A 144,179-nucleotide genomic window follows, 5' to 3' on the forward strand; every position below is an offset into this window, starting at 1 on the left:
TGTATTGTGCCCCAACCCTGGCTAGAGTATAGCCCTGACTTCAAAGCGAGAAATAAATGCTAAGCACCTGTGACTGAATAAAATCTCACAGTCCATCACCAAACAGAAAAAGAATTTAACGTGCCATTTAGCCTTTTTGTTTTGTTTTGATTAAAGACACTCCTGGCCAGAGTTCTGCTCTTTCTCCTTCCTCTGCACTCAGGCATTACTCCTACTAGTACGTGTGTGATCATATGTGATTATGGAGATCTAAAATGGGTCTAAGTGTGCAAGACAAACAACCTACCTGTTGTACAATTGCCCTAGTCCCTCTATTTAGCTTTTATTGAGAAGTTATTGCCATTTAAGATAATACTTTTCCCAATTGTTAAATATTTGCCAATCTATAAAAAAACAAGTGCATTTAGGATGTAATATGTCCACAAAGGTACACATTTCTTAAATAAGGTCATAAGAAAATTAATTTTTATTGTATTAATGTTTATTCTGACAATTGTATAATCATTTTCAATAGTCTCACAATGATTCAGTGAGGATTAAAGCTGTGTATTTTAATTTGTGCTGGACAGATAGTGAACCCTTCAGAACTGCACCGGATCCTAGCACTGCAGGCCCTGCTTTCTGGCAAGAGGGGCTGCCTCCAGTGAACTTCCCACAGATGGGGCCTTCTAAAATAAGGACTCAGGTGTCAATTATTGATCTCAGTGCTCTTCTAGTGAACAACAGCATTAACCCACACAAAGTTGAATTTTACACATGCTGAGTTGTATTTTAGACATTTTTTTTTGGGGGGGGGCTATGAGCATGTCTTGGGCCGGCAAGATGGCTCCCTGGAGCACTGTAGAAGCAGGCTCGGGAAGCAAGAGTGGAGGAGTGGCTGAGCTGCCGTCTCAGCAGTCTGAGGAAAGGCATGCATTCAGGATCTTATGTAAGGTCAAATCTTTCCATTTCTAGTCCCTGAGTTTCTATCTCAGGAACATCTATCACTGAAATCTTCTGGACACCAGAAGAATAATAATATAGAACAATAATAACATGGGGAAGGGAAACAAAAGTAAAACAAATACAATTTTAAAAATGAGTTAATTTGTAGCATCTGAATTATTGTTAAGCTGTTTAAGATAAAAAAATATTCTAGGAGCAGTAACAGGCTGGGCTTTGCTGTATTTCAGAGAAATATGAGAAGTATAATTATATGAATGCATATATTGTTTATTAGACCATTTTAAAATTTAATTTTCATTTATTATTATCGTTGTGAATGGCTATCATGGTTTCTTGTGGGTAGATGTCAAGGAGTGTAATCACCAGGTCATATTGTCGTTCTATTTTTTTAAAGGAATCTTCATAATGTTTGCCCTAAAGGATAAACTAGACAACTTACTCACTGAAAGTGCATGAGAACTCCTATTTCATCAGATCCTCACCAGCACAAGTTGTTCTTATCCTTTCTGATACTACCTCATTGTTATTGTCATTTGGATTTCCTTTAAAATAAGTGAGAATGAACATTTTTATATGTGTATTGGCTATCACTGTGTCTTCTTCTGAGATGTGACTGTTCTTTTCCCAAAGTTTCAATATAGCTGTTATATTTATTGATGCTTGCATCTGTTAGTGCTTTGTATATATTGGATATTAATCCACTGTTCAAAATATAGTATTAATATATTTTCTTCCAGTGAGTATAGTATCTTAGTGTTTTAACCCATACTTCTTTTGTCATGGAAAAAATTCAATTTGATCTAGTTTCATTTGTTCATTTATATTTCTGTTGCCTTTATAAACAGAGTTGTATCATCGAAAAAAAAATTTAGATTCTAATTCTGGAGAGTTCTGCCCAGATTTTTTTTCTATATACTTTATGAAATCTAGTCTAATTTCAAGACTTGTGCATAAGGTTCAAGATATGTATCCAACATTATTTTACTTTTTTTGCATGGAGCTATCCAGTTTTCTTAACACCATTAATTGAAGAGGCTCTTTATACTCTACTTCATAGACATGGCTCCTTTGTTGCAACAAACTAATTCATTGATCTAACAGTATTCTTATTCATGAATCATGCTGTTTTTATATTTTATAACAGCGGTAGGGTGTTCGCCTTACAAGCAGCCAACATGGCCGACCCGAGTTCAATTCCTCCGCCCCTCTCGAAGAGCCTGGCAAGCTAACGAGAGTATTCGATATGCCAAACACAGTAACAACAAAGTCTCCAATGGAGACGTTACTGGGCCCGCTCGAGCAAATCGACGATCAATGGGAGGGCCTTTACTTTACTTTACTAGTATATTTTAAAGTTAGGAAAGGCCATACCTCCTATTTTTTAATTCTTACAAAAAGTTTGACTATTTGGGCTGATTTTATGGTTTTAGCACAGTGGGTAGGGTGTTTGCATTGCACACAACCAACCAGGCCGATTAGAGTTCGATTCCTCCGCCCCTCTCGGAGAGCCTGGTAAGCTACCAAGAGTATCTCGTCTGCACAGTAAAGCTTGGCAAGCTACCTGTGACATATTCGATATGCCAAACTCAGTAGCAACAAGTCTCACAATAGAGAGGTTACTGGGCCTACTCGAGCAAATTGATGAACAATGATAGGACAGTGCTACAAATTTTAGTAGTGACTGTACTGAGTTTTTGAAGAATTTCATTGGGGGGATTTTGGTAGCGATTGCATTGAATCTACACAATACTTTATGTAGGCTGGTCATATTGATGACAGAGATTCTTCCAAATTATGGGGGATATAAAGTAACAAAGTATGAGATTAATACCCAAGAATAGCTGAGATCAGCACCAGGAGGTTTACTCCATAACTTAGAGGCCAGCCGGGTATCCTAGAGGAAAGGGCAGTTCAGATAGAGAAGGGAGCACCAAATAAAGGATGTTTGGAGGATCCTCCCAGGAGGGGAGATGCATGTCGAAAGTAGACTATGAACTGAACATGTTTGCCACTCAATGCCTCTTTTGCAGACCACAACACCCCAAAGGAGAGAGAGAACACAGGGGATTGCCCTGCCACAGAGACAGGGGGGATGGGGGGATGGGGGTGGGAGGGATATTATCCATGGTGGTGGAAAATGGGCACTGGTGGAAGGATGGGTATCTGATCATTGTATAATTGAAACCAAAGCACAAAAAATTGTAAATTTACAACTGTAAAAAAAAATAAAATAAAATAAAGGGAAAAAAATAAAAATAATAAAAAGCATAAAAAACTTCCTTAGATTGTCTTCTGCTTCTTTTTCAAGTGATTTCTATTTTCCAATGTAAGCTCTTTAAATTCTTTTTTAAAGTTGATTACTAGGTAATTGATGATTTTAGTCATAACTTTGAAATGTGGTAGTCTCTTTGATTTCTTTCTCTTCTAGATCACCATTTGCATATGTAAATATATTTATTGCATTTATTTTGTAGTATATTACTTTTCTGTACTGGTTTATTGTTTAAAAGCTGATTTTTTGCTTTTTTGTTTTTTTGCTGTTTTCCTTTTAGTAAAATTCTCTTAAAAATATGGCCCTAATACTTAGGGTGCTATTGGTCCTCTACATATAATATTCATATAATAAATTATACATATAATAATTTCTGCAATTTGTAATAGTTTAATTTTTCCCATCTAGATCTTGTTGGATTCTGATAATTTTTTTAAGTTTTTGATACCTAACCTGTCAGTGTTCAGAGCTTATTGTTGGTTCTGTGCAGAGTGATCACCTTGGTAGAACTCAGGGAAACATATGGGCTGCTGGGTATTGAACTTGGGTCAGTCACATGCAAGGCATACACTATACCTGCTGTACTATCATTCATCTCAGCCCCTCCACATTTATTTATTAAGTTTGTTTGTTTTACTTTTGAGTTGTATTCCTCTTATATTTTGAAAAGACAATCAAATGTTAGACAGATAAACATTAATGAAAAAGCACACTGAAATACACAGAATAAAACTGGCTCTGCAAACATGAAGAATCCCTGGTTGTTCATTATGGTCCTAATACAGAACCTAGGTAGACTGCTTTCAGAGTAAGTACTTTATAAATATGCTACCTCTCACCTCTCTCCTATTCTTTTTCACATATTTTCCTTTGTTATTTTTATTTTCTTTATTATTGTTGATGGCTTGCATATTGTCTTCAAGTTAGCTGATACTGTTCTTAGTATTCAGAGTTCTGTTGCATTACTTACTATTATATTTTTTAGCTCATTCAATTCGATTTGTGTGGATTCTCTCATACTCTGATGGCTTCTTTGATTTGATTAAAATTTTCTTCCAGTGATTTCTCAATTTCTATTGCCATTGCATAGAATGCTTATTAGAACTCCTCCTCAACCAGGCTTGAGAATTTTGATGAACTCAAGTGCTTGGACTTCTGTCCCAGTCAGCTGCAGAAGCTGAATTTTGTTGTTTTCCCATTCTTAGAGTTTGTGGGAACTGACAATGGAGCTTTAGGTTTCTGATCACCTGGGCACTTGTGTGGTTTGTTCTTTTATGCTCACAAAGTACTATATGTGCCTCTGTTGTTCTATTTTTTTAGGAGCAGGTGGATCACATCCAACAATTCTCACGGGTTAGTCTTCACTTTGCTCTCGGGAATCACTCCTAACTGTGCTCTGAGAATCATATGGGATGAGGAGGATCTAACCTGGCTCAGCTGCTTGCAAGATAAAAGACTTCCTTCTATACGTTTGCTCCGGCTTCTGTTTTTTTCCCATTAGCTATAATGGTATTCAGCAGGACAGATCCAGACTCTTCCTTTTAGTTGTTGGGGTTATCGGGGGTGATGGGGGCAGCCAGCTCTGAAGTTGGATCCTGTGCTTTCCTACTAGTACATGAGGTGAATGGGGTACAGAAGTCTGCTCACGGGGCTGTGCTGTGTGTCCCAATGGGCCTGGTGTCAGAATCCAAAGGGAATGAGGGGAGGTTTCTATTATTTCAGCTAAAGTAACTTGACTTCATAAAGATGAGGAACATCAATGTTGGTTCTATACAATAGAGGAAAACATTTATATAACCTGAGTTGGAATATGCAGGGTACTCCAAAAAGGTTTGAGCAAATTTTTTTTCAGAATATATATATGTATATATATGTGCATACATATATATACATACATACATATACATATATAATACACACACAGAGACTCTAAGTTGGAATGCCAGTTACACCTGAATCCATTAACTTTCTAAAGCATGAACAATAAATTATATATATTTGATAATTGTAAATTATTTCTACTATTTTGTTAACTATTTATACAGATACAGATATATTCATGTATAGATATAAAATTGATAAAATTTACTGTCAAAAATATTTAATATTTACTTGATAATACATTTTATTTAAATGTTCAGAAGAGTTAAAATAATTGTAATAAATTTCAAATTGTAATCAATTTAAATTGTTTTGAAAAAAATTATTTCCTCAAGATATCTAATCATAGAAACAAAGTGGCTACTATTATGATGAAGGTGATTTAACTGAAAATTAAAAAGAAGAAGAAAGTGGAAATAAATACTTTCACAAATTACTGTGGTGGATGTCAAGTGGTGATAATGGGACTAATATGAAATCTATTAAGCCTATAAAGACAAAGTTAATATTTTACCAAGAAGTTCAGTGTACAAATAGGTTGCATATATTTGCCAATAAACAATTTTATAAAAATACTTAAATTGGGGTTGATACATAATTTTGTGTGTGATTTATTGTATTGAGAATTGGGTAAGATATTAAGCCTGCAGAACAGACATTCCCAATGCTGCAGAACCTTATGGAAATGGGAATCTGAAATATCTTCAAACTGAGAAAAATGGCACTAGCTAGTTCTGAACTTCCTTGACCTACACTTTACTATTCTGTGACCTTTTGTCGTGATAAACATTTCAATGTAATCTGATGATCTCAACTATTATAGGGAACAAGAGAACAACATCCTAGTAGAGATGTTATTTTCCCTTATTCTTTCCATCTTCCTATCATTCCCCCTCCTTTGTCCTTTCTTCCTCCAATCAATTCTTTGATTCTCACTTATCCTATGCAAAGTAGTCTCCAAACATTAGACATTGCTCTTTTGTATCCTTACATGTCCAGAGTAACACAGTTTTATCAATTTCATAGATTAGTCTTAATACAAGACAACATTTTGGTTGTTTGTGCTCAGGACTTACTTCCAGATCTGACTTCAGGGATCCCTCCTAGTGAGTGCCAGGGACCTCATGTGGTATCAGGTATTAAACGAAGGTTTGTAAGTGCCCCACCACTATACTATCGCTTCAGCCCCACAAGACAAGTCTTGTTATAAGACAACTCTCTATGTTATATTTTATATTTATATCTGTATCTGTTATATTTTGAAAAATAAAGGTAAATGTTATAAATTTTAACCCAAGGAAGACCTCAAAGAGAGAAGAGCAGAAGTGCTGGTAGATGTGGCAGAAGCCAGGAAAAGTATTCATAACGTCAGCCTGTCCTTCGCCAAATACAAGACCAAGATGATGCCCTCCGACATCCTGATGGATCTATCACATCTTCCAGAACGGCAATGGAGAAGATTATCCATGACTTTAACTCAAATCTCTTCAATAGCCATGTGCACTTGCCGACATACCAAATTCTACAGGATGGATATGTCGTTCCCAAATGTTCTCCCTCCCGAAATCCGATACGCCATTTCGTCAGTAAAGAAATGAAAAGCACCCGGCCCAGAAAAGGTCAAAGTTGAACACCTGAAGAACCTGCCATCAGTACTCATCATACACTGGCTCGGCTCTTCACATACTACCTGTCTGAACGCAAGGTTCCGTCCCAGTGGAAAACTAGCAGTACTGTACTACTGTACAAGAAGGGAGATATCCATGACATTGGCAACTATCACCAAATCTGCCTATTGTCTGTCATCTACAAGTTGTTCACTTGAGTTATCCTAAATAGGATGGCAGAACACTAGATGAAGGACAACCATGCGAGCAAGCAGGGTTCCGCAAAGGATTCAGCACCATCGACCATATCCACACGATAACCAAGATCATTGAGGTTTCTCGGGAGTTCAAGATGCCGCTCTGTTTAACGTTCATTGATTTAAAGAAGGCCTTTGATTCTGTTGAGATGGAAGCAGTCATTGAAGCCCTAACCAATCAGGGCATTCAATCTCAATACATCAAGATCCTCCTTGAGCTGTATTATGGATTCACTACCAGGATCTCACCATTCTACAAAGAAGTGATCATCCATGTCAAGAGAGGGAGTCGGCAGGGTGATACCTTTTCACTGAATCTCTTCAGTGCTACCCTCGAGAACATCATGCGACAACTGGAATGGGAAGGAATGGGAGTAAAGATAGATGGTCGGCAACTACAGCCCCTTCGCTTTGCTGATGACATTGTCTTAATAACACCAAACATTAGCCAAGCGGCACAAATGCTGGCCGACTTCGACCTTGAGTGTGGAAAGGTCGGACTACAGCTGAATCTTACAAAGACAATGTTTATGAGAAACAGCCTTGTTCCTGACCCCCCATTCACTCTCAAAGGAACAACCATCTCTGAATGCAACAGCTATGTATACTTAGGTCAAGAAGTCAACATGACAAATGACCTGGCACCCGAGCTGCGCAGGAGGGAGAGAGCAGCTTGGAATGCCTTCAAGAGCATTGAAGAAATAGCCAAGAGGTCTCTGCCTTCCGGCACATCTCTTTGATTCCACTGTTCTTCCTGTATTAACATATGCCTCAGAGACCTAAACCCTACGTAAACAGGATGAGAACACTATTTGGGTCTCAAAGAGGAATTGAAAGACCTACGCTTGTATTATCACATTTCACTCCAATGAGAGAAAGAATCCAAAGTTCCGACCTCCGTTGACGATCAAGAATCAGGGACTCTGTCTCATTTGCCAAGGTGTCAAAAATCAGATGGGCTGGTCATGTAATGAGATTTAAAGACGACCTCTGGACTAGAGCTGTTACTGACTTGATTCCACGGAATGTCAAAAGACCGTGTGGCCGCTCACCTACCAGATGGTCAGACTTCTTCATCAAGATCATGAACGATCGATTTGAGGCTCTTCGTGTTCCTAGACCAAACAGATGCCATTGGGCTCCCCTGCATGCGACAGGGACAAATGGAGACATTACTGGCGCCCGCTCGAGCAAATTAATGATTAACGGGAAGTCAAGTGATCAAGTGAACCCAAATAGATTTTTTTGACTTGCAAAAAAACTTTATTTTGTTATGATAAAATTATAAATTAATAATGAAATTTGATAAAAGATTTGCAAAGATTTTACAAAAATATTTTACAAGTATTTTTAAATTCTTATTGCATATCAAAAAGCACAATTTAAAAAAAAGTCCTATTCTTAACTGACTCATTCTTTATAATCACTAGTAGCTCTAGGTTTTAGAATACAATTATTTCATTTTTCTTTATTTTAGAGGAATCTAAATTTTATTTAAAAATACACTTCATCATTTTAAGATCACATACATTGACTTTAGAAGGGGAAATGTCACTAATAATAATAAATTTTGCCTGGGCAATACTACTAGTAAGATATATTTATATTCTGCATAGTGGCTATGCATATAAAAAGTTTATATTGTATAACTAGTTTGATAGTCAAGATGAGGAGTCAGTTTCATACTTATTTTCTTCTTTGAGTTTTTTTTAAATTTCCAAATAATATCTCCCATTAAAATACTGATTTACAAAATGTTGTTTAAAAAAAAAGTAGTCAAGGACTAGAAAGATAAGACAGGGGTTAAGGCATCTATTTTACATATAGCAAAAGCTAGTTCAAAGCTCCAGCACAATAAATGCTCCTCTTAATATCACCAGGAGTGATTACTGAGCATAGAGCCAGGGTGAAACAAAACCCTGAGCACAACCAGTTATGGCCCAACTACCTCCCCAAATAAAATATAAACACATTTGAAGGTCAGGATCATTAACTTTTTTTTAATTAAATGAATACCAGATGGGAGATCAAACTATTTCAGCTATGCAACATATTGTATCTGTGAAATTCAAATAACCAAGATATTATATGTTCTGAGTTAGCATTAAAAAATACTGTAGAAAAAAAGGAATAAGCATTTTTCTCTTCTGCTCAGTTAAATTATTATTGGCTTTGAGTTTGGGGTCTCACCCTAAATTTCTCTGTGCTCAGAATCCACTCTGTGATGCTTAGATGACCAGATGTAGTACCAGGCATTGGATCAGGACAGCTGCACGTAAAACAAGAACCTTAATCACTCTCTCTGCACTTTCCTTTATTTTAATTTGATCCACTTTCTGAATTGAGACATAAGTGAAAGAGTGAGCTTGAAGAACTGGACAGATAGTCCAGCAGGTAGGTTGACCTGGGTTTGACATCACATATGGTCCCCTGTACCACATCAGAAGCAATTCCTGGGCAGAGAGAGTCAAGAGTAATTTGGAGTCACCCCTGAACAAATGAGGTGTGACCTAAAAGACAAATAAACATAACAAAAGAGTGAACTTGAGGATAATTACTTCTACATATAAAGGTATATAAGCGTATTTTAAACTAAAGAAAATGGTTATGAAGGAGGATTACTCCATAACTTAGAGGCCAGCCGGGTATCCTAGAGGAAAGGGCTATTCAGATAGAGAAGGGAGCACCAAATAAAGGATGTTTGGAGGATCCTCCCAGGAGGGGAGATGCATGTCGAAAGTAGACTATGGACTGAACATGTTTGCCACTCAATGCCTCTTTTGCAGACCACAACACCCGAAAGGAGAGAGAGAACACAGGGGATTGCCCTGCCACAGAGACGGGGGGATGGGGGGATGGGGGTGGGAGGGATATTACCCATGGTGGTGGAAAATGGGCACTGGTGGAGGGATGGGTATCTGATCATTGTATAATTGAAACCAAAGCACAAAAAATTGTAAATCTACAACTTTAAAAAAAATAAAATAAAATAAAGGGGGAAAAAAAAAAAAAAAAGAAGGGACTAAGAAAAGTAAAGCATCTTACACAGGTAAAACAGACTAAAAGAAACACTACCAAGAAACACTACTTGCCAAGTCAGGTTTTCATACACTACCACACAGGTGAGGCCAGATCCAGGTTTCAGAAAGTCTTATAGCTAAGGATGCATTTCTTCTTGCAGTGTTTTTAATTGGGGAGTAAGGGGAGGGGAGAGTTATAATATCATATTTCGACTGTGGAAAAAAAATAATTTGTTGTGTGTATAAAAGATGGGTTTGGTGAAGAACACATTGAAAAAAAAGAATGTTAATCAAGTGTTACCATCTTGGTAGTGATCTATTTGGAGACAGATATTGGACCTTAGAGATATTGTGTGTATTTAAGATGTGATAGCTGGGTGAAATGTATTGGTTAACAAGAGTGTCGGTGGTCATATAGAGTCTCCTTGATTTCTGTCATTAAAGTACAGGGGATTTGGTGCCATTAAAAAAAAATGGTTATGAACTATAATCCAAAACATAATTTTCATAAAGGCATGTTTTTACTGAATAAATTAAGACACAAAAATATATGCATATGGGTCTAATATGTTAGAGTGCTTAGCTAGCCTGTACACATTTGTAGGGTCTAAATTCCATCACAGCAAGGGTTGGTCCTATATCACCAAAACCACACTCACCCAAGCATTATTTTGTGCCATGTTAAAAGTTAAATGTATATGCGAGAGAGATACTACAGGGGCTAAGGCACTTGACTTGTACAGGGCTAAGCCAGGTTCAATTCCAAGCATGGCATATGGCCCCAAGCACTGCCAGTAGTAAGCCTGACAAATGCTAGATATGACTCCCTCAACAAAAAAAAGATGCACTCAATTATGAAATTTTTAAATGTTAATTGAATCACATTAGATACACAGTTCCAAAGTTGTTGATGATTGAGTTTTAGTCATACAATGTTTCAACAACATCCCTTTACGAGTGTACATTCCTGCCACCAATGTCCTCAGTCACCCCCAAGTCTACCTTTATGGCAGGTGCTTTCTTCTTCCTCTCTCTATTTAACCTTTCTTTCTTTTAGGCGCTGTGGTTTGTATTTCTGTTACTAAACTGGTATCATGCATCTCCCTTTAGATCTTTCAGCACCCAAGTCTAGGGAATCACTTCAAAGTATCATGGTCACAGTGGCCCCTTCTCTGTCAAAATTGCGCTCCCTGCCCTTGATTTGTAGGAAGTTTACAACTATGGAATTATAAAATTCTTAACAGAAACCTATGAAAAGACATATATTTGACTTTCTGGTGATGTTCATAGTTACTCCTAGCTTTATACTAAGAAATTACTCATGGTGGTACTCAGGGAATCATATGGGATGCCCTAGATGGAACCTGGGTCTGCTGCATGCAAGGCAAACACCAAAACCCTGTACTATTCTCTGGCCCTTTTATTATATATTTAACTATTAAATTAATACTGCTTTAGAAGAGTGTATACGCTTACACATTTTAGAGATGCGGTTACTCATAACCTTCCCACCATCATAGTGCCAGCAGGCTTCTCTCACTGCATACAGGAGTCTTCCCTTCGACCTTTCACCCCTTCAGGAATACCAGTTCTCTGATAAGATTCTAAGTTGTTCTTTTTCACTGGACATGTTTTGTTGTTTATATCTTTTGTCTGGCCTGTTCACAGTTGGCTTATATATTTTTATGCTACTTCAGTGGTCCATATATATTCATAGATATTAACTTGTTGAGTATTAGCTCTTCTACTTGCTTTCATCTATACAAATCATTTTATTTCATACCCAATCACTTACTACCTCTTTTACTCTGAAATCTTTTGTTTCTGATAGAGTATTGTGTTCTTCATATTTTTGAAATTAGTAGTATTTGACTTCATCATTATTTTTCAAAAATTTACTTCTTGTTTGTTTGATTTTTGGTTTCTGGGACCCCATGCGGCAGTGCTTAGGGTATATTTCTGGCTCTGCATTCAGGAATTATCCCTCATGCTCAGGGGACCATATGAGTTGCCGGAGATCGAACCCAGATCAGGCACTTGCAAGGCAAATGACTTACCTACTACACAATTGCTTTGCCCCCTTAAATGTTTACTTTATTATTATTATTATTTTTTAATAATTTATTTATTTATTGAATCGCTGTGGGAAAAGTTACAAAGCTTTCAGATTTAGGTCTCGGTCATGCAAATATCAATCACATTTCCCTTTACCAATATTTATTTTTCACCACGAAGAACCCCAATAAACCCCCCACCCCCCCAATTCCTGTGAGGCATGTGAATTCTAGTTAACACCCTATCTACTTTGACTAGCTTCATTGTTTCGATAAAACTTGCACCATTATTATTTAGAGTTTTCTCCCCCCGCCCCAATCAGCCATGCTGAAAAACATTGTGAAATTATTTGCTTTCTACAGCTAGGTTCAAGAATTAAATGATGTCCTGCGGCCGTGATAGCAGCCGCACGGTTTTGGATTTCTGCTATTTTACTTATTAAACCTGGAAGTATTTCTACTGAGACTCAGATAATTGAGAGACTGGTTTCTGTGCTCTGGAGTCATGGCCGTGCCTGAGAGCCGCTCGTGGGGGGCAACTGGTGACCTCAGTAGGGCATGAAGGACGGGCCGGAATGCCCCCCTTCCTAAATGTTTACTTTAAATTTACTTTCTCTTGTGCATGGCTGTTCCTCACATTTTTTTTTTTTTACCATTTGCCTCTGTATTACTTTTCAAGCATCTCCCCTAATCTGTGTTTATCATAGAAGCTGAGCTGCTGTGCTATATTAAGAAGCAGGAGATTAGTTTGGTTTCTTATTCATGAGTGTATGTAAAGACTTCCTGCTACAGATACAACTCCACATACTCTGTTGCATTGGCAAAAGTTAATTTCTATAATGCATTCTCATTTACACTTTTTAAAAATATTCCTGATAATCACAGTTTTCCATGATGTTTGAAAGTCACTAGTTCTTGTGTTTAGAATAGTTGATGTTCATAATTTGCTTGAATATCTGACAGTCTTGCCACAATAGTGTCAAGGGAACATGGGAAGATGCCATCATTGATGACATCCATGAAGAATACAATCGACTGGCTCAGCATCTCCATGATTGTGCGAGGAATGCCAAGAGAGAGAAAGCCACAAAAACACGCCTGTCTTCAAAAACTCTCGAGCTCATTCTCATTCGCCAACATGGCTGGGCATGAACCTCAGACAACCATAAACTAATGTCTGAGCTCGAAAAAGCAGTGCAGAGAAGTGATAAAGTAAGACCTCAAAGAGAGAAAAGCAACAGTGCTGGCCAATGCGGCAGAAGCCGGGGAAAGCATTCACAAAGCCCACCTTTCCTTTGACAACTACAAGACCAAGATAACTGCCCTCCAATGTCCTGATGGATCTACCACATTTTCCAGAAGGGCAATGGAGAAGATTATCCATGACTTCTACTCAGATCTCTTCGATAGCCATGTTTACATACCCACATAACAAATTCCACAGGATGGGTATGTTGTTCCCAATGTTCTCCCTTCCGAAATCTGACATGCCATTTCATTGGTAAAGAAGCAAACAACACCCAGCTCAGACAAGGCCGGACTTAAATATGTGAAGAATATGCCACCAGTACTCGTCAATACATTGACTCGGCTTTTCCACAGTACCTGTCTGAATGTCTAAATGCAAGGTTCCATTCCAGTGAAAAAACAGCAGGAACATTCTACTGTACATGAAGGGAGACATTCACAACATAGGAAACTATTGCCTGATCTCCCTTTTGTCCGTCATCTACGAGCTGTTCACTAGAGTCATTGTGAATAGGATTGGCAGAACACTAATTGAAGGACAACCATGCAAGCAAGTTTGGTTCTGAAAAGGATTCAGCATGATCGACCATATCCACACTGTGACCAAGCTCATTGAGGTTTCTCTGGGATTCAAGATGCCGCTCTTTCTAATGATTCTGTTGAGACTGAAGCAGTCATTGAAGCCCAAGCCAAACAGAGCGTTCAAGCTCAATACATCAGGATACTCTGCAAGCTGTATTACAGATTCACTACCAGGATGTCACCATTCTACAAGGAAGTGACCATCGACATCAAGAGAGGGGTTCGGCAGGGTGATTCCATTTCACCAGAACTCTTCAGTGCCACCCTCTAGAATATCATGCAATGACTGCAATGGGAATGATAGTTGGCAATGACACTACCTCCACTTCGCTGATGACATCATTCTAATAACAACAAACATTAGCCGGGCTGCAAAATTCTGGCCGACTTCAACCGTGACTGTGGAAATCTCATGAAGACAATGTTCCTGAGAAACAGACTTGTTCCTGAAGTTCCATTCTCTCTCAACGAACAAACATTTCTGAGTGCAGCAGTTATGTGTACCTAGATCTAAAACTCATCTAGAAATGATCTGGCCCCTGAGTTGCGCAGGAGCAAGAGAGAGGTGGGAAATGCCTTCAAGAGCATAGAAGAAATAACTAAGGGAATGAAGACTCTCTGGCTCTGGGCACATCTCTTTGAATCCACCATTCTTCCTGCATTAACATACTCCTCAGAGACCATGGGCCTATGAAAATATAATGAGAACGCTATTTGAGTCTTCCAAAGGAGAATCAAAAGAGCTATGCTTGGAGTATCAAGCTTCGTTCAAGTGTGAGAAGGAATATGGAGTTCCAACCTCCATCGACGATGGAGAATCAGGGATGCTATCTTGTTTGCCAAGGCATCGAAAATAAGATGGGCTGGACACATAATGTGATTTGGAGATGACTGCTGAACTGGAGCCATTACCGACTCGATTCCATGGGACATCAAAAGATCACATGACCACCCACCTTCGAGATGGTCAGACTTCTTTGTCAAGACTCTGAATGAATGGTTTGACGCTCTTTGTGTACCTGTATGGAGCAGACGTCATTGGTCTGCACTAGCACTAGCTCGGTAGAGGGACGAATGGAGATGATCAGTAGAGCAAATCAATGAGTAATGGGATGTCAAGTGAGCACTTGCTCAAGTGACCCAAAAGTACCCAGGGGTTACTCCTGTCCCTGTACTCAGGAATCACTCCTTGCGGTGAGATGCTGGGAATCAAACCCAGGTCACCTGCGTGCAAGGCAAACATCCTACCCACTATGATGCAGCATTTTCCAGGTTGGTTAATGCGACTCTAGGATGCCCACACAACAGGGTCTTCTGAGGAAGAATTTTCGTTCCATTATGACACTTGTTACTGTGCTTGGCATATCGAATATGTCATGGGTAGCTTGCCAGGCTTTGCAGTGTGGGCAAGATACTCTCGGTAGCTTACCATGCTCTCTGAGAGGGGCGGAGAAATGGAACCTGGGTCGGCCAGGTTGGCCGTGAGCAAGGCAAACGCCCTACCCTCTGTACTATGGCTCCAGCCCCATTAATTGACTATATTCAATATTTCAACACCAATCCCACTACCATTACCCTTTTCACCACCATCATTTCAAAACTGCCTCAAGCGCCATTTAAGTCGGTGCCAGCCTTGGTTCAAAGACTCAGCAGTGGATCCTGGGAGACAGAAGCTCACCAGAGATCTCGCTGGACCCTTTGCTGAGTCAGTTTCACCAGAACACCTCAGATAGAGTGGGTGTCTCCTCTCTGCCCACTCTAGATGAAGCTTCGGTTGCCACAAACTTCCAGAAGAAAAACCCCGGTACGTGGGACCAGGGACTGCAGACTCCAGGCCACATGGCAGCGGCAGACCAGTACAGCTCTTTTTAATTTTATCTGAATTGGAGTATGTCACTTACAGGGTTGAAAATAGGAAAGGCAAGGAACCAGAAGAGCTTTGGCAAGTTGTGTCCTCAACCAAGTCTCATTATTATTCCACCTTTGTTTCTTCTCTCCCTAAATATCAGTCTTCCTATTTACAATTTGCCTCCCAACTATTGTTTCAAGTTTCATTTTTAGTTTCTTTCAGCTACATCCTAAAATTATCTAGGATGAAGTGTTTTATTCATAATTTTTGAGTATTCAAATTCTTCAAAGATGTATGTACACACGCTAAAAGATAAATGGTGATTCCTCAAATATGCATGTCCCATTTTATCATTATTGAAAGAAAAATTACCTATTTGGAAAATTATTAGAAGCCCTGTCAGAGATTCTTATATGCTTTCATGTTAAAATTAGAAAACAATTCATAAACTATTTTAATGTTATTTGCTGTTACTGAATAAATTTAGTATTTTATTTCAAATAATAATTTTATAGTTTTCACAAACCAAGAACACTATAACGTTTTAGATTCCTTTGAAATATAATGTTCCAAATATATTAGTAACATAAAATTGATAAACCAACAGTAATATTTCAAAAAGATTTGAATATTAGCTTTTAAAAACAGACAAATGAGTATAATTTTGTTTTGAGATAGGAATGACTGAAACAAAATAACCCTATATTATACTTGGAATGAGACATAGTCAATATCTTGTTGAGCTAAAAGAATATTCTATTTCTCTAATTAAATTTGTGTTATAAAGTTGTTGTAAATAATACTGGTAAAGTTATTAATGAGAAAGAGAAAATTGATGCTAGAAATAGGGGAATATATGTATCTTGCAGTACAAAACAGAACAAATAATAATTGTGGTTGTGTTTTATTGAGAAATTTCTATACTATTTTCTATAAAAACATTGAAGTAAATGAGGTCAAATAGATAGTACAGCAGAATAGGTGTTTGCCTTGCATACAGCTGACCCAGATCCAATCCCTAGCACCTCATATTGTCCCCCAAGTCCACCAGGAGTGATTACTAGATGTAGTGTCAGGAGTAACCACTGAGCACTGTCAGGTATGCCTTCCTCTCCAAAAAATAAAGAAAATGAAACTGAAGCAGATTATATTGCCACAGTAGTGAGTGAGATTCACTTTTTCAATACATTTTAGCACCATCACTGGTGATTTTCATTCTCACAGATATGAAATGATATCTTCTTGTTATTTTGATTTGCATCTTCTGATACTGACAATGACACTTCTAAAGTTATCCAGAAGAAATTTTGTAATTTTTTGTAAAACCAGTGTGCTGAAAATATAACTATAAAAAAAAATCTTTTCCTGCTTTGAAGTTTATCTGTTCTATTTTCTGGTGGGACGCTAAATTTTGCAGTTCTACTACCAGCTAAGCCTTATTCCTGGTTATTCCTCAGGGACCAGGTAACACAGCAATTGGATCCAGAATCTCACCTAGGCAAGGCGAGTGCCTATCAGGAGCCACAGTCTTGTCTCCAGAGAATGATTCTTAAATAAAAGTACAAAAATAGCAAATTATTTATAATAAATAATATTAATAATGTGTAGCATTTACTTAAATAAAAATTTAGCTTTCTGGCAATCAGATTTACTCCAAATGATCTGAATTTTGAAAAGATAATTCTGTACAATTCTACTTGCATGTTAAGCAGTGACAATAAATTAAGTATTTGATTTGCTCATAATTTAATATGCCTAATCCTAACCCATCCCCCCATTTAATGCTAACATGAAACAGTTACTTTGTGAGGTCATTAAATTAAAAATCTGGAGCCATCATAAATATGATTAGTACACTTTAAATACAAACTCCAAGAGCCTTTACAATTTGTGATGACACAAAAAGAAAATATTTGTCTCAAAGCCACTAAGCAGACTGTCACAAAAAAAACTGAATCTGACAGAGCTTTGACCTTGGACTTTTCGACCTCCCGAAAGGCAATAAATAAATTTCCATATTTTATGAGCCAATCTATGGTGTTTTGTTTAAAAGGTTCAAATGGGACTAAAATAGTAGCCATAAGCATTAATATGCACTTTACCTAGTGAGACCCAAAAGCAAAGTAATTATGGAAATGAATTTTTCCTCTTCTGTAAAATTTGCGAAGCCTGTATTTGAAAACTGGTTTGTGATTTTTCTCTTTGAAATACTTAGGGCATCTGAACTTCTTGCATTATGCCTTCATATGCACAATTCTGAAAAACATTAATAAATCTTTCATGAAGGTGCCCTCAGAAAATCCTCTATTAACCACAATGTAGACAAATTATCCCTAAACAAAAGAAGGGCCAGAAATATAGTGTCAGTCTAAAATTTGAATTTTATAAATAAAAATAAATATTCAACAAATTAAGTGATTAATGAAAACATATTTGGATATTTTAAACTTTCCCTCTTCTGTATATAATAATTTTAAACTTGAAGGGTAAGCTTCTTCTTTTTTTCTTTAACCCAGCATTACACAGGGGTTACTCCTGGCTCTGCACTCAGTAATTTCTCTTGGCAGTGCTTGGGGGACCATATGGGATGCTGGGAATTGAACCTGGGTTGGCTGCGTGCAAGACAAACATCCTACAAGCTGTGCTATCACTACAGTCCAGTAAGCCTCTTTAAAAGTCAAATATATTCTCCAAAATCTTCATTCAATTGCGAACTTCAAAATATATCATTTATAAATGGTTTATTTTTACCTTCTCTATTTAGAAAACATTTTAGCATATTCTGTAAATAAATATGTTGTGGGCAAAAACATATAAATTACAATACTATTTTTATATTTTATGTTTTTGTTCGTCTTTGGACCACACCAGGCATTGCTTATGAATTACTTGTATTTCTGTGCTAAGGGATCACTCCTGGAAGCACTTCAGGGGACAGATGGGATGCGGGGAATTTCATTTGAGTAGGCTACATGCAAGGCAAGTGATCTACCAGATGTACTCTCTCCTGCCCAACATACTATTTTTTTAATTAAAATTTTAAATATTTTAGAATGCATTTAGGAATTAAAAGCACAAATTTGACCAAATTAGTTTTACCTGTGCCAAATTAACTCTAGTGATTTAAGAATTGAAATGTCTCACAAGAGAAAGTATTTAGAATCATTTTTCCCAGGATTAACTTCCTCTCATGGTCTGAGCTTAAGTTTATTCATGATTTTCAAGACCTTGAGAAGTAGAAAAGCTGTACATATTTTCTGAAAGTTAAAACTTGTGTGATCACAGGTGAATAAGAAAGAGTTGAGTTCTAGTGTGCCTTCATTTCTTCAGTACTTTCTCTAGCCCTTTCCTCTTAGAGGGTCTAGAATAGCTGCAAAACTACTGTAAACTGAGGAAAGAAAGATCTACGCAGTTCCTTGATCCACTCCAACAGAGCAATACCTAATTTTGGCTACTTCTTACAAACTTTTTCTCACCAGAGCTGAGTCACTTAATTTCTGTGATCTTTGTAGGTCTCTGTCACCTCAGATTTTTCCAAAAACAATTTTATGATCTACGTCCAATAAGATGGTTTTATTGCATAATTATCTCTACATTTTTCCACTAATGTTTTATCATCAAGTATTTGTACTGCATATAAAATACAGATATGATGGAAATATGCACTCGCCATGTGAATAAATGTAGACTTCTAGTAGAAAAATTTTAAATCAATGATTATTGATATTTTGAATCTCTAAACAATTTAATAAACACATCCATTTATTATACATGACAACCACATAGTCTTTTATATTTTGTTTGTACTTGCCATGGATTAGAAAATATATTTTAAAAATCTTTCCTATGTTGTTTTCAGCTAAATATCAATTTTACTTATATACACAGGCAGGCCTCTGATCCGGGTAGTGGGTGTATGAATGCGTGTATGTATTTATGTATGTTTGTATATGCATGTGTTTGTGTGCACATGTGTGTGTGTGTGTGTGTGTCCCTCCTGATTTAGTCACTGTAGGCAGGGCTATGGGCTGGAGCAATAGCACAGCGGGTAGGGTGTATGCCTTGCCTGCGGCCAACATGGGTTCGATTCCTCCATCCTTCTTGGAGAGCCCAGCAAGCTACCGAGAGTATCCTGCCTGCACGTCAAAGCCTGGAAAGCTCCACGGGGCATATTCGATATGCCAAAAACAGTAACAAGTCTCACAATAGAGACATTACTGCAGAAATTTTAACACTTAAATCTGGATGGATTTCTGCCAAAACCTGCTGGGTTCCGAGATTTGTTCCTGAGTTTCTGGGATCATGGCCATTAGGCAGCTTGATCAGGATCCAGAAAAGTCGTTCATGGGCAGAGACTCGGGGTCTTGTTGGGACGGGGAGGAAAGGGCCGGCTCCACCACCATCCTGTGAGACCCCGCATATCTCATCACTGAGGGCCCAAACCTGACTTGCCAGTGGCCTCTGGAGGATGGCGGCCACCAAGCCACCTAGGGAGACCAGGCAGAGGAACAACACCCATTCCCCCCTGGGGTGGCTCAGCAACAGTAACCTACTGCAGGGTCCGGATGCATTTTTGCCAAAAGCTGCTGAGTTTCAAGATTTGTTTCTGAGTCTCTGGGATCATGCCCATTAAGTAGCTTGGCCAGGAGCCAAAGAGGCTGTTTTTGGGCGGTGATTCAGGGTCTCATTGGGATGGGGAGGAAAGGGTCGGCTCCACCCCCATCCCATGAGGCCCTGAGTGTCTCATCACTGTGGGCCCAAACCTGAAGTTCCAGTGGCCTCTGAAGAATGGTGGCCACCAGGCAGCCAAGGGGAACAGGTCAAGGCACGAAACCCACCTGATTTGCCCCAGCAATGGTAATCTACTGCAGAGACCGGATGCCTTTCTGCCAAAAGTTGTTGGGCTTCAAGATTTGTTTCTGAGTCTCTGGGATCATGGCCATTAAGCAGTTTGATCAGGAACCAGAGAGGCCATGTCTCCAATTATATAACCGAGTCGGAGGTGGTTTGTGGGTATGTCTCTGACATACCTAATTTTTGGCCATTTACTTTGTTGGTAAACTTTGCCCCAAGTTTTTGGGGTCTGACCAAAGGCACAGCAGCAATTTTGGGGTATCTGGAAGTCTGAAGGCGCCATCAGGCTGCTAATACACTCGCCTCACAGGTATAGATTGACCTATTGGCGTATTCATATCCCGTATTATTTCTTCTTCAACTAAGTATTTAATCAAAGCTCAACTCCACATTCTTTTGATGTCATTCCAGAGTACTGAAGTGGTGTTGGTTTAGATCAGAAGAAAATTGTAGCTTCCAAAGTTTCAGCCTAAAAAAAATCATGTTAAGTATACTGTTATTCATTGACTGGATCAAGTAAGAAGGCTATAAATGATGTCAATGAGATGCAAGTGTGTGTTTTTCTCCCCCGAATGATGAGAAATAATTTTAGTTTTGCACTACACCCAAGTCTATATTTTAACATTAATTTTCTACCAGTACCCTACACACATTCAAGAAATAATAACTTTCTTATCAAAGGTCTTAGGACCGTACTGTAACTTTTTTTTTCAAGTCTCATTATCTGGTCTAGAGTCACATGTTCTTGATAAGAAAATTACAAGTTAAATAAGATTAAATGCTCTAAACTCCATATATTTATTAGAAATGCAAGAATAAAATTATTGCTTTAAATTCCCCTTTGGAAAAAAATAATTGAAAGAATGTAGCCATCTCTCTCTTATCTGTAGTGATTAACCAAAACTACTTAAATGTATTGGAAATCTTCCTGTTCTTGGGGTAAGAGATGTTGCTTGTGCAATGACTGAACACTTTGGAAACAGATACCCCCTCTCCAAGTCTGTGCCTTTTGTGGTCCTATGCCCCCAATCTCAATTTTTAGAAATGACTTTTCTTTTTACAATCATCTTTTTCATATCTAAAAAGCATATTAAGAATACTCACTTCCATATATTCTTAAAATAAACTTTTTTTGTAGGAGTACTGCTATTTATTCAGCCACAGATTTAGCTGATTGAATTGGGCATGAACTCCACCTTAATTTTTTAAATTTTTTTATTTTTATATTTATTTATTGAATCACTGTGGGAAAAGTTACTAAGCTTTCAAGTTTAATTCTCGGTCATACAATGATCAAACACCTTTTCCTTCACCAGTACTCATTTTTCACCACCAAGAACCCCAGTATACCCCTCCTCCCACCCCTCCAAATGCCTGTGAGGCAGATGATTTCTACTTAACTTTTCTCTACATTGGTTACATTCATTATTTCGACAAAAGATGCACCATTATTGTTTAGAATATCCCCCCCAAACAATCAGAATTGATGAAAAGGCATTGTGAAACATTTTGTTTTCTATAGCTGGTTATGAGAATCATATAGTGTTATGCGACCACGATTTTGGATTTCTGCAAAGAGCCAGATAATTATGAGATTGGTTTCTGTGTTTCCGGTGTTATGGCTGTGCCGGAGAGCCACTCATGGGGGGTAACTCAAGACCTCGGTAGGGCGTGAAGGACGTGTCAGTACCGCCCCCCTTCCCATGAGACTGCAGTTGCCCCATCACCGCCAGCTCACACCTGGCTTTCCTATAAGCTCTGAGGCAGCGGCCACCTTGCTGCCAGGAGGGGAAAAGGTGGAAGGGAGCAACACCCTTTCCCTCCTGAGGTGGCATGGAGCCGTAGTTTAACGCATGGTCCATTCACTTTACTTCTGCAAGCTGTTGGGCTCTGGACTAAGTCCTTTTGCCTCTGGAGCCATGGCCATGCCAGAGAGCCGCTTGTGGGGGGCAACTCATGACCTCGGTAGGGCGTGAAGGACAAGCCGGTACCACCCCATTTCCCATGAGACTGCAGTTACCCCGTCACCGCCAGCTCATACCTGGCTTTCCAATAAGCTCTGAGACAGCAGCCACCTTGTATGAAGTCCAGATGCGTTTCTGCCAAAAGCCGCTGGGTTTCAAGATTTGTTTCTGAGTCTCTGGTATTATGCCTATTAATCAGCTTGATCAGGAGCCATAGAGGCTGTTTGTAGGTGGCGACTTGGGGTCTCGTTGGGATGGGGAGAAAGAGTCGGTTCCACCCCCATGTGGTGAGGCCCCGTGTGTCTCATCACTGCAGGCCCAAACCTGACTATCCAGTGGCCTCTGGAGGATGGTTGTCACCAGGCGCCAGGGGGAACAGGCCAAGGCACAAAACCTATTCCCACCTGGAGTGGCCCAGTAACCTATGCAGGAACAGGACGCATTTCTTACAAAAGCCTTTGGGTTCCGAGATTCGTTTTTGAGACTCTGGGATCACGGCCATTAAGAAGTTCGATCAGGAACCAGAGAGGCCATGCCTCCAATTATATAGCTGAGCTGAAGGTGGTTTGTGGGTGTGTCTCCCACATACCTAACTTTTGGCCGTTAACTTTCTTGGTAAACTTTTCCCCAAGTTTTTGGGGTCTGGCCAAAGGCACAGCAGTAATTTTGGAGTAACTGAAAGTCTGATGTTGCCACCAAGCTGCCGATGCACTTGTCTCACAGGTACAGATTGACCTGCTGACGGCACCGTACCCCCGTTAAAATAAACTTTTTAAGAGAAAACAATTATCTTGAAGATCTACACCCATGTGTGTATATATACATGTATGTGTAGAAACATACATATATACCTATCCTCTGTGCTATCACTCTAGCCCATAGCACAGCAGTAGGGCATTTGCCTTGCACGCAGCCAACATGGTTGACCCGAGTTCGATATCGATATATATATATATATATATATATATATAGAGAGAGAGAGAGAGAGAGAGAGAGGAGAGAGAGAGAGAGAGAGAGAGAGTGAATACTTTTTGCTGTAACTATTCTACATGTACTTTAGGTGTATATGAAACCAAATCCTTCAAAGATGTCTGCTATGCTTTCAGAGGTCATTACTCTTTTGAGTCTCAAGGGGTCAGAGGGGTGGGGATAGAACCTTTGTGGGTCACATACAATGTAAGTGCTCTAACTGCTGTACTCACTATCTCTTGTCCCTTTTCATCAAAATAGTCACTTAACCTACTTATGATCAAAATCAGTGTGTAAAATTCACTGCTTTGGTTCACTTAATTTTGACTAATCATCTTCTAAAATATCAATTTATCCTTTTCATTTTTTCTTCCAATAAGAAAATAATAGATGCATTGCATTTTATGTGTAATATGGTACTGTGAACCAATATATTGCCTGGAAAAAAATGTGTGCAGAAATTTTGCTCTAATTTTTATTTTATAAATTATTGTATAGAACTCTGAGGAGTGCCTGGGGGGATGGGGAGGCTGATGGTTCTTCCCCTAGCTGCCTGCATTCTGGGTAGATCCAGGCCATGGGGCAGATGGCAGAGGAGACAAGTGCCAAGCCGGTTGATTGATCAGATGCCGTTTAATCCATTCTCATCCCTGTTCACTCCTGTCTATCTCCTCTCCCAAGCCCCAATCTGGAACCCCTCTTTCCTGGCTCTGGCTCTGGATCTTGATCTCAATCTTCACCCCCAGCCCACTATTACCATCTCCTTAAATCCCCAGACCATGAGGGGATGAGCTTACACATGGATGTGGTCACAATCAACAGGGTTAAATTTCTTCTCTCAGGGGTTGCTGCTTCTAAGACAAATTCTCTTTCAGCAGGACCACCCACCCAAGGGTGGAATTCCATGCGTTTGTTTCTCCTCTCCTTGTCCAACAAACATATAAGCATTCACAATATTAATCATTTTGTATGGACACAGTAAGAGATGCATTACGTTTATGGAATTGCTCTCCTGGGGTCATCCCGATCTCAGACTACAGTGCTCAAGCAAGATTAATATTTCCTATCCCAATCAGGGTCCTAATATTGTCGTTATTTGGATCATGACAGCATTTGTCCATGATCAACCTCTTAACTTATAGTTAAGAATTGTGGGACCTTGGCAAGGCCCATCTCGATGCCAGGGTAGCACATAGCTTACTGCTTGCCCTGGTTCCATCGAGTCCCTCATTGGGACTCTGCTTTGGGGGTCGCTAGGAAGTGAGGGCAACTGAGGCTTAAGTTGAGAAAGCAGATGCCCGGGAATGAATACTATTCGAAGCCAATTAAATCCCATGTTACAAAAGCATAATATTAATTGTCTTCTTGTGTCTAAACAAAAGGACATTGCTTTAAAGTAAACGATTCAAAAGACATAAGGAGAGGAGAAAGGCAATATTAACTTATAATACAAGTTCAGTGTCCTAGAAAGATCTGACCTTACAAATTAACAGATTCTGATTAGGGGAAAAAGCTGATTAACAGGTTGGGGAAGAGAGCATAGAGAAGGGATTACAGATGAACAGAAGAATGGGAGTGACTTGGGAGCACTTTGTTGGTTGTGACCAGATAGACTTAAGCTCCTTGTGGCAAGGGAGGAAAGACAAAGCAATGTTATCCTACAAATTATATTTATTTTTTATATTATATTTTATGTTTTTTCTCTCATGTATTGAAGTTAACACTTTATTTGAAGTATATATCACAAATTTGTTTGTATTTTGAGATAGCTTTATTTCACTATAAAATTGAACATTGCTTTTATCCTTCTCATTTTATTTTCCATAATTTAAAGACAATGCATTTATGTTTCTCCAGATGCATTCCTGAATTTACTTTTTAATCATTTGTGATTTAACAGAATTGCTACAAATCATTGCTACTAATTGCATATGATTAAATTGTTAGGTCTTATTTTTACAAAATAGTTGATGAACTTTTGTAACAGATGTAACCAAGTATCCTTGGCCACCATTTACTTGAAGACACCATTTAACATAGCTTATTTCTATTAGCCATATGTTAATGTTAGACTCCTTCCCATTTTCATACACCTAGGGATTACTTCTGCCTCTGCATTTAGGGATAACTGCTTATGGGCTTCAGGGGACCATATTTGATGCGAGCAATCCACCCCCAACAGTTGCCTGCAAGGAACGTGTCACACCTATTGCACTCTCTCTTTACCCCTGTGTTAAGCTTTTAAATAAACTAACAAAGCTTCATTTAAATTTCCATATTTTCATACACCTTTTCCATAAGGGACTCATCTGACAAAATTTGTGTTTTGTGGCTCTAGCCTCACTAAACACAATTTGCATTTTGTGGGTATGCATTCACCCCCTTCTCTAAAGAACCATTTTTTCAACTCCAAAGTATTTTTGAGAAAATAAGGTAATACTGGATATACTCATGCATCTCTGCTATACAGATAATCAAAACAGTGAACAAAGTATCAAGTGATAACACATCTTGGCCTTGGATTAAAGCACTCAAATTACCAAGTAATAGGTGGAAGAGAGACAGAAAGAGAAACAATAGTTCTGACAGAGACAGCCAAAGGTCCATAGTTTTAAAGACCTTTTTTGTGGTTGGGTACAGTGACTTTGTACAATAAAACAACACCATACTTTCATACGTTGTAAACATGTTGCCTAAACTACACTTTAAAAAATATAAATAGAAAGACAAAAATGAATAGAAGGTAGTATGTTACTCAATAGAGAATTGAGCAAAACCTTTATTCAGTTTTTCCAAGTATAATTATTTGTCAAACTACAAACTTGAAGCATTCCTATATTTTTGTTTTGTTTTGTATTGGGCCACTGGGCACAATAGTGCTCAGTACTTACTCCTGGCTTCGCACTGAAGGATCACTCCTCAGGGGCTCAGGGACCATGCGGTAACCATGGATCAAACCCTGAACGCTTTTGTGCAAGTCAAGCACCTCACTTACTGTACTCCCTCCCAGACCACTTTAGAAGTTTAACCAAATTTTTGCCAATTGTTACCAAGAATTTATTTATAAATATTTTATCCATAAGTATCTATTATTTTACCTTGTCTGCCAATTTAGGTTAAATCTGAAAATTAGTTGCTTCAAGGATGCTACAATGTTTACACTGAATTAAAAAATTGAAGACAATTGTTTCATGAAATTTATTAACTATAACTATTCAAATGTAGGAAATAAAGACTAAACCTCATTTAAAGCTTTATATTACTGTTTGCTAGGTCATAAAATTATAGTTATATAATTATATAGTTATATAGTTATATAGTTAATTTCTGTAAAATTATATTTTACGGATCTGTGTGGGAAGGGGACAGAGCCCACCTCCCAGCAACAAAGTTGAAGGTCTCTGCGAACTCTCTCCCCTTCCATTCAGGTACAGCTCGCCCCCAAGGCCTGGGACTTTCTCTGGGCATGTGCAGCTAGCTCGATCTCATAGGACAATCATTTTTTTCCCCCTGATCTGCGTGGGACCAGGGCAGGAACCCTTTCCAGATCCACGGCCACTAACGCGGCCACGAAATATTCTCCCACTACATATGCCATAGGATCCATAAGCTACCTTCTTAGATGGAATCTTCTCTATTTTAGCTCAGCCACTAGAAACTCAGTAGCCAATAACTCATAAGACTATCTCAACTCACACTGCATATCAAGCAGAATAGTAACAGTGAACGTGAAGGATTAAAGCACACTTGTCACAATGGTAAAGCAACGCAAAAGCCCACCAAACTTTGTTATTGAAGAGGCTAGCCCAGAAGACATCAACAATACTTTAAGTGTTAGACAACCTCTCTGACAAGGAATTCAGAAAGGAGCTACTTAGGATGCTTAGGGAACTAAAAGAAACAATGGAAAGCAATGTCAATAAAAGAAAAGAGGATTTGAAGGTAGAAATGAGGAAAATGCAGTCGGAAATGTCAGACCTGAAAAACCTGGTAGGTGAATTGAAAAACTCAGTGGAAGGCCTCAGAAGCAGAGTAACAGCCGCTGAGAACAGAATCAGTGAGCTCGAAGATGAAGTTCAGAGACTTTCCAGGAAAGAGCAGAAAATGGAAAAGAGACTCACAATTCGGGAACAGATGGCAAGAGAAGATCAGGACGAAGCCAAGAGGGCTAACGTAAGAATTATTGGAGTCCCAGAGACTCCAAGGAAGAAAACCTTGATGAAGAAGAAGCTGTCAAAGACATCATTGCTACAACGTTTCCAGAGCTGAAGAAAACTTGTGACCACATTCAGGAGGCGCGAAGGGTACCAGCTAGAAGAAATCCGAATAAAAATACCCCAAGACACATTCTGATCGAAATGACCAAAACCTTAGACAGAGACAAAATTCTGAAAGCAGCAAGACCGAAGAAAGAAATCTCTTACAAAGGAGCATCCTTAAAATTCACAGCTGATTTTTCTGATGAAACCCTCATGGCCCGAAAACAGTGGGGGGACATATTGAAAAAAAACTCAATGAAATAAATGCCTCTCCAAAAATACCTTACCCAGCGAGACTCTCATTCATAATAGAAGGAACAACACACCATTTCTCAGACAAACAACATCTCAGGAAATTCATAGACTCAAAATCATGGTTACAAAAACAACTAAATGGGATACTTTAAGGCAAGAAAGGCCCCTCAAATACACCAAATTTCAACAGAACAATGGGACAAAATCCCATAACAATAATCTCTCTCAATGTCAATGGGCTAAACGCACCAATTAAAAGACATAGAGTGGCAGGATGGATTAGAAAATTGAACCCAACATTCTGCTGCCTGCAAGAAACACATCTCAATAGTCAAAGAAAACGCAGACTCAGAGTCAAAGGCTGGAAGACAATCCTACAGGCAAACAGCTCCCATAAAAAAGCTGGTGTAGCCATCCTTATATCAGACCATATCGATTTCAGAGTGAAGAAGGTCATAAGAGACAGTGAAGGCCATTTCTTAGTGATCAAAGGATCTGTATAACAGGAAGAACTTACAATAATAAATGTATATGCACCTAATTAGAGACCAGCAAAGTACTTAAAGCAACTACTTATAGATTTGGAAAAAGACATCAATAGCAATACAATACTAGTGGGAGACTTCAACACCACTTTGTCACCTCTTGATAGATCAATCAGACTCAAGCTTAGCAAGGACATACTTCATTTGAGGGAAACAATGGAAGAAAGGGACTTAGTAGATATATACAGGACACTTCATCCACAAAAAGCTGAATACACATTCTTCTCAAGCGTACATGGAACATTCTCCAAGATAGACCACATGCTGAGCCACAAAATATGCCTCCATAAAATTAAGAAGATAGAGATTGTATCAACAATCTTCTCAGATCATAATGCGCTGAAATTAGAAGTAAATCACACACAAAAACAGAAAACTAAATTAAAATCAAACACCTGGAAATTAAACAGTGTGCTATTGAACAACGAATGGCTTAGAAAGGAAATCAAAGAGGAAATCAAAAGATTCCTGTGAACGAATGAAAATGAGAACACGAGTTACCAAAACTTACGGAACACAGCAAAAGCTTTGTTAAGAGGAAAGTTTATAGCTCTACAAGCAAGTTTATAGCTCTCCTCAGGAAGGAGGAGTGAGCACACATAAATAACCTAACCTCACAGCTTAAGAGCTTGGAGAAGGACTAAAAAAAGGAGCACAACCCGAACAGGAGAAAGGAAATAATAAAACTCAGAGCAGAGATTAACAAGATGGAAACCCAAAAAACAGTCCGAAAGATCAATGAAACCAAGAGCTGGTTCTTCGAGAAAATTAACAAGATCGATAAGCCTCTAGCAAAACTCACAAAGGGAGAGAGAAAACCCTAATAAACCGAATCAGAAACGAAAAGGGGGTCATTACAAGAGAAACTACAGAAATTCAAAGGATCCTCAGGGAATACTTTGAGAAGCTTCATGCCACGGAACATCAAAACCTCGGGGAAATGGATAAATTCCTAGACTCCTACAGACTCCGAAGGCTGAACCAAGAAGACCTGGAATACCTGAACAGACCTATCACCATCAAGGAAATTGAAATGGTAATAAAAAGTCTCCCCAAGCACAAAAGTCCTGCCCCGGATGGATTCACTAGTGAATTCTTCTAAATCTTTAAAGAAGACTTACTCCCAATCCTCTTTAACCTTTTCCACGAAATTGAAATATCAAAAACACTTCCAAACAGTTTCTATGAAGCAAATATCACACTGATACCAACAGCAGACAGAGATACCAAAAATAAAGAGAATTACAGACCGATATCCCTGATGAACACAGATGCAAAGAGAAAATGCTCTACATCATTAACCATCAGGGAGATGCAGATCAAAACCGCAATGAGATACCATCTCACACCTCAGAGTCTGGCCCACATCCAAAAGAACAAAAGCAACCAATCTTGGCGCAGATGTGGCAAGAAGGGGACACTCCTTCACTGTTGGTGGGAATGTCGACTGGTTCAGCCCTTCTGGAAAACAGTATGGATGATGCTCAAAAAATTAGAAATTGAGCTCCCATTTTACCCAGCAATACCACTCCTGGGAATATATCCCAGAGAGGCAAAAATGTATAGTCGAAGTGACATCTGCACTTGTTTGTTCATTACAGCACTCTTTACAATAGCCAGAAACTGGAAGAAACCTGAATGCCCAAGAACAGATGACTGGTTAAAGAAACTTTGGTACATCTACACAATGAAGTCATGAAATTTATGTACAAGTGGTACAACACGGAAAGTATCATGCTAAGCAAAATGAGTCAGAAAGAGAGGGATAGACATAGAAAAATTGCATTCATCTGGGGAATATAAAGTAACAAAATATTAGATTAATACCCAAGAATAACTGAGATCAGCACCAGGAGGATTACTCCATAGCTTAGAGGCCAGCCAGGCATTCTAGGGGAAAGGGCAGCTCAGATAGAGAAGGGAGCACCAAATATAGGGTGTTTGGAGGATCCTCCCAGGAGGGAAGATGCATGTTGAAAGTAGACTATGGACTGAACATGTTTGCCACTCAATGCCTCTTTTGCAGACCACAACACCCAAAAGGAGAGAGAGAACACAAGGGATCGCCCTGCCACAGAGGCAGGGTGGGATGGGAGGGATGGGAGTGGGAGGGATATTATCCATGGTGGTGGAAAATGGGCACTGGTGGAGGGATGGGTATTTGATCATTGTATAATCTAAACACAAGCACAAAAAATTGTAAATCTACAACTGTACCTCATGGTGTTTAAAATAGTAATAATAATAATACATTAACTAGGGAATACAAAATAAATAAATAAATAAATAAAAGAAAAAAAAAGAAAATGCATGCATTGCTTAGACTCCAAACTATTTATCTCTTAGACTCTAAACCCCATGCACATCTTTCCAAATATTCTGATTCTGTTTATGTGGGGGTTATGTAACTTTCATTTCCTTTGGACTATTTTGCAGTTCTGTAGTTTATATATAAACGGTAGCTATACAAAATAATATTAAAAACATGAATTCTGTAAGGTGAATCTACAACTGATTTTTTTTCTGTTTCTGAATAAATCACTTTTGCAAAAAAATTATATTTTACTTCTTAATATAGAATTTTTATCAATAATAAAACCATGTTACACTACCATAGAGTTTTCTACAAGTTTTAAAATATCTGCTTATGCTTATTACTGGTAACATTAAGTGACAGAAGAAATAAGGACAGAGCTACTCAGATTAATAACTCCAAGTTCTGAGGCACATGCAGGAATCCAGATTCCTCTTCCCCAGGACCACACAGCTCCTTCCCAACAGGTGTATGTGTATGTCTACAAGCATCAAGCTAGGAATAACCCCGAAGCACCACTGAGTATGGCCAATCCAACCCTTAAAATAAGGGTACAAAATTGGAAATGAAAGTAACTCATTGATAATTGACAGTAGAGTGGTTTTTTTGTATCATCATGTTTCTCTTTGACATTTTGAGAAATATTCAAAACTTTTAGAAATGTCATACATAAATATTTTTATAGCCACCAGCAGTGAACAAAACTTCCTTCGGGTTGGAGGGGGGAGTTCTATTTTTTAGCACATCCTCATTGGAATTGTTTGCTTACAGTTATGGTTTTATGGTTTGTTGTATTTGATATGTCATTTTCAGTTGTTATCTATTATCTATTTGTTCTAAGATTTGCATTTCCTAATAATACTAATTTTAAAACAATGTGTTTGCCATTTGTAATCTCTTTTGGTGAAAAGTCTGCTCAGGTCTTCTCCGTGCTTCTTTTTTAGAAACTTCCTTTAGTGAAATGGTTTTTTTTTCCAATTCAGTAGGATATCTTTTAATATTAATTATAGGTAATTTTCTTTTCAACTTTTCCTTACAGTACTGATTGACTATCGGTCTCGTGCCGGTATTTAGCCTTAGATGGAGTTTACCACCACTTTGGGCTGCATTCCCAAAGCGGGGAATTTCGGTGCGGCAACAAAGAAGATGGTGTCATTGACAACATTGACAAAGAATACGATTGACTGGTTCAGCACCTCCATGATTGTATGAGGAACATGAGAGAGAGATAGCCACAAAAAGATGATTGTCTTCAAAAATTCTTGGGCTCATTCGCCAATGTGGCTCGGTGCAAGCCTCAGGCAACTGCAAGCGAGTTTCTGAGCTCGCAAAGAGGTGCAGAAAAACAATAAAGGAAGACCACAAAGAGAGAAGAGCAACAGTGCTGGACGATGAGACAGAAGCTGGGAAAGGCATTTGCAAGGCCTGCCTGTTCTTTGTCAACTACAAAACCAAGATGAGTGCCCACCGACAACCTGATGAATCTATCACATCTTCCAGAAGGGCAATGGAGAAGATTATCCTTGACTTCTACTAGGATCTCTTGAATAGTCATGTCCACCTGCACATATACCAAATTCCACAGGATGGATGTGTTGTTCCCAATGTTCTCCCGAAATCTGACACACCATTTCTTCATTAAAAAAGCGAATAGCACCTGACCCAGACAAGGTCAGACCCGAACACCTGGTGAATCTGCCTATCAGTACTCATTAATACACTGGATCAGCTCTTCACACACTACCTGTCTGAATGCAAATTTCCATCCCATTGGAAAACCCGCAGGACTGTTCTACTGTACAAAAAGGTAGACATCCAGGACATTCGCAACTATCGCCCGATCTTCCTGTTGTCTTTCGTCTACAAGCTGTTCACTTGAGTCATCCTGAATAGGATTCGCAGAACACTAGATGAAGGACAATCATGCAAGCAAGCTGGGTTCCAAAAAGGATTCAGCACAATCAACCACATCCACACGATGATCAAGCTCATTGAGATTTCTCGAGAGTTCAATATGCCGCTTTGTCTAACGTTCATTGATTTAAAGAAGGCCTTTGATTCTGTTGAGACGGAAGTGTTCATCAAAGTCCTAGCCAAAGAGGGCGTTCAAACTCAGTACATCAGGATCCTCCATGAGCTGTATTTCAGAGTCACTACCAGGATCTCACCATTCTACAAGGAAGTGATCATTGATATCAAGGGAGGGGTTCTGCAGGGCGATACTATTTCACTAAAACTCTTCAGTGACACTCTCGAGAATGTCATGTGATAATTGGAATGGGAAAGAATGGGAGTGAAATTAGACGGTCAGTCGGCAATGACACCACCTCCACTTCACTAATGACTTCGTTCTAATAACACCAAACATTAGTCAAATGGCACAAATGCTGGCCGACTTAGACCATGAGTGTAGTAAAGTCAGACTGTAGCCGAATCTCACTAAGACAGTGTTCATGAGAACCGACTCATTTTTGACTTTCCATTCACTCTCAAAGGAATGAACATCTCCAATTGCAACAGTAATGTGTACTTAGGCTGAGAACCCAACATGACGTATGACCTGGCACCTGAGTTGTGCAGGAGGAAGAGAGTGGCTTGGAATGCCTTCAAGAGCCTCAAAGAAGTAGCTAAGAGGATTAAGAACCTCTGGCTCTGGGCACATCTCTTCGATTCCACAGTTTTTCCTGCAATACACCTCAGAGACCTGGGCTCTACGAACAGAGGACAAAAACGCTATGCGGTTCTTCAAAGAGGAATTGAAAGAGCTATGCTTGGAGTATCACACTTCATTCAAGTGAGAGAAGGAATCCCGAGTTCCAATCTCCTTCAATGATCGAGAATCAGGGACACTGTCTCATTTGCCAAGACATCAAAAATCAGATGGGCTGGACACATAATGTAATTTGGAGATGACTGCCGGATTCCTCAGGATGTCAAACGATCTCGTGTCTGCCCACCTACTAGGTGGTCATACATTTTCTTCAAGATCCTGAACAATCGGTTTGAGTCTCTTCGTGTTCCTGGAGTGAGAAGACTCCATTGGGCTACACTAACATGTGACAGGGATGAAAGCAGACATTACTGGCACCTGCTCGAGCAAATCAACAAGCAATGGTTTGTCAAGTGATGTAGTGATAGGTAATTTTGCACTGCATTTTAAAACTTATATAATATAATTTTCCAATTTCTATTCTATCTCAGTTGTCTTTGGAAAATAAATCCTGTATATCTTGGAAACCAATAGCAAGGAATGTTCCTCTTTTCCCACTTTAAACACCATGGTTTACAAAGATTTGCTATAGGTATTCGATATTCCAACCCAATCCCAACACCACTGTTCCCTTCTTTCTACCACTGTCTCCATTTTCCAAAACACTCCTCAAGCCTGCCCCTGTAGTAATCCCACAATAATTTATTTTACATTGTTATTACCAGTATGGCTAACAAAATGATCAAAAATATTTTCGTGGAAGAAAGGTTGTGAAAATTGTTGTATCTCACCGTGGCAACACTAATTCCTTGTCCAAGGGTTTGCTAAGCTGCTGTTGCATGTTAAGTCTCTGTATCAGTATCTTTGTTAGTTGAGATTGGTTGGCTTCTGTGTGATATCCCTATCCAATCTGGTGTGCTACTTCTGGGATGTAAGTGTTGATTGCACGTTTTGGAGATGTTGCTCCAGAAAGCCCAAAATATAGAATGGGGCAGGCTATTTGGAGGCACAGTAGTGGCTTTGGGGTGTGGGAGCAGCTGCCATGCTTTGGCAGGGTGGGAGCTGGCTTTCCACACTGCAAGGAAAGCTGTCCCTAAATTGTTGAGGTTTGTTGTACAATGCACACAAATCCTCATTAATTTTTTCAGTTGATTTTGTCAATTATAAAAAGTAATGACAGTTTATTTTATATACAGCCATCTAATTTTCCTTATATGTTTGTAAAAACTTTTCTTTCTCCATTTTAAGCACTTGGTGACTTTTTTATAAAATAAATGTCCAAGTGACGTATATACATAGGACACTATTTAATTCTGAACTCTCAGTTCTATCCTATCATGTTTTTATTCAAATGGCATAGTGCTTTGATTATTGTAGTTTTGTAGTATAGCTTCATGTAGACAGTTTGGTACCCTCTTTCTCTTTCACCCCCTCAAATTTCTTTGGCTCTTCAGGATATTTCTGATTCCATCTGCTCCACTCCTATTGAAATTGTTCTATCTCTTTGCAGATGCACATAGTGATTGCTCTGATTCTATAAAGTTCTTTAGGTATAATGTAAGTTGTATAATGCAAATTCTTCTGATCCATGAGCACAAACTATATTTCCACTTACTTGTAGAATAAATTCAGTTGTTATGTTTTACTGTATGCATTAAGAAATCATGGAACAGTAGTATAAATATTGTTGTATGAATATTGCTAGCAATGCTATTGTGCTACACTTAAGATCAGAAGACCAAGACCCATCAAAAAAGAGACCTGTTTTCCCTAGGTCTCTTTTCCAAAGCTTCAATGCAGTCTCAATGTTCACTTCTGTTATTAGGTTATTCTGCATTTCAAAGAATATTCCCATTGACTCTTATTTGTATTTTGGTTTGCTTTGTGTGTGTGTGTGCGTTTGTGTGTGTGTGGTTTAGGTTATATAATTGTAGAAGTCTTAGTTTTTATGAATTTCTGTATAAAATTACCTCACCCTTACCAATAACAATGTGTACAAATCCTCAGCTTTGTTTTTATGCCACCCAAATTCTCTCTCTCGTTTCCCTTTCCACCTACCCACACTATTGGGAAGACTCCATTTTTCAATCAAAGACCAAGGATTCATCCTTATTCATTGAAGCAAATCCTCTTGGTTTATTTTTCTACATATTATAGGCAAATCAGTACATATGATGTTTGATATCTTCCTTCTGACTTTTGATTATCAACTTCTTGTCTTAAATGTATTAAGGTCAATTTACTTTCACATTAAACTTATTTGTGATTTGACATTGGAAATATGTTCCCTTCACTTGCTGATTTTAAGAATAATAAAATGTCTTCATTTGGAAAAATATGGATATTATAGTCACTAAGTACATATTTTATAAACTACATTTATATTGAAAATTGCATTTAATTTAATTTGTTTAACATATTTAATTTTACTTTTTCAGATTTTTGTAATAAAGATTTTTGAAAGTTAACATGTACATACAGAAAATGAAAAATTGAAACAAATGGCACATATTTACAAAATTTCTAGTTTTCTGAAGAATTTCCATATTCTTTTCCTAAAAGGATTTCCCTTAAACAATGAAGAAGGGTCCCTTTATCCTTACATCCATGCCAGTACTCACTGTCTGTTCTTGTTCATTTGGATGTATGCCAGTCTCTGTGGTTATGAGACTATATCTTATTGTTGTTTTGGTTTGCAACTGCCTGATGATTAGTGATGTAGAGCATTTTTTCATATGCCTTTTGGACTTTTGGATTTCTTCTTTGAGGAAGTTATGTTAATTTCTTCTTCCAATTTTTTATGCAGTTGTTTGTTTTTTTTTCCTGTAAAGTTCTACCAATGCCTTGTATATCTTTGTATATCTTAACTTATATCCTTGTATATCTTAACTCCTTATCTCTTATATCCTATCTCTTATCTATCTCTTATCTCTTATCCTATATCCTATCTCTTATCCTTATATCCTATCTCTTATCCTATCTCTTATATCCTTATCTCTTATCTCTTATATCTTAACTCCTTATATCTTATATCCTTGTATATCTTAACTCCTTATCAGGTGGGTATTGGATAAGTAGTTTTTCCTATTACATGGTTTGTCTTTGTATCTTGGTCACTGTTTCTTTTGAATTGCAGAAACTTCTTAGTTTAATTTAGTACCATTTGTTAATCTTCACTTCCACTAGCTTGGTCAGCAGTGTTTCATCTTTGATGACGCCTTGAGCTTCATTGTTGTGGAGTGTTTTGCCTATGTTTTCTTCCATGTACCATATGGATTCTGGTCTGATGTTGAGGTCTTTAATCCATTTTGGTGTAATGTAGAAATCAGAGTTCAATTTTTTGCATGTAACTGTCCAGTTTTTTCCAGCACCACTTGTTAAAGAGGCTTTCCCAGCCCCCCTTATATTTCTTGCTCCCTTATCAAAGATTAGGTGGTTGTATATTTTAGGGTCTGTGCAAGGACATTCAACTCTCTTCCACTGGCCTGCAGGTCTGTATTTATTCCAATACTATGCTGTTTTAATTACTACCACTTTGTAGTAGAATTTGGAGTTGGAAAGGTCATGCCTCCTATATTCTATTCCCCAAGGATTGCTTTAGCTATTTTTGTTTTTTTGTTGTTGTTCATTATTAATTTCAAGAGTATTTGATCAATTTCTTTGAAAAATGTCATAGGTATCCTTATAGGGATCACATTGAACTTTTATAATGCTTTGATGAGTCATTTTTGGGACTTGTTTCTCTCAACAGGACACTCTCCATGTCCATCCAAGTAAGTATAAACTCATTTCATGTCTTCATTTATTCTAACAGCTTCAAGGTATTCCAATGTGTGAAAGATATCGCATAGTTTCTTTATTCATTCATCTCTTTTCAGTCACATGGGTAGTTGTCACATTATGACTATTTTGAATAATGCTGCAATAAATATAGAAGTACAGGTGGATTTTCTACAAGTGATTTTGGTACCTTAGGGTATATTTCCAGAAATGGAACTTCTGGGTCATATGGAAGCCCGATTTTTTTCTTTCTTTCTGTTTTTGACCAATGTCCATATTGTTTTCCAAAAAGGCTGGACAAATTAGCATTTTCACAATCAATGAATGAGAGCCCCTTTCTCCCTGTGTCTGTGTCAGCACAGTTTTTCTTATTTTTTTAATGTGCACCAGTTACTGTGTCATTAGATGATATCTCATTGTTTTGATATTCTTTTCCGTGATAATTATTAATGTAGAACTTGTTTTTTCATCTGCCTTCTGAACACTTGTGTTTATTCTTTTAGGAAGTTTCTGTTTATATCTTTCCTTCATTTTTTTAAACAGGTTGAATGTGTTTCACTTGTAAATTTCTAACAGTGACTTGTATCTTTTATATTAACCCCTCATCAGATGGGTATTGAGTAAATAATTTTTCTCATTCTCTGGAGTTTCTTTGTATTCTGATCATTGTTTGCTGTGAAGCGCAAAAGCTTCTGAGTTTAACATCGTTCCATTTATTTCTCTTTGCTTCGACTTTCTTTGTTATAGTGTTGTGTCCTTGAAGATGTCTTAAGCTTCAATGCCAGGGAAATTCTGTATGTAATTTCCTCTATGTGCGTTATTGCCTTAGGTCTGATTTCAAGGTAATTAATTCATATTTATTTGACTTTTGTGCATGGTAGAAAGGTCTAATTTTAGTAGAAGGTCTAAATTTTTTTCATATTGCTGACCAGTTTTTCCAGCAACACTTATTGAAGAGTATTTTCTTGATCCACTTTATAATTTTTGCTCCTATGTTGAAGATTAGCTGATCACGTACCTGAGAGTGTATCTCACAATATTCAACTCTATTCCATTAATCTGAGGGTCTGTCTTTATTGTAAAAGCATACTATTTTAATTACTATCACTTTAGTGATGCCTTCCCTCTTTTTTTCCTGAAGAATTTATTTAGCTATTTGGGGAGGGGGATATATTTCCATATGCTTTTTTAAATCTATTTTAATCAGGAATCTTTGATCTATTTCTTTGAAAAGTCACATGAGTCTCTTCTTAAGGAATATATTGAATCTGTACAATGACCAATTAGGACTCATCCCAAGAATTCAAGGAAGGGTTATCATAGGCAAGTCAAACTACATAATACACCATATTGATAAAAACAAAAGTAATATTATGGTTTAATCAATAGAAATCATGACAGCATTTGGCAAGATCCAGCACCTATTCATGTTAAAAGCTTTCAACAAAATGGGAATTGAAGAAATTTTCTCAACAGAGTCAAGCCATTAGCACACATGATACAAAACATTATACTCGATGGGAAAAAACTTAAGCCTTTCCTCTAAGATCAGGCACAAGACTAAGTTGCCAACTCTCACCACTTCTATTCAATAAGTGGTTGCCATAGCAATTAGGCAAGACTAAGATATCAAGGACATCCAGATAGGAAAGAAAGAAATTAAGCTCTATTTATGGATGATATAAGTATCTCACCCGCATGGTAAAACCTGGCAAGCTACCCGTGATGTATTTGATATGCCAAACACAGTAACAAGAAGTCTCACAATGGTACTGTGCCCGCTCAAGCAAATCAATGAACAATGGGGGGACAGTGACAATGGCAATAATACTATATTTAGAAAACCCTAAAGACCATTTTTAAAAAGAATCTCAATGCAGATTCCCATGGTGTTCCTATAAACAAATAATGAAAGAGAAGAAAAAGATATTTAAAAAAATCCCATTCACATTTTTTCCCCAGAAATCCAAACACTTTAGAATCAGGTCTTTTACTAAAGTGGTAAAAGACTTATACAAAGAAAACTGCAAAACACAACTTCAATAAATAAAAAAGGCTTGGAGGAATGAAGGCTGAAAACACATTTTGTACTAATGGATTTGGAGAATTATTATTCCCCAAACATTGCACAGATTCAATGCGCTCCCTACTAGGATTCCCTATTAGGATACTCATGTCACATTGGGTCTTTCCATCTATTTTCATCAAGTACATCAGTATATAATTCACAATTTTTGGTTGTGCCTTTGTCTTTTTTTGTCTAGGGATGATATTGTTCCATAGAAAGTATTTGGGAGTGTTTGTTTTTCTGTTTCCTAGAAGAGTCTGAAAAGGTTGCCAGTAAATATTTGTGAATTTTGAAAGAATTAACTAATGAGTCCATTTGGGCCTGGGATTTTGTTTTGGGGAAGGCTTTTGATTACCATTTCAATATCCTTGATAGTGTTAGGTTTTTTTTAGGTATTTAAAATGATCTTTCTCACATACTTGGAAGGTATAGAAATCCAGGTACATATCAGTTTAATTTTAGGTTCCTTGTATTGTGGCATAAAGATTCTCAAAGTAATCTCTGATGACCTTTGAATTTCTATGGTGTCTGTATTGAAGTTACTTCTTCCATTTCTGATCCAATTTATTAGGGATCTATCTCTTTGTGAGTTTTGCTCATGGTTTATCAATATTGTTTACTTTTTTAAAAAAGTAAATATTGTTTACTTGTTTCATTGGTATCTTTAATTTATTTTTAAATTCCAGTTCATTAATAAACACTCTAAGCTTTATTATTTCTTTACTCTTGTTTGCTTTGGGTTCCTTTTGTTGGTCATTATCCATTTGTGCAGTGAAGTTATTCATGTGGCCATGTAGTCCTTCCTAATGAATACTTGCATAGCTATGCACTTTCCTCTTAAATCTGCCTCTGTTGTATCCCACACGTTTTGGTGGAAAGTCAATTTCATGTATTCCCATGAATCTATTTATTTCCTCTGTGATTTCTTCTCTGACCTATTGGTTGTTCAGTAGCAAGCTATTTTATTTCCAGGTGTTAGAGTTGTTTCTCTAGTTATGTTTGTGGTGCACTTCTTTTTTTTTCCTTTTTGGACCACACCCAGCTATCCTCAGGGTTACTTCTGGCTCTGCATTCAGGAATCACTTCTGGCTCTGCACTCAGGAATCACTCTGCACTCAGGAATCACTTTTGCAGTCAAGTCTATGCTCTTGACTTTGTGGGGGTATGTTTTGTGTCCCAATCTTATGCTCTATCTTAGATAATGTCCCATGTGCATTTGAGATGCTGGATATTGAACCTTGGTTGGCTGCATGCAAGGCAAAATACTCTACCCTCTGTACTATTGCTCTGTCCTCTTGTGATGCACTTCTACTTTCAGTGCGTTATGCTTTGAGAAAATAGTTGATATGATTTCTATGCTCTTGACTTTGTGGGGGTATGTTTTGTGTCCCAATCTTATGCTCTATCTTAGATAATGTCCCATGTGCATTTGACATTTTGAGAAAGAAAAGTCATATAGATATATGTACTAACCCCTTGTCTTCCATTTCTCTCTTTAAAGCAAATTATTTCCTTACTGAGCTTCAGTCTGTTTTAAATATCAAGTAGTGGTAGAATGGTATTAAATACTCCAAATATTATTTTGTTGCCATAAATGTCTTTCTTCAAGTCTTTTACTTTGAGTGTATTTGTTCTGATTTTTCAAATGTGTTTTTGGCAGGTAGCAAAATGTTGCATTCAAATTTTCTGATCCATACTGTCACTGTGTCTTTTAGTTGATATCTTTAACAGACTGACAATTAGAGGGATTATTGTCATGGAGCTTTGTGCCATCTTTCTGCAGGAATTTTGCATGATTTTTGGGACATATCTTGTCTTAAGGTAGTCCCTTTATTTTTTCTTGTAAAATTATTTTGAGTCTGTGAATTTACTGAATTGTTGTTTCTTTGTATTTTTTTTCTTAAAGTCTGAGTGAGAGTTTAGCTAGGTAAAGTATTCCTGGTGAAATATTCATTTCATGAGACGATTTTACCATATCCCATCACTGTCTTTGCACCCAGAGAGTTTCATTTGATAAATCTGTAGTAAATCTGTTGTTTGCTTGTTTCTTTGTTATATTTGTTTCGGGTTACACCCAGCAATGTTCAGGAGTTACTTTTGGTTTTGCACTCAGGATTTATTTCTGGAAGTGTTCAGGGGACCATTTGAGATGCTGAGGATAGAACCTGGGTAGGCTGTATGCTAGCCATTAAACTATCTCTCTGACCCTGCAGTAAATATTAAGGATGCTCTTTTGTACATAATTTTCTTCCTTGATATTGTTGCTTTCAGTTCTCTGTCTCTATATCTGTTTTCATCGTTCTGATTAGCATATGTATTGGAGTAGTTTTGTTTGGATTTCTCTTAGCTGGTACTCTGGCCTCCTGAATCTGAATAAAAGTGATCTTCAGTGCTGGGAGCTTTCCAGCAATGTTGTCTGGACTGTTACATCTTCACCAGGGTTGCTCTCCTGGCTCTCAGGCTCTGATGACACTTATGTTGTTCTTCTTGAAATAATCTCAAAATTTACTTGTCAACTGTTTATTTATTTTGAGGCTTTTGTCCACTTCCTTTTGTTGTTGGAGGTCTTTTGCAGCTCACCTTGGAGCTTACTGATTCTGTCCAGTGAGGTTTACTTTTCACCCAAAAAATTCTGTCATTTCCATTTGTAGTTTTCTCATTTCTTCTCTCAATTTCTCTTGTGCCTTATTGACAGTCTATTCCATTGTTTCTTTGAGCTCCTTATCCTTCCTCAACAGATTCTTTCTAAATTCTTTATCAGAGAAGCTATATAGCTTCTTATTACTGGTTGAGTCTTCTGAGCTACCATCTTTCCCATTGTTACATTTGCAGTTTGTATTTTGTGTGGCTAGGTGACTACAGTTAGGATGTGTTTGTCTGCTCACGGCGAATTATGGAACAGTGGCTAGTCGCCTTCACCTTCCGTTTTTCATTCAGGGGAAGGGATAATCCTAACCTAAACAGGGCAGAAAGATGGAAATTCTGAGTACCAAGCTGGGTCCTGATACAAGCGACTGTGTGTTCAATTCTGTGTCCTAATCCAATATTTATTGGATGTAAGACATTTCTTAGCAAAAAAAATTTTTTCTGAGAAGACAAGAATGAGGATAGGCCTATATATAAAGATATTGACATGGTAATTATGAAATGTTGCATTCTCTTACTGTTCAATTAAAAATAAAACAAAGTAAAACAGACAGAAAGTATAGTGTTTCTAAGAGAATTTATTTTAAAAAATCTATGGCATATAATTTTAAGATAGAGAAAAATTGTTGATATGAAGTCCAAATACTGTTTTTCAGCAGTATAGCTCTGATGCATGCATACATCAATGGGCATCATCAAATGGGATCAGGAATAGCCCCTTCCTCTGTTTGTCTTTCTCCTGCTCCAGAGCCAACTGAAGGAACAAGTCCGGCTGATTCAACACCCTGATATAGCTTAACAAGTCTATGTCTACAGTACTCCTGAGAACAAGATGGCTAGGATCTGTCACTTCATTGACTTGACTGATCTGCTTGACTAGGTGGGTGGTCCTTTTCTTCCTCACCAACCCATGTGTGTTTCACCTCCATCCTGAAGTTGCATGCTAGGTAGAAAAAGATCATCTTCCCGTAATAGAGACAAACTGATCTGGGTTGAGGGTATACGAATGGTAGCGTTCCCTCACAGGAACCTCCAACCTTTCTCAATTTCCATTCTAATTTAATTTAATTTTTTATTTTTAATAAAATAAAAATTTTATTTTTAATGTGGAGTTATAACTTGATTTTTGAAGAATGTTATGAAGGTTACTTTTGGCCACAAAAATGCTTATTTTTCCTGAGTGTTCCACATACATATACTGTTTTTTGTACATGTTTTTATATTTCTTCAAAGTTCTTTTCCAGTATACATATTTTTTGAAATGAGAAAATAAGAATCACCAATATTTCAATAAATCAGAGACATTAGATGCACAAAATAATAATAAAATAACTACATTTTATTTTAAAAATGGTTATTTTATAATTACTAATATATCAAAAAGTATTTTATTTATATATTCATTTATTTATTATGTAGGAGTACTGCTATTTATTCAGCCACTGATTAGCTGATTGAATTGTGCATGAACTCCATCTTACTTTTTTTTCATTTTTTATAATTGTATTTATTGAATCACCGTGAAAGCAGTTACAAAGCTTTTGGGTCTAAGTCTCGGTCATACAATGAAACACTTGTACCTTCACCAGTGCCCATTCTCCACCCCCAACAACCTCAGTATAACCCCATTCCACACCCTCCCCCTACCTGTGGGGCAGATGATTTCCACATTACTCTCTCTCTACTTTGATCACATTCAATATTTTGACACCAGACCCATCATTATTATTTGAGATTTTATCCGAACACTCAGATCTGCTGAAAAGGCAACAGTAGACAATTTGTGTTCTATTGCTGGTTATGAATAACATATGATGTCGCATGGCTGCAGTAGGACCATGTGATTTGGAAATTCCGAAATTTTTACACTTAAATCTGGAGGGATTTCTGCCAAAAGCCACTGGGTTTCGAGATTTGCTCCTGAGTCTCTGGGATCATGGCCATTGAACAGCTTGATCAGGAGCCAGAGAGGCCGTTTATGGGCGATGACTTGGGGGTCTCGTTGGGACAGGGAGACCAGGACCAGCTCCACCCCCATCTTGTGAGGCCCAACAAGTTTCGTCACTGTGGGCTCAGACCTGACTGTCCAATGGCCTCTGGAGGATAACAGCCACCGAGCCACCAAGGGGGAGCAGGCGGAGGGACAACAACCTTTCCCCCCTGGGGTGTCCCTGTGACAGTAACCTACTGTGGGGTCCGGACGCATTTCTGCCAAAAGTCACGGGGTTTTGAGATTTGTTTCTGAGTCTCTGGGATCAAGGCTGTTAAGCAGCTTGATTAAGAGCCAGACAGGCCGTTCATGAGCAATGACTTGGGTTCTCGTTCGGATGGTGAGGACAGGCCCGGCTCCACTCCCCTCCCGTGAGGTCCAACAAGTTTTGTCACTGCAGGCCCAAGTCTGACTGTCCAATGGCCTCTGAAGGATGACGGCCACCGAGCCGCCAAGGGGGAGCAGGTGGAATGACAACACCCTTTCCTCCCTGGGGTCGTCTAGTGACAGTAACGTACTGTGGGGTCCAGACGCATTTCTGCCACAAGCCACTGGGTTTCGAGATTTGTATCTGAGTCTCTGGGATCAAGGCCGTTAAGCAGCTTGACCAGGAGCCAGAGAAGCCATTCGTGGGCGATGACTTGGGGTCTCGTTGGGGTGGGGAGCACAGGACCGGCTCGACCACCCCACCCCATGAGGCCCTGCATGTCTCGTCACTGTGGGCCCAAACCTGACTATCCAGTGGCCTCTGAAGGATGGCGGCCACTGAGTCACCGAGGGGAACAGGCCAAAGCATGAAACCTATTCCCACCTGGGTTGGTCCAGCACCGGTAACCTACTGCAGGGACCAGATGCATTTCTGCCAAAAGCTGCTGGGTTTCAAGATTTGTTTCTGAGTCTCTGGGATCATGGCCATTAAGCAGTTCAATCAGGAACCAGAGAGGCCATGCCTCCAATTATATAGCTGAGCCAGAGATGGTTTGTGGGTTTGTTTCCTACATACCTAACTTTTGGCCGTTTACTTTCTTGATAAATTTTGCCCCAAGTTTTTGGGGTCTGGCCAAAGGCAAGCAGAAATTTTGGGGTATCTGGAAGTCTGAAAGTGCCATCAGACTGCTGATGCACTCGCCTCACAGGTACCTGCTGGCGACACCATGCCCCCTAAATAAGTTTTTAATTTAAATGAAGATATTTTAATTCTAATAGTTTGCCTTTGGAATTAAAGCTACCTAAAGGTAAAGGTAAAGGCCCTCCCGTTGATCATCGATTTGCTCGAGTGGGCCCAGTAACGTCTCCATTGGAGACTTTGTTGTTACTGTGTTTGGCATATCGGATACTCTTGGTAGCTTGCCGGGCTCTCCGAAAGGGGCGGAGGAATTGAACTCGGGTCGGCCATGTTGGCCACTTGTAAGGCGAACGCCCTACTGCTGTGCTATCTCTCCAGCCCTAAATTAAAATAATAAATAAATAAAGCTACCTAAATATTTGCTCGAGCGGGCCCAGTAACGTCTCCATTGGAGATTTTGTTGGTACTGTGTTTGGCATATCGAATACATCACGGGTGGCTTGCCAGGCTCTGCCCTGTGGGCGAGATACTCTCTGTAGCTTGCCGGGCTCTCCGAGAGGGGCGGAGGAATCGAACTCGGGTTGGCCATGTTGGCTGCGTGCAAGGCAAACGCCCTACCACTGTGCTATCACTCTAGCCCTAAATATCTTTAGTTTCTTTTTTCATTAAAATTGACCATTTTCTCAAATACTACAACCTAGCTAAGTTTTAATTCTGCCAAATCCTCTTAAATACGTATTATTGTACAATGATGCCATGATATTTAGTTTCCTCAGCATGCACTTTTTTTTAGTTAATTAAAGTCTGTGCTGTGGGATTAATGTGCAATAATATATGTTTACACATCATCAACACAACTCTTTTATCAGCATTAGCTCTTTGTTTCCATTCCGAATATTCCCTCCATAATATGCCTCCAGAGAAACGGAAAATACTATCTAACAAACTACTGTGTGGATACATTTAAAAAAGGATGTTGATGACAATTGTACTTATGCATATGTGCATATAGCTATCTAAGCATGTGTATTTTTCATGCAAAAATTACTCAGTTTAGTTCAATGTTTTTGTTTTGTTCTGTTTTGTTCTGGAACCTGACCCAATAGGGCTTTGTGGTTCTTCCTCATGTGGTACTTAGGGACCATGTAATACCAAGAATCCAACACGAGTCTTCTGAATGCAAAGCACGTGCTCCAGTTCCTTAGATTACTTTTCCCACCTCCATAATTCAACTTTTATGTAAGTGTGTTAGTTTCTCTGTTCTAGTTACTATGGTAGAAACTTACAAAATCACTGTTACTTTCCTCCACCTTTAGATTCAACAATACAGGAACATTCATTTCAAATTTTTTTTGATGCTCTCAGTTGTCTCAGAGATCATGCAGGATTCATAGTAACGACGATTATAATGGACAGGGTGGTGTCTCACAGCTATTTTCAGAGAAATTAGTATCCTTTCCATGTGGAACTACCCCATTCAGAACTGTTAGTTTCCAGTGAGCAAACCCTCCCTGAAAGAAAGCCGAATGCTCAATCTCAGTGAGCACAGGCTGATGCTATACTTACCTCTGCTGTCATTGCTATTCTTATTTTCACTTACACAAGCACATCAATTTCCATATTTCTTTTGACTAAATGGCATTGATTTCTATTTTTTGTCACAAAGAAAGTCTGTTTCAGAGTTAAGTGCTAGTAAGAGATACAGATGACAGAAAAGGAAATTGGCTCTGTTGAAAGGAATCTCAGTCAATGAGGATGTCGCTATTCTAGGCTGAGTGATTGCAAATGTATGTTATTCAGTGGCAAAAGATACACAAATTGTCACCTAATTTTTTCAATGCTGCAACTGGAATTTGAGTACTGAATGCTACTGGTACTGCCTTTTTGGACAGGCTCTATTGAGAACTACAATTTAACCCACCTAAACTATATAATTCACTAAAGAGCAAGTCTTCTTTATAACAATCACATTATACCATTTTAAATACACAGATTTACTATTGTATCAATAACTTAGTTTCAGGATTATTTTCAATTATTTCTTAAAATCTTCAGATAGTCAAGTTTTATTTTTCCTTGCCCATTTTGCAGACTACACAGGGGCAAAAAGAAATTAAATTATTTCTATATAGTTTTGCCTCTTATGGTCATTTTAGATAAACGAAATTATGTTTCAAATAATCTATGTTGAAGAATACTTTATTCATTTGTGTTATTAAATACTTTTCCACTAAACAATTCATGCGAACTTTTAGTCTACATATCAAGTGATGGAAATTTCAGTTGTTTAAATATGGGGTTGTTATAAGTAACTGCAATAAATATTCATGCTGACATTTTTAAAAGGACTATTCTTTATTTCTCTTAGATTTGTAGCTAGGAATAAACTGCTATGTATTATTGCTACTCTATGATTAACTTTTTGGGGAGTTAGTAACTGTCATTTAACGAAGCTGTAACATTTTACATTTTCACCAGGACCGAATAGATTTCTTTTTCTTCTCAACTTCTCCAACATGTTCTATTATTTGCTTTACAAAATAAATACAGCAAAAAAGAAAGAAAACAATAAACAAATGATGCATATTATTATAGTCAATTCCTATAAATTTTCTGGTAGATCACAGAAGAGAGAAAGCATATTAGTGATATCCACAGAATACCACATATCTATTAATATGAGTGACAACTGATGAATAGTGTCTATGAACTTACATTAAATGACTGATGGTTATAAAATATATGATTTTCAAACCGTGGTTAAAATATGAAATAAAAATCAAACAAAATTAGATTGTATAGCACTGTAGCACTGTAGCACTATCCTCCCGTTGTTCATCGATTCACTTGAGCAGAAACCAGTAACGCCTCGATTGTGAGACTTTTTGTTACTTTTTTTGGCATATCAAATACCCCACGGGGAGCTGCCAGGCTCTGCCATGTGGGCGGGATACTCTCGGTAGCTTGCTGGGCTCTCAAAGATAGTTGGAGGAATTGAACCTGGGTCGACCATGTTGTGCTATCACTCTAGCCCCACTTAATTACAGATGGCATTAATACAAAAAAAAGTGTTATTTCTGTATTAGCAAAACTCTTAAGACTGCATCCTTTTTTAAACTATTCTTGGCATAATGAAGACATCCTATACAGAGTTTTTCAAAAAAAGAGGCTAATCAAAATCAATTATTCAATTAATAAACTACTAAACAAAAGACAACAATTATGTTTTCTTCCAAAATACCCACTGTCACTGTCACTGTCCTCCCATTGTTCATCGATTTGCTCGAGTGGGCCCAGTAACATTGTGAGACTTGTTACTGTGGCATATCAAATACGTCATGGTTGCTTGCCAGGCTTTGCCGTGTGGGCGAGATACTCTGGTAGATGGCCGGGCTCTCCGAAAGGGTCGGAGGAATCGAACTCAGGTCGGCCATGTTGGCTGCGTGCAAGGCAAACACCCTACCTGCTGTGCTATCGCTCCAACCCCCAAAAGACCGAAAGAAAAGTAAAAATTTCTTTAGAAGTCATTAATATAGACACATTGACACAGCACTCATCTTTAAGGATAACCATTCTTAAACTTTTCAATAACCTAGTATCTAATTGGGCAAAATATAATTCAAACTAGTTTTCTGGCTAGCTGAACAAAGCATTCAGTATTATCAACTACTGAAACTATTTACTCACTTGATGAATACATAATAACATACAGAAAAATAAAACAACAAAGGAGCATAGAACAAAACTTCATATTTCTAATTCAATTGAACATCAATTGAAAACATATGTAAGATTACTGTTCTAGATTAGTCTAAGAAGATCTAAAAATCTACTTAATCACTTAATCACTTAACTTCCCGTTAGTCGTCGATTTGCTCGAGCAGGCGCCAGTAATGTCTCCATTTGTCCCTGTCGCGTGCTAGTGTAGCCCAATGGCATCTGTTCGCTCCGGGAACATGAAGGGCCTCAAACCGATCGTTCATGATCTTGACAAAGAAGTCTGACCATCTGGTAGGTGGGCGGCCACGCGGTCTCTTGACATCCCGTGGAATCCAATCAGTAACAGCTCTAGTCCAACGGTCGTCTTTAAATCTCATTACATGACCAGCCCATCTGATTTTCGACACCTTGGCAAATGAGACACCGTCCCTGATCCTTGATCGTTGACGGATATCAGAACTCCGGATTCGTTCTCTCATTTGAGTGAAACGTGATATTCCAAGCATAGCTCTTTCTATTCTTCTTTGGGAGACCTGAATGGCGTTCTCATCTTGTTTGCGTAGGGCCCAGGTCTCTGAGGCATATGTTAATGCAGGAAGAATAGTGGAATCAAAGAGATGTGCCCGGAGCCGGAGGTTCTTCGTCCTCTTAGTTATTTCTTCGACGTTCTTGAAGGCGTTCCAAGCCGCTCTCTTCCTCCTGCGCAGCTCGGGTGCCAGGTCATTTGTCATGTTGACCTCTCGACCTAGGTAGACATAGCTGTTGCATTCGGAGATGGTCGTTCCATTGAGAGCGAATGGGGCGTCAGGAACAAGGCTGTTTCTCATAAACATTGTCTTCGTAAGATTCAGCTGTAGTCCTACCTTTCCACACTCACGGTCAAAGTCGGCCAGAATTTGTGCCGCTTGGCTGATGTTTGGTGTTATTAAAACAATATCATCAGCAAAGCGGAGGTGGTGTAATTGCCGACCATCTATCTTCACTCCCATTCCTTCCCATTCCAGTCGTCGCATGATGTTCTCGAGGGTGGCACTGAAGAGTTTCGGTGAAATGGTATCACCCTGCCGCACCCCTCTCTTGACATCAACGATCACTTCTTTGTAGAATGGTGAGATCCTGGTAGTGAATCTGCAATACAGCTCACGGAGGATCCTGATGTATTGGGCTTGAATGCCCTGATTGGCTAGGGCTTCAATGACCGCTTCCGTCTCAACAGAATCAAAGGCCTTCTTTAAATCAATGAACGTTAAGCAGAGCGGCATCTTGAACTCCTGAGAAACCTCAATGAGCTTGGTTATTGTGTGGATATGGTCGATGGTGCTGAATCCTTTGCAGAACCCTGCTTGCTCGCATGGTTGTCCTTCATCTAATGTTCTGCCAATCATATTCAGGATGACTCGAGTGAACAACTTGTAGATGACAGACAATAGGCAGATCGGGCGATAGTTGCCAATGTCATGGATGTCTCCCTTCTTGGACAGTAGTACGGTCCTGCTGGTTTTCCATTGGGACGGAACCTTGCATTCAGACAGGTAGCGAGTGAAGAGCCGAGCCAGTGTATTGATGAGTACTGACGGCAGGTTCTTCAGGTGTTCAGGTCTGACCTTGTCTGGGCCGGGTGCTGTTTGTTTCTTTACCTACGAAATGGCGTGTCGGATTTCGGAGGGGAGAACGTTGGGAACAACATACCCATCCTGTGGAATTTGGTATGTTGGCAAGTGGACATGGCTATCGAAGAGATTTGAGTAGAAGTCATGGATAATCTTCTCCATTGCCGTTCTGGAGGATGTGATGGATCCATCAGGACATCGGAGGGCAGTCATCTTGGTCTTATAGTTGGCGAAGGACAGGCGGGCCTTACGAATACTTTTCCCGGCTTCTGCCGCATCTACCAGTACTTCTGCTCTTCTCTCTTTGAGGTCTTCCTTGATCGCATCTCTGCACTGCTTTGCAAGCTCGGACGTTAGCTTGCGGTTGCCTGAGGCATGCGCCAAACCACGCTGGCGAATTAGCTCAAGAGTTTTCGAAGATAGGTGACTTTTTGTGGCTATCTCTCTCTTGGCGTTCCTCGCACATTCATGGAGGTGCTGAACCAGTCGATCGTATTCCTCGTCAATGTTGTCAACAATGGCATCTTCCCATGTTGCCGCAATAGTACCAAAGAGTTCCCAGTTGGTGGTCATTCTGGGAGTTCTCTTTTTGAACTTTGCAGCCCTTTCTCCCCGCTCTGTGAAGTAGAATTTTGCACGAAGGAGACGGTGGTCCGATCCCGTTCGAAATTTTGGGACAACAGCGACATCAGTCAGGCAAAACCGTCGATTGAATATGATGTGGTCTATTTCGTTGTGGAATCGTCCACCGGGAGACTCCCATGTCCATCGTTTAGATTCTGCCTTCTGGAACTGTGAGTTGCCATGGATGGTCTTGGTCGACATGATGAACTCTGACAGTCTCTCACCCTGTTCGTTCCATTCTAGGCCATGGGTCCCGATGTGAAGTTCTTCAGCTGATCTTCTTGGTCCTATCTTGGCATTAAAATCACCCACAATGATCTTGTAGAAGGTGTGGTCTTCTTTATAGAACTTCTCTAGCTCCATGTAGAACTTCTCGATTTCTCTTTCATCATAATGAGATGTTGGTGCGTAGACAAGGAAGATAGAAACTGCAGGCAGTGAGCCACATCTATTCAAATGTAAACGTCCGATTCTGGTTGTTAGGCATTCGAATGAATCAATGCTCTTGGCCAAGTTTGTGTTGACAAGGACACCGACGCCTCCAACACCTCTTTTATCGCATGTTCCGAGGAACAATTCTTCTCCAGTGTCGAAAACTGCATGGTGAGATTCGTGCCTTCTTGTCTCGGTCAGACCAGTGATGTCATACTTGATCATTCGCGCTTGTACCATCAGGTCCTCGATGGATGCATCTGATGCTAGCGTACGTGCATGAAAGTACAGACGATCATTTTTGTCTTCCTTCATTGTGGCAGCCTAGGTCGGCCTTGAGATTTTGTCGGCCTCTCCTTTCTCATCCTTCTCAGTGCTGCCATGTCGGTGAAGCCTTCAGGGTCAGGTGAATGAGACCAGTTGTAGTTACTGGTTTTGAAAATTTAAAGTGCCTTTTCAAAAATTAGAAAGAGATGATGCTATATTTGTATCATGAAAACACATTTTTCAAGATATAGATATGAAACCAATAAGTAGGTTTCATACTACGTTGTGGGGGATATTTTTCTTTAAGTCAAGAATAAAAAAATAGGGTTCCAGTGTTTTCCCTTACAAAAATAGAAAACTATCACTCTTTTACTCCCCCTGCCCCTAGCAATAAGCATTAGCCTATACTGGTGATATGCAGTTAAAATATCTTAGACGTAACTACCTCTCACACAGGTGCAAATCCAGCAAAAACACAGTGCTGGCATACTATGTGTTGAGCTTAGGCATTAAACAGGAGTTTTTCTTTTAAGAGTAAAAAATTTTTATAATTTGGGAAAATATAATTTTTGAAATTTGGGAAATATTTAACCTAGTAAGAAGAAAATAAATGAGAAGCTTGATCTTAAAAACAAGACAGTGAGAGTTAAAGAGAGAAATATGTATCTTCAAATACTTCTGAACCTGGCACCTCATTTAGTTTCCTGAGTATTGCCAGGAGTGAGTTATCCTTGAGTGTAGAACCTGGAGTAAGCCCTGAGCACAGTCAGGTGTGACCCCAAAACAAACAAAGTTTAGGTATTCTCTAATTCTGTTGCTAATGATTAAAATTTGTGACCTGATTTTGTTCTGTTCTGTTTTGTTTTGTTTTCAAATATTTGTAAATTTCAGTAACATGTTTTTTATTCCATAGTATTCCAGAATGAAGGATTTTTTTTAAAAAAACCCAATATGAATACCTTTATAGAAGGTTTCTTTACTTTTTAAGCTACCTTTACTAACTATATGGGCTGTAGCGATAGCACAGCAGTAGGGCGTTTGCCTTACAAGCGGCCAACATGGCCGACCCGAGTTTGATTCCTCCACCCCTCTCAGAGAGCCCAGCAAGCTACCGAGAGTATCTCACCCACAAGGCAGAGCCTGGCAAGCTACCTGTGATGTATTCGATATGCCAAACACAGTAACAACAAGTCTCATGATGGAGACGTTACTGGGCCCGCTCGAGCAAAGCAATGAACAACGGGAAGATCATGACCATGACTGTTACTAACCACATGTAACGAATTGATGTAATTGCTCACTGATAACTGAGCAGTGATGCCTAATAAACACTTTTACATGATAAATTAGGGTATCTCACTATATTTTTGTATTTATTTGTCTTTGTGTTCAGTTATAAGTTAAAAGACTACAGCATTAGCATGATCATTTTCTTTAAATAAAGCACGTAGTACATTGATAAAAATGTTTGAAATTCTCTGTTCATTGTGATCAAATAATTGTCTTTTCTGTTCTCCCATTTACTTACAGGAGAAACTATAGGCCTTATTTGAGGTTAAAAATTGTATAATGAAAATAAAAATATATGTTAAAATTTATAATGAGTAGTAGTAAAAATATCTGAGATAATATATACTAAAAATGAAATAGAAGATCAGTGGAGAGGACAAAATTAGGCCAGACATAGTAAGGTGCTTGTATCACACACCTTCAGGCAGCTCTTGTGCCCTGACAGGGATGATCCCTGAGCACAGAATAAGGAAAACGCCCTGAGGACTATGGGGTGTGATCCACCCCTCAAAATTAATAACAATAAAATAAAATAATAAAGTAAGATAGGCTTATTTCTTATTATATTAGAAAATTGGTATTTTTGGTATATTTTTAAAAGAATGTTATCATAATTGAAGATAAAAAATATTAAGATATTAATATTAATAATATTCATAATTCTAGAAGTCCTCTTAAAATATCTATAATAAACAATAGTTTTATGCATAATTAAAAATTACATGAATTAAAGTAGTCAAAATTGGGAAATGAGTGAAATAATTTATATTCAATTAAATTTATGTATATTAATTAACTAACTGTAAATTATAAATGTTGTGAGTATGTCTAAGACTGATTCCTGAGCACAAAGACAGGAGTCTCTGAACCCCAGGCATTCTATCTAAAATATATAAGACTTTTGTGTCCCTATATTCATTGCAACACTTTTCACAATAGGCAAAACCTGAAAAAAAATAAAACTGACTACCCAAATAGCAGATAACTGGATAAAGAAACTGGTACATATGCCCAGTAGAAAGCTCCTTGATTATGAAAAATATATATATGTAATAATTTTCTGCTATGTGAATGAACTTGAAAAGTAACATACTGAGTAAAGTGAGTCAATAAGAGAGAGACAGACACAGAATGATCACTCTGATGTGTGTGATATAAAGAAACTTAGTACAGAATTTAAAAAACACTCATAGCAACAGAAATATATATATATATATATATATATATATATATAATGTTATGGGTTCATTCGGAAAGTTAGCATTCCACACCCATCACGGAAGTTTCACTATTATTTTATGGCTGTTCATTGAACCTCTCCCAGTTCTCCTCCCCACAATTTGAGAAGCGCAATTCAAAGTTTGGTCCAAGTCTAAGTGCCTAAGTGTGTGATTTTATTCCAATGGGACGTTGTCTATTTTCTTCCTTCTTGCTTTGGGACTACGGGTATGCCCCTGTTCTTGGCAAGCCTCTCTCTGCAGAGTTGTCAGTGTTACAGTCTTGTAAAATCTGCTGAAGCCAGCAATCTCCCTGCCTGTGTCCATACTTGCCTCAGGAGGACATTTTCTGCTTAGGCCTGCGCTTTCCCTGCAGGGCATGTCCTTCTTGGTTCGATGCTTCCCTTAAGCTTGATTAAACTAGGATACTGCCCATACCGTTAGAATCTGCATTAATGGGGTGATTTCCCTTAGTATCCACCAACAATGTACCAATAACATTCCACGAAAAGTAGAGATGAGCAAATTTTTGACAAAAGATCAAAGTTTTAAAGGATAAATTTGAATATTCATATCCTAGAACTAATAAAAAAGAAGAAAGTGATAGCAGAAGAAAATATTTCAAAGCTAAAAAATTTGGATAAAAGAAAGTGTACCTCAAAGAATCACACAGCCACACACTCTCACATAGATACAAACACCCAACACCCACCCACACACATACACACTCACACACCCACCATAGCTTGTCAGAGAAAATCCTATCAGATACACAAGTATAAACTAGATCACTTAGAAGGAGTTAGAAATCAGATCAGCACCAGAGGGTATGACAGTGACACTGACTGCAGAAGCAGTGAATATATCCTTTTCAATCTTAATAGAAATGATTGTGAACTACTAGTCCAGCTGGGGGTGATGATTTCAGACATGTCACACTTCAAATTATGTCCATGTACCCTTGTTCATTAACCCCTTCGAAGAAATTGGTAGATCAATAAAGATATTAAAAAAAGGTAGAAAAAAGATATTTATTACAAAAGAGAGGGAGCTGGGTGGATGACACTGCAAAGGAGCTATAGCAGAATACAAAGAATAAAATGTTTTACTAGAGAAACTGAAGAGAGATCTTGAAAGACACCCTCATAAAAGCACAAAAACTGAGTATATTCATAGTTATTTTAAAAAGAGGTTCTTGGACTTCAAATTTATGTATAACTTAAATTTCAAGGACACTATTACATACATAAAATATTATAGATGGGGGGCACAGATAAGAAATCAGAAAGAGTACGAATAATAAATAAAAATAAGAATGTTGTGTCACAAAGATGAGAGAAATTAAAAACAAGTAAATAATTTTCTTGTCTCTCATCTTGAGAGATAAGAAAATGTTCTCAAGTCCCATAAGTGATCATGAACGTAATGAACTAATGAATAGCTCTATGAGGTAGGGAAACATTAATGGAAGACACAGAGTGCATAGGAAACTTAACAGTGGGTGTAATGATCTTATGTTTGAAGCAAGAGGCAAATTGAAAAACTTGATAAAGAATGAGTGCTCATAAAAACCAGGCCAGTGATGGAGGATCCGAGGCAATTTGGTGGTATAAAAGGTGCAGTAATTTTGTACATCAAAATTATAAACATTAATATTACTTAGTTATTTTACCAAACCTTCCATTCTAAAATAATCAAGCAACAGCTGGAATGATATTACAGTAGGTAGGGCACTGGCCTTTCACACAGTCGACCCAGGTTTGATCCCCAGCACTCCATATGATTCCTTGAGCCCTGCTAGGAATGATCCATAAAAACAGAGCCAGGAATCACCCCTGAGCACCTCAAACAAACAAATACGCCCCGCATAAACATACAAAATAATCTGGTTGATTCTAAGTCACCAATAACAAGGGGACAATGTAATTATAGAGAAGTATAATTATCTCTAAAATAAAATAATATACTTATATAGGCTTGCTTATATATTTTTAGTTAATCACATATAAAAAAATAATTCTTAAAACACTAAAGACTGATGCTTTCTAACATAAAGAGAAGTTGTATCCAGATGTACAGAACAGTTTCTTATATGATGTTACAATAAAAATCAGTACTAACTTCTACCGTAGCAGAATACTTTGACGAGGAATAAAAATTTTGTGTACCTTTAAGAAACTTCTTAAGTAATTTCCAATTATTTTTAATAACGAAAATGGAAGTTGAATAGAGAGAGAACCCCTTCTTCAACTTTGATTTTGTCTTTTGTGATAAAATTTGAGCCTCATTATAGAGTATAATTCTTTCAGCTTACTGCAGGTAAAAATAAAATTCTTTACAAATGTAACTTGAACACTTCACTTGATCACTTGACATCTCATTACACATTGATTTGCTTGAGTGGGTGCCAGTAACGTCTCCATTTGCCCTGTCACACGCTAGTGTAGCCCAATGTAATCTGCTCGCTTCAGGAACACAAAGAACCTCAAACTGACCATTCAGGGTATAGACAAAAAAGTCTGACCATCTTGTAGGTGGGTGGCCAGGCGATCTGATGTCCCATGGAATCCAGTCGGTAATGGCTCTGGTTGAGCGGTCATCTGCAAATCAGATTACGTGCCCAGCCCTACTGATTTTTGAAGCCTTGGCAAAGAGACAGTGTCTGTGATTCTTGATCATTGACAGAGGTAGGAACTCCAGATTCTTTCCCTTGAGTGCCTCACTAATACTGCAAGCATAGCTCTTTCAGTTCCACTTTGGGAGACCCAAATAGAAGTCTTATCCTGTGTTGTAGTGCCCAGGTCTCTGAGGCATATGTTAATGCAAGAAGAACAGTGGGATCAAAGAGATGAGCCCAGATCCAGAGGTTCTTCATCCTCTTAGCTATTTTATCGATGCTCTTGAAAGCATTCCAAGCTGGTCTCTTCCTCCTGTACAACTCAGGTAGGTTGGGCAATAGTTTCCAATGTCATGAATGTCTCCCTTCTTGTACAGTAGAAGAGTCCTGCTGGTTTTCCATTGGGATGGAATCTTACATTCATATAGGTAGCATGTGAAGAGCCAAGCCTGTGTATTGATGAGTACTGGCAGCAGGTTCGTCAGTTTTTCAGGTCTGACCTTGTCTGGGCCAGGAGCTGTTTGCTTCTTTACCGACAAAATGGCATGTCGAATTTCAGAAGGGAGAATGTTGGGAACGACATATTCATCCTGCAGAATTTGGTATGTGGGCAGGAGGACATGGTTGTAGAAGAGATCCTCATAGAAGTCATGGATAAACTTCTCTATTGCCCTTCTGTAAGATGTTATAGATCCGTCAGGAGCAGTCATCTTGTTCTTTTAGTTGGGGAAGGACAGGCGGGCATTGAAAATGCTTTTCCTGGCTTCTGCTGAATCTGCCAGAACTGCTGCTCTTCTCTTTCAGGTCTTCCTTTATGGCTTCTCGGAACTGCTTTGCGAGCTTGGAAGTTCCTTGTGGTTTCCTGAGGCTCACAACTAGCCACGTTGGAGAATGAGCCGGAGAGTTTTCAAAGACAGGCATCTTTTTGTGGATATCTCTCTCTCAGTGTTCCTTGCACAATCATTGAGGGGCTGAATCAGTCTATTGTATTCTTCATCAATGTTGTCAAGAATGGCATCTTTCCATGTTTCTGCAATAGATTCAAAGAGCTCCCAGCTGGTGGTCATTATGGAAATTCTCTTCTTAAACTTTGTAGCCCATTCTGCCTGCTCCATGAACTAGAATTTTGCACGAAGGAGACATTTTGGAATTTTGGGACAACAGTGACATCGGTCAGGCAAAACCATCGATTGAACATGATGTGGTCAATTTCGTTGTGGAACTGACACCAGAAGACTTCCATGTCCAATGTTAAGATTTTCTACACAAATGTAATGGAGAAAACAATACCACATTCACTTTAGAATTGGTTAGACGTATTATAATACATTTATACATTTATCCTGCAATGTCCTGATGAATCTATCACATCTTCCAGAAGGGCAATGAAGAAGATTATCCATGACTTCTACTTGGATCTCTTCAATAGCCAAATTCACCTGCCCATATACCAAGTTCCACAGGATAGATATGTCGTCCCCAATGTTCTCCTGAAATGTGACATGTCATTTCGTCAGTAAAGAAGCGAACAGCACCTGGCCCAGACAAGGTCAGACCCGAACACCTGAAGAATCTGCCATCGGTACTCATCAGTACACTGGCTCGGCTCTTCACACACTACCTGTCTGCATGCAAGGTTCCATCCCAGTGGAAAATCAGGAGGACTGTACTACTTTACAAGAAGGGAGACATCCATGACATTAGCAACTATCACCCAATCTGCCTGTTGTCTGTCATCTACAAGCTGTACACTCGAGGTAACTGAATAGGATTGGCAGAACACTAGATGAAGGAAAATCATGAGAGCAAGCTGGGTTCAGAAAAGGATTCAGCATGATTGACTATATCCACAAGATATCCATGCTTATTGAGGTTTCTCAGGAGTTCAGGAGCCACTCTGCCTAATGTTCATTGATTTAAAGAAGGCCTTTGATACTGTTGAAATGGAAGCAGTCATTGAAGTCCTAGCCATTCAGGGCATCCAAACTCAATACATCAGGGTCCTCTGTGAGCTGTATTATGGATTCACTACCAGGACCTCACCATTCTACAAAGAAGCGATCATCCATGTCAAGGGAGGTGTTCAGCAGGGTGATACCATTTCACCAAAACTCTTCAGTGCCACTCTCGAGAACATCATGCAATGACTGGAATGGGAATGAATGGGAGTGAAGATAGACGGTCGGCAACTACAGCACCTCCACTTTGCTGATAACATCTTTCTAATAACACCAAGCATTAGCCGAGCGGCACAAATGCTGGCCGACTTTAACTGTGAGTGTGGAAAGGTCAGACTACAGCTGAATCTCACAAAGACAATGTTTATGAGAAACAGTCTCATTCCTGACGTTCCATTCACTCTCAATGGGATGAAAATCTCTGAATGCAACAATTATGTGTACCTAGGTCGAGAAGTCAACATGACAAATGACCTGGCACCTGAGTTGCACAGGAAGAAGACAGTGGCTAGCAACGCCTTCAAGAGCATCAAAGAAATAGCTAAGAGGAAGAAGTACCTCTGGCTCCGGGCACATCTCTTCGATTCCACTGTTCTTCCTGCATTAACATACACCTCAGAGACCAGGGCCCTATGAAAACAGGATGAAAATGCTACTCGGTCTCCCAAAGAGGAATCAAAAGAGCTATGCTTGGAGTAACATGCTTCACTGAAGTAAGAGAAAGAATTCGGAGTTCTGACCTCCATCAGTGGTCAAGAATTAGGGACGCTGTCTCATTTGCCAAGGCATCGAAAATCAGACGGACTGGACACGTAATGAGATTTAGAGATGACTGCTGGACTAGAGCCATTACTGACTGGATTCCACAGGATGTCAAAAGACCGTGTGGCCGCCCACCTACCAGGTGGTCAGACTACTTTGTCAAGACCCTGAACTATCAGTTTGAGGCTTTTCATGTTTCTAAAATAAGCAGATGTCATTGGGCTATACTGTCACGTGAGAGGGATGAATGGAGACATTACTGGCGCCCACTCAAGCAAATCGATGAGTAACGAAATATCAAGTGATCAAGTATTATAATATGTTTTCATTGAATATATAATTTTCTTACCTTTGAGATGTGTTTTATTGTAAAAATTTTATTGTTCAAACCAAAATGCTAGACTGGAGTTTAGTTATGGTTTATTAATATACACAGTACAAGACATTTTTCAATATTATAAAAGTTTATAGTAATTGTAGCATAAATGTTTAGGAATCTTGTTGTAAACATCTGTTCTTAATTTACAAACATAACTATAATTTCTAATGTGTTAGTGAGCAAAGTAGAAAACTGATTTTTTGCAGAGATATAGGTGAAAATTGTACCCACTAAAGAGCAAAAATCAATCCATATTCTAGGAAGGTACATACTATAGTGCAAGGAGGTCTTCTTCTCAAATTTCTATGATTAAACACCAACCCCATGTGGTGATATTGCAAGATGGGAACTTAAGGTAATTAGCTTAGGGAGGTGATCATGGAGAGTTGCTTGTAGAAAGATTAATTTCTATGTGAAAAGAGACACAAGATCTTCCTCCTTTCTTTGTTGGCATTTGAGAAAATGGAGAGAAGTTGGCATCTATAAGTTAAAAAAGACGTTCCATTGGAGAACAAGTTGATCAACATCTTGAAACTAGAATTCAAGCCTTCAAAACTGAGGCAGGACTCACAAATAAATATTTGAGAAGAGCAGCACGCTGGAGAAATATCTCCTCACCCAGCACCAGGCTAACTTCATCCGGGGTCCTTGAAGGGGGCAGGTTAGTTCCTCCGCCTGCCCCAACAGAGCAATCCAAAACCTCCAGAACACAATCGCTACCATGCTCAGTGCAGGTCCTTATAGGTTTAAGTGAGCAACTTGTGCATGAGATTTAATCCGCTGAAAAACCCAGGTATGCAGGTTTTGTAACTGAAATTTCCAGGCTTGCATGGAGTTAGGAATGGGACCCCACCTCCCATCTCCACTTGCTTTCTGGTCCCTGGCAGTCATGCCCCTGAATTGCCTCTGGGTTTTATATAAACACATTAATGACCATGATCCAGAGAGTCACAAATAAATTTTGGAAGAGAACAACACACTGCAGAGATGCCACCTAAAATCACCATCCAGTTAAAGCTTAACTCCAGCTCTATCACCCTATTTAAATTTTTGATGTGGTGTTAAGTAGAAAGCAACCGATCTTGGTTATATATATTAGCACACAAGGTTCAACCTGTAACAACATGTTAGTGAACTCTTTTATAGCGGGATTATGGCTCCAGCATCAGATACAACATTTTTTAAATTTTTCTCTAATGACCCAATTTTTCATCTTGGGTCATTTTTAGTGGATTTTCATAACAACCAATGCAAAAATAAATTAATTAGCGTCTGTCTTTGGAGTAGGTTTAGGTGGTGGAGGTAAAAATTTGAAATAATGGTGGTGGGAAGGTGGTGGGATTGGTGTTGAAATATTGAATTTGATACATCATTGTGAACTTTATAAAAATAAAATTAAAAACAAACTGAGACGATTTCCTATTGCTTAAGCTATCCTATTGGTGATTACAAAAGGATTCCAGACACCAGATATAAACAGGACTATTCAGAAACAATTAAAATCCCTATTAGTCCATAACTAATAAACAACTCTGATCCTCGATAACTCTGATCCTCGATCAGGCCTCCTTCCCTCATACATTAATAAATGTTTTAAAGGCTCATCTTACCAAGAAAATTAGCATTCAAATCAGGGAAGTATGATTACAGAATCCTTAAAAGAGCTATGTACAATTTGTTAGTATAGTGAACATAAGAAGAAAATTAATAGAAGAGTAAAAAAACTGAACATGCAATCTCAAAGAACATCAGAAAATGTGATTAGTCACTTACTCTAAGTATTTCATTTGTTCTTGTTTAAAAGCAGTAAAAAAAGAAAAGCAAATGCCTAATTTTTGTTGTGAAGTTTATATGCTAATTATATGATTTAAAAGTTTTGGCAGTCACTCAAAATACAACAAAATGTGGTTGTATTTTGAAAACACATCTTTCATGATAAATTTTTGTTTGTAAATCAACTCATGCTACCAGACTGGATAACTTTGAAAGCCATGGGTAAAATATAAAATACACTATTTCAGTTGAAAACCTCTAAATTCAGGAATCCAAATATCTGTGTGAGCGCTGTAATAGTGACCAAATTAGCTGCTCTGTGAAAACGGTAACTTTTATGATGTGATCTAAAGTATAAAGTAAAAACATATTACTTTCCTTATTTGAACTGTGGAAAATTCCTTTCAATTGAACCAAAAGCATTCCTGAGTGCAGAGCCAGGAGTAACCTCTGTGCATCACAGGGTGTGACCCCCCCCAAAAAAAAATCAATTGTTTAACAAATTATCTAGGACAGGAAAGGTTTATTATGGATTTTTTTTCTTTTTGGGTCAAATTCGGCAATGCACAGGAGTTACTCCTGACTCTGCACTCAGGAATTACCCCTAGTGGTGCTCAGGGAACCATATGGGATATTGGGGATTGAACCCGAGTCGGCCATGTACAAGGCAAATGCCTTACCTGCTGTGCTAACACTCCAGCCTCTATTATGGAATTTTAACCAGGGAAAGTAATTGTCTTTTCATCCTACCTACAAAATAAGTAAGAAATAATGCAGAGCTGAGGATATTTGAACTTTGTTAACATTAAACTCTTCTTTACCACACCGTTTTCTCTTCTAATAAAATATCAATTGTATCCTCCTTGGGGTATGTCTCATATATTCACCTGTATATATACATTCAAAATTGCAATTATTTTACGTCAAAAAATGCATAACCTTTTTACTTGTCTTCTGTATCTTATGGTTGACAGGTTTCTCTGGTAATATGAAGAATATTACTTTGTTTAAGTTCCTTAATAAGATATTATTCAGATAAAGTACCATTATACATAATAATATAATCAAGCAAATTGAGTTTTAAAAGAGAAATTAAAATTTTGGGCAATATTCTAGATCCAATCATATGAATACAATGCCAGTAACTTTAGAGAAAATTAAACATATTTTTTAGAGTATCTCAGATCTATCTTCTAACTGTACATTCAAATTCTGTATACAACTTAATATTGTTGAAACTGTATATATGTGTATTAATTTGACTATGGTGCAATATTATTAGATCAGTTTTCATAGATTTTATAGCTCTGTGAGATTTTCTTTTTTTTTTCTTTTTTTGTAGGAGTACTGCTATTTATCCAGCCACTGATTAGCTGATTGAATTGTGCATGAACTCCACTTTACTTTTTTTTTCTTTTTCCATTTTTTATAATTTTATTTATTGAATCATCGTGAGAGCAGTTACAAAGCTTTCGGGTCTAAGTCTCTCTCACACAATGAAACACCCATCCCTTCACCAGTGCCCATTCTCCACCCCCAACAACCCCAGTATACCCCATCCCACACCCTCCCCCTACCTGTGGGGCAGATGATTTCCACATTACTCTCTCTCTACTTTGATCACATTCAATATTTCGACACCAGGCCCACCATTATTATTTGGGATTTTACCCCAACACTCAGATCTGCTGAAAAGGCAACAGTAGACAATTTGTGTTCTATTGCTGGTTATGAATAACATATGATGTCGCATGGCTGCAGTATGGCCATGTGGTTTTGAAATTCCGAAATTTTAACACTTAAATCTGGAGGGATTTCTGCCAAAAGCCACTGGGTTTCAAGATCTGCTCCTGAGTCTCTGGGATCATGGCCGTTGAGCAGCTTGATGAGGAGCCAAAGAGGCCATTCGTGGGCGATGACTTGGGTCTCGTTGGGGTGGGGTGGACAGGCCCGGCTCCACCCCCTCCCATCCCGTGAGGCCCAACAAGTTTCATCACTGCGGGCCCAAGCCTGACTGTCCAATGGCCCCTGGGGGATGACAGCCACCAAGTCGCCAAGAGGGAGCAGGCGGAGGGACAGCACCCATTCCCCCCTGGGGTGGCCCGGTGACAGTAACCTACTGCAGGGTCCGGACACATTTCTGACAAAAGCCGCTGGGTTTCGATATCTGTTTCTGAGTCTCTGGGATCAAGGCCGTTGAGCGGCTTGATGAGGAGCCAGAGAGGCCGTTTGTGGGCGGTGACTTGGGGTCTCGTTAGGGTGGGGAGGACAGGCCCGGCTCCACCTTCCCCCCCATCCCGTGAGACCCAACAAGTTTCGTCACTGCGGGCCTAAGCCTGACTGTCCAGTGGCCTCTGGAGGATGACAGCCACCAAGTCATCAAGAGGGAGCAGGCGGAGGGACAACACCCTTTCCTCCCTGGGGTGGCCCGGCGACAGTAACGTACTGTGGAGTCCGGATGCATTTCTGCCAAACACCACTGGGTTTTGAGATTTGTTTCTGAGTCTCTGGGATCATGGCCGTTAAGCAGCTTGATCAGGAGCCAGAGAGGCCATTCGTGGGCGATGACATGGGGTCTCGTTGGGGTGGGGAGGACAAGCCCGGCTCTACCCCCATCCTGTGAGGCCCTGTGTGTCTCGTCACTGGGGGCCCAAATGTGACTATCCAGTGGCCTCAGACGGATGGCGGCCACTGGGCCGCCAGGGGGAGTAGGCCAAGGCACGAAGCCTATTCCCACCTGGGTTGGCCCAGCACTGGTAGCCTACTGCAGAGACCAGACGCATCTCTACCTAAAGCCACTGGGTTCTGAGATTCGTTTCTGAGTCTCTGGGATCATGTCCATTAAGCAGTTCAATCAGGAACCAAAGAGGCCTTGCCTCCAATTATATAGCTGAGCCGGAGGTGATTTGTGGGTGTGTTTCCCACATACCTAACTTTTGGCCATTTACTTTCTTGGTAAACTTTGCCCCAAGTTTTTGGGGTCTGGCCAGAGGCACAGCAGCAATTTGGGGGTATCTGGAAGTCTGAAGGCGCCATGAGGCTGCTGATGCACTCGCCTCACAGGTATAGATTGACCTGCTGGCGGCACCATACCCCCTGTAGCTCTGTGAGATTTTCTAGCACAGGTATTCTATCTTTGTTCATCCCTTCGTTTGAGGGACACATGTACAGGATAAATGGTCTTTGCAGACAGAGATGGTATCTACCAGAGGAGCAGAAATTCAGTAGTTTTAGAGATTCCAATTTTACTTAATATCAATATGACTTTTCATTAAAATTTGTTATGTCAGATCCCATGCTTTATTCAGAATATGGTTATACAAACAATTATGTGTTGCTTTTCAAAAATGTAAAGCTAAATGAACACCATGTATTTGTCTTTAACCTGATTTATGATCTATTACAAACAACTTATGCTTTTGAACTCGGAATTTTTCTTCAGCACCATAAGCCTCATCCCCTAGACATCATCTTGTTCTCTTCCCACTGCCTTGAGACAATAAGGACTCTAGAAATCAGCAAAGATACTGTTACTGCCTTTAAAAAGTTGCTTCCAATCCTGTTCTATGGGTCTCAAGTTTCTGCCAGAATCCAGGAAAAAGGCGAAGCCTTTTCTAGCTTCTGAATAAAGTAAATATCAGTCATATCACAATATTTGACATTCATCACTCCCTTAAACAGAAGATCTTTGACAGCCAGCTTTGTTCTGTTTAACATTGTTTGGCATATTGCCCAATAATGTGACTGAATAAATAACATAGGAAGGTAAATAAAAGAATAATTGCATTAGGTGTCAATTGAATTTCATTCAGTACTGAACTAGGTTTCTTTGTAATATAAACAAAACTTTCTCCTGTACACTGTCAATTTATTACCTTACATTTATTTACAGAAAATATTCTCATTTTGTATTTCTAAAGTTTTATTATCAGTGTTCCCCCAGACTCCTACTTTAATTTTTTCACGTAGACATTTTTACACTTAAAATATAACTGCTTCATGTTTAAATATACCCAAGGAATAATTGAATTGACATTATCTAACAAAAATAGTCCACATCATGTGTTCAATTGCTACATATATAGATATTTAATTGTATTTTATAAGTTCTTAAAACTTAATAAATAATTGGTAGATCAATTTTTCCTTTTTTATATTTTCTAATTATATTCTCTCATTGTGCAAAAGAAGAAGACTTGAAAATTGGAATATACCTGTATTTACAAATCTAGAAGTCAATGATCCTAACAATGACACTAAGATTTAGTATAACTGTCACACTCATTGTTTCTCCTTCTAGGACTTCACAGTGGAAAAGGTTTCTGGAAAATTACCTGGTTTATCAGGAATATGAAAGAAACAAAAGAGAAGATACAATTTACAAATATAAGAGGACAAACACAACTCTTGTGAAAACTAAAGTAACAATAAGATGAATACTATGAACAACTCTAAGCAATCAAATTTTGTAACAATATATTAAACAATCCTTTATTTGAAATAAAATGTGTGCCAAAACCCATGAAAAATGAAATATCTAATCTGGGTATGACTGTATCCATTAAAGAAATGGCAAGAAATATGCCAAATTCATGAAAATATTTAAATCTTGAATTATATAATTCTTCTATAATCAATTTCAGAATATTTCATAATAGGCAGAAAAAATAATTTGATCTCATTTCGTGATAACACTATCCAAATACCAAAAAGTGAAAAAAAAATAACAAACAAGGAAAACTTTATAGCACATAAACTAAGCAAAAAATGAGGCTGGAGGGAGGTTGGCAATGTTGGCCGCTTGTAAGGCGAACGCCCTACCCGCTGTGCTATTGCTCCAGCCCGTATTATCATTAAGTAAAAAAACAAGATATGATATAAAGAAGTTAATCTATCACTGGTCCTATCGTGGCAACAGATGTTAAGGTTGACTACAAGAACTGAAGCTGTAGCAGAAGCAAAAGGCTTATTGTTACTACAGTTATTATTTGTTTTTTGCACCACCTTCAGCGATTTTCAGTCTTACTCCTCTTGATTCTGTATTCAGGAGTCATACTTGGCAGGCTGGGGGCTTGCCAGGGATTGAACTCAGATCGGCCTCTTGCAAGACAAGGGTCCTACCCACTTTACTATTGCTCTGACCGTAGGAGGAGCAAAATGTTGTGATAAGAATATGAATGTGGTAGCTAGACAGATAGTACAGTGATTGGGACTATTACCTAGCGCGTGGCCTGCCTACTCAGGTTTGATCTCCAACACCCTATATGATTCCCTGAACACTGCCAGTTGTAATTCCTGAATACAGAGTCAAGAATAAGGTCCGAGTATCACTGAGTGTGTCACAAAATCAGCGACAAGAAAAATATGAAACTGGACACCAAATTTCCAAGCTTTACCCCTTCACAACTCTCTCTCCAAAGGAATTCTCCCAGCAGAGGAAGTCCCACTGAGAAGCAATTTGGGGAACAATTTGGGAGAAAACCTACGAAGCCAGCTCTGCAAGGGAAAACTGCCCACATCCCCATTCTGCAGAGAATGGTGGCTGCCTAACTGAGATGTGTATTCTCACATCTCCCCTAGGTGAGGCCCATGTTTTCTTTGGGTGTTTTCTTTTCTATATTTTTGAGCTTTCTCATAATATTGAAATAAAACTGCTTTGGCACTAGAGAGATAGTACAGAGGGTTGGGCACAAGTCTGGTAGGCGCTTGACCCCGGTATCATCTCTGGAACTTCATGAGTTTCCCTGAGCTCCATCAGGAGTCGTCTCTGAGCTCAGAGTCAGGAGTGTCACCAGGTTTGGCTCCAAAACAGCAAAACAAAAGAAAATCATGCATTGTCTCCTTCTGAAACTCTTTTCTGTGAGAAAAATCAATGTTCCTATAAAACTTAGGTAAAATTTAAGACTGACTTTCCTTTAATGCAAGGAACAGTGTTTTGCTCCACCCTGAGTTCCTGGCTCCCTGGGAAATTGGGTGACAGGGATGGTTTCCCATCTGAGTAGAACAAGTATGACTCAGGTACAGTTTGACAATTGAGTCCTATAACTAGTAAGACAGAAGGCCTGTACCTTACAGACACCACAATCAGAATTTTTTATGTCCTTAACTTTACTGGGTAAGGACGTTCACAGAATGAATGTCCTAGGTAAGGATGTTCACAGAAGAAAGGGTAGGTTTGGTTCTCAAGGCTACATCTTCTCCCGGCTTCATGAGAGTCCCTTCAAACCAATGTATGTTGGTGGAGAGGAGTAGTCTATATTAAAACCACTGAGGCAATACAACACTGAAAGCAGAAGATCCAAACCCATTTAACCAATTTTTAAAAATGTACCTTCAAGAAGGCGAACTGGGAAATGAGAAGTTGAGTGGGAGGGAACCAGGATACTCTGGGAAGAAAATTGACTCTGGTAGTGGAACTGGTGCTGAAACATAATATGCCTAAAACTAAACTGTTAATAACTTTGTAAATCATGGTGACTTAATAAAAAATTAAAATTTAAAATAATCCTTAAGAAAATATTAACACATAGGATCACATATTTGTATATGTATAGACATTATACCACAATTAAGTGAGACTATGTATGGTTCAATATTTGAAAATCAAATAATGAAATTCACCATATAAATAAAGAGAGATTAAAATACACATTCTCATTTATACACAAATATATCATTAGGTGCAATAAAATTATCCACTAGCAGGATATTGTTATCTGAGATCTCACTTTAATGGATTTTTCCATCCATATTTCTTTTTTCTTCTCCTCCATCCATATTAGTGCCAATATTTTCTTCACAATGTTGTGTCTTCTCTAAGAACTCTATTGTTTATATATAACCTCATTTTGCTCTCTTTGTTCTCACAGTAATACTCTTTAATAATTTTTCATAAAACTGATATTTTGGTTTATTTTATTATTTGTTTTAATAGTGAGACACCAAGAGGTACAGTTATAGACTTACAAATTTTTGTGCTTGGGTTTCAGCTATACAATGATCAAGAACTCATCTCTCCACCAGCGCCCAACCTCCACCACCATGGGTTCCAGCATCCCTCCCATCCCCCATCCCCCCATACCACCCTGCCTCTGTGGCAGGGCATTCCCTTTTGTTCTCTCTCTCTCTCTCTCTCTCTCTCTCTCTCTCTCTCTCTCTCTCTCTCTCTTCTCTCTCTCTCTCTCCTTTTGGGTCCCGTGGTTTGCAAGAAAGGTATTGAGTGGCAATCAAGTTTGGTCTATAGTCTACTTTCAGCATGCTTCTCCCATCCTGGGAGGATCCTCCCAACACCCTTTATTTGGTGCGTCCTTCTTTATTTGAGCTTCCTTTTCTCCTAGCACGTGTGGCTGGCCTCCAAGTCATAGAGCAAAATTTCTGGTACTGATCTCGGCCACTCCTGGGTGTTAGTCTCCCATTTTGTCACTTTATGTTCCCCAGATGAATGCAATCTTTCTGTGTCTATCCCACTCTTTCTGCCTCATTTTGCTTAACATGATACTTTCCATGTAGTACCACTTGTATGTAAATTTCATGACTTCATCTTTTCTAACAGCTCCTTAGTACTCCATTGTGTAAATGTACCAAAGTTTCTTTAACCAGTCATCTGTTCTCGGGCACTCAGGCTTTTTCCAGATTCTGGCTATTGTAAAGAGTGCTGCAATGAACAAACAAGTGCAGATATCACTTAGACTCTACTTTTTTGCCTCTCTGGGATATATTCCCAGGAGTGGTATTGCTGGGTCAAATGGGAGCTCAAATTCTAATTTTAACTCTGATATTTTGATTATGCATCTTAACACTCTTCCATCCTCTAGCAGTTATCTAGTTCCAAAGTATATTCCATATCTAGGTTGTTTATTTTAGTAAATCTGTTAGTCAGTACCAAACTATTTTAGTCAACTTTATCTGTGTTTACAAACAATTATTTGGGTAACTTGAACAACAGATACTTATTTCTTATAGTTCTTATGTTTGAGAAGTCCTATATCAAAGTAGCAGAAAATTTTTATGTTGATTTATGTCCTTTTTCAAACTTTTGGATAACTGCTTTCTTTATTAGAGAAAGAGAAAGAGATCAAAAGAGATCATAAGAGAGAGAGAATGAGAGAACACCTGATGATATGTGTTTTTCTTTAAATAAGGACACTTATCTTTACAATAAGTACTCCACATTCATTAATTAATCTAAAGCTTGTTAACTCCCCTATATACCACCATCCAAACATATTACCACATTGGTAATTAGGAGCTAAACATACTTGGAGCAGACATGTTCAGAGATGTTTGTTTTCATTTAATAGTCAAAAAAATCTGGTTTAATTTTCATAATCATAATATGTTTCCTGTCATTCTTTTTTCTCTTTCTTTACTTCTCATACTGACATTTTAGACCATGGAATCTATAGAGGTATCTATGCCACACTTTCTGTATATCATATATTTATGTACATCTGTATACCTATACTCGAGGCTTTTCCATCAAGTGTCACAGATCTTGAATGTTGGATATTTGATGTTTTTGATCCTCTCTAGTTCCTGAAATTACTCTAAGTAACTGCTTTTTCTGATAAAATCTCTCCTAAGAAACAAGTCAGATGATGATACAGGGAGAAACTGACGCAGGGGAGTATTAGTTACAATGCTTGATATTCATTGTCTTTACAAATATAATCTGCATTGAGAGATCCTATAGAATTGCTTGAGGTCTTAATATAACTATATTTCAGTTTAATTTTCCTTATCTTGTTATTCTTTTACTTTCCCAAAAATATTTTTCAAGATTTTTTTCATATAAATATCCTGTATGGAAACTTCCATACAGACTTCGTCAACTTGTAGCAGTATAGAAATCTCTTTCATTTGTTCTCCTTGGAGTATGGTGGTGTTCAAATGAACAGTATCCTATGTTTAATAATGGCTTACATATGTGGTCTCATGTAACAATGTCTCAGGAAACTTTTATTTCAAATAATCCTGAAACCATCAGCTCAATGTTTCATCAAGTATAATATTCTATTCATTATTAGGTTCTTTTTTCTTCCTACTTGAGGGTTCCTCCTCTAATGTGATTCTTTCTTAGATCTATTTATCCAATAAATCTGAAGCTTTGCAGTGGGAGAACATATTCTTTTCTATAGCTGTAGATTTCAAGATTTATAAGTATTCCCCATTGGTCAGACATTCCTTTTCATAATGTGGCATGTTACCATTCCAAAATCAATACTTTGGGAGGAGAAAATTATTATCAGTTCCATTTTGGTAAAATATGTGGCTAGAGGGAGAGAAGGTACTAGAAAAAATGAGAAGTGGTAAGCAGATTCTTAATAAATAACCAAGCTTACAGGCTTTGCTAGGAAGTATATTTAGTTACTGCAGGATTTATGATTTTTGTTTGTGAAATATATTTAATGCCCAAAATGTTTATATTAGAGGAGAAAAATACAAAACTGCATGGAGTTTAATTTTACATATATATGAATGTACACAGAAATAATAAAATACACCCTAATAAATTTTTCACAAGAGAAAATAAATTCTGGCTAAATATACTCACAGTTCTTAATAATGTTTACGGTTTCAATTTAGGTAATTCTTTTTCTTATGTTCACTCTAAGTTTATGCATTCACAGAGAATTAGCACATATAATGTTGAACTAACACAAATCTGTTATATTAAAATAGCAGCAGAAATCATATACTTATACTTTTGTTTTAAGTTATAGTTTTTTTCTGTACCATTTGTTTCACATATGAAAAGAGACAGATTATTAACGTCACTATGGTAAAGTATTTAAATACATGTGTTTTAACTTTATGTTTCTTTTTGTAATTACTTAGATCATTTCTTTCTATTTAAATATAAATAATGATGAAATAAAAACTTACACAAAAGTCCTTACCCAAGTTTTTAATTATTTCATATAAATGTTTTTCTATAAGCTAAACAATGTACAATATAAATTTTATATATACAATTGTGCGTATATACAACTTTGTATATATACAATTTTGTGTGTATACAATACAAAATTTTATATATACAATTTTGTCTTAAATTGTATGTGATAGTTGTCCCTAGAGGACTACATTATATCTAATTCCTCAGGTTTTTATCATTCAATATGGAATTCTTTTCCTTTGCTCTTTATCTGAATTTAGTTATGAAGATGATAGATAGTCTATAAAGTAGAAGATAATAGATATAGAGAGATAGTGCTTGACATTAAAAGAGGTAATACACTAAAGCTATAAGAAAGTCCTGATTCTTATACCTTTCCCAAAGTTAAAATTCATATTGATTAAAAAAAAAGAGGCAATTCATAGGAATAGAAAGAGAAAGTGGCAGATATAGTTAGACCCCAGGTATATAAATATAAACAGTTATACATTCAAACATAGATTTCCATATATGGAGACATAATTTTTATTGCATTAAATCAGATATTTGAATCTTATTCTAAGTATTTAAAGATCTAAAGAGGTTTTGGGTCCTGGGTGAAAATAATTATGGCTCTAATAGCTCTCACATTGAAGTCCATAAAGTAAATTTATTTTTATCCTTCGTTTTATCCTATTTTTCTTTATTTGTTCCTTAGATTCAAGATCTAGGAAAATATCTTAAGGAGAAAAGAACATTTCTCTTGCCTTTTGTCTCTGGGCTGTGGGAAGTGTGTTCTAAGTATTCTTTACGTGTTTTGTCTGTAAGAATATGCACATAAAAACAGATGTGTGCTTTAAATTTTTTATATTTATATAGAAGTTGGGCTGGAGCAATAGCACAGCGGTAGGGCGTTTGCCTTGCATGCGGCCAACATGGCTGACTTGAGTTCGATTCTTCCACCCCTCTCGGAGAGCCCGGCAAGCTACTGAGAGTATCGAGCCCGTACGGCAAAGCCTGGCAAGCTCCCCATAATGTATTTGATATGCCAAACACAGTAACATCAAGTCTCATGATGGAGACATTACTGGGCCCGCTTGAGCAAATCGATGAACAACGGGAGGACAGTGACTGACTGACTGTGACTGATATAGAAGTGAAAGCCATTACCGACTGAATTCCACGGGACGTCAAAAGATCGCATGGCTGCCACCTACGAGACAGTCAGACTTCTTTGTCAAGACCCTGAATGATCAGGTTGAGGCTCTTCGTGTTCCTAGAACGAGCAGATGCCATTGGACTACGCTAGCATGCAACAGGGATGGATGGAGACGTTACTGGTGCCCATTTGAGCAAATCGATGAGTAACATGATATCAAGTGATCAAGTGATAGAAGTTAAAAAGTATTTATTTAAATAACTCACATTGTGCATTGGGCTGGAGCGATAGCACAGCGGTAGGGCGTTTGCCTTGCATGCAGCCAACATAGCTGACCCGAGTTCATTTCCTCTGCCCCTCTTGGAGAGTCCAGCAAGCTACCGAGAGTATCTCGCCCACACGGCAGAGACTGGCAAGCTACCCATGATGTATTCGATATGCCAAACACAGTAACAACAAAGTTTCCAATGGAGACGTTACTGGACCCGCTAGAACAAATCGATGAACAATGGGAGGACAGTGACAGTGACAGTGACATTGTGCATGAACTTATTTTTATTTAGATTAATATTTAATTCATTTTAAAGGAAAAGTAGTAAAATGGTTCTAAGTCCTGAAAGGATTGTGGTATCCCCATGGGGACTGTTGCTTACAACTCATCTTTTACTGTCTCCTAAACATGGTATGATTTTATTTTGAAACTAATACTTCCTCTGAATTAAATCCCCTTGCATCTAGGTTTACTATCTTCCTACCATTATAACCATTTTGCCTTCAACTTTCCCATCACTTCATTTGATTTGCCACCAAATTATGGATATTTCTAGTTCACGTAGTGAGCCTTTTACTCCATGTGCATTAAGGCAAGGGCAGTTCCCTACTCCCACTTCTCTAGTGCAAGTCTTTGCTTTTCCAGTCTATTCATTCTGTCTTATACTTTCCATTGAACTGCAGATTATTGGAAGCATAAGCAGAATGTACTGTTTTTTCAATATTGAGAAAAGATTACTTTTGTCCTCAAAATCTAAAATTTGGCCTTGTTTACTGGCCAAATTGCATTTATGAGGAAGAGATGGCACTGGAATATCTATTGAAAAAAATTTTTCAATTTTTTTTTAATTTATTGAATGCTGTGAGAACCGTTAAAAAGCTTTTACTAAACATGATTGTCACCCATTGCCTCTTTTGCAAACCACAACACCCAATAAGAGAGAGAGAAGAAAAGGGAATGCCCTGCCACAGAGGCAGGGTGGGATGGGGGGGATGGGGGTGAGAGGGATACTGGGATCCGTGGTGGTGGGAAATGAGCACTGGTGGAAGGATGGGTATTTGATCATTGTATAATTGAAACCCAAGCACAAAAATGTGTAAGTCTGCAACTGTACCTCATGATGTCTCACTATTAAAAATTTTTTAATAAAACAAAGTTTTTTGGTTTAAATCTCAGTCATACAATGATCAAACACCCATACCTTCACCAGCGCACATTTTCCACCACCAGAACCCCAGTTTATCCCCCATCTCACCCCTCTCCCTACCTATGTGGCAAATGATTACACTTTATCTCTCTCTATTTTTATTGCATTCAATATTTCAAGAAAAGACCCACCATTATTATTTGGAATTTCCCCCCAACATTCAGACCTGCTGAAAGGGCATCATTAGATCATTTGTTTTCTATTTCTGCTTATGAAGAGCATGGGATGTCACGTGGCCACAATAGCAGCCTCATGAATTTGGAATTCTGATATTTTAGCTACTACTAGACACTACTTCCACTACCCAGCTGTCGCCACACTCCAGGACGCTTTCTGGACCCACGCGGCCACATCATAAGACACTAAATACCCATCTTCCGGAATTGTTGTACCATATTTGATAGGGTTCAAATATGGTAACACCTACCATATTTGACAGGGTTCAAATATGGTAACACCTATAAGGGTGATTAGAGGTCGCCCCAAAAGCCTCTATCCCTCTCGGAAAGACTGGCAAGCTACCGAGAGTATTCCGCCCACAGAGAAGAGCCTGGCAAGCTATCCGCTGAGTATTCGATATGCCAAAACCAGTAACTACAACTGGTCTCATTCACCTGACCCTGAAGGCTTCACCGACATGGCAGCACTGAGAAGGATGAGAAAGGAGAGGCCGACAAAATCTCAAGGCCGACTTAGGCTGCCACACAGAAGGAAGACAAAAATGATCGTCTGTACTTTCAATGCACGTACACTAGCATCAGATGCATCCATCGAGGACCTGATGGTACAAGCGCGAATGATCAAGTACGACATCATTGGTCTGACCGAGACAAAAAGGCACGGATCTCACCATGCCGTTTTCGACACTGGAGAAGAATGGTTCCTCGGAACATGAGATAAAAGAGGTGTTGGAGGCGTTGGTGTCCTTGTGAACACAAACTTGGCCAAGAGCATTGATTCATACGAATGCCTAATAACCAGAATCGGACGTTTACATTTGAATAGATGTGGCTCACTCCCTGAAGTTTCTATTTTCGTTGTCTACGCACCAACATCTCATTATGATGAAAGAGAAATCGAGAAGTTCTACATGGAGCTAGAGAAGTTCTATAAAGAAGATCACACCTTCTACAAGATCACTGTGGGTGATTTTAATGCCAAGATAGGACCGAGAAGATCAGCTGAAGAATTTCACATCGGGACCCATGGCCTAGAATGGAACGAACAGGGTGAGAGACTGTCTGAGTTCATCATGTTGACCAAGACCATTCATGGTAACTCACAGTTCCAGAAGGCAGAATCTAAACGATAGAAATGGGAGTCTCCCGGTGGACGATTCCACAACGAAAGAGACCACATCATATTCAATCGACAGTTTTGCCTGACTGATGTCGCTGTTGTCCCAAAATTTCGAACGGGATCGGACCACCGTCTCCTTCATGCAAAATTCTACGTCACAGAGAGAGGAGAAAGGGCTGCAAAGTTCAAAAAGAGAACTCCCAGAATGACCACCAACTGGGAACTCTTTGGTACTATTGCGGCAACATGGGAAGATGCCATTGTTGACAACATTGATGAGGAATACGATCGACTGGTTCAGCACCTCCATGAATGTGCGAGGAACGCCAAGAGAGAGATAGCCACAAAAAATCGCCTATCTTCGAAAACTCTTGAGCTAATTCACCAGCGTAGTTTGGTGCATGCCTCAGGCAACCGCAAGCTAACGTCCGAGCTCGCAAAGCAGTGCAGTAATGTGATCAAGAAAGACCTCAAAGAGAGAAGAGCAGAAGTACTGATAGATGCGGCAGAAGCCGGGAAAAGTATTCATAACGTCCTCCTGTCCTTCGCCAACTACAAGACCAAGATGACTGCCCTCCAACGTCCTGATGGATACATCACATCCTCCAGAACAGCAATGGAGAAGATTATCCATGACTTCTACTCAAATCTCTTCTATAGCCATGTCCACTTGCCGACATACCAAATTCCACAGAATGGATATATCGTTCCCAACGTTCTCCTTCCAAAATCCGACAAGCCATTTCGTCGGTAAAGAAACAAACAGCACCCGGCCCAGACAAGCTCAGACCTGAACACATGAAGAACCTGCCTTCAGTACTCACCAATACACTGGCTCGGCTCTTCACTTGCTACCTGTCTGAATGCAATGTTCCGTCCCAATGGAAAACCAGCAGGACCGTACTACTGTTCAAGAAGGGAGACATCCATGGCATTGGCAACTATGGCCCCATCTGCCTATTGTCTGTCATCTACAAGTTGTTCACTAGAGTCATCCTAAATAGGATTGGCGGAACACTAGATGAAGGACAACCATGCGAGCAAGCAGGGTTCCGCAAAGGATTCAGCACCATCGACCATATCCACACAATAACCAAGCTCATTGAGGTTTGTCGGGAGTTCAAGATTCCACTCTGTTTAACGTTCATTGATTTAAAGAAGGCCTTTGATTCTGTTGAGACGGAAGCAGTCATTGAAGCCCTAGCCAATCAGGGCATTCAAGCCCAATACATCAGGATCCTCCGTGAGCTTTATTGTGGATTCACTACCAGGATCTCACCATTCTACAAAGAAGTGATCGTTTATGTCAAGAGAGGGGTGCGACAGGGTGATACCATTTCACCGAAACTCTTCAGTGCCACCCTTGAGAACATCATGCGAAGACTGGAATGGGAAGGAATGGGAGTGAAGATAGATGGTCGGCAACTACACCACCTCCGCTTTGCTGATGACATTGTTTTAATAACACCAAACATCAGCCAAGTGGCACAAATGCTGGCCGACTTTGACCGTGAGTGTGGAAAGGTATGAGAAACAGCCTTGTTCCTGACGCCCCATTCGCTCTCAATGGAACGACCATCTCCGAATGCAACAGCTATGTGTACCTAGGTTGAGAGGTCAACATGACAAATGACCTGGCACCCGAGCTGTGCAGGAGGAAGAGAGAGGCTTGGAACGCCTTCAAGAATGTTGAAGAAATAGCTAAGAGGACGAAGAACCTCCGGCTCCGGGCACATCTCTTTGATTCCACTGTTCTTCCTGCATTAACATATGCCTCAGAGACCTGGGCCCTACACAAACAAGATGAGAACGCTATTCAGGTCTCCCAAAGAAGGATAGAAAGAGCTATGCTTGGAATATCACGTTTCACTCAAATGAGAGTACGAATCCGGAGTTCTGACATCCGTCGACGATCAAGAATCAGGGATGCTGTCTCATTTGCCAAGGTGTCGAAAATCAGATGGGCTGGTCACGTAATGAGATTTAAAGACGACCGCTGGACTAGAGCTGTTACTTACTGGATTCCACGGGATGTCAAAAGACCGCGTGGCCGCCCATCTTCCAGATGGTCAGACTTCTTCGTTATGATCATGAACGATAGATTTGAGGCCCTTCATGTTCCCGGAGCGAACAGATGCCATTGGGCTACACTAGCACGCGACAGGGACAAATGGAGACGTTACTGGCGCCCGCTCGAGCAAATCGACGACTAACGGGAAGTTAAGTGATTAAGTGATTAAGTGATATTTTAGCAATTAAGTCTGGAGGGCCTTCTGCCAAAAGCCGCTTGGTTCTGAGATTGTTTTTTTTTTGCCTCTGGCATCATGGCTGTTAAGAAACTTGATAATTAGCCAGAGTAACCATTCATGGGCCGCTACTCAAAGTCTCATAGGGGTGGGGAAGACGTCTATTGAAAATTCTGGGAAAACCTATAAATACTTAGAATACACTTAGTGAAGTTCACAATAGGCCCCTAGTATTAGGATTTTGGTTTATGTTGGAATCAAATTACAATTCTAAAAAATCTTGGTTCTCATTTTTTTTTCTGATCATAATAACTAGGTGTAAGCATTATGTGTACAACATGAACAACAAACCCTTAAAAGCTGTCACATTTATGGTCACTGCAGAAAAGCTTGAACACCAATTCAACAGCTGATGAAAAGAACGAGGAATAAGCTTATGCTTACATATTTATAGACAGTGTCAAATTTATAAAAAATGTTCAGGGATGTTTTATAAATGCAGTTCTTACTCAATAATGTTAATGTTTCCGGTAAATCAATTTTCTTTTCAAGACAAGGAAAATTCAATGACAATAAAAGTGAGGAATGATTGTCATTTTTAGGTTAATATCTAAAATACTAAAGTTATAGCTTCAACAAATTCGCATATGTATATATGCATATTGAAACTGTCATTCCCCTGACACTGAAGGAGCCCCAATATGCCATTGTGCTACCCTAGAATGTGATAGAGACTAATGGAGACATTACTGGCAGTGACTCATGCAAACTGATGAATAACGAGTGATAGTGATAGTGATATATGCATATGTATATATTAGAATATATATGTATATGTGCACATATACATATATATTATAATTGCACATATATCTATATTAGAATTTGGTAGTTATAACTTACATAGGTTTTAAGAATATATGTGTACATATGTACATATCTAGTGTTCTGCGAATTCTATTCAAGATGACTCTAGTGAACAGCTTGTAGATGATGGGCAACAGGTAGATTGAGCAATAGTTGCCAATGTCATGGATATCTCCCTTCTTGTACAGTAGAACAGTCCTGCTGTTTTTCCATTGGGACGGAACCTTGCATTCAGACAGGTAGCGTGTGAAGAGCCGAGACAGTGTATTGATGAGTACTGGTGGCAGTTTCTTCAGGTGTTCAAGTCTGACGTTGTCTGGGCCAGGTGCTGTTCACTTCTTTACAGACAAAATGGCTTTTCAGATTTCAAAAGGGAGAACGTTGGGAATAACATATCCATCCTGCAGAATTTGGTATGTGGGCAGGTGGATGTGGCTATCGAGAAGATCTGAGTATAAATCATTGATAATCTTCTCTATTGCCCTTCTGGAAGATGTGATAGATCCATCAGGCCAGCAGAGTGCAGTCATCTTGGTCTTGTAGTTGGTGGACAGGCATGTATTGCGAATGCTTTTCCCAGCTTCTGCCACTCTTCTCTCTTTAAGGTCTTCATTTATCACTTCTATGCACTGATTTGAAAGCTCAGATGTTACCGTGTGGTTGCCTAAGGACCATGACAAACCACGTTGGTGAATGATCTCGAGAGTTTCTAAAGACAGGCATCTGTTTGTGGAATTCTCACTCTCGGCATTCCTTGCACAATCATGTAGGTGCTGAACCAGTCAATCATATTCTTCGTCAATATCATCAATGACAGAATCTTCCCATGTTGCCAAAATTGTGTCAAAAAGCTCCCAGTTGGTTGTCGTTCTGGGAATTCTCTTCTTAAACTTCACAGCCCTTTCTCCCTGATCCGTGAAGTAGAATATTCCATGAAGAATATGGTGGTCCGATCCCATTTGGAATTTTGGGCAACAAAGACATTGGTCAGGCAAAACCATCGATTGAATATGATGTGGTCAATATCATTGTGGAACTGTCCACCAGGAGACTCTTTTGTTCAACGTTTAGATTTGGCCTTCTGTAACTGTAAGTTACCATGGATGGTTTTGGTCGACATGATGAACTCAGACAGTCTCTCACCCTGTTCGTTCCATTGTAGGCCATGGATCTCAATGTGGAGTTCTTCGGCCCATCTTCTCAGTCCTATTTTGGCATTAAAATAACCAGCAATGATCTTGTAGAAGGTGTGGTCTTCTTTATGTGAGAAAGCCATGTTCTGAAAAGTATTCAGCATGATAGACCATATCCACATGGCAACAAAGCTCACTGAGATTTCTCGTAAGTTCAAGATGCCACTCTGTCTAATGTTCATTGATTTAAAGAAGGCCTTTGTTTCTCTTGAGACTGAAGCTGTCATCAAAGCACTAGCGAAATAGGGTGTTCAAACTCAATACATCAGGATCCTACCTGAGCTGTATGATGGATTCACTACCAGGATCTCACCATTTACAAGGAAGTGATCGTTGATGTCAAGAGAGGGGTCTGGCAGGGTGATACAATTTCAACAAAAATCTTCAGAGCCACCCTCAAGAACATCATGCGAAGACTGGAATGGGAAGGAGTAGAAATGAAGATAGATGGTCGGCAACTACACCACCTCTGCTTCACTGATGACATTGTTCTAATAACACCAAACTTTAGCCAAGTGGCACAAATGCTGACAGACTTTGACTGAGTGTGGAAAGGTTGAACTGCAGCTGAATCTCATGAAGACAATGCTCATGACAAACGGACTCAGTCCTGAAATTCCATTCGCTCTCAACAGAATGAACATCTCCGTGTGCAGCAGTTATGTGTACCTAGGTCAAGAACTCAATATGACGAAGGAACTGGCACCTAAACTCCTCAGGAGTAACAGAGCAGTATGGAATGCCTTCAAGAGCATCGAAGAAATAGCTAACAAGATGAAGAACCACTGGATCTGGGCACATTTCACTGACTCCACCATTTTTCCTGCATTAACATATGCGTCAGAGACCTGAGCCCTACTAAAACAGGATGAGAACACTATTCGAGTCTCCAAAACAGGAATAAAAAAAGCAATGCTTGGAGCATCACGTTTCACTCAAGTGAGAGAAGGAATACAGAGTTCTGACTTCTGTCGATGATCGAGAATCGTGGAAGCTGTCTCATTTGCCAAGGCATCGAAAATCAGATGAGCTGGACTTGTAATGCAATTTGGAGATGACACCTGGACTAGAGTTATTACCCACTGGATTCCATGGCACTTCAAAAGATTGCATGGTCGCCCACCTATGACATGGTCAGTCTTCTTCGTCAATACCCTGAACGAACAGTTTGAGGTTCTCGTGTTCCTGGAGTGAGGAGATGCCATTGTCTATACTAGCCCACGACAGAAACAAATGCAGACGTTACTGGCTCCTGCTCAAACAAATCGATGAGTAACAGGATGCCAAGTGATCAAGAGATCAAGATATATATATATATATATATATATATATATATATAATCTTTTTTATTTAGGAAATAAAATTTAATTTTTTCATCATAACTTAATCATTGCCTCCACACTCGATGTTAGATGCAATCATTTGATCACTTGACATTCCAAAACTCATTGGTTTGCTCAAGCAGGTTTCAGTAATGTCTCCATTCATCCCTGTCACGTGCTAGTGTAGCCCAGTGGCATCTGCTAGTCTGAAGAGCCGAACTAGTGTATTGATGAGTACTGATGGCAGGTTCTTCAGGTTTTCAGGTCTGACCTTGTCTGGACCAGGTGCTCTTCATTTCTTTACTTACGAAATGGCTTGTAAGAATTCGGAAGGGAGAACGTTGGGAATGACAGATTCATCCTGCGAAATTTGGTATATGGGCAGTTGGACATGGCTATCATAGAGATCTGAGTAGAAGTCATGGGATAATCTTCTCCATTGTCCTTCTGGAAGATGTGATAGTTCTATCAGGACCTCGGAGGGCAGTCACCTTGACCTTGTAGTTGGCGAAGGACAGGGCGTTACGAATGCTTTTCCTAGCTTCTGCCATATCTCCCAGCACTGCTGCTCTTCTGTCTTTGAGGTCTTGCTGAAAAGAGGCGTCGGTGGTCTCGGTGTCTTTGACAACACGAACTTGGCCAAAAGTATTAATTCATTCAATTGTCTAAGAACCCAAATTGGACAATCACACTTGAATAGATGTGGCTCACTGCCAGCAGTTTCTATCTTCATTGTCTACGCAACAACATCCAATTATGATAAAGGAGAAATTGAGAAGTTCTACATGGAGCTGGAGAAGTTCTATAACGAAGACCACACCTTCTACAAGATCATTGCTGGTGATTTTAGTGCCAAGATAGGACTGAGAAGATCAGCTGAAGAACTCCACATCAGGATCCATGGCCTAGAATAGAACGAACAGGGTGAGAGACTGTCTGAATTCATCATGTTGACCATGACCATCCATTGTAACTCACAGTTCCAGGTGGCTGAATCTAAACGTTGAACTTGAGAGTCTGCCAGTGGATGGTTCCACAACAAAATTGACCACATCATATTCAATCGACAATTAGATGTGAAAAAAAATAAAAATTGGTTTCTACACAATATAGTCAAATAACATAATAAATTATAGATTACAAATCAAAAATCTCAATGCATAAAAGTGACAATAAAATATTGTGCTTAATACACAGCATAGTAGGCAGAGTGTAGACTTATAAAGGAGCTAAAAGCAAAACCAAATAATGGGATACTGAGAATAAATCAATAGCTATAGAGAAAAATTGTCAGATTGTCATATGAATAAGAAAAATATTGATTTATACAATTTGGGTAATAGGGCGGAAGCCAGTATTATATTTCAAAACAAGAAAAGCATCTCTTCCTAGTGAAAGATCAGTTTAGTGTGTAATACGTGAAGTTATGCTACATTTGCCTACCAGAATGTTAACAAAGTGTCTAAAACATGAGCAAAATATTGATATATAAATAGCTGAAGTCATAAAATTTTTACACCTTAAATGTAAAATAAATTTGACCCCTGTCTAACCCCAGGCACAAAAGTCAGATAAAAGTGGTATAAAGACCTCAATATCAGATATGAATCCATAAGTTACATAGAGAAAAATGTAGGCAAAACCATCCATGATATTGAAGCTAAAAGCCTCTTCGAAGGATGATACACCACTGACCAAGCAAGTGGAAACAAACATAAACAAATGGGACTACATCAAACTAAAAAGCTTCTGCACTTCAAAAGAAACAGTGACCAAATACAGAGAGATCCACTTATTGGCAAAGAATGCTTACCTAATACCCATCTGATAAATGATTAATATCCAGGATATACAAGACTCTAGTAGAATCATACAAGAAAAACACCTCCAACTCCATCAAATAGTGGGAGAATAAATGAACAGAAGCTTTCCCAAAAAAGAAATACAAATGGCCAGTAGTCACATGAAAAAAATGATGCATATTGTTAGTCACCAGGGAGAGGCAAAGCAAAACAACGAGATATCATCTCACAACACAGAGACTGGCACACATTCAAAAGAACAAAATCAATCAGTGCTGGCTTTGAGATGGGGAAAAATGGATGCTCTTTCACCATTGGTTGGAATGCCGACTGGTCCAGCCTTTCTGGAAAACAATATGAACAGTCCTTCAAAAACTAGAAATTGAGCTACCATATGACCCCACAATTCCACTTCTGGAAATATATCCCAAGAATGCAAAAAAGCACAGTAGATATGACATTTGTACCTATATGTTCACTGTAGCACCGTTCACAATAGCCAAAATCTGGAAACAACTCGAGTGCCCAAGAACAGACAACTGGTTAAAGAACAATTGGTACATCTACACAATGGAATACTATGAAGCTGTTAAGAGAGATGAAGTCATAAAATTTGCTTATAAGTGGATTGACATGGAAAGTATCAAGCTAAGTGAAATGAGTTAGAAAGAGAGGGACAGATGCAGAAGGACTTGATTCATTTGTGGAGTATAAAATGATGTAACATAAAACTGACACCCAAAGACAGGAAGATTGCTCCAGAGTTGAAAGTCTGCCTCTTGAGTAGGGGGATGGGGCGTGGGGGGAGAAGGCAGAGGAAAGAGAAAAGGAATCAAGTATAGAACAATGGTTGGAGGAGTCGGTCTGGATGGGAGATGTGTTCTGAAAGTAGATAAAGGACCAAACATGGTAAACTCTCAGTGTCTGTATTGCCAACCATAATTCCCAGAAGTAGGAGAGAGTATGGGAATTATTGGCTGTCATGGAGGCAGTGGGAGGGTGAGAAAGGTGGAGTTTACTGGAGATATTGGTGGTGGGGATTGTGCACTGGTGGAGGGATGGGTGTTTGATCATTGTGTGATTGTAACTCAAACATGAAAACTTTTAAATATATCTAACAGTGATTCAATAAAATAAAATAGAAAAAAGAAAGAAAACAGAAGAGAAAGCTCATATGAAAACATTAGACTCAACCTTGAAAAAATAGATAAAAATACTATAAGTGAATCTAGGAAGAAGTGAAAAAAAGAAATTAGTGGAAAAAAATATATATATAATTGATTTCTTCTATATACACTTTGCATTTAAATAATATATAAATTATATGTCACTGTCACTGTCACTTTCCTCCCGTTGTTCATTGATTTGCTTGAGCTGGCCCAGAAATATCTCCATTGGAGAATTTGTTGTTACTGTGTTTGGCATATCAAATACATCACGGGTAGCTTTCCAGGCTCTGCTGTGCGGGCGAGATAATCTCGGTAGCTTGCCAGGCTCTCCGAGAGGGGCGGAGGAATCGAACTCATGTGGACCATGTTGGCTGCATACAAGGAAAACACCCTACCCGCTGTACTATCGCTCTAGCCCATAAATTATATGTATTACAAATATATGTAGTGTATATATAAGTACATACGTATGAATATACATACACATATATACATTATATATATTTATATATATATAGTGCACTACAAAGGGTACCTTCTACAATATCATTGTCAATGATTTTAAAGCCAAGAAAGGACCAAGAAAGTCACACAAAGAACTTCACATCAGGACCCATGGCCTAGAATGGAACAAATAGGATGAGAGAATGCCTGAGTTCATCATGTCAACCAAGAACATCCATGGTAACTCACAGTTTAAGAAGGACGAATATAAACATTGGACATGGGAGTCTCCTGGGGGACAGTTCCAACAAAATTGACCACATCATATTCAATCGACAGTTTTGCCTGACCAATGTCGATGCTGTCCCAAAATTCCAAATGGGACTGAACCACCGTCTCCTACATGCAAAATTCTGCTTCACAGAGTGGGGATAAAGGACTGCAAAGTTTAAGAAGAGAACTCCAAAAATGACCACCACCTGGGAGCTCTTTGGAACAATTACGGCAATGTGAGAAGATTCCATTGTTAAAAACATTGACAAGGAATATGATCGACTGGTTCAACACCTCCAGACTGTGTGATGAATGCCAAGAGTGGGAAAGCCACAGACACCTGTCTTTGGAAACTCTCGAGTCACTTGCTAACGTGGTTTTATGTGAGACTAAGGTAACCACAGCTAACATCCAAGCTCACAAAACTGTGCAGAAAAGCAATAAAGGAAAACCTCAAAGAGAGAGAAAAGCAGCAGTGTTGGCCGATGTGGCAGAAACTGGGAAAAGTATTTGAAACGTCTGCCTGTACTTTGCCAACTACAAGACCAAGATGACTGCACTCTGATGTCCTGATGGATCTATCACAATTTCCAGAAGAGCAATGTAGAAGATTATCCATGACTTTTACTAGGATCTCTTCAATAGCCATGTGCACCTGCCCACATGCCAAATTCCACAGGATGTATATGTCCTTTCCAAGCTCTCCCTTCTGAAATCCTACACACCATTTCATTGGTAAAGAAGCGTACAGCACCGGCCCAGACAAGATCAGACCCTAACACCTGAAAAATCAGCTGCTAGAACTCAACAATACATTGACTCAGTTATTCACATGCTACCTGTCTGAATGCAAGGTTTCATCCCAATGGAAAACCAGCAGGACTTTACTACTATACAAGTAGAGAGACATCCACAACATCGGCGACTATCACCTGATCTGCCTGTTGTCCATTGTCTACAAGTTGTTCACTCGAGTCATTCTGATTAGAATAGGCAGAACAATAGATGGACAACCATGTGAGAAAGCTGGGTTACAAAAAGGTTTCAGCATGATCAACCATATCCACATGGTGACCAAGCTCATTGAGGTTTCTCAAGATTTCAAGATGTTGCTCTGAATAATGTTCATCGATTTAAAGAAGACCTTTGATTTTAATGGAAGTGGTCATTAAGGCCTAGTCAAACAGGGCATTTAAACTCAATATATCAGGATTTTCTATGAGCTATTATATGTATTCACTACCAGGATCTCACCATTCTACAAAGAAATGATCATCCATGTCAAGAGAGGGATTAGGCAGGGTGATACCACTTGATCACTTAATCACTTAACTTCCCATTAGTCGTCGATTTGCTCGAGCAGGCGCCAGTAACATCTCCATTCATCCCTGTCGCATGCTAGTGTAGCCCAATGGCATCTGTTTGCTTTGGGAACATGAAGAGCCTTGAACCAATCATTCATGATCTTCACGAAGAAGTCTGACCATCTGGTAGGTAGGCGGCCACACGGTCTTTTGACATCCCGTGGAATCCAGTCAGTAATAGCTCTAGTCCAGCGGTCGTCTTTAAATCTCATTACATGACCAGCCCATCTGATTTTTGGCACCTTGGCAAATGAGACAGCGTCCCAGATTCTTGATCATCGACGGATGTCGGAACTCCGGATTTTTTCTCTCAGTTGAGTGAAACGTGATATTCCAAGCATAGATCTTTCTATGCTTCTTTGGGAGACCTGAATAGCGTTCTCATCCTGTTTGCGTAGGGCCCAGGTCTCTGAGGCATATGTTAATGCAGGAAGAACAGTGGAATCAAAGAGATGTGCCTGGAGCCGGAGGTTCTTCGTCCTCTTAGCTAGTTCTTCGACGTTCTTGAAGGCGTTCCAAGCTGCTCTCTTCCTTCTGCGCAGCTCGGGTGCCAGGTCATTTGTCATGTTGACTTCACGACCTAGGTACACATAGCTGTTGCATTCGGAGATGGCCGTTCCATTGAGAGCGAATGGGGCATCAGGAACGAGGTTGTTTCTCATAAACATTGTCTTCGTAAGATTCAGCTGTAGCCCTACCTTTCCACACTCACGGTCAAAGTTGGCCAGCATTTGTGCCGCTTGGCTGATGTTTGGTGTTATTAAAACAATGTCATCAGCAAAGCAGAGGTGGTGTAATTGCCGACCATCTATCTTCACTCCCATTCCTTCCCATTCCAATTGTCGCATGACATTCTCGAGGGTGGCACTGAAGAGTTTTGGTGAAATGGTATCACCCTGCCAAACCCCTCTCTTGACATCAACGATCACTTCTTTGTAGAATGGTTGAGATCCTGGTAGTGAATCCGCAATACAGTTCATGGAGGATCTTGATGTATTGGACTTGAATGCCCTGATTGGCTACGGCTTCAATGACCGCTTCCATCTCAACAGAATCAAAGGCCTTCTTTAAATCAATGAACGTTAAACAGAGCAGCATCTTGAACTCCTGAGAAACCTCAGTGAGTTTGGGTTACTGTGTTGATATGGTCGATGGTGCTGAATCTTTTGCGGAACATGGCTTGCTCGCATGGCTGTCCTTCATCTAGTGTTCTGTCAATCTTATTTAGGATGACTCGGGTGAACAACTTGTAGATGACAGACAATAGGCAGATCGGGCGATAGTTGCCAATGTCATGGATGTCTCCCTTCTTGAACAGTAGTACAGTCCTGCTGGTTTTCCATTGGGACGGAACCTTGCATTCAGACAGGTAGCGAGTGAAGAGCCGAGCCAGTGTATTGATGAGTACTGATGGCAGGTTCTTCAGGTGTTCAGGTCTGACCTTGTCTGGGCCAGGTGCTGTTTGTTTCTTTACCGACTAAATGGCGTGTCAGATTTCGGAAGGGAGAACGTTGGGAACGACTTATCTATCCTGTGGAATTTGGTATGTCAGCAGGTGGACATGGCTATAGAAGAGATTTGAGTAGAAGTCATGGATAATCTTCTCCATTGCCGTTCTGGAGGATGTGATGGATCCATCAGGACATCGCAGGGCAGTCATCTTGGTCTTATAGTTGGCTAAGGACAGGCAGGCTTAATGAATACTTTTCCCGGCTTCTGCCGCGTCTACCAGTACTTCTCGTCTTCTCTTTTTGAGGTCTTCCTTGATCGCATCTCTGCACTGCTTTGCGAGCTCGGACGTTAGCTTGCGGTTGCCTGAGGCATGTGCCAAACCACACTGGCGAATTATCTCAAGAGTTTTCAAAGACAGGTGTTTTTTTGTGGCTATCTCTCTCTTGGCGTTCCTCGCACATTCATGGAGGTGCTGAATCAGTCGATCGTATTCCTCATCAATGTTGTCAACAATGGCATCTTCCCATGTTACTGCAATAGTGCCAAAGATTTCCCAGTTTGTGGTCGTTCTGGGAGTTCTCTTTTTGAACTTTGCAGCCCTTTCTCCCCGCTCTGTGAAGTAGAATTTTGCACGAAGGAGACGGTGGTCCAATCCCGTTTGGAATTTTGGGACAACAGCAACATCAGTCAGGCAAAACCGTCGATTGAATATGATGTGGTCTATTTCGTTGTGGAATCGTTCACCGGGAGACTCCCATGTCCAACGTTTAGATTCTGCCTTCTGGAACTGTGAGTTACCATGGATGTTCTTGGTCGACATGATGAACTCAGACAGTCTCTTACCCTGTTCGTTCCATTCTAGGCCATGTGTCCTGATGTGAAGTTCTTCAGCTGATCTTCTAGGTCCGATCTTGGCATTAAAATCACCCACGATGATCTTGTAAAAGGTGTGGTCTTCTTTATAGAACTTCTCCAGCTCCATGTAGAACTTCTCGATTTCTCTTTCATCATAATGAGATGTTGGTGCGTAGACAACGAAGATAGAAACTGCAGGCAGTGAGTCACATCTATTCAAATGTAAACGTCCGATTCAGGTTGTTAGGCATTCAAATGAATCAATGCTCTTGGCCAAGTTTGTGTTGACAAAGACACCGAGGCCTCTGACACCTCTTTTTTCTCTTTTTTCGCATGTTCCGAGGAACAATTCTTCTCCAGTGTAGAAAACAGCATGGTGAGATTCGTGCCTCCTTGTCTCGGTCAGACCAATGATGTCATACTTGATAATTCGCGCTTGTACCATCAGGTTCTCGATGGATGTATCTGATGCTAGCGTACGTGCATTGAAAGTACAGACGATCATTTTTGTCTTCCTTCGTTGTGGCAGCCTAGTTCGGCCTTGAGATTTTGTCGGCCTCTCCTTTCTCATCCTTCTCAGTGCTGCTCAAAAGCCTCTTTCCCTCTCGGAAAGACTGGCAAGCTACCGAGAGTATTCCGCCCACATGGAAGAGCCTGGCAAGCTATCCGTTGTGTATTCGATATGCCAAAACCAGTAACTACAACTGGTCTCATTCACCTGACCCTGAAGGCTTCAGCGACATGGCAGCACTTAGAAGGGTGATGCCATTTCACTGAAACTCTTCAGTGCCACCCTCGAGAACATCATGTGAAGACTGGAATGGGAAGAAATTGGAGTCAAGATAGTCTACAACTTCACCACTTCTGCTTCACTGATGACAGTGTTCTAATAACACCAAACGTTAGCCAAGCAGCACGAATGTTGGCTGACTTCGACTGTGAGTGTTGAAAGGTCACACTCCATCTGAATCTCATGAAGATAATGTTAATGAAAAATGAACAAGTCCCTGATGTTCCATTTGTTCTCAATGGAAGAAACATCTCCGAATGCAGGAGCTATGTATACCTGGGTTGAGAACTCAACATGAGGAACAAGTTGCTACCAGAACTGCACAGGAGCAACAAGGAGTGCCTTCAAGGCATCAAAGAGTTGAGTTAAGAGGACAAAGAACCTCTGGCTCTGGAAACATCTCTTCAACTCCACCATTCTTCCTGTACTAACATATGCCTCAGAGACCTGGGCCCTACGAAAACAAGACCAGAATCCTATTCGGTTATCCTAAAGAGGAATCAAAAGAGCTATGCTTGGAATATCACATTTTACTCAAGTGGACGAAGAAATCCAGTGTTCCGAACTCAGTCAACAACCAAAAATCAGGGATGCTGTCTTGTTTGCCAAGGGATTGAAAATCAGATGGCCCAGACATGTAATGCAATTTAGAGAATGAAGGCTTCTCAATGGGCAGAGAGAGCCTTGAATGAGCTCTTGGACTGGCATTATATGGATATCTTCTCAGATGTCTTGGTCTGAAATATTCTGAACTCTTCATTGAGCTGAACTGCAATGGTTAATCAGACTAAGGGAGGGGGGTTGAGGGTTAATCAGATTAAGGGAGGGGGGTGATGGTTTTCAAGAATTTTTTTTCAGGCCCCCTTTCCAGTGGGAGGGGTCCAATCACCTCAAGGGCCACTGTCTTGCTAAAGAAGTTCTTATCAGCTCTTGTTTTCTGTATCCACAAGGTGTGTCAACCTTTTGACAAGATTCAGATTTTTTTTATGAAAACCCTCTACAAAATAGGAAGAGAAGAAATATATGTTGGTAATGACCATTTATACCAAACACACCACCAACATCACATCCAGTAACTAAACCTTGAAAATCTTTTATTAGAAAGCAGGCACAAAACAAGTACACACACTTTCTTTACTATTTGTCATTGTGGATCTGATAATCCTCACCACATGGAAAAGGCAAACAAAATAAATCAAAATTAGAAAAGAAGATGCCATCCTATTACTATTGCGCATCATCTGATAGAAGCCCTAGATATTCTACTCAAAAGTTTTGAAATATATTTAACACATCAATTTACCAGAATACAAAATGAGTAGAAGTGGTCATATTTTCATATGCAAATGATAATCAGGAAGAACAAGAAACTAAAGGATTCTCTATATAAAATGGTGTCCAGAGACATCAAATACTAGCTATTAACTTAACAAATATGTGAAAACAACTAAATTCTAATTATATAAAATAAATAACTATAAAAAGAATTAAATATGAGGATACCAAATGACAATGATTTTTAATTAAAGAGGTTAGAAGAATTAACTGCTTAAATGACCACTTAATCACTTAATCCCTGTTATTCATCGATTTACTCGAGTGGGTGCCAGTAATGTATCCATTCATCCCGGTTGCGTGCTAGCGTATTCCAATGGTATCTGTTCGTTCTAGGAACATGCAGAGTCTCAAACCGATCATTCAGGGTCTTGACGAAGAAGTCTGACCATCTTGTAGGTGGGCGTCCACGTGATCTTTTGATGTCCTGTGGAATCCAATCAGTAACGGCTCTAGTCCAGCAGTTGTCTGTAAACCTCATTACGTGTCCAGCCCATCTGATTTTTGATGTCTTGGCAAATGAGACAGCGTCCCTGATTCTTGAGCGTTGACGAAGATCAGAACTCCGGATTCTATCCCTCATTTGAGTGAATCGTGATATTCCAAGCATAGCTCTTTCGATTCCTCTTTGAGAGACCCGAATAGCTTTCTCATCCTGTTTTCGTAGGGTCCAGGTCTCTGAGGCATATGTTAATGCAGGAAGAACAGTGGAATCAAAGAGATGTGCCCAGAGCCAGAGGTTCTTCGTCCTCTTAGCTATTTCTTCGACGTTCTTGAAGGCGTTCCAAGCCGCTCTCTTCCTTCTGTGCAGCTCGGGTGCCAGGTAATTTGTCATGTTGACTTCTCGACCTAGGTACACATAGTTGTTGCATTCGGAGATGGTGGCTACATTGAGAGCGAATGGAGTGTCAGGAACAAGGCTGTTTCTCATAAACATTGTCTTTGTAAGATTCAGCTGTAGTCCGAACTTTCCACATTCACGGTCAAAGTCGTTCGGCATTTGTGCTGCTTGGCTAATGTTTGATGTTATTAGAACGATGTCATCAGCAAAGCGGAGGTGATGTAGTTGCCGACCATCTATCTTCACTCCCATGCTTTCCCATTCCAGTCGTCGCATGATGTTCTCGAGGGTAGCACTGAAGTGTTTTGGTGAAATGGTATCACCCTGCCGAACCCCTCTCTTGATATGAATGATTACTTCTTTGTAGAATGGTGAGATCTTGTTAGTGAATCCGCAATAGAGCTCACGAAGGATCCTGATGTATTGAGTTTGTACGCCCTGATTGGCTAGGGCTTCCATAACCGCTTCCGTCTCAACAGAATCAAAGGCCTTCTTTAAATCAATGAATGTTAGACAGAGTGGCATCTTGAACTCCCGAGAAACCTCAATGAGCTTAGTAATCGTGTGGATATGGTCGAAGGTACTGAATCCTTTTTGGAATCCGGCTTGTTCACATGGTTATCCTTCATCTAGTGTTCTGCTAATCCTATTCAGGATGACTTAAATGATCATCCTACAAAAATCACGTGATATATATTCAATGCAATTCCCATCAGAATTCCAATGGTATTATTTCAAGAGGTAGAACAAACTTTACCAGATCTTGTATGGAATTATAAACTTTCTCAGTAGCCAAAGCTAATTTGAAATAAGAATATGATGGAGGTATTGGATTTGATTATTTATAATTATACTGCAAAATTTTGTGCTGTTAGAATAAAAATTTACCTTGCACTATAGCACAGTGGGTAAGGCTTTTGCCTTGAACATGGCCAACATGGCTGACCTGGGTTTGATTCCTTCAGCCCTCTCGGAGAACCCAGCAAGCTACTGAGAGTATCTCACCCACATGGCAAAGCCTAGCAAGCTACTCATGATGTATTCAATATGCCAAACACAGTAAAAACAAGTCTCACAATTTGTTGTGAGACGTTACTGGTGCCCGCTCAAGCAAATTGATGAACAACAGGAGGACAGTGCTACAGTACTAGAATAAAGATAGATTTTCAGCCCTCTGATATGAATTGAAAACTCAATGATAAACTCTTATTTATATACAATTAATCTATGACAGATGAGCTAAGTGCATGAGGTAAAATATGGAAAGTCTCTAATGGTATTTGTACAACTGGAAAGTCACAAACAAAAGAAAGAAAGAAAGAGAAGAAAAGAAGGAAGGAAGGAAGGAAGGAAGGAAGGAAGGAAGGAAGGAAAGAAAGAGAAGTAAAAAGTAAGATGAAAAAATGATTCACATTTAACACCATACAAATAAATTATTTCAAAGTAGATTTAAAAACTTTGAGATTAGACCATTGTCATTAAAATTTGTTGAGGAAAATATAGGCAGAAATCCTTAGCATATGAATCCCATTATTTCAGGTAAAAGAGTACTATCCAAAATATATATATCACATATTTCAAACAATATGTCAGATAAAATGTATCAAGATTAGTAATAGCAACAATAGTAATAATAACCCCACTGCAAATGGGTAGAAATGAATAGACACTTACATGTAGAGAACATATTAATAAATGAAGTAAAAATTAACCATTATTGTGTAACTGTATGATCAAAACCATAAGCATTAATACTACTTTTATGATATTACCCAAAATATAGTTATTAAATAAAATAATTTGTTACAGGGTCAGGAAGAGAGGCCTTGGGAAATAGTGGAGTCATGGCAGTATTTGTAGATTTAGAACAGTTAGAAAACTGTTAATAATAGTGTTGTAAATAACATTGTAGATAGATGATAGATAGATAGATAGATAGATAGAGGTATCTGCATATATATATATATGAATATATTTCTAAAAAAGGAAGTTGAGAACCAGAATCCGGAGAGATACAGAGAGATGCTAATATTGACAGTTTAACACTCTTACATTTCAGTGGATTATCAATACATTGTTGTCCCATTCCTAATTTAAATAGGTTCAAGAGTGTAGGACACTCACTTTATGAATTCAAAAATTGATATAGTACTTCATTAATTAATTCACTATTATATCAGTGAACAAATAGATACATGACTAAATAAAATATTTGAGTTCAAAATGAATTTACACACAAAAAGCATAATTCAGTTTTCAACAAAGCAATAGTGAATGGAAAAGAGTATTTTAGCAAAGCGTAATAAAGCAACAGATGTCAATATTCAGAGAAATAAAAAATCAATACTGTATTGATTTTTTATCAGCCTTTGATGGGTAGTTGTCCTAAATATAATGTTTAAATTAACAATTTATATTAAAAAACACAAATAATTCTGTTCTTAGGTTTCTCAGCAATTATAAACTACCAGATCAATATGTTATTCATACTGAAAATAAGATAAAATGTGCCAGCAATTTTTCTTTTTTATTTTGCTAATTCAGTATATGAAACAAAAAGCCACAGAGAGCAAAGATGGGTGAGTTCTATTTGATAAATGACTTTTACTCAGCTTGATTAAAGTTTTAAAATTTGACTGTGAGACTAACAATTTAAAAACATCTGGGCATACATCTTGCCAATTAAGGTATACAGATGGCAAATAAATACACACAAATAAGCCTGGCATCATTAATCTTTAGGAGAATGTATATTATAATCGAAATGAGACACCTTTACAAATCTTTTAGAATAGCTTCATGAAAATTTTCATAATAACAAGTTCACAAAAGTATAACAACACCTGGAAATTTCATTACTAAAATCCAGAAATAACCTAAATGGTCTCCTGTGAGTAAAAAAAAACCCACAAGCATGGTAAATTCACATCACAATATTTATCAATAAAAAAATAGCGATGCATGCGACATGTATCTTAAATGCATTATTCCACTGAAAGAATCACCTATTTACAAACCACATATAGATAAGTCCCAAAAAGAAAACTTTGGGGGCTGGAGTGATAGCACAGCGGGTAGGGCGTTTGCCTTGCACTCAGCTGACCCGGGTTCAATTCCCAGCATCCCATATGGTCCCCTGAGCTACCGCCAGGTGTAATTGCTGAGTGCAGAGCCAAGAGTAACCCCTGTGCATCGCCAGGTGTGACCCAAAAAATCCAAAAAAAAGAAAAAAGAAAAACTCTGATTGAATCATTGTACAACATTCATAAAAAATACAAAAAATATGACTTATGTTGCAAGAAATAAAGGAATTTGGCATAATTACAAATAATTAACAAGAATATTTTCTTGGAAGAATTGGTAATTATTCTATCCATTGTCATAGAGTAGTTCCTTGATTATAAACTTATGAGAAACAAAAGAACTGATTTTACTCCATATTCACAAATGTGAAATTATAATTTTATAAATTGTTATATGGATATTAGACCTCTGTTAGTTTGAATATCATTTTAAAAAATTAGGACAACTTTATTGAAAAAAAAAGAACCATCTGAACTATGTGGTAACATAAAAACATGGAGTCAACACTTTGGTATTTTATTGATTTACTTATTTTACACTTACTTATTTTTTTATGTTCTGTCATACCAAAAAGTAAAGTAAAGTAAAGGCCCTCCCGTTGATCATCGATTTGCTCGAGCGGGCCCAGTAACGTCTCCATTGGAGACTTTGTTGTTACTGTGTCTGGCATATCGAATACTCTCGGTAGCTTGCCGGGCTCTCCGAGAGGGGCGGAGGAATCGAACTCGGGTCGGCCATGTTGGCCGCTTGTAAGGCGAACGCCCTACCCGCTGTGCTATCGCTCCAGCCCTATCATACCCAAAAGTTGGGGTTTAATCCCAGCTTTGTGCTCATGGATCACTCCTGGCAATGCTCAGTGCACCGTATTTGGTGTCTGGGATCAAAATCTCTCAGGCCTAAATTCATGAATATCAGGTGTATAAGACAGAAAATACATTGTACTATAAATGAACATTACACTAATTATACAAGAGCATATAAAAAGGACACATGATTGACTAATATAATACATGGGAAGAAATAATAAAAAGTTAAGTTGCAGTGTGGAAATTTTTGAAATGACTATTACATATATATAGTAAAAGCCACTTTCATTGGTAAAAATATAAAAGAACATTAAAACTTGTAATTATTAACATAATCACAAGTCTCAATACCTGGATTACTGGTATCTGTTTTTTGTTTTCAAAGATATTAATAATGAGAATATTAATCCTCAATTAAATAGAAACAAAAATCCTAGGTAATGAAGGATTTCTGTAAGCAAAGTACAGAATATGGCAGAAAGATAAAAAAGGTAGATTTTTAAAAAATTTCTATGTAGATGATTATCACTTAGGCCCCAAAAGATAACATTAAATCAATCCTCTATAAAAAGTGAATATCAGGATTAAACTGAACTAAAGAAATCATTATGAAAATAGTGATTTTCTTATAATTGTTACTGTAGGCAACCAATTAGAATGGAAAGGGTGTCACTGTCACTGTCCTTCTATTGTTCATCGATTTTCTCATGTGAGACCATTAACGTCTCCATTGTGAGACTTTGTTGTTACTGTGTTTGGCATATCGAATACATCATGGGTAGCTTGCCAGGCTTTCCTATGATCAATACCAAAGGAAATTGTGAATATCAGTTGTAATATTTCAGGGTTTTTTCTATGATTGGAAAGTACATGTTTAATTGTGTGATTAAATGGATTTTGAATCCACAGGAGTTATTTTCCCAGCTATCCCAAAATAGGAAATTTTTTAGCATTATGAACATTTTATGAAAAATGCAAATATTTTTATATTACTCAAGGTCTTTTGAAAACTGGTCAATTTTTCACCATGGCTCTTACAACAAAGTATTGAGGTATTAGATATCACAAATTGCAACATTTTTTGATTCTTTGACTAATATGAAGTTTAATGTGTACTGGGATTTTAAGTGATATTTTTATTTATTTTTATTTATTTATTTATTCATTTTGCTTTTGGGGTCACACCCGGCGATGCACAGGGGTTACTCCTGGCTCTGCACTCAGGAATCAACCCCTGGCGGTGCTCAGGGGACCATATGGGATGCTGGGAATAGAAGCTGGTTTGGCCGCATCCAAGGCAAATGCCCTACCCACTGTGCTATTGCTCCAGTCCCATAAATGATATTTTTATATTCTGATGTACACCTACTTAAAAATTATATGTAATTGGTAAAAAATAATTTAGAATCATATTTATATTTTTTACTGTTTTTGGCATATTGAATATGCCATGGGTAGCTTGCCAGGATCTTCCATGTGGGCAGGATACTCTCAGTAGCTTGTCAGGCTCTCCAGAGGGATGGAGGCTTTGTGAGTGGCCTCTAATTACCCTTACAGGTGATCCCAGTGTCCACACCATATTTGAACTGCGTCAAATATGGTGTGGAAAATGGGCATTAAGTATTTTATGATTTTTGGCGGCATTAAGGTAATGAAAGTAGTGGAGGTTGGCCAATAACGTATTTATCTGGCACCGGCAGGGTGGGTCTTCTGGGTGTGGTCTCTGGGTTGCCGGAGATTGGTAGAAGCAGGCAGAGGATCTCTGTTTCCAGGTCCCATGGAGCCTGGAGTCCAAGGTCACAAAATTTCGCTTTTCCTGGTTCTGTGGGGATTCACTCAATGAATCTAAACATTGGACATGAGAGTCTCCCGGTGGACGGTTCCACAACAAAATAGACCACATCATATTCAATTGACAGTTTTGCCTGACCGATGTCGCTGTTGTCCCAAAATTCCAATGAGATCGGACCACCGACTCCTTCATGCAAAATTCTACTTCACAGAGAGGGGAGAAAGGGCTGCAAAGTTTAAGAAGAGAACTCCCAGAACGACCACCAACTGGGAGATCTTTGTCACTATTGCTGCAACATGTGAAGATGCCATTGTTGACAACATTGATGAGGAATACGGTCGAGTACAAGATCAGTGTCAGTGATTTTAATGCCAATGTAGGACCGAGAAGTTCATCCAAAGAACTCCACATCAGGACCCTTGACCTAGAACAGAACGAACAGGGTGAGAGACTGAGTTCATCATGTTGACCAAGACCATCCATGGCAGCTCACAGTTCCAGAATATCGAATCTAAACATTGGACATGGTAGTCTCCTGGTGAAAAGGTCCACAATGAAATTGACCACATCATATTCAATCATTGGTTTTGCCTGACCAATATCACTGTTGTCCCAAATTCTAAATGGTGCCCGGATCACCATCTCCTTCATCCAAAATTCTACTTCACTGAGTGGGGAGAAAGCACTGCAAAGTTTAAGAAGAGAACTCCCAAAATTACCACCAATTGGGAGCTCTTTGGCACTATTGTGGCAATATGGGAAGATACTATGGTTAATAACATCAGTAAGAAAGAGGATTGACTGGTTCAGCACTTCCATGACTGCGTGAGGAATGCTGAGAGTGGGAAAATCCACAAACCGATGCCTGTCTTCAGAAACTCTCAAGATCATTCACCAACATGGCTAGGAGCGAGCCTCAGACAACCACAATCTAACGTCTGAGCTCACAAAACTGCAGAGAAGCAAAAAGGAAGACCTCAAAGAGAGAGGAGCAGCTGTGTTGGCCGATGCAGCAGAATCTGGGAAAAGTATTTAAAACATCCGCCTGTACTTTGCTAAATACAAGACCAAGATGACTGTCCTCCAGTGTCCTGATGTATCTATTATATCTTCCAGAAGGGCAATGAGAAGATTATTCACCACGTCTAGTGGGATCTCTTCAATAGTCAAGTCCACCTGCCCACATACCAAATTACGCTGGATGGATATGTTGTTCCCAACATTTTCCCCTCTTAAACCCAACACGTCATTTCATTGGTAAAGACGCATACAGACAAGGTCAGACAAGGTCAGACCTGAACACCTGAAGAATCTGCTGCCAGTACTCATCAATACACTGACTCGGCTCTTCACATGCTACTGTCTGAATGCAAGGTACTGTCCCAATAGAAAACCAGAAGGACTGTTCTTTTGTACAAGAAGGGAGACATTCCCGACAATGAAACTATTGCCCAATCTGTCTGTAGTCCATGATCTACAAGTTGTTCACTCGAGTCATTCAGAAAAGGCAGAACACAAGATTAAGTACAACCATGTGAGCAAACCGTGTTCTGAAAAGAATCCAGCATGATCGACCATATCCATACGGTGACCAAGCACATTGAGGTTTCTGAGGAATTCAAGATGCCTCTCTGTCTAACATTCATTGATTTATAGAAGGCCTTTGATTCTGTTGAGACTGAAGCAGTCATTGAAACCCTAGCCTAACAGGGCATTCAAACTCAATATATCAGGATCCTCCATGAGCTGTATTACGGATTCACCACCAGGATCTCACCATTCTATAAGGAAGTGATCATCAATGTCAAGAGAGGGGTTCAGCAGGGTGATACCATTTCTCCAAAACTCTTCAGTGCCACCCTCGAGAACGTCATGCAACAACTGGAATGGGAAGAAATTGAAGTGAAGATAGATGGTCATCAACTATACCTCCACTTCACTGATGACTTCGTTCTAATAACACCAAACATTAGCCAAACAGCACAAATGCTGACCGACTTCGACCATGAGTGTGGAAAGGTAGGTCTGCAGCTGAATCTCATCAAGACAATGATCATGAAAAATGACATAGTTCCTGATGTTCTATTTACTCTCAACAGAATGAACATGTCTGAAGGCAGCAACTATTTTACCTGGGTCGAGATGTCAACATGAGAAACAACTTGGCACTAGAACTGCACAGGAGGAAGAGAGTGGCATGGAACTCCTTCAATAGCATCAAAGAAATTCTTTAGAGGACAAAGAACTTTTGGCTCCAGGCACTACCATATGCCTCAGAGCCCTGTGCCCTCTAAAAATAGGTTGAGAATGCTCACTGGGTCTCCTAAGGAGGAATCGAAAGAGCTATGCTTGAAGTATCACACTTCACTCAAGTGAGTGAAGGAATCCGGAGTTCCAACCTCTGTCGACAATCCAGAATTAGGGATCTTGTTTCCCAAGGCGTCGAAAATCAGATGGCCCAGACACAATGCAATTTAGAGATGACCACTAGACTAGAACTGTTATCAACTGGATTCCATGGGACTTCAAAAGGTTGTGTGGTAGCCCACCTATGAGATGGTCAGACTTCTTCACCAAAACCCTGAACAAACGTTTTAAGTCTCTTCATATTCCTGGAGCCAGCAGATGCCATTGGGCTACACTAGCACATAACAGGGACGAATGGAGATGTTACTAGCCCCTGCTCGAGCTAATAGATGATCAACGGGATGACTAGTGATACAAGTAATCACGTTCACGGTCCTCCTGTTGTTCTTCGATTTTCTCGAGCGGGCCCAGTAACATCTCCATCGTGAGACTTGTTACTGTGTTTGGCATATTGAATACATCATGGGTAGCTTGCCAGGCTTTGCTGTGCGGGTGAGATACTCTCAGTAGCTTGCCGGGCTCTCCGAGTGGGGCAGAGGAATCGAACTCGGGTCGGCCATGTTGGCTGCGTGCAAGGCAAACGCTCTACCCTTTGTGCTATCATTCCAGCCCAATATAAGTAATAAAAGTGATTTATATTTTGATTTCTTTCTACCTCTATGGAAGCTTTTATATTGACTAACATATGCTTAGAAATATTAAAGGGGGAAAGTTAAGTTTAGACAGTCTACAGTTAAGAAACAAGTCAGTGTTTGCCTAGTCAATGATAAAAGTTTAAAAAAATCTAACACTTAATGTTAGAAAAATTTTGTTTTAAAATATATAAAGTATTAAGGATATTTAAGACTTTACATAAAGGTAAAGGTAAAGGTAAAGGCCCTCCCGTTGATCGTCGATTTGCTCGAGCGGGCCCAGTAACGTCTCCATTGGAGACTTTGTTGTTACTGTGTCTGGCATATCAAATACTCTCGGTAGCTTGCCAGGCTCTCTGAGGGGGGCGGAGGAATCGAAATCGGGTCGGCCATGTTGGCCGCTTGTAAGGCGAATGCCCTACCTGCTGTGCTACATAGAAAGTAATTTTACTGTCACTGTCACTGTCCTCCCATTGTTCATCGATTTGCTTGAGCGGGCTCAGTAATGTCTCCATTGGAGACTTTGTTGTTACTGTTTTTGGCATATTGAATACATCATGGGGAGCTTGCAAGGCTCTGCCCTGCGGGCGAGGTACTCTCGGTAGCTTGCTGGGCTCTCTGAGAGGGGGGAGGAATCAAACTCGGGTCGGCCATGTTGGCTGCGTGCAAGGCAAACACACTACCGCTGTGCTATCGCTCCTGTTTTTTTCAGAATTAATACTCTCCTTCCATACCTCTGAAACTCTATTATGTCATATAATCTTAAAAATTCTTAATGAAGATTTATTAAATATGTAATATTTATAAAATGTTCTATTCATTATCTAACATAAGAATTTCTTCCAAATCTGCTTGTATTTATTGGGAAGTATCAAGTATATTTCCACACAGAGACTGTGAATGTGACCTTCTTTGGATATAAGATTCTTTGCTGACACAAATAATTTAAGGTTTTCCATGTTAAATCACCCTAAATACTGTGTACCTGTCTATAAAAAAAGGAAAGACTTGAACGAGCAGGTTAAGTGAAGAAGGGGAGAGATATTTTAAATATGTTACAGCAAGTCTCTGAAAATCTGCAGGCACATATACAGGAGGAGGTGAGATCTGATCCTTTCATGAAGAGGCTATGGAAGGTAGCATAGTCTGTTAACATCTGTATTAGAATCCTAGCTGTATATATCAATGAAAAATAAAATTCTACTTGTCCTAAATTTTTCAATATTAATTATACTAGCCCTAGAAAACTTTTTTTACTGGACTATTTAATAAATTTAAATATTCATTTGCATTTGACCAGACACTTTATTAAATGTGAGTATTCTATATTTATGGCTCAAAGATAATACATATTATCCCCCAAAGACAGACAAAAAACGGACAAAAATCGCTGGTTGACTCTACAATAAAGTATTCTCCATGTGTTCCCTACAACTAACATTCATTCAAATATCACAATTGTGATCATCACAACTACAGGGACAAGGAGGCAATGCAAAACTTAAAAGTGGAAATATAAGATATACCCAAGTTTTTTTTTAAATAATAGGCTTCCCCAGGCTTTGAGAGTGTAGAATGTGTAATATGCTTGCCTTGCATGTAGATAATTAGGTTGGATTCCAGGCACCCATATCATCCCCGGAGAGCCACCAGGAGTAATGCCTGAGTACAGAACCATAGTATTCGAAGGACAGTGTTGGGTGTGATCCTCACCCTGCCCTACCCTCCCAAACAAGAAAAGGCTTTGCTGAAAGTAAATAATATGCGAGAGTGTGATATATTATGTGAAAAATTTATTTTCCTTGAAGAGATGCGCTGGTGGAGGGATGGGTACTTGATCATTGTATAACTGAAACCCCAGCACAACAATTTGTAAGTCTACAACTGTACCTCATGGTGTTTCACTAATAAAAATTTTTAAAAAATGAAAAAAAAAGGAATTTCTAAACTTTGGACATGGAATGTCTGTGATCTTTTGTTTGGGGGTCACACCTGGTACTGCTTAGGAATTACTCCTGACAGTGCTCCAGGGACCGTATGGACAACTGGGAGTTTATCAGCTGCAAGAAAGACAACTTATCTACCCCTTGTACTATTGCTCGGGTTCCTGGAGTGAATTTTTATTTAAAATGATAGATGATTATAGGCACTTATTTCTTTATTAAATTACACAACCTGTAATAAAATTATGTAAAATAAATTATAAACTAGCCTAAAATTCTGATATTAGAGAGCAAACAATCAGTCAAATCTGGTAGTTTACATAGTGAGCAAAACATGAATCAGCTATTTCAAATAATTTTAAGTTAAGCAAGAACATTCAGAGTATTAAAAGAACAAACTTCAGTCACTTTGTCGTTCACATATATTACATATGTATATATATATGGAGAGAGAGAAAGAGAGAGAGAAAGAGAGAGAGAGGCTGAGTGTTCTAACCTTATGACCAGTAATCTATCACATAGCTGTCAAGTTTCTTTAAGTATTAAAATGATATAATATGGTTTAGACATGCCATAGAAATAAAATCATCAGTATAGTGCAAGAGTAACAGAATTTTTCTAGTGACATATACAAATTTTGTCAGGCATGTTGACAGTTCAAATGAAATTTAGACCATTCATTTATAAGAATACCAAGTTTCAAAATAGATGATTTATAGAGTCTAGTTTGGAATCTAAAGAGAAATATATGGGCAATTTGAAGTTAAAGTACTAATAATGAACATGGAGACTAAAAATAAGACAAATATGAATTTGAGATATAACTAAATGATAACTTTGAGATAAAAACTTTATATACTTAGTTTTGCGATAGCACAGCAGGTAGGGCATTCGCCTTACAAGCGGCCAACATGGCCGACCCGAGTTCGATTCCTCCACCCCTCTCGGAGAGCCCGGCAAGCTACCGAGAGTATTCGATATGCCAGACACAGTAACAACAAAGTCTCCAAATGGAGACGTTACTGGGCCCGCTTGAGCAAATCGACGATGAACGGGAGGGCCTTTTGTTTTGAGAAAAAAATGAAAGCTCATGATATCTGATAATAATTGAGATAGAAACATAATATATATATTTTTATGCATTTTTGCCAATGAATTTTAGAATTAGTTTTTCAAGTTTTATAATAAACTAATAATTTATAATAAGTTATAATAAATAATGTTAATACATCATAAATTAATACTTAATAAATGCATAAATCAATAATCATAAAATACTTTCAAATTTAAGATATTTACTTAAAATAATTAGTTACTGAAATTTTATCAATATATACAAATTTTATTAATTATACAATTTTCACCATGCTATTCATTTTATCCCTTGATTTTAAGAATAAAACAACTGCTCAGAGCTCACTTTTGGCACTGTGCTAAGGAATCACTCCTTGCATTGCTTGAGGGACTACAGCAGAGTTGGGGTAAAACCCAGGCCTGCCACATGCAAAGCAAACACCTTAACAATTATATAGTCTTTATAGCCTCATTTTTTTTTGTTATTCAGCTAATTATCTGCTAAATTATGGAGAAACTCTTGTCTTAGGCAATTCAGAAACGGGACAACTAATTTAAAGATAAATTTGAATTTGCTATTCATGTAAAATCAGTTTCTATCCCTGTTTATTTCATACTTGCTTTGATTGGTATTGAAGTATTAGAGGGTTTTTTAATTTAGAAAATTACATTTTCTATATTAAAATGGTATCTTAGAAACCATTATATTCATGTTATATTCATATACATGTAAGAGTAAATTTTTAATTAAGACATTTTTAACTTATGAAGATAATTTTAGAATTATTACAATTTCTTTGACATATTTGAATTATAACTTATTTTTCAAGATTTTATTTTCTGGTCACACCTGCTGTTGTTCAGGGCTCCCTCCTAGCTCTGTACTCAAAGATTGCTCCCATATGTTTGGAAGACCTTACAAGGTGCCAGGGATCCACTCCAGGTCAGGTCTGAGCAAGACAAGTGCCTAACTCACTAGACTATCTCTCTAGCATCAGAATAAATTTTTTATAATTTAACCAGAAAATATAATTCACTTTCATTGGTATCTTCAAAACAATTAACATGTACATCCATTGTCATAAAATTCTTATTATAAGAAGAACAAACTAATCTTGTTTTGATGTCAGCAACCTTCTTTTCAATAAACATTTTTTGTGTACAAAAGAATTTTACAGCAAAATCAGTAATTCCAAGAGTGAAAAACAACAAAAACATACTCACACTTCACAATGAGAATACATCAGATATATGAAGGCAAAGTCAAAAGCAGAGATCGAGGAGGAAGTCATCTCAGAGAGGAAGGGACTTTGGATTAAATTAAGACACACCCAGCTCGTGTCTTCAACTTTCAGGCACCCCAGGCTTCATCAAATGACTTGGAACAAATATGATATTTGTTCACAAAGAAAGACAGCAGAGAGTTCTCTTACAGGAATGGGCCAGGAAACAAGATGAGTGGAGCAATGGTAGATTCCTGACTCCACGATCAGGAGGGAAGACTGAACACATGAGAACATCCACGAGGTTCTGTGCTTGTGCCAACTGAATCACAGCAATATACTATGTGAAATTACCTTAGTAACTTAACTGGAAATTGGGAGTACTACAGGAAAGTTACAGATACTAGAGGGAAAATACACCCTGAGGCACTAGAATAGGTGTAATATTTGACTCAAAATTAGAGTTGGGAGAGGAAAAGTTCTTTCTAGTCTTCATATGAGAGGACTGAATAATTTGGTTCCCTAGAAAGTTCTGTTAATCTTGACTTTGTCTGATTATGCACTTTTATACACTCTAAGTCCTCACTTAGCTTCATCTCCTGGTTCTAGGAAACTGCGATGTTCCACCTTGTCTTTGGCAGCATACCTGGGTTCACAGCTAGGATTTCTTCAATAAGAGACTTCAGGTGTGATCTTGTAATGACACCAGACAGGCAGACTTACTAAAAGATGGAATTGATTCAAATGATTCACTTGAAAGAGCTATATAACAGCATCACGGCCTATGCCTTCCTTAAAACTAAGCTGTGATTCTCTTCCCAAAATATCTAGCATAGAGTCAAGTAGAAAGTAATCTAATCCAATCAGAGGCAGCTCTCATGGGTTACAAGAGATAAAATATATGGGCAGTGAAATACATGTAAAGAGATGATAAATTTTTCAGAGTAGATTCCCACTACCTAGGTCAAAAATCTTGATGAACAATTCTTTCCACAGAAGAACTAGCATTTTCAAAGCTGGGTGACAGTAATGGAGTTCTAGAACAACTCAAACAGCATGTTATATTGATGTGAAGCCTATGTAGAACCTGATCTGACTTTTATGGATCTCTGTCATTATATTTTTGAACTTCCAGTTCTGGCATGACCAGGCAATACTGTCCACTTAGCAATTTGGTCTCTTGACATGCATTTTTCACTAGTTCTGCTCCAGTGTTGGTGGGATCCACACTTCTGATGAGCGGGGATGAACTGTAACAGTACCACTGCCAAACAGAAGAGTGTGCTGATAAACAAGCATGTGTAAAGACATGTGGTTGGTATAAAAACAGTCCAGAAAGTACTGAATGTTACTGCTAGTGGATCAGACACAAACTTTTCCCTGAAGAGGCATGGTGGGAAGTAACTCCTTGTGTCTATTTCTAATTTTAATGAGAACTGCCAGGAAATTATTTAATACTAGCGGATCTCCAGGGCTTTTATCCTCATATGTTAAAAGTCAAGAATATTCTGCAGATACCAATTCTGGAACAAATCTACTGAAAGTCAGTTCAGAAAATTATCAAACAGAAAGCTCTTGTATGTGCTAGAAGTACAGGACACACCTTGTATAGAAACATAATATATGAGGTATTTTTCACATGCAATGTCCCTTCCAAAGTCCAAAAACTTCTTGATGGGTAGAGGGGAGTCAAGAAACGTGAGGAGGATTCAACTAGGTTGGACACGGGCTGCGTCAGCAGCAGCAGCAGAAACAGCAGCACCTTCGAGGCGGGCGGGGGGCGGGGGGAGGCAGGGGGGGAGGCTAAGGCCCAAGTCACCAACCAATATGTCAGGAAAACCGTGAAAGCAAAGCCACCGAGCCTGCTAGCTTGCGGCTTCTCTACCAAAAACACACCTGCTCTCCTCTTAGCCTTGACACTGCAGCACGAACATCATGTGCAGCTGCCACACCCCTGGGCTCCTGGTGATTATGCAGGTACTTCCCAAGGGTGGAGTTGGCCACCTGACCTTGTGGCTTGCCAGTCCCCAGGTGAGTGGTGCCACTGCCCTCACTATTGTCTGATATCGAACTTCCCTCTAATTTGTATATTTATTTTTAGGGATATTTCTACAACTGAATCTGTTTATTTATTTGTATATTTATTTTTAGGGACTACAACTGAATCTTACGAAGACAATGTTTATGAGAAACAGCCTTGTTCCTGATGCTCCATTCACTCTCAACGAAACCACCATCTCCGAATGCAACAGTTATATATACCTAGGTCGAGAAATCAACATGATGAATGACCTGGCACCTGAGTTGCGCAGGAGGAAGAGAGCAGCTTGGAATGCCTTCAAGAGCATTGAAGAAATAACTAAAAGGACAAAGAACCTCCAGCTACGAGCACATCTCTTTGATTCCACTATTCTTCCTGCATTAACATATGCCTCAGAGACCTGGACCTTACGAAAACAGGATGAGAACACTATTAGAGTCTCTCAAAGAGGAATCGAAAGAACTATGCTTGGAATATCATGATTCACTCAAATGAGAGATAGAATCCGGAGTTCTGATCTTCGTCAGCGCTCAAGAATCAGGGACGCTGTCTCATTTGCCAAGACATCAAAAATCAGATGGACTGGACACGTAATGAGGTTTACAGACAACCGCTGGACTAGAGCCATTACTGATTGGATTCCACGAGACATCAAAAGATCACGTGGACGCCCACCTATAAGATGGTCAGACTTCTTCGTCAATGATCGGTTTGAGGCTCTACATGTTCCTAAAACGAACAGATACCATTGGGCTATGCTAGCACGCAACCAGGATGAATGGAGACGTCACTGGCACCCGCCCGAATAAATTGATGAATAACGGGGATTAAGTGATTAAGTGATTAAGTGATAAGTGATTTCTTTAGAAAGTATTCTCTACTTGACTGAACTGACAGTACCAGGGATAGGAGGCTTGTCTCTAGGCCACAATCCTGGGTTTGGTTTGATCCCTGATCCCCTCATAGTCCCATGAGCACACCTGAGTTATCCCTTTCCTCAGAGCCAGAAGTAAGTTCTAGCACCAATAAATACATAATGTTAATGAAAAGTGTATTTTAAACTAAGGTGCTTTAAATGTCATTTATTTCAAACTTAATTTAACATACAATAACTCAGTGTATTTGTACTTTTTCAAAATAAAATAATTCTGCAAAGCTTTTAACATGTGATTACATTTTGATCAAGTTTTATAAGTTTTAGTATTGTTCTTATATTTTGATTCTTATTTAGCAGATATTTAAAACCACTTCAAATAGGCCCCTAAATGAAGAAGATGATTAAATGTGATTAGTGGACATATGCAGGATGCTCCACTCCACAAATGATGAACACACATTCTTCCCTAGTGAACATGGGACACTGGTAGGCCAGATGCTGCACACAATTCATGTATCCATAAAGATTCAAAAATATAAATAGTATCAAGTATGTTTTAGACCTCAATTCCATGAAGATACAAATGGGCGATAAATAGAAAGTGTGGGGAAACTACAACATTTCAAAACTGAAAGACATATGGTTGGATAACTACTGTATCAGAGGGGAAATCAAAGAAGCAAAGAAAACAGGTTCTTGGAAATATACATGAAAACAAACTATTAGAACCTATGGAACACAACAACAGCTACATTTAGATGAAGGACAACCATGCGAGCAAGCAGGGTTACGCAAAGGATTCAGTACCATCGACCATATCCACAGGATAACCAAGCTCATTGAGGTTTCTCAGGAGTTCAAGATGCTGCTCTGTCTAAGGTTCATTGATTTAAAGAAGGCCTTTGATTCTCTTGAGACTGGAGCAGTCACTGAAGCCCTAGCCAAACATGGTATTCAAACTCAATACATCAGGATCCTCCATGAGCTGTATTACGGATTCACTAACAGGATTTCACCATTCTACAAAAAGCTATCATTGATGTCAAGAGAAGGGTTCGGCAGGGTGATACCATTTCACCAAAAGTCTTCAGTACGACCCTCGAGAACATCATGAGATGACTGAATGGGAAGAAATGGGGGTGAAGATAGACGGCAACTACACCACCTCCTTTTTGCTGATGACATATTTCTAGTAACACCGAACATTAGCCAAGCGTGATAAATGTTGACCGACTTCAACATGAGTGTGTAAAGGTCAGACTGCAGCTGAATCTCATGAAGACAATATTTATGAGAAACAGTCTCATTGCTGACATTCCATTCACTCTCAACGGAACGACCATCTCCAAATGCAACAATTATGTGTACCTAGGTCGAGAACTCAACATGATGAATTACCTGGCACCTGAGTGCGCAGGAGGAAGAGAGTGGCTTGGAACTCCTTCAAGAGCATTGAAGAAATAGCTAAGAGTACAAAGAACCTCTGGCTCTGGGCACATCTCTTCGATTCCACTGTTCTTCCTGCATTCACATATACCTCAGAGACCTGAGCCCTACAAAAACAGGATGAGAATACTATTTGGGTCTCCCAAAGAGAAATCAAAAGAGTTACGCTTGGAGAATCATGCTTCACTCAAGGGAGAGAAAGAATCTAGAGTTCTGACCTCTGTCGACAGTCAAGAATCAGGCATCGAAAATCAGATGGGCTGGACACGTAATGAGATTTGGAGATGACCACTGGACTAGAGCCATTATGGGTTTCCACGGGACAAGACCGTGTGGCCATCCACCTACAAGATGGTCAGATTTCTTTGTCAAGACCCTAAATGATCGGATTGAGACTCTTCGTGTTCCTAGAACTAACAGACACCATTGGGCTACACTAACACATGACAGAGACGAATGGAGATGTTACTGGTGCCCACTGGAGCAAATTGATGAACAATGGGATAGCACTGCTACAGTGCTAAATTACTATTACACTGACAACGATAACAAAATCAAAAATAAGAAAATGAAACTGTATGAAATTGAACAGTTTCTGTATTGCAATTAAAAGATACCCTACTGGGATTAGAAGATATTTCTATACAGTGCTTGAGATAAATAATATCCAAAATCTATAAAACTGTCAGAAAGCTCAGCAAAAAACAATTACAAAAGAACTAAAAAAATTAAAAAAGTAATTACATCAAAAATGGGGAGAATAAAGGGATAGATGCTTCTTTGAAGAGGACATAAGGACTGCAAATTAGCGTTTAGAAAATTGTTCACTGTTAGTATAAGGAAACACAAATCCATCCAGCAATAAGCAAAGGAAACTGGAAACAAGTATAGAGGAGAGTGTGGTGAGAACTGAATCTTTATTCACTGTGGTTGGGGCTATCATCTGCTTTAGCATCTATCAAAAATTGCATGGAATGCTCTCAAAATTTAAAATGTAATTTCATTTTACCAGGTTTCATATTTCTAAGAATCAACTCCCAAGACAACACAATTTGAAAAATATATGCAAATCAATGTTTATTGCACATATTATTACAATAATTAGGATATGGAAGCAACCAAAAAACCAATTAGTTAAATTGATAAAATGTCATAGTAGATACGAATATAGAATACAATGCAGAGGAAAAAATTGTCACAAATTTTGCAATAATTTTGATGGAACACAGTTTGTCATGCTGAGTGATATAAATAAAAGGCAGAAGGACAAGCACAGATGATCTCATACATGTGAGGTATAGGAAAAATATACATATATATGAATATATTTAACATATACACATACATGTGAGACATATATGTGTACACATATATACATACATATGGGTTATAGGTGCATATGTAAATAAATGACGTTGGCAAAATAATAGAAATTTAATGGGTGTGTGTATATATATATGTATATATATTCCATATATATGGAACATGCAGGCAAAGAAAACAAGGGAGTGGACATTATCAATCAACAATAAACTTGGATTTTGAAACGTGAAGAGTTGAGAATGTCAGGTTGGGGAAGGTGGGTAAATTACTGTAAATGACTGGGAACATATGTTGAGGGTCTGGAACACACGGAGTGTGGCTAAGGAAAGTAACCAAATGCAGCAAAACCATAACTTTCAGTCAACAAACAATGTGTTGATGGGTTGGGGTCAAGGGAGATCAAAATAGAAGGATACTAGGGAGAAAAGTTCTGGGAACTTGCATTGTTGTGGTGTGTAGTAGCTTTGTATATAAACATTGTAGCCTTAAATGCTACTGTAACTCTATTCCCTAAACTATAAAGAAATAAAATAATGAAAAATAAGAATTCTCAATGTTTATTTTGAAGAGTTTTGATAATTTGAAATTAGTTAAAATAATTTAGGTTGAACATTTAAATGCATTATAATAATTTGACACTGACTTTGAAAGACTAGAAATGAATTCTAAACAAATAATTTGTTCTATGCTTCTTATTTTTTGACTCATACTTGGATTTTAGTAAATTGAGTTATCATGGCAATTATATAGTAATATTAATTCTTTTATTATTTCCAAGTAATGTCAGCACATTATGATATCTTAAATGTATTTCTTTGTGGGCTAGAATATAAACATCTATAACAATCCAAGAGAACTTGCACAAAAGTTATGCTGTAATATTAAAGTACATGTTTATTAGAAAAATACTATACTGTACTTAAAACTAAAAATTTTACTTTTCTTAAAAAAACTTCTCTTTTCCTTTTAATTTAATGACTGTGGATTACAAAGTTATTCATGATTGTTTATCAAGCATACAATATTCCACTACTAATTCCTTCACAAATACCTTTCCTTCCCACATATCAACCTGTTTATATGACTCATACCTATTTTTTTTAAAAAAAAAACCTTTTAGCACTATGCTTTACAGTACTCTTACTAATAGAGTTCCATGCATAGTTCTTTGTCACTATTTCCTTCTCCAATTTGGCCACTTCCCTTGACCATTGTAGTGTACTCTTCCTTGTCCTCTTCCTCTTCACTTCCCCTGCCCCTTCCTGGAATGCTTTCCTCTACCAGTTTTCATATTCTTATGTGAATGCTAAACAGGAGCCATGACAAGCTGCAGTCAACATTAAGTCTCAACTAGATCTCAGTTTCTGTTTCTCCAGAGCAAGACTTGCAGTTTCTGGTAAACTCCCAGTTGAGTAATTTGCCTAGATAAGGACTTGGGCAGTTGTGTCTGGCCAGTCATGAGGGATCACTGTACCCTCCTTAGAAACCATTGCTAGTCATTGTCTTATTGATGACCACCATTGTAATAGGGCCAATGCTAAAAATAGATCAGTATATAAATTGCTTCTTAACTCTGAACCCTATATAAACTGCTTGTGATTTGGAGTCAGGGTCCCTGTCAAGACTCCGCTGTGTTGGATGAGACTTGGACCCTACTTTGAGCTAGCTCAGGCTAGTAATAAAATAAAGTTCCTTTTCTTTTGGATTATTGTGTGTGGACAATTCCAATCCGCAATTGGGGATTTGAAACTTGGGCACAACACCTAGTTTCTTGTTCATTGTATATATGTTTTTTCCCTACTATGTTTATGTTTCTTTATATTCCACATAGTCTCTATGTGGAGAGACTATAAAACCTAGTTCCCAGAAGAGAACCACACAGTCTACTGCCCCCGCACCTGGCTGTCCTCGCCGTGGGCGGGTTAAGTTTCCCTCCACGTCCTGAGCAGAGCTCCGGCAGCCAAAGACCTCCAGAATCAGCCACAACCATGCTGAAACCACTCTTCACACGCATGTAGGTACCGGCAGATGAACAAAGGCATGAGGGTTCTGGGGCTGAGATTTCCAAGCCTGCTCGGATTGGGGCTGAGCATCCTCCACCCAGATCCTCCCTCTTCCAGTAGGCAAGGGTCACACCACCAACTGGACCCCTGGCGCCCTGTAATCCCATCAACAGCCAAGACCCAGAGACTATAAAACCCAACTCCCGAAAATGCGCGGCCTCATTTGTGGCTGCACGACATCTTATTATCTCATTCTTACTTTGGACAACCTGGTAGGCTACCTAATGTAACCTGCTCATATGGCAGAGTCTGGCAAACCCCCCGTGGCGTACCCGATATGCCAAATATCAGTAACAATGATGGGTCTCTTTCTCCTGACCCTGAAAGAGCCTTGAATATGGCATTTTTTACAATCTCAGGGCTGGGGCGAAGGAGACGTTACTGGGGCCTGCTCGAGGCAATAGATGAACAACAGGATGATCGTGATCATGATCGTGATATTCTACATATGAGAGAGGTCACTCTGTGTTTGACTTTCTGCCTCTCGCTAACTTTGCTCAGCACAATAATCTTAAGATCCATCCACATAGCAGAAAATTGCATTATTTTATTCTTTTTTACAGCCATAAATTCCATTCTGAATATGTACCATAGTTTTTCTATCCATTCATCTGTTTGGGGACACTTGGGTTGTTTCCAGATTTGGGCTATTGTGGATAGCTCTGCAAAAAACATAAGGGTGCAAATGTATTTGTAAATCTCGACTGTATTTTTAGGTTCTTGGGATATATACAAGAAACAGAATTTCTGGGTGAAATGGAAGATCAATTGCTAGATTTCTTGAAGAATTCTCAGAGAGGCTAGGCCAGCAGACAATCCCCCCAACAGTGAATGAGGATCCTATTTTCCCACATCCATACCAACACAAATGATTCTTTTTGTTTGTTTGTTTTTGATATGTGCTAGTGTATGTAGTGTGAGGTGATTTCTCATTGTTTTAATTCATATTTCTCTGATGATTAGTGAGACATAGAATTTTTTTCTTATACCCTCTGGCCTTTTGAATGTCTTTGTTGAAGTTCTGTGTTTCTTTCCCCAATTTTTGATGTGGTTGTATTTATTTGTGCAGTTCTGTCAGTGATTTATATACCTTGTATATTATCCATTTATCAGATGAGTTCTGATCAAATACATTCTCCCAATCTCTGGGGTGTCATTATTTCCTTTGAGGTGCAAAAGCTTCATAATGTAATGTAGTCCTATTTTTTATCTTTGCTTCTGTTTGGTTAGCCAATTTTTTTGACTCTTTAAAGATACCTCTACCTTTAATGTCATGCTATTCTTATAAATTGTATCATGTTTTTGCACAATTAAAACTTTCCTAGTTATATTAGGTAATTTGAAAAGAATTTATAGTATTTACTGTGCAGTGCACTGCTATAAGAAGGAAGTAAACTCACATTCAATTCCACTTATGCAATACATGCTATGAAACAGAACATTTACTTTAATTGAATTAATTGAAAATTTACTGGTTGGAATAAATATGCACTAACATGATGCTAATGCTTATTGTGATGAATGTTTTCAAATAATATTTCTTTGAGCAACTGTTTTTTGGAGAAGTGTGGGAGGGAGTCTCTTGGGTGATACTCCGTTAGACTCAGGGGTTTCTTCCAGTCATTTTTTGCTAACTAGGTCAACAGCTCCATTCTGTGGTCTGGAAAATGGAACTCTGCTTGAACCTTGTGGTGACAGGGTTTACCTGGGCTACCCAGAGTGTGTTGACCTCTGGGACTGCATCCAGTTTTACCTGGAGGATCAAATGACTTTGTGGATCAGTTCAGGGTTAGCTTATAGAAGATTAAGGTTAAGGTAACCTTAACCCAGTCTTATGTCTCTGACCTTCAATGCAGATTCTTTTCTTTTTTTTAAAGGACATATGCTTTACAAAGTTTTCAATAGCAGACTTTAACATACCATGTTCCAACACTATTCTCACCACTATTGTCAATTTCTCTCCACCAATACTTCCAGGTTCCCTCTTATCCCAACTCATCTCAACAGAAATATTTTATAGTTTTGGTCCTTTGCTTACAGTAGTATTAACTCTGTCTTTGAGATATATGCATATGTTTCACCTCCAAATCATTGGCGTTTCAAATCCTCTGACACTTGCCCCTCTGTTACTTCCAAACTGCCTTTTTATCCTTCTGCCCTCATCTCTCTCATTCCCTGGACTTTTTATTTATTTATAGAATTTAGAGCCAAGGGTTTGCCCACCTTTTATGACTTATATTCCTTTGTCATTTTATTCTATATGCCTCAGGTAAAAGAATACCCAGGATTCATCCTTTTCTGACTTAGTTCACTTAATGTGGCATCCTCCAGTTCCACACAAATCGCAGCCTTTTGTTAATTTATCAGTCATTGTGGCTGTACCACACCCTCATTATCCACGTATCTGTCATTAGACACTTAGGTTTATTCCATTCCTTAGCTATTTTACTAAGCAATGCATGTGTTTTCAAGGGAATGATTTTATATCTTAAAGAACATACCAAAGAGCAGAATTATTGAATTTTATAGAAGTTCTAGTATTAGATTTTTGAAAACTTTCCATATAGTTTTCCAGTAAAAAATATGTATGTATTTTATATGTATATACATATTTTCTACTGAAAATCTATACATACCATCTATAGAACATACCCACCACTAGTGGATAAGTGGTTTTTTTTTTAAACACATCCCTAAAAACACAGATTATTTTCTAGTCTATTATAAATGCCATCCTCACAAGTGTAAAACGATATCTCATTGTAATCTTGATTTGGATTTCCCCAAAAATAAGTAAAGATGAACAGTTCAACGGTGTCTACTGTTCATCCATATGTCTTGATAAAGTAGAGTATGCTTATTTACTCTTCCTTTTTATGATTTTTTAAAATTTACTTTTGTCATTGATTTTTGCGAATGCTTACATGTTTGCATAATAACTTTTTGTTTTGCATCTTGTGTCCAAATGCTATTTGCCATTTAGCAGGACACCTTCGAAATATAGCATTTGGTCACTAATAATTTTTATGGATTAAATAAAATATACGAAATGTAAAATAATTCTGAGAAATAAAAAACTGGTTATCACATTACTTAACTTGAAAATGTATTGTGATGTTTTACCACTTGATCACTTGACTTCCCCTTTAATCGTTGATTTGCTTGAGCGGGCGCCAGTTACGTCTCCATTTGTCCCTGTCGTGTGCTAGTGTAGCCCAATGGCGTCTGTTCGCTCTAGGAACACAAAGGGCCTCAAACTGATTGTTCATGATCTTGATGAAGAAGTCTGACCATCTGGTAGGTGGGCGGCCACGTGGTCTTTGGACTTCCCATGGAATACAGTCAGTAGCGGCTCTAATCCAGCAGTCATCTCTAAATCTCATTACGTGACCAGCCCATCTGATTTTTGACACCTTGGCAAATGAGACAGCGTCCCTGATTCTTGATCGTTGACAAAGGGCGGAACTCTGGATTCTTTCTCTCATTTGACTGAAACGTGATATTCCAAGCGTAGCTCTTTCAATTCTTCTTTGGGAAACCAGAATAGCATTCTCATCCTGTTTGTGTAGGGCCCAGGTCTCTGAGGCATATGTTAATGTAGGAAGAACAGTGGAATCAAAGAGATGTGCCTGGAGCCAGAGGTTTTTCGTCCTCTTAGCTATTTCTTCAATGCTCTTGAAGGCGTTCTAAGCCGCTCTCTTCATCCTGTGCAGCTCGGGTGCCAGGTCATTTGTCATGTTGACTTCTTGATCTAGGTACACATAGTTGTTGCATTCAGAGATTGTTGTTCCATTGAGAGCAAATGGGGCGTCAGGAATGAGGCTGTTTCTCATAAACATTGTCTTCGTAAGATTCAGCTGTAGTTCGACCTTTCCACACTCATGGTCAAAGTCGGTCAGCATTTTTGTCGCTTGGGTAATGTTTGATGTTATTAAAACAAAGTCATCAGCAAAGCGGAGATCGTGTAATTGCCGACCATCTATCTTCACTCCCATTCCTTCCCATTCCAGTCGTCGCATGATGTTCTCGAGGGTGGCACTGGAGAGATTTGGTGAAATGGTATCACCCTGCCGCACCCCTCTCTTGACATCAATGATTACATCTTTGTAGAATGGTGAGATCCTGGTAGTGAATCCATAATACAGCTCATGGAGGATATTGATGTATTGAGTTTTAATGCCCTGATTCGCTAGGGCTTCAATGACAGCTTCCATCTCAACAGAATCAAAGGCCTTCTTAAAATCAATGAACGTTAGACAGAGCAGCATTTTGAACTCCTGAGAAACCTCAATGAGCTTGGTTATCGTGTGGATATGGTCAATGGTGCTGAATCCTTTGTGGAACCTGGATTGCTCGCATGGTTGTCTTCATCTAGTGTTCTGCCAATCCTATTCAGGCTGACTCGAGTGAACAACTTGTAGATGACAGACAATAGTCAGATCGGGCAATAGTTGCCAATGTCATGGATGTCTCCCTTCTTGTACAGTACAGTCCTGCTGGTTTTCCACTGGGACAGAACCTTGCATTCAGACAGGTAGTGTGTGAAGAGCCGAGCCAGCGTATTGATGAGTACTGATGGCGGGTACTTCAGGAGTTCAGGTCTGACCTTGTCTGGGCCGGGTGCTGTTTGTTTCTTTACTGACAAAATGGCATGTCGGATTTCGTAAGGGAGAACATTGGGGATGACATATCCATACTGTGGAATTTGGTATGTTGGCAGGTGGACATGGCTATTGAAGAGATTTGAGTAGAAGTCATGAAAAATCTTCTCTATTGCCATTCCGGAAGATGTGATAGATCCATCGGGGTATTGGAGGGCAGTCATCTTGGTCTTGTAGTTGGCGAAGGACAGGCGGGCGTTATGAATACTTTTCCTGGCATCTGCTGCATCTTCCATCACTTTTGCTCTTCTCTCTTTGAGGTCTTCCTTGATCACATTTCTGCACTGCTTTGCAAGCTCAGACGTTCTCTTGCAGTTGCCTGAGGCATGCGCCAAACCACGTTGGCGAATAAGCTCAAGAGTTTTCAAAGACAGGCCTTTTTTTGACTATCTCTCTCTTGGTGTTCCTCACATGATCAGGGAGGTGCTGAACCAGTCGATCGTATTCCTCATCAATGTTGTCAACAATGGCATCTTCCCATGTTGCCGCAATAGTGCCAAAGAGCTCCCAGTTTGTGGTCGTTCTGGGAGTTCTCTTCTTAAACGTTGCAGCCCTTTCTCCCCGCTATGCAAAGTAGAATTTTGCACGAAGGAGACCGTGGTCTGATCCCGTTTGGAATTTTGGGACAACAGGGACATCCGTCAGGCAAATCTGTGGATTGAATATGACCACAGGTGACAAAGGGATTAAAATCAGGAGCCCCACCCTACCCTGCCCTCTCTGCTTCCACCAACCACCAGAGACCCAGGGAATGTATTGCGCACAGAAGACCCACCCTACCCCTACTGGGACCAGATAAATACCTCACTGGCAGACCTCCACTACACCACTACCTCCACTACCCAGTGGCCGCCAAGCTCCACGATGCTTTCCGGACCCACGCGGCCATTTCGCGGTCATGTGACACATTATAAGACACTAAATACCCATCTTCCAGAATTGCTGTACCATATTTGATAGGGTTCAAATAGGGTAACACCTACAAGGGCGATTAGAGGTCGCCCCAAATGCCTCTATCCCTCTTGGAAAGCCTAGCAAGCTACTGAGAGTATTCCGCCCACAAGGCAGAGCCTCGCAAGCTATCTGTTGTGTATTCGATATGCCAAAACCAGTTAATATAATGGGACTCATTCCCCTGACCCTGAGGGCGTCACCAATATGGCAGCATTGAGAAGGATGAGAAAGGAGAGGCCGATAAAATCTCAAGGCTGAACTAGGCTGCCACAACGAAGGAAGACAAAAATGATCGTCTGTACTTTCAATGCACATACAATAGCATCAGATGCATCCATTGAGGACCTGATGGTACAAGCATGAAAGATCAAGTATGACATTATTGGTCTGACCGAGACAAGAAGGCACCAATCTCACCACGCCATTTTCGACACTGGAGAAGAATTGTTCCTCGGGACATGCGATAAAAGAGGTGTCGGAGGCATCAGTGTCCTTGTCAACACAAACTTGGCCATGAGCATTGATTCATTCAAATGCCTAACAACCTGAATCGGACGTTTACATTTGAATAGATGTGGCTCACTGCCTGCAGTTTCTATCTTTGTTATCTATGCACCAACATCCAATTATGATGAAGGAGAAATTGAGAAGTTTTACATGGATCTGGAGAAGTTCTATAAAGAAGACCACATTTTACAAGATCATTGTGGGTGATTTTAATGCCAACATAGGACCGAGAAGATCAGCCAAAGAACTTCACATCGGGACCCATGGCCTAGAATGGAATGAACAGGGTGAGAGACTGTCTGACTTCATCATGTCGACCAAGACCACCCATGGTAACTCAAGATTCCAGAAGGCCTAATCTAAACGTTGGACATGGGAGTCTCCCGGTGGACAATTCCACAATGAAATAGACCAGCATGATACTGGAGTAAAATTAGACAATCTGACGAATGGATTATAATTGAGAACTCAAAGACAAACTCTCAGTGTACAAACAACATATTTTCAACAAAGAAACTGGTTACATGATGTGCAGTAAAGATAACCTCTTCGATAAACGGTGTTGGGGACACTGTATACCCACAATCCAAAAAAGGAAACTGAATCCATATCACACACTTTACACAAGAGTCAATTTGAAATGGATCAAAGACCTTATACCTAAAATACATGGGAGAAAATATGGTTAACTACTCTAAAACTTTGAGCTCTAAGATGTTTTCAAAGATTTTATTTCAGTGACAGAGGCAAAAGAAATCAAATTATTTTTTAAATTTTATTTATTGAATCACTGTAAGAATAGTTACAAAGCTTTCAGGTTTAAATCTTGGTCATACAATGATCAAACACCCATCCAACAGTGCATATTTTCCACCACCAAGAACCCCAATATACCCCCACCCTATCCCATGCCTATGAGACAGATGATTTCCACTTAACTCTCTCTCTCTAGTTTGATTACCTTCATTATTTCAACAAAAGATGCACCATTATTATTTGGAATTTCCCCCCAACAATCAGACCTGCTGAAAAGATATCATGAAATAATTTGTTTTCTTTGCTGTTTATGAAGACTGTATGATGTTGTGTGGCTGCTATTGCGACTGTGTGGTTTTGGATTTCTGATATTTTACTAAGTCTGGAGGGATTTCTGCCAAAAGCTGCTGGGTTCCAAATTAGGTCTGTGTGCCTCTGGGGACAGGGCCATGCTGGAGAGCCACTTGTGTGGGGCAACTTGTGGGTTCGATGGGGTGGATGCCCCCATCCCATCAGGCCGCAGTTTCCCTGTCACTGCTGGTTCATACCTGACTTCCAATAAGCTCTGAGGTGGCGGCCACCATGCCTCCGGAGATGGGGGGTGAAGGCAGAAGAGACAGACACTCTTTCCCTGGGGGGGGGGGGTGGAGGCGGGGCACAGCACCATAGCTTAATGCATAGTCCATTTACATTTCTGCCAAAAGATACTGGGTTCTGAATTAGGTCCGTGTGCTTCTGGGGCCATGGCTGTGCCAGAGAACCGCTCATGCAGAACAAGTCGTGGTCTCAGCAGGGCTGGAAGGACGTAAAGAAACCAAAATGCATTGGACTACATCACATTTAAAAGTTTCAGCATGACAAAAAAAAAGGTGTTTTGTAAGTGCACTATAACATGTCTCTTTTAAATGAAAATACAGTACAAAACTTGCTATGGAATTACTATGGAAAGTACAATTCCTTTGAATGTTTTATCCTGGAATAGAATAACAATTCTGTCTAATGCATTTTACTGATTTGAAGTAAGTTTTACATAATCTGCTATCAGTAACAGAGTATTGTAATACAATAGAACAATATTGAATGTTTATCACTGAAAACTAAGATTTAACATATATTGACTTAGAATTATTTAATGTGACTTAAGAAAAGAATAAAGTGAAATCTTTACTTGAGCTTAGTAGCAGTCTGGATGCTGATCCTAGAATTACATGATAAGAGATGATCAGCATAAAAATTGGAAATGGTTTTAAGTATCACACCAAAGTTGTGTTAAAGTACTTGCAGTGGCAAATTTGGAAACTAATTGCACAGTAACATTGCTTTTATATCTAGATGAGTTGGAATACTTATCAGTGATAATTTGAAATTTTGTTTTATTAATAAAAAGTATAGAAAAGTTCTAGCATAGGGTGAATTCTGAATTAATCACATTACAATGACTTGTACATTGATTTCATCTCATTTCTCAACTTTAAAATCTAACTCATTGATCTGCATATAAATTTATTAACCTTTCTATCCCTAGCTGCTATGCATAGGAGGTAGTCCCTTTTATAATGTAATATTCATTAACTTTGTATTCTCTTGTTTTTTATATTAGAAGAAAATAATTCTAGATATGCCTCAGAGACCTGGGCCCTACGCAAACAAGATGAGAACGCCATTCAGGTCTCCCAAAGAAGAATAGAAAGAGCTATGCTTGGAATATCACGTTTCACTCAAATGAGAGAACGAATCCGGAGTTCTGACATCCATCGACGATCAAGGATCAGGGACGCTGTCTCATTTGCCAAGGTGTCGAAAATCAGATGGGCTGGTCACGTAATGAGATTTAAAGACGACCGTTGGACTAGAGCTGTTACTGATTGGATTCCACGGGATGTCAAGAGACCGCGTGGCTGCCCACCTACCAGATGGTCAGACTTCTTTGTCAAGATCATGAACGATCGGTTTGAGGCCCTCCATGTTCCTGGAGCTAAGAGATGCCATTGGGCTACACTAGCACGCGACAGGGACAAATGGAGACGTTACTGGCGCCCGCTCGAGCAAATCGACGACTAACGGGAAGTTAAGTGATTAAGTGATTAAGTGATAGAAAAATTTCTACATGAAGAAAAAAATTCTAGATATAGAAAAGTCTAACAAAGTTAGTCTCAGAATATACATTTTCTGCCAATATCTATGTGGTAAAGTTTGACAAGGTAAATTACTAAAAAACTCTCAATAGAGTGCCCATTAGAAAAATAATCTTATGGGATATTAGGGTTGTCTTGGTGCTCTGATCTACTTTATTTCATACAAAATTATACGGAGAAAAAAAGCTCTGAATGTTTTAATTCCTTGCCCTTTGCACTGTACTTAGAACTTTATAAATATGTTTAATGTACTCCAAACCAATAAAACAGAAAAAAGCATGAAAGTGTCCTATGTAAGAAGTAGAACTAATCATGTATAGGAAATGATACCACCAACTAACAAAAGGAGAAAAAGTTGACATGTTCTGTATAGTTTGCCTACCTGTTTGAGACTTGAAAGTATTTTGTTAAAAAAAAACTGGAAATAAGAGTTGAACAATCTGATAGATGTTCAGAAATGTCTTCTCTGAGCTTGATTTGTAACTCATTAGAACAATAAAGGAACATATTGGAGATATAGATGATATAGTAGAAGGGTTTAAACCATAAAAGCAGTTCGCATGGTGGCTTGCCTTTAATCACTAGGAAACAATTTTATACGTAGCAAAATATTCAGATTAAAATACAACAATTTAAATGTTTGTCCCCAAAAAAGCATATGCAATGATAAACTACAGGCATCCAGGATGAATTTTACTCTAAAAGACAATTTAAGCATAATTTTAAAACATTGATATGAAATCATTGAATTTCATTGATATGAAATTTTGAATTTTATTTTTATAAAATTGTTCACAATATTTGATTCCTTTAATATTCGAACACCAATCCTACTACCATTACACCTTCCCACCACCATATTTCAGATATTTCCATTCTGAACCCCAAACCCTGCCCCTAAAGTAGAACAGAAATAATTTATTTTGTATTGCTTGTTATGAATAATCTGCTAAAAATGGTTCAAAAAAGGTTTCTTAGAGGAAAGTGTGTGAAGATTGTTGCATTTCACCCAGGAACCACTAAGCCCAACATGTTAAAGGTTCAGTCTTGTATGTTGATATATATATATATATATATATATCAACATATATATATATATATATAGAGAGAGAGAGAGAGAGAGAGAGAATTGATATATATAATGAGTCTCCTGCCCCCATGCCTGGCTGTCCTCACTGAGGCTCCTTGAAGGGGGGCGGGTTGAGTTTCTCTCCCCACCCCAAGCAGAACCCTGGCAGCTGAAGACCTCCAGAACCAGCCACAGCCATGCTGAGATCACTCTCCACATATCCTGACAGGCCTCATGCATGGGCTGAGATCTCCAAGTCTACTTGGATTGGGACAGGCCTACTCCACCCAGATCCTCCATCTTCCAGTAGGTAGGCGTCACACTCACCAGCTGCCACAGGCACCAGGTTGGTCCCATCAATGGCCAAGACCCAGAGAGTATAAAACCCAGCTCCCGGAAGCGTGCTGCCATATTCACAGCTGCGCGGCATCTTATTATCTCGATTTTACTTTAGAGAACCTGGCAGGCCACCGAAAGTATCCTGCCCACACGGCAGTGTCTGGCAAACTTTCCGTGTTGTACTCAATATGCCAAATACCAGTAACAATGATAGGTCTCATTCTCCTAGCCCTGAAAGAGCATTGAATATGGCTCTTTTAAAATCTCAGGGCTAGGAAGAAGGAGATGTTGTTGGTGCCTGCTCGAGGCAATCGACAAACAACAGGATGATCATGATCGTGATACATACATATATATATATATATATATATATATATATAGTCTAAAAAAGATATATATCATATACATAAGATATATGTGTATAAATATATTACTCCCTAAGATTGGTGCCTTCTACTTTAAACCGCATCAAATGTGGTATGCTACTCTTGGAATATGACTGGTGTGAGGTATGAGTTCCAGAAATAGATTAACTCATGGGTGAGACCTGTCCAAGTGTGTGGAGAGCAGCTGTGAGTGTGGCAGCGGTTGAGTTCTGGAGGTTTTCAGCTGCCAGGGATGGGTCCCTTGGGGTGGGTAGGGTCCTCACCCATCCCCCTCTGAGTTCCTCAAATGAAACAGCCTGGTGCAGGGTCTGGTGGCATAGTTATGGCATGTCATTCTGTGCTCTCTTCCAAGGGATTTATTGTTGAGTCTGGTTTACGGCCATTGATGAGATTATATGGCACCAGAGGCAGCTTGTGGGGGTGACAGCCAAGCTGCCGGTAAAAAGGGGGAGATGGAGGGAGGTCACCCATTCCTGGTTCTGTTGAGCCTGGAGTTTTCAGTCACTATCACTTTTTATAATAGATTACCTTTCACCGTTACTGAGGAGATATTTTCTCCATGGCTCTGGCTCAGTAGCTGAGCATCTGCTTTGATTATTTGAAGCTACAATTCCTAGCGGGTTCCGGGGCCGAGATCTCCAAGCCTACTCGGATTGGAGTCGAGCATACTCCACCCAGATCCTCCAAATACCAGTAGGCGGGGGTCACACCCACCACCTGGCCCCCTGGCGCCGTGTAATCCCATCAATGGCCAAGACTCAGAGACTATAAAATCCAGCTCCCGGGCGAGAACAGTGCAGTCTCCTGCCCCCGCGCCTGGCTGTTCCTCGCCGGGGCCCCTTGGAGGGGAGTGGGTTGAGCTTTCCTCCCCGCCCCGACCAGGACTCCGGCAGCCGAAGACCTCCAGAACCAGCCACCACCATGCTGAGACCATTCTCCACACACATGAAGGTACTGGCAGAGGGACAAATCCATGCGGGTTCCGGGGCCGAGATCTCCAAGCCTACTCGGATTGGAGTTGAGCATGCTCCACCCAGATCCTCCAAATTCCAGTAGGCGGGGGTCACACCCACCACCTGGCCCCCTGGTGCCGTGTAATCCCATCAACGGCCAAGACTCAGAGACTATAAAATCCAGCTCCCGGAACCACGCGACCACATTCGCGGCCGCGTGACATCTTATCAGGACATCTTTTTATGACATCTTATTATCTCATTCCTACTTTGGACAAACTTGCAGGCTATCAAATGTAGCCTGCCCACAGGGCAGAGTCTGGCAAACTCCCCGTGGCATACCAAATATGCCATATACCAGTAACAATGATGGGTCTTATTCTCCTAAAGAGTCTTGAATATAATCTCAGGGCTAGGATGAAAGAGACGTTACTGGGGCCTGCTCGAGGCAATTGACGAAAAACAGGATGATGAATGAATGAAAAAAAAAACAATTCCTAGTCACCACCCTAAATCACTTATCCCAAATTCTACCAAAATGATCCCCAGGTTCTGCAAACAAGTATGTAAGCACTACATTCACATGAATAACTTTCAAAAGACAAGGCAATCTAATGTATAAATATGAAACATGACATACCACCACCACCACACAACAAAACAATAAAAGGGAGGGAAGAAGATAAGTAAATAAAGATGCAAAGTTTAGGGAATGAATATTTTTAAGGATCAGCATATAAATAGCATAATAATGTGAAATTTCTGCATTTTGATATGGCAAAGTTTTTCAGGAATCAAAATTTTTGTCAAGGTGCTTTCTGTTTGGTTGATTTATTTGATTTCTGGTCAAGTGGAATTCAAGGCAATAGCATGAAAGCAAACAGAACTTTTTCTACTACAAAACATAGTTCCCTGTGGACTTACATAACATATTTCAAGTAAAATATTCATAGACTTGGAGTCTGTTTTGATAAATCTGTGAAATTTATGGAATCCTTAGTAAATGATGAGCATAAATATTCCCTGTTCTCATAACACAGAGAAATATTATATTACACATAATTCTACAAGGACAAAAAAACCCAAAAAATTATAAAATAAGAAAAAGAAAAAAACATATGAAGCAATATGTGAAGTTACCTGATAAAATTGGTAAAATTTTAAAGAATGTGTTTTTAAGAGAACCGTAGCTTGGGTCTGAATGTTTATATAATTTTTGTGAATAATCTAACAGTAAAAATTTGTAAACCGATTGATTAAAAAATACATTGAAATTTTATAAGACCAGAAAAGTGTTATAGAGCAAAAAAATAAAAATATTATAAGATCCAATTTAAGAGAAAATTTATATCAAAACGTGATAGTTTATACCTAGGTATTTATTTCAGATGCAACTATAAATGGAATCATTTTCTTATTCTTTCTTTTTTGTTCCACACTCTTATGCCAACAGGCAAAATATTTTGTATAGTCATCTCATTGTCAGGAACTGTATCTTATTCTTATTATTTGTTATATATTTTATGGACTGGAGTGATAGCACAGCTGGTAGAGCTTTTGCCTAGCACGCAGCCAACATGGTCCACCCGAGTTCGATTCCTCCGCCCCTCTCGGAGAGCTCAGCAAGCTACCCAGAGTGTCTCACCTGCACGGCAAAGCCTGGCAAGCTACCAATGACGTATTCAATATGTCAAACACAGTAACAAGTCTTACAATATTACTGAGCCCGCTCGAGCAATTCAATGAACAATGGGAAGACAGTGACAATATTTTATAATTGTCTATAAATAATACATCATTGTCATGGTCACGGTACTCCCATTGTTCATCGATTTGCTTGAGCGGGCCCAGTAACGTCTCCATCATGAGACTTGTTGTTACTGTGTTTGGCATATAGAATACGTCACGGGTAGCTTGCCAGGCTCTGCCATGCAGGCGAGATACTCTCGGTAGCTTGCCAGGCTCTCCGAGAGGGGTGGAGGAATCGAACTCGGGTCGGCCATGTTGGCCGCTTGTAAGGCAAATGTCCTACCGCTGTGCTATCGCTCCAGCCCATAAGTCATTGTAAATCGTTCTAATGCTATAGTTATTTTCATGGTTTAGATCCATCTAATTTCTTTACTGCCTAATTTCTATAACTAGCAATTGAATAATATAATCTATATCCATGTTTTGTACATGATAATAGAGAAAAATGTATTTTTCACTATCGAGTATGATGTAAGATTAGTAAATTTGTTGTATCTGGAATTTTATGCATAAAATTTATTGTAGCATATCAAATTCATTCTATACTTCTGATGATATGATATATTTAATGACTTGATGTGTACATGTATCCTTGACAACGTCAAATAAATTCCACTAGGTCAAGATAGATAGTCCTTATAATAAATTTCCCCCTTTTTCTAGTTCTTGAGCAATGCTTAGCAGTATTCTTTGGGTGTAATCCTGGCTCTGCTCAGGAATCACTTTGGTACTGTTCAGGGTATCATGTCACCCAGTATGGTGCTAGGGATCTTGTCTTCTGCACTCAAAGTACAGACTGAGCTATCCTGCTTTGCACTTCCTTAAATTAATTGTTACTTTTTTTCACAAAGATTTTTGAGACGATATTCCCATCCATGTTCACCAAGGGTAATGATGCATCATTTGTCTTTTTGTCTGTGATGTTCTTCTCTATTTTTTGCATTAATGTGATGTTGATCGTTCGAATGCATTTTAAAAGTTACTTCTCCCCAGTTTTATCTAAGAACTTGAGAGAAGTGTAGGTATAGTTAATCTTTGAAGAATTCTTTAGTTAAAACATCTAGACATAAGGATTTTGTGGAGAAGACATTATACTTCAAAAAGTACTAAATTTTGAGACATAACCCTAAAGAACACATACACATATATTCAAACTACAAGAATATAATATGTATAAACTTAAAGAAGCTAAAGAAGTTATCTTAAAGAAGTTTAAACACACACATATATACTTCTGTGTGTATATATACACGTGTGTCTTTACAAATGTTTAAAAACTCAAAAAGACATAAAGGCATTAAAAACAAAATATACTAATATGTCATGGAATCATAACACTAGTACCATTGCTGAAACTATTTTGAGTGAATAAAAATATGGAAATTGATAAGTATTTTATTTCCTGAATTTATATTAAAATAGAAATCTATGAAAATAGAAATGGTATGGTTATGGAATAAAGATAGAGTCTCAGAACAATAGAATAGATTGGAAGCTCAAAGGTAAATCTTCAGATATATGAAACATTATATGTAACAAAGCGGGCTAAGTACATGAAATCTCTTTAAAAAGTAGTACTGGCGAAACTGCATTTCCACTGGACAAAAATCTAACTGGAGCTCCATTTTATGCCATACACAAAAATTAATGTTGATTAAAGATCTCTGTATTATATAAGAATCCATAAAATACATTGATATTACTGTGCCTGAAGCAATAGTACAGCAGATAAGACACTTGCCTTGCAGTAGCTGCCCTCCAAGCACTAACAGGAAGAACTCCTGAGGGAAGAGCCAGGATTATTCCCAGAGCACTACTCGGTATGATCCAAAAAGTCATATAGACAGACAGAGATAACATGGGAAGACTTTCCAGGATATAGAGTTCATGATGTTTTCAAAGATTAATTCCACTAGTAAAGATTTCCAAAGTACACATAAATAAATGGTAGCACTGTCCTCCCATTGTTCATCGATTTGCTCAAGAGGTCTCAGTAACATCTCCATTGTAAGACTTTGTTGTTACTGTGTTTTTTTTCTGGCATATTGAATATGTCACGGGTAGCTTGTCAGGCTTTGACGTGTGGGCGAGATACTCTTGGTAGCTTACCGGGTTCTCTGAGAGGGGTGAAGGAATCGAACTCGGGTCAGCCACATGCAAGGCAAACACCCTACCCGCTATGCTATCACTCCAGCCCCAAATAAATGGTACAACATCAAATTAATTTTTGCATAAAATGAACCAGAATAAGAAAACACTCTACTAAATCGCAGACTATATTTGTATAGTATACAAAGGGTTAATATCTAAGATACACAAAACTGAACAACAACAGAAAATAAAAAATTTCATCGAAAATTGGAGAGACTACATGGAAATACATTTCCAAATAGAGAAAATACCTTGAGTATACTCTCAAACCTGTTGTAGAAGTCACTGGTATATTATTAAACAGATAGTGTACCTTTTCTTTATATGACTGCAATAAAAGTGGAAATAGAACACCTAATGTAAGTGATGAGAAACACATGTGTCAGAACTTCTTGTTTTTTATTCATATAACATATATAATGAAGTATCACAAATTATTAAGTGGTTTTTATACATTTTGAGGACAAATAACCACAGTACTCCTATTAAATAAAATTTATTTGCTGTACTTCTTTGTTTAAATGTCCTAATGATTTCCCATTAAATTCAATGTTTGAGAAACTATTCTTGGAGCTTATGGATAGTGTACTGAAGAGGTCTTTTGCCTGGTGTTTAGCCAACCAGAGTTTGAATCATGGATGTGAGTGATCCTATATAGAGATGTAGGGATAAGCCCTGTTCACAGTTGGGTATGACCCCATAATCAAAACCAGAATTTTCTTATAAAAGTTTTAAAGATATCTTGGGGTTAGAGAGATAGCACAGTGGGTAGGGAGTTTGCCTTGCATACGGTCGACCCGGGTTCGATTCCCAGCATCCCACATGGTCCCCTGAGTACTGCCAGAAGTAACTCCTGAGTGCAGAGCCAGGAATAACCACTGCGCATCGCCGGGTGTGACCCAAAAAGAAAAAAAAGTTTTAAAGGTATCTGAACATCCTAAAGAATATATCATTTCTTCCCCAAAGAATCTCATCAATAAAATCACAGAATATTTTAGTGTTACCGAACACTCCAAACACCCCACTTGAGATTTTGGTACTGTACTTCTGAGTTTCATGCAACTATGATTGTTTTATGGTTAATTGTTTGCTCAACTTCACAAAAGAGCACAGTTCTAAGGAGGAAGGAAAGGCACCATCCTCCACTCCCTTTCTATTTCTTCTCTCTACTGAATTTAAGAAATATGAACTTAATGCTGTTTTTTCCCTTTAATAACAAAGCAATAGTGAGAATTAAAAGAAATAATGACACAAATAGAGTGAATAAAACAGATTAACAATTGTGTTTCTGCTGTTATGAGAATAAAAAAAAATACTGCCAGTGCCCACTATATTTTGTCGTTTTTTTGTTGTATTTTCTAAGTTATATACTTACTGGTTATTTAATCGTATCACTCAATGTTTCCCTTCTTTGTAAGTTCACAGTTGGAAAGAATCTCTGGGCTTCCTAAAGAAAAGAATTCCAAAAAACGCCTCAGATTTCCTGCCTACTCCTAGAATACTACAATTGTCATATGTCCTTGTGACTTGAATTTTCACTTCTTCAGTCTCTGGCATATCAAATGAGGATAGGTTCTTTACTTCTTTTTTATTTTCAATTTCTATCTCCCTAACCTCTAATATTCCCTACAGATGTCCATTCCAACTGAGTGGTTTTTGTAATAAAACTAAATTTTACTAGAAAATGGTGGCATTCATCTAAATGTATTTTCTTTTGTATCTTTAAATATTAAAATAGAAATTGGCAGGAAGTTAGGAAACAAATAATTTATAACAATAATAGAATGAAGAAAATCATATTTGAGGTTTACCTGAATCTGTTACAAATAATCAGATAAAAGATAATTAAGACAAATAATGAGATTGCATAGTGAAAATACTGTAAGAGAATCTAAGTAGGCAGCCAGCAGGAAGTGGAACCTCTCCTCCTCTGCTGAGGTTCTGGTATGAGCAAATAGGCCAGAGGGGAGCCCTGCAGTTTTGGAGGGGTGCCAGAAGTAGAACTGTAACCCAGGACCTGAACCAACACCACCCCTCCCCCACAGGTACAGTGGTGATGGGGGGCAGGGGAGCATAGCCTCCTAGTCAGCAAGCCTAGCAGGCAGTCACAGGGAACAGAAACCTCTGCACTTCCACCAAGATGTCCAGCCTTTTTTGGAAAAGAGCACGGACATATATCAAAATAATAGAAATTGAGTTCCCATTTGACCTAGCAATAACACTTCTGGGAAGATATCCCAAGACTGCAAAAAAGCACAGTAGAAATGATGTCTGCACCTGTATGTTCATTGCAACACTGTTCACAGTTGCCAGAATCTGGACACAACCTGAATGACCAAGAACAGACAACTGGTTAAAGAACATTTGGTACATCTACACAATGGACTACTATACAGCTGGTATGAAAAATGAAGTCATGGAATTTGCTTATAAGTGGATGCACATGGAGAGTATCGTGCTAAGTGAAATGAGTCATAAAGAGAGGGGCAGACATAGAATGACTGCACTCATGTGTGGAGTATAAAATAACATAATATGAGACTAACAACCAAGGACAGAAGAGACAAGAGCTAGGAAGATTGCTCCATGGTTGGAAGCCTTCCTGATGAGCTGATGGGAGAAGGCAGCTGGAATACAGAAGGGATCACTAAGTCAATGATGATTGGAGGGATCACTCAGACAGGGAGCTCTGTGTAGACAAAGGACCAAACATGATGGCCACTCACTATCTGTATTGCACACCTAATTCCCATAAGTAGAGAAAGAATAAGAGGGAAATTATCTGCCATAGTGGCAGGGGGAGAGGTGAGATGGGGAGGAGGGGTACTGGGGACATGGGTGGTGGAAAATGTACACTGGTGGAGGCACGGGTGTTTTATCATTTGTGACTGAAACTCAAACATGAATGTTTTATAACTGTAGTTCATGGGGATTCCATAAAAATTAAATAAAATAAAACAATGTAATAAATATTATTTCATATTCAATAAAATGAGTTTTATTGTTTTATTGTTTTAATGTCAAGAGAGGGGTGCGGCAGGGTGATACCATTTCACCGAAACTCTTCAGTGCCACCCTCGAGAACATCATGTGATGACTGGAATGGGAAGGAATGGGAGTGAAGATAGATGGTCGGCAACTACACCACCTCCGCTTTGCTGATGACATTGTTTTAATAACACCAAACATCAGCCAAACGGCACAAATGCTGGCCGACTTTGACCGTGAGTGTGCAAAGGTAGGACTACAGCTGAATCTTATGAAGAAAATGTTTATGAGAAACAGCCTCGTTCCTGATGTCCCATTCGCTCTCAATGGAACGACCATCTCCGAATGCAACAGCTATGTGTACCTAGGTGGAGAAGTCAACATGACAAATGACCTGGCACCCGAGCTGCGCTGAATGAAGAGAGCAGCTTGGAACGCCTTCAAGAACGTCGAAGAAATAGCTAAGAGGACGAAGAACCTCCAACTCCGGGCACATCTCTTTGATTCCACTGTTCTTCCTGCATTAACATATGCCTCAGAGACCTGGGCCCTACGCAAACAGCATAAGAACGCTATTCAGGTCTCCCAAAGAAGAATAGAAAGAGCTATGCTTGGAATATCACGTTTCACTCAAATGAGAGAAAGAATCCGGAGTTCTGACATCCGTCAATGATCAAGAATCAGGGACGCTGTCTCATTTGCCAAGGTTTCGAAAATCAGATGGGCTGGTCACGTAATGAGATTTAAAGATGACCGCTGGACTAGAGCTGTTACCAACTGGATTCCACGGGATGTCAAAAGACTGCGTGGCTGCCCCCCTTCCAGATGGTCTGACTTCTTTGTCAAGATCATGAACGATTGGTTTGAGGCCCTTCATGTTCCCGGAGCGAACAGATGCCATTGGGCTACACTAGCACGTGACAGGGACAAATGGAGACGTTACTGGTGCCCGCTCGAGCAAATAGACGACTAACGGGAAGTTAAGTGATTAAGTGATTAAAATGAGTTTTTAGTTTATGTTTATTAGAGTATCCTGCCTGCATTGCAGAACCTGGCAAGCTCCTCGTGGCATATTCGATAAGCCAAAAACAGTAATAACAAGTTCACAATGGAGATGCTACTGGTGCCCACTCCAGTAAATTGATGAACAACGGGAGGAGAGTGCGACAGTACATATTTATTAGTTCACCACCAGAAGGTAAGGTCTAGATTATTTTATTTATTAAAAAAATAGAATTTTCTTAATGTCTTTTATTGAATAATATCTTCTTCATTGAATGTCAATTGCATAATCAAATATTGATTGAAAACGTATATTTAATTGTATTTGGCTTTTCTTTTAATATTGTATTTTCATGTGTATATCTTCACTGCAAAGTTTCATCTATACACATTAAAAATAAACATAGTGACTGAGGCATAGCCTTTCAGACTTATTTTTTTTTTCAATTTTTTTTAAATTTATTTATTTATTTATTGAATCACCATGGGAAAGGTTACAAAGCTTTCAGGTTTAGGTCTCAGTCATGCAAATATCAAACACATTTACCTTTACCAATACTTATTTTTTACCATGAAGAACCCCAATAAAACCCCACCCCCCACCCCTCCGAGTCCCTGTGAGGCAGATGAATTCTAGTTAACACTCTATCTGCTTTGATTAGATTCATTGTTTCAATAAAAGATTCACCACTATTATTTGGAGTTTACCCCCCCCCCCAAATCAGACATGCTGAAAAAGCATTGTGAAGTGATTTGCTTTCTACAGCTGGGTTCAAGAATTAAATGTTGGTTTTGGATTTCTGCTATTTTACTTATTGACCCTGGAAGTATTTCTACTGAAAGTCAGATAGTTAAGAAATTGGTTTCTGTGCTCTGGAGTCGTGGCCGTGCTGGAGAGCCGCTAGTTGGGGGCAACTGGTGGCCTCGGTAGGGTGTGAAGGGCGGACCGAAACGCCCCCCTTTCCATGAGGTTTTAGTCGCCCCCACACCCCCAGCTCATACCTGCTGTCCACAAGGCTCCCATGCGGCCGCCATCTTTCTTTCCAGAGGGAGGAGGGTGACTGGGGCAACACCCTTCCCCCTCCGGACAGACATGATGGCCTGGATTAACGCATAGTCCGTTCACTTTTCTGCTCCAAGCTGCTGGGTTCTGCATTAAGTCCTTGTGCTTCTGGGGCCGTGGCTGTGCTGGAGAGCCGCTCGCGGGGGGCAACTGGTGACCTTGGTAGGGCGTGAAGGACAGACTGGAACACCCCCCTTCCCATGAGGTTTTAGTCGCCCCCACACCCCAGGCTCATACCTGCTGTCCACAAGGCTCCCATGTGGCCGCCATCTTTCTTTCCAGAGGGAGGAGGGCGGAAGGGAGCAACACCCTTTCCCCTCCGGGCAGACATGATGGCCTGGATTAACGCATAGTCTTTTCACTTTCCTGCTCCAAGCTGCTGGGTTCTGCATGAAGTCCTTGTGCTTCTGGGGCTGTGGCCATGCTGGAGAGCCGCTCGTGAGGGGCAACTGGTGACCTCGGTACGGTCAGACTTATTTTAATAAAAATAAATTGATTCATTTCTAAATGCACTGATAAAATTAAATTCCAAATGCATAAAATTAAAACAAATATCTCATGAAAATTCAAAAGATTGGTACCAGAGTAGTAGTACGAGTGGTAAGGCACTTGCCTTTCATGTAACTGGAAGTTACATGAAAAATGATCAACTGTTTTTTAAAATATCAGCTCCTTAAAGAATTATCAATATGTGCAAAGTATATGCTAAGAGGAGATGTTTCAATTGATTAAGTATATTTCTATACTGACAAAGTATCCCAATACAAAGTATGTGCCATTTGAATAAATAAAATAATAAATTCACGTAAAAAATTTCAACACTAACCATAACATGGTTATCAAGTAAAATATCAACAATAACATTACAAAATTATATATAGGCTCTGGTCACTGGGAGGATTTTACTACTCATTTTGATATACTAATCATTGTATCCCAAACCTGAATTTATTTTAAATTTACTTATTTATTTTAATTTTATTCTCAAAGAGTTGTTCAAAGTAATTGATTAAATTCAATATTTCATCACCAATCCCAATACCATAACACCTTCTCACGACCATTATTTCAAAATTTCCCACCAAAACCCAAGCCTGCCTCAAAGGCAGAGGCTAAATAATTTATTTTGGATTGCTTATTATGAATAATTTAATAAAAATAATCCAAAAAGATTTTCTTAGAAGAAAGTGTGTGAAAATTGTTGTATCTCATCTTGGAGCCATTAAGCCTCTGTATTAGAGATCATTAATATGTTGTTAGAATTTGAATCTTGTGTGCATATATATGTATATATATATATATATATATATATAATCACTGTCACTGTCCTCCCATTGTTCTTCGATTTGCTCGAGCAGGCCCAGTAACATTGTGAGACTTGTTTCTGTGTTTGGCATATCAAATACATCACAGGTAGCTTGCCAGGCTTTGCTGAGCAGGCTAGATACTCTCGGTACCTCGCCAGATTCTCTGAGAGGGGCAGAGGAATCGAACTCGGGTCGGTCATGTTGGCTGCATGCAAGGCAAATGCCCTACTCATATATATATGCTATCGCTCCAGCCCATATATATATTATTTATATATTGTTTTGGGCTGGAGCGATAGCACAGCGGGTAGGGCGTCTGCCTTGCATGCAGCCAACATGGCCGACCCGAGTTCGATTCCTCCACCCCTCTCGGAGAGCCCGGCAAGCTACCGAGAGTATTCCATATGCCAGACACAGTAACAACAAAGTCTCCAATGGAGACGTTACTGGGCCCGCTCGAGCAAATCGATGATCAACGGGAGGGCCTTTTTATATATTGTTATATATTATTTATATATTTTATTATTATATTATATATAATCATATTATAATATATTATATATTATATATTTATTATATATTTATATATTATATATTATTTATATTTTATATATAATTATACATATAATTATCCAGATTGGTTGTTGTCTACCTTATACCACATCAAATATGTGGTGTGCTACTCGTGGTATATCAATGGCTTAATCATATGCGCTCTGGAATTCTAAAATTTTTTCATAGGGTGATAGAACTGGAGTTAAATTTTTTAAAAAATGGATAGTGATTTAGGCATCAGGATGTATTTCTGCAGCATGTTGCTCTATTCCGAGATTCACTTGTGAGTCTCTGGATCATGGACATTAGTGCTCTTAAATGGAACCCAGAGGCAGTTCATGGGCATGACTGCCAAGAAAGCGGAAACACAGGGAGATGGGAGCAGGGACCCATTCCCAACTCAGTTAGCCTGGAGATTTCAGTCACAAGTCTTACATACTGGGTTTTTTAGGTGATTCACTCTCATGTGGAGGGGGTGTCGGGACAAGCCTGTGAAGGTCAGCCATGAGCGTGGTGGCAATTAGGTTCTGGAGACAAAATCTGAATTTAGGCATAAAGAAAACCCCACAGACATCCAAATAAAAGATGTTCTAAAATCATAAATAATATAAAACTTAAAAAACTTTAACTGCTAGAGGAAGAGTACAACAGGTAGGGTGCATGTTCTGCATGTGGCCAACTCAGGTTCAATTATTAGCATTTCATATGGTTTACCAAGCTCTCCAGAGTGATTCTCTGAGCCAGGAGTTAGCCTTGCCAAGTTTGGCCCCAAACATAAACAAAATCAAAAAGACAAAAAAAAAAAGAATGAGGGAAGGAAGGAAGGAAGGAAGGAAGGAAGGAAGGAAGGAAGGAAGGAAGGAAAGGAGGGAGGGAAGGAGGGAGGGAAGGAGGGAGGGAGGGAGGGAGGGAGGAGAGAGGGAAAGTCTAAAAGAATTTCAGGTTAAAGGAACTTGAAAAAGCACAAAAACTAAACATGAATACACTGAGCTAAATTTTCTATTAAAAACATTACATTAACAAACTATTGGGACAATTCCACATTCTAGGAGGCTATAATATAAATATTTATTAGATTTACAGAATTAAAGTAATATCAAGTTGTTTGAGAAACTTCACTAAAATATAAATAAAACCTCATATATTTCACCATTAATTTGCCTTCTATATATACCTACAAACTAATTATCTAACCTCCTAGGTTGTCAAATAAACTTAACAAAATGTGAAAATGAGGTACATCTCAATGGCATGCTGTAATATTCTTACCGGTTTGAAATCATAATGAGGGTCAAGAGTTATTGTACAGGGCTTAAGGCACTTACCTTGCATGTGAATGATTTCTGATAGAGTCTGGGCATATCCATATTGTACCCTTGGGATGTTGTAATTCCTGAGGACATAATCAAAACTAAACACTGCACACCACCAAGGGTATCCCCTTCTCACCAAAGTTTAAGATAAAATAATATATAAAATATGAAAATAACACATTTACAAGATTAGTATGAGCAAAATGTATAACGTTTGCATATGTTGCATGAGGTAAGCATCTACTGTTATGTTAATAAATGTCATTTATTATAATAAGTAGCTCTTATTAATATAACATGGGGTTTTCATAATTTAAAATGTTTAAATGCACAGAGAGAAAGTGAAATAATTATGTTATTGAAAGTGTGTAGCAAATATAAATAATATACAAATAACTTGTGCTTTATTTTTCTTTTTGGCTTTAGGAAGGGGGGGTGTTGTCCTGTCTTAGCCTCAGAATCCCTGACTGACTGCTAAGGGCTGACTCCTGACTGCACTCGGGGAACTGCATCTGGTGCAGACCATCAGTAGGGCTGGGTGTCTGCTGGGCGTGTATCTTAGCTTCTGTACCATCCCTTGAGCCCCCAAATACTGTAGAACTTAAACATTATCATTAAAATAATTTTCTCATTAAAACTAGATACTTTCTCTCTTTCTTGTTACTGTTGAAATAGCTGAGAGGCTTGCATGTATGTGATGATTATGGGAGCCTAATTTGCTATAAGCTTTGAAAAAAGTAATTTGACAATATTTGTCTGGATCATTTAAAATGTTTATATACTCTAGTTCATTACTCTTGCTTCTGTAATTATATTTTAAATAAAATGAATCTACAAGGCAATAAAGAGTTTATAAAATGATAATTGCTCTGCTTTAATAATCTAGAGAACATGAAAATGTACATTTTTGTTGAGCAGTCATTTTTCTTAGGCTAGTCTAAAGGAATAGTATATTTTCATTTCATTTTTCATTTCATCATCCTGTTATTCGTCAATTGCCTCGAGCAGGCCCCAGTAACGTCTCTTTCATCCTAGCCCTGAGATTATATTCAAGGCTCTTTAGGAGAATGAGACCCATCATTGTTACTGGTATTTGGCATATTTGGTACGTCATGGGGAGTTTGCCAGACTCTGCCCTGTGGGGAGGCTACATTCGATAGCATGCAAGTTTGTCCAAAGTAGGAATGAGATAATAAGATGTCATAAAAAGATGTCCTGATAAGATGTCTGGATTCCAGGAGCTGGATTTTATAGTCTCTGAGTCTTGGCCGCTGATGGGATTACACGGCGCCAGGGGGCCAGTTGGTGGGTGTGACCCCAGCCTACTAGAATTTGGAGGATCTGGGTGGAGGATGCTTGACCCCAGTCCAAGTAGGCTTGGAGGTCTCGACCCCGGAACCCGCGTACCTTTGTCCCTCTGCCAGTACCTTCATGTATTCGGAGAGTGGTCTCAGCATGGTGGTGGCTGGTCCTGGAGGTCTTCAGCTGCCGGAGCCCTGGTCGGGGCGGGGAGGAAAGCTCAACCCGCTCTCCTCCAAGGGGCCTCGGCGAGGAACAGCCAGGCACGGGGGCAAAAGACTGCACTGTTTTCGTCCGGGAGCTGTATTTTAGGAATAGTATATTATGAATATAAAAATAACTTTTGAATATAACTACTATTTTCATGATAAAATTATTTTCTATATTAAATAAAGTACATATTAAGTAAACTTTTTGTGACTTATATATAATTAATAAAAACAGAAATATCAGGGAAATTTTAAAGATTGTTATTGGGAATATTGTATTCATTCTGTAGTTAGGATCATAGGTTAGGATCATATGATCAAAGGAGAGAGACAAATATAAAATAACTTCATTCGTTTGTGGGATATTATAAAAAGTATTTTGAGACTAATATCTAAAGCCAGGAAAAACAGGGGTCAGGAGGACTTCAGTAGTTGGAAGCTACCACAAGAGTACGGGGCAGAGGGAAGTTATGATAGAGAAGGGATTAATCAGAATGACAATAATAGTAATCATTATCAAACATAATCATACATTATCAAACATAATCATGCTTGACAAGATCCATCCTGAAAGTAGCTAAAGGGATATAGCTTTCAGTATAATCTTTCAGTATCTGTATTGTAAACCATAATGCCCAAAATGGGGGGTGAGAGAGAGAGTGAGGAAGAGAGAGAGAAGAGAGAGAGTGTTAGGGTGTGAGAGGGAGAGGAAGAAAGAAGGGGAGAGGGAGAGGAAAAAAAGGTGCCTGCCATCAGGTGTAGGGAGACTGGGGACATTGGCAGTGGGAAATGGACACTGGTGTAGGGAGGGGTATTAGAACATGATATGACTGAAATTCGATCATGAACAACTGTAATTTTGTATCTCACTATGATTTAGTAAAAGAAAATTAAGAAATAACAATATTTTTATGAACCTGGTGTGAAACTATGGTTTGAAATAAAACTCAATGATCATGTTAAGCATGGTTGAAAAGTGCTCCCTGAATTTCATAGACTTTTTTTTTCTTTTTTATTTTTTTATTATTAGTGAAACACCATGAGGTACAGTTGTAGATTTACAATTTTTTGTGCTTGGATCTCGGTCATACCACGATCAAATACTCATCCCTCCACCAGTGCCCATTTTCCACCACCAGGATAATATCCCTCCCCCCCATCCCCCCATCCCCCCCTGCCACTGTGGAAGGGCATTCCCTTTTGTTCTCTCTCTCCTTTTGGGTGTTGTGATCAGCAAAAGAGGCGTTGAGTGGCGAACATGTTCAATCCTGTCTACTTTCAACCTGCATCTCCCCTCCTGGGAGGATCCTCCAAACACCCTCCATTTGGTGTTCCCTTTTCTATCTGAGTTGTCCTTTCCCCTAGAATACCCGGCTGGCCTCTAAGCTATGGAGTAATTCTCCTGGTGTTGATCTCAGCTATTCTTGGTTATTAATCTCATATTTTGTTATTTTATATCCCCCACATGAATGCAATCTTTCTATGTCTAGCCCTCTCTTTCTGACTCATTTCGCTTAGCATGATACTTTCCATATTGTACCAATTGTATGTAAAGTTCATGACTTCATCTTTTCTAAGAGCTACATAGTACTCCATTGTGTAGATGTACCAAAGTTTCTTTAACCAGTCATCTTTTCTTAGGCACTCAGGTCTCTTCCAGTTTCTGGCTACTGTAAAGAGTGCTGCAATGAACAAACAAGTGCAGATGTCACTTCGGCTACACATTTTTGCCTCTTTGGGATATATTCCCAGGAGTGGTATCGCTGGGTCAAATGGGAGCTCAATTTCTAATTTTTTGAGGAAGGTCCATAGTGTTTTCCAAAAGGGCTGAACCAATCGGCATTCCCACCAACAGTGAAGGAGTGTCCCTTTCTCGCCACATCCGCGCCAGCAACGGTTGCTTTTGTTCTTTTGAATGTGGGCCAGTCTCTGAGGTGTGAGATGGTATCTCAATGTGGTTTTGATCTGCATCTCCCTGATGATTAATGATGTACAGCATTTTCTCATGTGCTTTTTTGCCATTCGGATTTCTTCTTTGAGAAAGTTTTTGTTCATTTCATTGCCCCATTTTTTGATGGGGTTGGATGTTTTCTTCTTGTGGAGTTCAACCAGTATTTTGTATATCCTTGATATCAACCCCTTGTCAGATGTGTATTCGGTGAATATCCTTTCCCATTCTGTAGACTGTCTTTGTATTTTGGTCACTGTTTCTTTGGAGGTACAGAAGCTTCTTAGTTTAAGATAGTTCCATTTATCTATCTCTGTTTTCACTTGCTCAGCCAGTGGCGTGTCATCTTTGAAAATACCATTAGCCTCAATGGCATGGAGGGTTTTGCCAGCTTTGTCTTCAATGTATCTTATGGTTTCTGGTCTGATGTTGAGGTCTTTAATCCATTTTGATCTTACCTTTGTACATGGTGTTAGGCAGAGTTCTGAGCCCATTTATTTGCATGTAGCCGTCCAGTGATGCCAGCACAATTTGTTAAAGAGGCTTTCCTTACTCCACTTCACATTTCTTGCACCTTTATCCTACCGGCTTATCGATTTTGTTAATTTTCTCAAAGAACCAGCTCTTGGTTTCATTGATCTTTCGGATTGTTTTCTGGGTTTCCATCTCGTTAATCTCTGCTCTGAGTTTTATTATTTCCTTCCTCCTGTTAGGGTTGTGCTCCTTTTGTTGGTCGTTCTCCAAGTTCTTAAGCTGTGAGGTTAGTTTATTTATGTGGGCTCGCTCCTCCTTTCTGAGGAATGCTTGTAGAGCTATAAACTTTCCTCTTAAGACCGCTTTTGCTGTGTCCCATAAGTTTTGGTAACTCCTGTCCTCATTTTCATTCGTTTCTAGGAATCTTTTGATTTCCTCTTTAATTTCCTGTCTAAGCCACTCGTTGTTTAATAGCGCACTGTTTAATTTCCAGGTGTTTGATTTAGTTTTCTGTTTTTGTGTGTGATTTACTTCTAATTTCAGCACATTATGGTCTGAGAAGATTGTTGATATATTCTCTATCTTCTTAATTTTATGGAGGCATGTTTTGTGGCTCAGCATGTGGTCTATCTTGGAGAACATTCCATGTACGCTTGAGAAGAATGTGTATTCAGCTTTTTGTGGATGAAGTGTCCTGTATATATCTACTAAGTCCCTTTCTTCCATTGTTTCCCTCAGATGAAGTATGTCCTTGCTAAGCTTGAGTCTCGTTGATCTATCAATAGGTGACAAAGCGGTGTTGAAGTCTCCCACTAGTATTGTTTTGCTATCGATGTCTTTTTCCAAATCTATGAGTAATTGTTTTAAGTACTTTGCTGGTCTCTCATTAGGTGCATATACATTTATTATTGTAAGTTCTTCATGTTGTACAGATCCTTTGGTCAATAGGAAATGGCCTTCACTGTCTCTTATGACCTTCTTCACTCTGAAATCTATGTGGTCTGATATAAGGATGGCTACCCCAGCTTTTTTATGGGAGCTGTTTGCCTGTAGGAATGTTTTCCAGCCTTTGACTCTGAGTCTGTGTTTCCTTTGACTATTAAGATGTGTTTCTTTCAGGCAGCAGAATGTTGGGTTCAATTTTCTAATCCATCCTGCCACTCTATGTCTTGTAATTGGTGCGTTTAGCCCATTGACATTGAGAGAGATTATTGTTATGGGATTTTGTCCCATTGTTCTGTTGAAATTTGGTGTATTTGAGGGCCTTTCTTGCCTTAACGTAGCCCATTTAGTTGTTCTTGTAACCACAGTTTTGAGTCTATGAAGTTCCTGAGCTGTTGTTTGTCTGTGAAACTGTGTGTTGTTCCGTCTATTATGAATGAGAGTCTCGCTGGGTAAAGTATTTTGGGGGAGGCATTTATTTCATTGAGTTTTTTCACTATGTCCCACCACTGTTTTCGGGCCATGAGGGTTTCATCAGAAAAATCAGCTGTGAATTTTAAGGATGCTCCTTTGTAAGAGATTTCTTTCTTCGATCTTGATGCTTTCAGAAATTTGTCTCTGTCTAAGGTTTTGGTCATTTTGATCAGGATGTGTCTTGGGGTATTTTTATTCGGATTTCTTCTAGCCAGTACCCTTCGGGCCTCCTGGATGTGGTCACAAGTTTTCTTCAGCTCTGGAAACGTTGTAGTAATGATTTCTTTGACAGTTTCTTCTTCATCAAGGTTTTCTTCCTGTCCCTCTGGGACTCCAATAATTCTTATGTTACCCCTCTTGCCTTCATCACGATCTTCTCTTGCCATCTGTTCTCGAACTGTGAGTCTCTTTTCCATTTTCTGCTCTTTTCTGACAAGACTCTGAACTTGATCTTTGAGCTCACTGATTCTGTTCTCAGCCGCTGTTACTCTGCTGCTGAGGCCTTCCACTGAGGTTTTCAATTCGGCTACCAGGTTTTTCAGGTCCGACATTTCCGATTGCATTTTCCTCATTTCTGCCTTCAAATCTTCTTGTCTTTTATTGGCATTGGTTTCCATTGTTTCTTTTAGTTCCCTAAGCATCCTGAGTAGCTCCATTCTGAATTCCTTGTCAGAGAGGTTGTCTAACGCTATAGTACTGTTGGTGTCTTCTGGGCTAGCCTCGTGAATAAGAAAGTTTGGTGGGCTTTTGCGTTGCTTTGCCATTGTGACCAGTGTGGTTTGGTCCTTCACACTCACTGCTACTGTTCTGGTTGAGTGAGGAGAGACTGCCAGGAGCCGTTCAGCTTTGTTGCTGCTAGCTGAGCCTCTTCTACCTTTCTGAGTCTGACCTTCTTCTCAATCAGGCGTTATTCTTTGTTTTATAACTGACATTGACTGAAACTTTTGGAGGAGTTGCTCTTTACTGCTGAGCTTGTATAGCTATTTTCATACAGAACTTTTGTTGGAAATGGCGTAGGCGAGTGGGATTTTGTTGAATTGTAGTAGAAGAGGTGAGAAATTTTTGGTTGGTATTAGGTAACAAGCTGATGAAAAGGATGAAAGGATGAAGGTCCAAATTGCTTGGAGTGAGTGATATACCTGAGGCCGCTTATGCCCTGAAGCAGGCCACGCCCACTTTTAGGAGACCACGCCCCGTTCTTAGAGGCCATGCCCCTAGCCAGTCCCAGGCCACTCCCTCCCAGGATCCTGGATGGGTGGGGGTCGGTGGGCTGCTGTGCGCGCCAGTCCCGGAGCTGGACGCGCGCTGGGGACTGGGGTCCGTGCTGTCCTCCGGCGGGGCTCACTCGGCAGGCGGCGCATCTGGGGTCAGGGGCGGGGCTCCGCTGGGCTCCTCCAACCCACCTGGATGGGGGGGGGGCGGTGGGCTGCTGTGTGCGCCGGTCCCAGAGCTGGACGCACGCTGGGGTCTGGGGTCCATGCCGTCCTCCAGCGGGGCTCGCTCTCATAGACTTTTTAAACTCCATGTTCAAAAGCTCTATAAAAACCAATTATCCTTATGTAACTATCACATGTGGATAAATACAAAATAGATAGAAAGAGACATAGAACTCATATATTTATCAAGAACTATCCCAAATAATATACCATTGAGCATATACATATAAGTATATTAAACAACAAAATATAAATTATATTATTTACACTAGAGGCATCTTAATGACTGAATGTCATTTGCCAAGCACACAAATCATAAAATCAACAAATAAGATTAAAACAATTTAATAAGTTTCTGCACTGCAAAATAAATAATTTCTCAAATAAAAAAAATCTATGAACTGTGTATATACATATGTCAGTTGTTATTTGTCACTTGTCATCCCTTGTTCGTCAATTTGCTCAAGCAGGAGCCAGTAACATCTCAATACATCCCTGTTGCATGCTAGCATAGCCCAATGACGTATTGGGGACTCTTTCAGGGTCAGGGAAATGAGGCCTTTTATTGTTACTATTTTTGGCATATCAAATACATCACGGGTAGCATACCAGGCTTTGCTCTGCAGCCGGGACACTCTTGGTAGCTTGCCAGGCTCTCTGGGAGGATTGGAGGCTTTTACAGGTGTTCCCAGTCTATGTAATGTAAGCTTTTGGTCAACTGAAATGTAAAAATCTGAATGCTGACAAATACACACCTGCCTGCGTCTCTGGGCAGACTTGGGACATCTGCAGCCTCAGATTGATCTCCTTGAGGTTGATGGAGTGCACCTGGAGGTTGTTGAGCAGCTGGCAGAGCAGGACCCCATCACAGAGGATCTGTGCCAGGTCCAACTCCTGCGCTGAGTCCCCAGGTCACCCGGTGGTTGGTGGACAGCACATTGCAGTGGATTGGTGGATAAACCACTGTGCGCACTGCCGCCACAGCTCCATGTCCAACTGTGCCGCTGTATATATGTATATGTATACATATATGCAACAAAATACTAATAATATATGACAAAAGACAAAATCAAACAATTTACTGAAGTGGGGGTAGAACTAGAGGAAATTTCACTCAATAAAATGGAGGGGAAGGAGTTGAATAGAGAATTCTATGTCTTGTACATGAAGTATAAAGAAACATAGTAAAGGAAGAATCAATAGACAATGGTGATGAACCCTGAGAAGTGGACAAGAGAACTGAGTTTACAAAGGGTCTGGAGGTGGGTGAAAGGGATCTTGAAACATT

This window comes from Sorex fumeus, unplaced genomic scaffold, assembly GCF_029834395.1.
Source record: "Sorex fumeus unplaced genomic scaffold, SorFum_2.1 ptg000128l, whole genome shotgun sequence".
Taxonomy (NCBI): Eukaryota; Metazoa; Chordata; class Mammalia; order Eulipotyphla; family Soricidae; genus Sorex; species Sorex fumeus.